This window comes from Haemaphysalis longicornis, unplaced genomic scaffold (assembly GCF_048455015.1).
Source record: "Haemaphysalis longicornis isolate Haplotype H1 unplaced genomic scaffold, Haemaphysalis longicornis Haplotype H1 scaffold_13, whole genome shotgun sequence".
Classification (NCBI taxonomy): Eukaryota; Metazoa; Arthropoda; class Arachnida; order Ixodida; family Ixodidae; genus Haemaphysalis; species Haemaphysalis longicornis.
This window is the reverse complement of record NW_027526233.1, coordinates 76592606-76736784: the sequence shown is the minus strand read 5'-3', so window position 1 is coordinate 76736784 and position 144179 is coordinate 76592606. Positions and strand designations below refer to the sequence as shown.

General features: G+C 47.1%; 1 protein-coding gene and 1 non-coding gene across 2 annotated transcripts; one reads left to right on the top strand and one right to left on the bottom strand.

Annotated features, from left to right (window-relative positions):
* Window positions 1-31383: 31383 nt before the first annotated feature.
* On the bottom strand, window positions 31384-31455 carry Trnai-uau (transfer RNA isoleucine (anticodon UAU)). The gene has a single exon. It is a non-coding gene; the product is annotated as a tRNA-Ile (tRNA).
* Window positions 31456-45989: 14534 nt separating this feature from the next.
* Window positions 45990-80980, top strand: LOC144163897 (uncharacterized). The gene is made up of 4 exons (XM_077694565.1): window positions 45990-47203; window positions 67234-67369; window positions 80069-80167; window positions 80939-80980. Exons 1-4 carry the CDS (start codon window positions 46653-46655, stop codon window positions 80978-80980), a joined length of 828 nt encoding a protein of 275 aa, XP_077550691.1. The 5' UTR covers window positions 45990-46652.
* The last annotated feature ends 63199 nt before the right edge of the window (window positions 80981-144179 follow it).

The window sequence follows — 144179 nt, the reverse complement described above, 5'->3', positions numbered from 1 at the left end:
GCACAACTGCTTTGATGAACACCCGGGCAGTTCACGCAGTTATTGGTTCCATGGAAAGGGCTGAAGGAGTACGCCAGGAGGTACAAACGAGCGGCGCTGTGATTTTGTCGGGCGGCGTCAGAGTTTAGGCGTTTGATTGAAGTGATGGCTCCAGTGTCGACAAGCTCATGAATGGTGACTACGCTCATGATGATGTTGATGACGTTAATTGTTAGATGATAGGCCTTGGCCAGTTCTACGATGAGCAGCCCTTGCTTTAGTAAGTGGAGTTCGCAGATTTCCGCTTCAGGAGTCAATTGGCACAGGCGCATTGGTGACAGCGAACGGCGTCGTGCGTACGATGGACGACGGTTGGTGGCATTACGGTAGTCGGAGGCTCACACGTCACACAAAAAAAACTCATGGCCGCTGGTTCAATCAGCTGTAACAAGCAAACGGTGAGTTACAAGAACAGTGCCGCTCAGCGATGATCCCGCGGAGGCCGTAATGCGCCACATGTCAGGGCCTTCCGCAAGCAAAGCAGATGGGGTGCTTGTTCGCGTGCGCCAAGATTTGGTGGGACGTCAGAGTTCAGGACCTACCTGCGGCTGTCTCTGCAACACGGACACAACCACCAGGAAGCCAGGACACAAAAGTCTTCCTGTGGCCGTAGTGTACTGTGACAGCATGACGGAGAGTATTGGTGGGCTTGGGGCAGCTTCGACAAATGGTCTTGAGATGGCGTCCGTGGATGCTAAAGGCTCGAAATCAGGTAGCGTTTGCACTGAATTTACGTACGTACGCGGGGCAGCTAGTCGTGTTGGTTTCACTATTGCGACACGATTAGAGAAGCGGCACCAAGAGCCTGTTGGGGAGAGTATCGAATAAAATCGGCTACCTGCTGTTGTAAAAGATTTCTCAGCGAAGGGGCAAGGCTGGCCTCAGGCATTGGTGTGTAGAGGACTAACAAAATCTGTCAGGCGACGTGTTCCTGTATGAGCTACTGAATACTCGTAGAAAACGTTGCGTTGTTGCCGCTACTAAAACTCGACATACATAACCCAAAAGGGCGCCGTGTCAGAGCTCGCTGTTTTCTTAACTTCTCAGCTCTGGCACAGGTTAATGACATTGATCACAGTTCTGAATTCTTCGCCTGCAGCACGTAGAAGGCGCCTTCGGAAGGACATTTTAGAATGTTCTTCATTTTATACTCTTCACTCATCGTTATGCTAAACCTCTTAAACAAATTCATGACATACTTAAAAGAACTGGTTAAGTATTCATTTGGCTGCTGTGCCCACTCTCGCAAGCGTTGTTCCGCGCGTACCTTCCTAAAATCTCGATTTGAATACCAACCACGTCTGGTTGTCGTTTTTGTAATAGCGGTACAAAAGCTATGCAACACCGTTCAGGTAAAATTCCACGTTGTTACACTTTATTTTGCCCTCCACGTGGGTGTACGTCCTTTCACGTTCGCAGGTGGCAAGCCCGTATTCCTAGTCTTGCTCACCTGCACTAGAAAACAAAGGTGGATACCCCTCAGAAACCGAACCTTAGCCAACAATGGGCATCGAAGTGCGTTTAGTCTCACGAGGAGGAGCCATTTTGCCAGTAAGCGTCCTGTTGCAGAGTTCCAGCGTAGGCAAGTCAGCAACTCAGCAACCTCCATCAATTTTAAGGAGATGTATTTCTCAGAGCTTGATACCTGACGAGAGGCTTTAATGATCGTTGCCAAAGACTGAGCAGGTGCAGAGGCTGGCACCGGTCGCCATCGCCATGGGTGTATGTGGTTCGCTTACACTGGCGACACCGCTTTCTCGGCCGCTACACCTGGCGCACTGCTGCTTTCCAGCGTCCAGTGGCTGGAGCATTCGTCTCCACTACTCTATATACATGTATATATTGAAACATGTTTGGGTAATACGCGTTGACTGGAAACTGACGACACGCATCAGCGAACAAGTGAAAGGCAAGGAAGAAGAAGACGAGTGGCACTAGAGCTAAAGAAGAGGAGAGGAGGTAGACGACGTTCCAGCTCTGAGTCTACGAGCAGCGCATTATTTCTGGGCACAAGTTCGCCTTGTAAATAAACCATTTACAGTCCTCATTTGTAACCATCGTTACAGAAGTGGTGGAGGAGCCGGGTAAATGATACTTGGTGTTACGGACGCGCCCAGCACCCGTCAAGACATCCCGATCACTCCTGTTCACGAGCGCGCCAGTCGCCGCCTGCAAGGACTACCTGCAGGGTGCGAGCGTTGCTCGGTTGGACACCCAGGATTACTAGACGGGATGCCAGCGCAACACTAACGCCTCCCAATGACGCGATTCTTCAGTACATCTTCCAGCAACCTCGCACACCTAAGCCTTTCTACGAGGAAGCCTTTGAAGATGCGGAGGACTGGCTGGAACAATTTGAGCGTACCGCCAACTTCAACGGCTGGAATAAACAGCGCAAGCTGCACAACGTTTATTACTCCCTGGAGGAAGCAGCCATAACGTGTTTCGAGAACAACGAAGCTGACATGTCTACATGGCACGAGTTCCGTCAGCGGCTACTTAAGACCTACGTTAGCGTCGACCGCAAAGAAAAGGCTGAGGCTGCACTACACGCGAGGATCCAACGTCCCAAAGAGTCCGTCGCCAGGTACGCAGAAGACATGGGGCGCTTGTTTCGACGTTCAGACTCATCCATGGCGGACGACAAGAAGGTGCGGCACCTAATGCGTGGTGTGAAGCAGGAGACTTTTGACGGGCTCGAGAAGAACCGTCCGCGCACGACGTCCGAGTTTATTGCAGAGGCCACCGCAATAGAACGGGCACTTCAGCTAAGGTCACGGCAGTACTACCGAGCTGACGCCACCATCTCCAGCGCAAACTGCATGACAGGGCTGATGAATAACTTCTACGACCTTCGCGAACTGGTGAGAAAAATCGTGCGAGAAGAGCTACAGGCGCTCCGTGCCAATCAAGCTTCACCTCCGACAGTGTCCATCGCCGAGATCAAAGGGAAGAAGTGAAGCAAGCGGTGCGGATTCCTGAGCCGGCGGAGGAACCGCTGCCTGAAGAACCATGGTGTTCGTACGCAGCCGCTGTGCGGCAACCCTATTACGGTGCACCCCCGACCGTCGCCAGCATTGCGCCGAAGCCGCTATTCAACCCCAGGCCTCGTAGCAACCTGCCGTACCCTCGGGAAATGCCCCCACGCAAAAGTGACCTCTGCCAAAGTCCCGACCACAGGCCACTTTGTTTCCACTGCGGAAAAGGAGGACATGTCTTCCGCGCATGTCCCTACCGTCGTGCCGGGTTGCGAGGATTCGCACCGAATGCGCCGCGTCCGAGAAATGGTGAGCGCCCGCCGGAGATTGAAAACTACCTCGTCGAACGCCATGAAGCCTTCACGCCACGACGCTCTGAGTCCCGTTCGCCTTCCCCTATGCAACGCCGATCGCTGAGCGCCCACGCTTTGCCCCGAATTCCACCGACCCTTCATCGCGCAGCCCTGGAACACAGGGAAACTGAGGTCAGCGACCCCGGGAGGTGAGGCCGCTCGCGTCGACATGAATCAAGATCCTGCAAGACGACATTATTCAAGACAACTGTAAGATTCGGTTCGCCAAACGCATACCGGGAGCTGCGCCACTGAACATGTGACATGCGACGTATTTGTAGAAATCGACGGGTGCGAGATTACTGCATTGGCCGACACTGGTGCGGACCATTTCGTTATGAGGCAGACGTTGGCCACAGAGCTGAAGAAGGTGCTCACTCCCTGGGCTGGCTTGCAGATCCGTACTGCCGGAGGCCATTTGATCACCCCTGTGGGTAGGTGCACGGCGCGAATCACGATCCATGGATTCACATACATCGGCACCTTCATCGTGCTCCCCGATTGCTCAAAAACTTTAATTCTTGGTATGGACATCTTACAAGAAAACGGCGCGGTTATTGACTTGGAGAAATTCACGACCAGCTTCTCCTCAAAACAAGGCATCGGAGGTGGCATCGAAGACCGACGCGACATGGCTTTACGCATCGCTGACGATAGTGTGACGCTTCCCACTCGCGCCATCGTGCTCGTCAAGGTAAAGAATGACGCATTCCATGACTGAAGGAAGAGCCGAAGGAAACATGAGGTTACTCCTGGATAAGGGTATCTGCATAGCCAGGGGACTTGTCGAACTAAAAAATGGGTGCACATCGATTTTGCTCACTTATTTCTGCAATGAGCGTCGACATCTCGCGAAGAACACCATTCTGGCGTTCATTGAAGAGGCCGCCGACGTCACGCATCTAGCTACACTGGGAACAGCGCCACCGGATTCAGTGACAGCTGCCGTCATGCTACCGGTCGAAATTAACCCAAACCTCAAAGCCACTCAAAAGAATGCTTTGATGAGTCTGGTGCGCGATTTTTCTGATTGCTTCGCCACGACGTCTAAGGTTCGCCACACTCGCGTGGCGATGACCGCATCATAACGGACGAATCCGCCCGGCCTGTTCATCAGCATCCATACAGGGTGTCCCCAACGGAGCGGGAAGCAATTCAAAAGCAAGTGAAGGAGATGCTGAATGATGACGTTATTCAGCCGTTTAAAAGTGCATGGGCCTCACCCGTCGTGCTCATCCGGAAAAAGGACAACACGCTCCGTTTCTGTGTCGGTTACCGCACATTGAACAGCGTGACAAAACGCGACGTCTATCCACTCCCAAGAATTGATGACACATTAGACCGCCTGCCCGACGCCAAAATTTTTTCTTCCCTGGACCTGAAATCTGGATATTAGCAAATCGAAGTTGATGAACGGGACTGTGAGAAGACGGCATTCGTGACCCCGGACGGCCTCTACCAATTCAAGGTGCTTCCTCTCGGCCTATGCGCAGCGCCGGCTACGTTCCACCGCATGATGGATACCGTTCTCGCTGGGCTAAAATGGCAGACGTCTCTGGTATATCTCGACGACGTCGTTGTCTTCTCTAGCTTGTTTGAAGAACACCTGTCACGGCTGAGACGTGTTCTAGAGGCCATCCGCTCTGCAGATTTAACAATCAAGCCTCAGAAGTGTCACCTGGGCTTCGAGGAGCTTAAATGTCTCGGCCATGTTGTAAGTGCGGCCGGCGTTCTGCCGGACCACGAGAAGACGACTGCCGTCGCTTCTTTGCCTCAACCTACCGATAATAAGGCCGTGCGACGCTTCTTCGGACTTTGTGCCTTTTACAGGCGCTTGTGGAAGGCTTCTCAAGAATTGCGGAACCCCTCACGCGACTTACCAAAAATGAGGTTCTATTCCTCTCGGGGAAAGAGCAGCAGGAGGCATTTGACACGCTGCGTAGCCGCCTTCAAACAGCGCCCGTTTTAGATCACTTCGATGATGCCGCCGATACGGAAATTCGTACAGATGCCAGAAACGTGGGAATCGGTGCTGTCCTTGTCAAGGGCAAACTGGCGCAGAAAACGTTATAGCTTATGCGAGTCACGCCCTTTCCAAAGCGGAAACAAACTATTCGGCGACCGAGAAGGAATGCCTCGCCGACATCTAGGCAATCAGCAAATTTCGGCCATATTTGTACGGCAGGCCATTCAAAGCAGTAAGCGACCACCATGCCCTCTGCTGGCTCGCGAGCTTGAAGGACCCATCGGGGCGACTAGCTCATTGGAGTTTAAGGCTGCAGGTGTACGACGTCACGGTCGTATACAAGTCCGTAAGCAAGCACAGCGATGCTGACTGTTTGTCACGGGCACCAGCTTCCGCGGGTTCGTCCGAAGGGGACGAAGACTTTCCCTTCATCGGGATCATCCACAACGCGGATATGGCTGACTGCCAGCTGGCCGACGCGGAGCTGCAACCGCTTATCGAATACCTGCGAGATGACACCGTTGTGCCGCCCGCACCTTCCGTAGAGGAATAGCTTCGTACTGTCTACGGGACAACGTGCTCTATAAGCGGAGTTACGACGGCTGTAACGAGAAATTCCAGCTCGTCGTACCATCAGCACTACGTAGGAAAATTTTCCAAGCGTACCATGACGAACCTACGGCTGGGCACTTAGGCGTCACCCGCACGTTTGCCCGAATTCGCAAGAAGTACTACTGGCCAAAACTGCTTGAATCGGTGAAACAGTACGTAAGAACATGCCGTGATTGGCAGCGCCGGAAGTCACCTCCGGTAAAACCAGCAGCCCCACTCCATCCGCTAGACCCCCCCTACACGCCATTTTGGCAAATCGGAATGAATATACTTGGCCCCTTCCCGACGTCAGCCTCGGAGAATAAGTGCATCATCGTGGCCACGAAATACTTAACGCACTATGCCGAGATAAAAGGCCCTTCCCCGTGGAACCACTGCAGAGGTCGCTAATTTTTTCCTGAGCAACATCGTCCTCCGTCATGGTGCGCCTGCCATCGTGTTGACCGACAGAGGCACCTCTTTCACAACCGAATTCCTGCAAGAAGTCTTACGCCTAACGCAGACTACTCACCGCAAGACGACCGCCTATCACCCCCAAACAAATGTCCTTACAGAGCGTCTTAACCGAACCTTAGCTGACATGTTGTCTATGTATGTGGACCTGAATCACAAGACATGGGATTAAATTCTCCCGTATGCGACATTCGCTTATAACACAGCTGTGGAGGAAACGACGCGATTTACGCCGTTTGATCTTGTGTTTGGCCGCCCAGTCACGACAACCCTCGACGCAATGCTCCCTGTCGACAACGGCATGATAACCGGCACTGAAATTGACGACATCAAGCAGAGAGCGGAAGAGGGCCGTCAGCTCGGTAGATTCCGCATTCGCAAGCAACAAGAAACGGACGCTCGACAATACAACTGGCGACGACGACTCGTGGAATACCGACCCGGCGATCCCGTTTGGGTATGGATGCCTATTCGCCGCCGCGGGCTTTCAGAGAAGCTACTTCGGCGCTACTTCGAGCCCTATATAGTTATCCGCCGTGTGTCAGACGTCAACTACGAGGTTCTACCAGAGAGCGAAGCACCTAGTTCCCCTAGACGGCGGCCACATGCTGAAGTCGTTCACGTGGTGCGCCTTAAACCGTACCATTCCCAGACATTTGACACTACCAGTTGACCTGCTGTGCCTGCACTTATTTTTTTCCTTGCTCCGGTCCCCGTCTTGTGAACCTGCGTTTCCTCCCCCGTCCGTTTGGTCTGTGAACTTCTTTTCTTCCCTCGTGCCCGGCGTGCTAACGGCATCGGGTCGATGCCTACTGGGAGGGGTGAGTAATGAAACATGTTGGAATATTACGCGTTGACTGAAAACTGACGTCACGCATCAGCGAACAAGTCAAAGGTAAGGAAGAAGACGAGTGGCACTAGAGGTAAAGAATAGGAGCTAGACGATGTTCCAGCTCTGAGTCTACGAGCAGCGCATCATTTCTGGGCACGAGTTCGCCTTGAAAATAAACCTTTTCCAGCACATATTTGTAACCATCGTTACAATATATATACATATATACACATATATAGTTATGAATGGGCCGAGGCCCACGCAGGCAGAGAGAAGAACACTGGTTAACACGTCGCAGACTATATTTAAGAGGACTAAGGACAAGCACAGGACAGTAGAAACTCGGACGTAAAGACAGCATGGGCTTGGGTCACCCGGACGCGCAGCCCGTAGTTAGAAGGTACACAAAATAGTCTCGTAGTTAGAAAGGTCCGAGAGCAATGCGCAATAGTCAGGTTAGCTCACGCTCACTCGCGACGCGTTTCTAACGGCTCCAACAGCAGAAACGGCAGCGCCCAAGAGTCTGACCGGAACGTAAGCAGTCGGCACACCAGCGCCACGATGACGGCGCCCAGACGCGCTCTCGAGACTTGTCGGTTGGCAGCGACGGTTGTGCTCCAGGTGCCCCGAGGACCAAGCGTCACAAGAGGTAGTTCCCACGCAACCGCGCCCTGTTCCGCCGCTTGGCTTCCAGCCGTTCGCGTGCTAGCTTCCGCGACCACCTACGCGCGGCTCCTCTTCTTTGTCATCTTCTCTGTCGTTCTGGCTGGCTCACTTCCGCGGCCAATCACTCACATTGCCATTCATCACATCACCCCTACCTGAAGAAATTTGTTAGAGGAGCAAACAACTATTCCACCAGTCACAGCCACGGATCACGGTCACATCGCACTCAAGCACAGCATGCAGTCAGAAATAGTCAGTTGCACTATGGCTTGTCGCTGCTCTTTCATACGCTAAAGAATATGGAAGCAGATGCAAGGTTCTTACTGAAATTGTGGAAGTCACTTGCTTACTAGGTACAATCTCGTTGAGCGTACATACCGTGGCAACTTTAAAGGCGGTCATTCTCCTGCTGCAGATGGGGCATGAGTGCACAAACCACCTAAAATCATTTTGCACGTCCGGCCAGTAAAATCCCTCTAGGATTCTCTGAGCAGTCTTGCGAATGGATCCATGTCAAGGATTGACGCTTTGATGTGCGGCTTGGAGAATTGACTCCCTAAAAATCTTCGACACTACCACCTGCTTCACCGTCTTCCCATTCGCAAATTGGCACTCTCTGTATAAGAGGGCTTCGCTTTCGAAGAAAGTGTAGCGGTGATATCGCGCGGACCAAGATTTCCTGCCAACTTTTCGGTAACAAGACCTCAAAGTGTGGTCTTTGCGATGCTTTTGGGGTAGTCTACCTCGGTTGAACTGAGTGCGCGAGGACGGTGTCACGTTGAAGCATGTGGTCTGCAGTGGTTCCGTTTTCACGGCTGTCCTCGGAGGCTCGTAGATGGCGCATGCGATCACTTTCTTCCCTGATACGCTTCCACAATTGTCTGGACTGTGAACTGGCCTGTTACACTTAGAGCAGTTTTCCTGCTTTCTAATCACAGTGATACAGTCTCGCTCGCGGTGGCCAGGATGATCGCATACAAAGCACTTCTGTATTGCCTTTCCCGGTGTTGGCTGCACCCACTGTAATGTCTGGTGCGTCAGATGGAGCGTTCCCCAAGTTCGCAAGGCTTCGCGCCTCCAGGAAACGGTCCGTGACGTCGGCCAGGAAACTAAGGGTGGCACACTCGTGTTCTTTAAGGACGACCATGAGCTTCCAGTGGCAGCAACAGTAGAACTGCTCCGAAATCACGAAATTGCGGAGTCCTTCATACCTTTTTGGACTGTTGGCCATTTCCACCCAGTGCTCGAAGTAGCTGGACAGCCTCGCCCCAAACTGCTTCCCGTCTCGCCGTCTTCGGCCCGATGTTTCCGAAACTTCTTCTGCTACCCTTGTGCTGTGAATCTCAACCGCTGAAGTAACGCTTTATTGACCTTGGTCTAGGCAAGCGACTCCTCTGCAGTCATGCGCCCAACACCGTCAGCGCTTCCCCGGACAAGCACATACTGAGACCGAGGGGCCATTTGTCCTGCGGCCACCCCTGTCCAGTCGTCACGCGCTCGAAGCGTTGCAAGTACGCGTGCAGATCGTCGCGCCTCTCATCAAACAGGGGTAGGAGTTTCTACGGATTCACGACGGGCACATTAGGATTGATTTCGTTCCGAGTAGTAACGGTGGTGGTGTTTTGCGACATTTCTTGAAGACGGATCTTCAACTCCAGGATTCGCATTTCCTCTCTGCAGCTTCTCTGGCTATCTCGGCAGCTTCTCGCCGTGCCTCTAATTCCCGTTTTGCAGCTTCCTTAGCTATCTCGGCAGCTTCTCGCCGTCCCTCTCTTTTTCGTTCTGCAGCTTCACGGAGTGCCTCTCTTTCAGCTGCCCTCTCGGCACTCTGCTCTGCCCGCTGGGTGTCGATCTACAGGCGAAGTTCCAGTCCTAAGAGACCCAGCTGCGTCCTCCACATTCATCTCCACATCTCCACATCTCCATCTCCACATTCATGGTAAAGTCTTCAATCACGTGTTTTCACAGCACTCAACTTCTTCCTGCCGATGTCAAGAGTGCGATCCTGGCAGGTTCGCCACTTTTGTTATGAATGGGCCGAGCACCACGCAGGCAGAGAGAAGAACACTGGTTAACACGTCGAAGACTATTTTTAAGAGGACTAAGGACAAGCACAGGACAGTAGATGCTGGTACGTTAAAGACAAGACGGGCTTGGATCACCCTGAAGCGCAGCCCGTATTTAGAAGGTACACAAAATAGTCTCGTAGTTGGGAAGGTCCGAGAGAAATGCCCAATAGGCAAGTTAGCTTACGCACAGTCGTGACGCGTTTCTAACGGCTCCAACAGCAGAAGCGGCAGCGCCCAAGAGCCTGACCGGAACGTCAGCAGTCGGCACACCAGCTCCACGGTGACGGCGCGCAGACGCGCTCTCGAGCCTTGGCGGAGGGCAGCGACGGTTGTACTCCAGGTGGCCCGTGGACCAAGCGTCCCATGGGGTAGTTCCCACGCAACCGCGCCCTGTTCCGCCGCCTGGCTTACAACCATTCGCGTACAGCTTCAGCGATCACTTACGCGCGGCTCCTCTTCCTTGTCATGTTCCCTGTCGTTCTGGCTGGCTCACTTGCGCGGCCAATCACTCCATATCAATATATATATATATATATATATATATATATATATATAAATCTAGAGAAACATAAACTCACAAAGCGCGCAGAAACAGTATAAGTAAAGAGTCGGATACACAGCAAGAACAATAACAAACAATGTTTACTTACGTAGCGGCAACGGGACTTGCCTTCATCCGAGTAAAGTTACATGATTTTGCTGTCGCAAACATTTTGAACACATTTCTTATATAGGTTTGCATAAAACTGTGAGAAAGAGCGGAAAATGTTTCGGAAATGGGGAGTGTGCATACAGTCAGGCTACGCCTATGGTACAACATCAACAAACAAACAAGAAACAATTTCAGTAGATCCTCGATATACATCGTACTATTTTATCCCGCCAATTGTGCCCGCTGACGCAGAGTGCCATCTGCCTGCTTCGTTTTCGCCATGGAAGCCCCATCACGGTTTTGAATTTCCTCGAGTAGTCAGCTCGAGGTGGTTAGTGTGCCCTCGTAGTTTCAAACCAAGTCAAAGCGGTGCCCGACAAGAACACCACGACGTTTTCCAGCTTCGCGGTATTATCCCACCGATTGAACTTGCTCACCCGGCGGTAGTGAAGGAGCTATTCATCGAGGTCGTCTTCATAAAACACACGGGGCACCCCGTGCGATTGCCAGTTGACCGTCGGCATTGTGTGGTTGCTTTCGGTAGACACAGCCGGGGTTGATACCAGCCATGGTGAAAGACCGGCGACTCGGCGGCTGCGCTAAAGCTCCGGGGGATCCGTCTTTCCGTAATGTACCCCGCATCCTCACCACAAACTGCTACGGTGCAGAATGGTATATTTATACGAAAAGACGGGAACGAGTACGTTGAATTAGGCGGCCGCTGGACGTTCTGACAGTACGGTCGAGCATAAACTTCTGTCTCGTTGTCGGCTATCCGGCATACTTGACACATACCCCTTCAAAGGGATCGATTCTCATAAGCATTCCACAAATTCCTGACGTGACGATATATATAAATATATATATATAGTATAAGTAAAGAGTCGGATACACAGCAAGAACAATAACAAACAATGTTTACTTACGTAGCGGCAACGGGACTTGCCTTCATCAGAGTAAAGTTACATAATTTTGCTGTCGCAAACATTTTGAACACATTTCTTATATAGGTTTGCATAAAACTGTGAGAAAGAGCGGAAAATGTTTCGGAAATGGGGAGTGTGCATACAGTCAGGCTACGCCTATGTTACAACATCAACAAACAAACAAGAAAAAAAAAAGGGGAGGAGGGAGCGAGAGAGAGAAAAAAAGGGGTCGTGTTAACAATACAGTGTTCAAGGTTGCACCATGACGGGTCAACGTATGCCGCGCGGGCTGCAAGTTCAGACAATGGGGGAAAGTGGACAACCGCGGTTTGAAAAGAAAGGGAAGAGTATACAGTAAGGTATTCAGGGGCTGAGGAGACTGGTACGGGGGCAAGCGAAGATGGGTGTGCCCCCCGCGGATGAAGAGAATAGATAGGGGGCACTAAAGAGCATTTCAGAGAAGCTAGCAATTGAACAGGAAATAGGTAGGGTCAGAAAAGGTTAAACATGAATAGATCACAAAGAGTTAAACATTCTTAAGTGGTTGTGGGAACGAGGCCTCCTTCCCCAGGACAAATGGCATTGTTGAGCCGCATTAGGCTAATAAAGCTGCTGTATTAGGAGAGTTTCTGCGAATTCTGATGGCAAACTCGAGGGTAGGAGTAATGAACATAGTTATAAACATTATGAAGCCGCAAATTTTAATCGAGGGATAAGAACGTTAGTTTTCCGTAACTTTCATTATATTCTTAGCGTGGCTGACCCAAACTTATAAATGAGATAAGATTCCCGAACCTCGCGGTCGTGGTGCGTTTTGAAGGCGGATTCAAAAATAGTTGCTTTAAGATGTTCAAATGCATGCCCGGGACTGTTCACATGTCTTGACAGGGGCAAATAAGGGTAGCTTTTTGCATGAGAGCGGTGATTATTGAACCGTATTCGGAAGGGCGTTTCAGTTTGGCCGATATATTGTTGCCTACAAACAGTGCACTCTAGAAGTTATACGACATTAGCGGAGTCACAGTTAAAGTTACCTTTTATATTTACGTAGTAGTCTGAAGCCGTGCTGGTGGCGCACTGTGTAGTGGTCATGTGTGGGCATACTTTACATCGGGGTTTATTGCGGGGCATGCAGCCAGTAGTTACCGGTCGGTTGATACGAGAGTTAGTAAGAAAGTCACCTAAATTCTTATTACGCCGGTAGACAACGCGTGGTTGTTCGGGGAATATGCTTTTTAAGCGGTCACTTTGCATAAGGATATTGTGATGTTTTTTTAGCACGGTTGACACTCTTGGAGCGGAAAATGAGTGGGTTAAAACTAAGTTAGTTTGCGGGTTCCCGTTCGGGGCTTTTTTCTTACAGATTTCGTTACGGTCTAATTGGTTGGCTCGCACAATAGCGTTGTCGATAACTTTTTCCGGGTATTTTTTATTCAGGAGGGCGGTCTTGAGTTCTCGACAGTTTGAGTCAAAGTCGGCTTGGTTTGAGCAAATTCTCCCTAATCGGTGGGCTTGGCTGTAAGGTATTGCTGTCTTGCAGAGTTTGACATGGCTGCTTTGGAAGTGCAAAAACTGCCGGGTGTCTGTCGGTTTTCTATACAGTTTAGTCTGAAGCCGACCTTGGAAGGTAGTAATTGTGACGTCCAGAAAGTTTACACTGTGTTCCGAATAGGAATGAGCAACGGAAATCCTAGGATGGGTTAGGTTAAATGCCTCAATGAAGGTGAGGAGCTCCGCCTCACCGTGTTGCCAGATCATGAATATGTCATCAATATACCTTTACAGTACATTGGCTTTAAATTTTGGGTGTCAAGAAAGTTTGATTCGAGGTGAGCCATAAAGATTTTAGCGTAGTTAGCTCCCATTCGAGTTCCCACTGACGTTCCGCTGACTTGCACGTAATGAACTCCGTCGAACTCAAAATTGTTAAGTTCGAGAATAGGCCTAAGAAATGTTTGGAGAGCAGAAGAATCGATAGGTTTGTCGCACGATGACTGCTCATACGCAAGGGATACAGTGGCGATGCCATCTTCATGGGGGATGTTAGTATACAGTGACGCAACATCAAGGGTGACTAGAAGGCAGTTATCAGGAATTTCAATTTTTGAGATGTCTGAGAGAAAGTCATTGGTATCCTTAATGAAGGAGGGAAAGCTGGGCGGAATGTCGCAAATGAGATTATCAACATAGCACGAGAGGTTTTCGGTAACAGTGCCAATGCCCGAAACAATGGGGCGCCCTGGGTTATTCACCTTGTGAATCTTTGGGAGAAGATAGAATTTACCGCCAACTGGGCTTAAGGGGATCAGGGAACGAGCCGTGGTTTCATTTATTGTTTTATATTTTACAAGCTCAGCAAGTTTATCTTTCACAATTTGCTTATAATTTTGAGTGGGCTCATTGGGTAGTGCTTTATTGAACGTCGATACTGATAGTTGCTTATTGGCCTCGTTAACATAGTCGGTTTTGTCAAGGATTACGATTGCGCCTCCCTTGTCGGCAGGTATAATAATTATGTCGGGACAGCTTGCGAGTTCCTCTAGGGCTTTCTTTTCGTTGGTAGTCATGTTGTGGTGGAAAGAAAGTTGTGTTTGGTAAGCTTTTCGCACATCGCGTTGGACAGCTTTGATGTACATGTCGAGGCAACTATCACGCTGTGTGGGAGGGGTCCAGTGCTTATAGCTAGGTAGGGTTCTGCGGTCTTCTTCCGTCGCGGGGTGATCGTAGAAGTATTCTCGTAGTCTCATGTGTCTGGGGAAGTTATCTAAGTCCTTAAAAAGTTGAAATTCATCAAAAACACCAGTAGCCGGGCAAACGTTTAGGCCCTTTGACAAGACGTTCATCTGAGCTGGGGAGAGGGTTATACTTGAAAGGTTCATTACATTCCCGGTAAGGTTTTCTTTTGTGACGGCAGGCGAGGGAAAAATATTAGTACAGGGATTTAACTGAACTGTTTGGGGTGCAGTAGTCGAAGCATTTATTACAGTCGTAGTGACATTATCGGCCGTATTGTCAGAGTTGGGGCAGTTACTAGTGCCAGAGCTTGTTAGGTTCTTACGCTGTGGCCAGTGTTAGAAATCTTATCTCGGTTAAACTTTCGGTCTTTTGTTCGGGATATGGCGGAGGCCGTCATAGATTCGTAGTTGCTTAAAAGGTTCAACTCTCTTTTGCTTAGTTCCTGACTAAGTAGTTCCTCTTTCTTTCGGATAGAATGGGCCGTAGTTTCGTAGTGATAGAAGGATTATTTCAGTTAATTGTAAGGATGCTTTATCGAGTACCTGTTTCCACTTATTCATGTTGGACGGGGAGAGTTCGTTAGTAGCAGGTTTTATTCTAATCCTAAGACCCCTGGGAGTGACCACGGCAGTCAAGTACTGTGCAAGAGCGGAAACGTGCAATTCGGAACGTATGCGCTTTTCGGAGATTTTTCTTAGCTTTAAAAACTGTCTTGAAACGGGGAAGCAGGCCGCGTTACCTGTTTTTTTGTATTGTAGTCAGTTGCTGCTATGCCGATTCTTTCGAAGGTTGTAAGGGCATGTGGCACGGAAGGCTGGATTTTGGACCCCGGAAGGTCCGGCGGAGGCACTGCTGTTGGTTTTCGTGGGCTCGGCGGTCGCTGAAGATGTAGAGGTTGGGCGTGGCATGCTGTTGGTGCGGCGCAGGTCAGGGAGCTTCTTAGTGTCGCCGCGAGCGTTCCCTCGGGGCGTTGTGGCCGCTGCAGGGGTTGGCATGTCGCTGGCGCGACGCTCGTCCGTGGACTTCGGGGTTGGGGCGCTGGCGCTCGCCCGGGGCGCCGTGGTTGTGGTGGATCTGGGGGGCGGTGGCGGTGGGCTTCTGGCACGACACTGCTTCCGGGGTCCTTACACTGGATAGAATTGTAGGCAGTGGCGGAAAGTCGCTGTCATTTGGCAATATAGCCGGGGCTGCAACTGGGTCGGCGGTGCATGCGAAGTCACGCCAGCCCAAAGGATTGCAGCGCTGTTGCATGAAGCAGAGTGCACGAATCTGGCCGGCCAGCAAGGCCACACCCTCGAAGCTCGGGTGTAAGCCGTCCGTAGCGAGTACTCGGCAGGCTGGAAGGTGCTCAAAGCCATGATCGACGAAGCGGACAAAGCGTGAGTGGCGGCAAAATTCGCGGAGAAGTGAGTTGAAATGGCGTGCCTTTTCGTTGCAGCAGCGAGCGAAGCGAGAGATGCGGTAGTCGCGGCGGCGGTTAGCGGAGCGGGGAAGAATGAGACTGGCGTTAATAGTGGAAATGTTCGGTCGAGATTCCAGAATGAGGTCAGTCAGTGAGCGGTAGTCAGAGAAAGCATGTTCAGCGGAAGTAGAGCTGAGATCATTAGTACCAACATGCAGAAAAAGTGTAGTGGCAGAGGCAGGGATAAAGTCGATCAGTGAGCGTGCGTCAGTGAGCGTGCGGCGCATGCATTGCTGACGCACGCTCGTGAACTTGCTCACGCACGCTCACGGTCAGGAACTAAGCAAAAGAGAGTTGAACCTTTTAAGCAACTACGAATCTAAGACGGCCTCCGCCATATCCCGAACAAAAGACCAAAAGTTTAACCGAGATAAGATTTTTAACACTGGCCACTTGCGTAAGAACATAACAAGCTCCGGCACTAGTAACTGCCCCAACTCTGACAATACGGCCGATAATGTCACTACGACTGTAATAAATGCTTCGACTACTGCACCCCAAACAGTTCAGTTAAATCCCTGTACTAATATTTTTCCCTCGCCTGCCGTCACAAAAGAAAACCTTACCGGGAATGTAATGAACCTTTCACGTATAACCCTCCACCCAGCTCAGATGAACGTCTTGTCAAAGGGCCTAAACTTTTGCCCGGCTACTGGTGGTTTTGATGAATTTCAACTTTTTAAGGACTTAGATAACTTCGCAAGAAACATGAGACTACGAGAATACTTCTACGATCACCCCGCGACGGAAGACGCCCGCAGAACCCTACCTAGCTATTAGCACTGGACCCCTCCCACACAGCGTGATAGTTGCCTCGTCATGTACATCAAAGCTGTCCAACGCGATGTGCGAAAAGCTTACCAAACACAAATTTCATTCCACCACAACATGACTACCAACGAAAAGAAAGCCCAAGAGGAACTCGCAAGCTGTCCCGACAAAATTATTAAACATGCCGACAAGGAAGGCACAATCGTAATCCTTGACAAAACCGACTATGTTAACGAGGCCAATAAGCAAGTATCAGTATCGACGTTCTATAAAGCACTACCCAATGATCCCACTCAAGATTATAAGCAAATTGTGAAAGATAAACTTGCTGAGCTTGTTAAATATAAAACAATAAATGAAACCACGGCTCGTTCTCTGATCCCCTTAAGCCCAGTAGCCGCTAAATTCTATCTTCTCCCAAAGATTCACAAGGTGAACAACCCAGGGCGCCCCATTGTTTCTGGCATTGGCACTGTTACGGAAAACCTCTCGCGCTATGTGGATAATCTCATTTGCGACATTCCGCCCAGCATTCCCTCCTTCATTAGGGATACCAATGACTTTCGCTCAGGCGTTGCTCTGCTGAGCACGAGGTCGCGGGTTCGATTCCCGGCCGCGGCGGCCGCTTTTCTGATGGAGGCGAAAAGCAAAAACGCCCGTGTGTACGAGATTTCGGCGCACGTTAAAGAACCCCAGGTGGTCAAAATTAATCCGGAACCCTCCACTACGGCGCGCCTCATCGCCTGCGCTGCGTCGGCGCGTTAAACCCTACAATCAATACAATACATACGACTTTCTCTCAGACATCTCAAAAATTGAAATTCCTGATAACTGCCTTCTAGTCACCCTTGATGTTGCGTCACTGTATACTCAACATCCCCCATGAAGATGGCATCGCCGCTGTATCCCTTGCGTATGAGCAGTCATCGTGCGACAAACCTATCGATTCTTCTGCTCTCCAAACATTTCTTAGGCCTATTCTTGAACTTAACAATTTTGAGTTCGACGGAGTTCATTACGTGCAAGTCAGCGGAACGTCAATGGGAAATCGAATTGGACCTAACTACGCTAATATCTTTATGGCTCACCTCGAATCAAACTTTCTTGACACCCAAAATTTAAAGCCAATGTACTGTAAAAGGTATATTGATGACATATTCATGATCTGGCAACACGGCGAGGCGGAGCTCCTCACCTTCATTGAGGCATTTAACCTAGCCCATCCTAGGATTTCCGTTGCTCATTCCTATTCGGAACACAGTGTAAACTTTCTGGACGTCACAATTACTACCTTGCAAGGGCGGCTTCAAACTAAACTGTATAGAAAACCGACAGACACGCGGCAGTATTTGCACTTCCGAAGCAGCCATGTCAAACTCTTCAAGATAGCAATACCTTACAGCCAAGCCCACCGATTTAGGAGAATTTGCTCAAATCAAGCCGACTTTGACTCAAACTGTCGAGAACTCAAGACCGCCCTCCTGAATAAAAAATACCCGGAAAAAGTTATCGATGACGCTATTGTGCGAGCCAAACAATTAGACCGTAACGAAATCTGTAAGAAAAAAGCCCCGAACGGGAACCCGCAAAATAACTTAGTTTTAACCCACTCATCCTCCGCTCCAAGAGTTTCAACCGTGCTAAAAAAACATCACAATATCCTAATGCAAAGTGACCGCTTAAAAAGCATATTCCCCGAACCACCACGCGTTGTCTACCGGCGTAATAAGAATTTAGGTGACTTTCTTACTAACTCTCGTATCAACCGACCGGTAACTACTGGCTGCATGCCCTGCAATAAACCCCGATGTAAAGTATGCCCACACATGACCACTACACAGTGCGCCACCAGCACGGCTTCAGACTACTACGTAAATATAAAAGGTAACTTTAACTGTGACTCCGCTAATGTCGTATAACTTCTAGAGTGCACTGTTTGTAGGCAACAATATATCGGCCAAACTGAAACGCCCTTCCGAATACGGTTCAATAATCATCGCTCTCATGCAAAAAGCTGCCCTTATTTGCCCCTGTCAAGACATCTGAACAGTCCCGGGCATGCATTTGAACATCTTAAAGCAACTATTTTTGAATCCGCCTTCAAAACGCACCACGACCGCGAGGTTCGGGAATCTTATCTCATTTATAAGTTTGGGTCAGCCACGCTTGGAATATAATGAAAGTTACGGAAAACTAACGTGCTTATCCCTCGATTAAAATTAGCGGCTTCATAATTTTTATTACTATGTTCATTATTCCTACCCTCGAGTTTGCCATCAGAATTCGCAGAAACTCTCCTAATACAGCAGCTTTATTAGCCTAATGCGGCTCAACAATGCCATTTGTCCTGGGGAAGGAGGCCTCGTTCCCACCACCACTTAAGAATGTTTACCTCTTTGTGATCTATTCATGTTTAACCTTTTATGATCCTACTTATTTGCTGTTCAATTGCTAGCTTCTGTGAAATGCTCTTTTGTGCCCCGTATCTATTCTCTTTATCCGCGGGGGGCACACCCATCTTCGCTTCCCCCCGAACCAGTCTGCCCAGCCCCTGAATACCTTACTGTATACTCTTCCATTTCTTTTCAAACCGCGGTTGTCCAGTTTCCCCCATTGTCTGAACTTGCAGCCCGCGCGGCATACGTTGACCCGTCATGGTGCAACCTTGAACACTGCATTGTGAACACGACCCCTTTTTTTCTCTCTCTCGCTCCCCCCCCCCTTTTTATTTTTCATGTTTGTTTGTTGATGTTGTAACATAGGCGTAGCCTGACTGTACGCACACTCCCCATTTCCGAAACATTTTCCGCTCTTTCTCACAGCTTTATGCAAACCTATATAAGAAATGTGTTCAAAAGGTTTGCGACAGCAAAATCATGTAACTTTACTCTGATGAAGGCAAGTCCCGTTGCCGCTACGTAAGTAAACATTGTTTGTTATTGTTCTTGCTTTGTATCCGACTCTTTACTTATACTATATATATATATTTATATATATCGTCACGTCAGAAAGTTGTGGAATGCTTATAAGAATCGATCCCTTTGAAGGGGTATGTGTCAAGTATGCCGGATAGCCGACAACGAGACAGAAGTTTATGCTCGACCGTACTGTCAGAACGTCCAGCGGCCGCCTACTTCAACGTACTCGTTCCCGTCTTTTCGTATAAATATACCATTCTGCACCGTAGCAGTTTGTGGTGAGGGTGCGGGGTACATTACGGAAAGACGGATCCCCCGGAGCTTTGGCGCAGCCGCCGAGTCGCCGGTCTTTCACCATGGCTGGTATCAACCCCGGCTGTGTCTACCAAAAGCAACCACACAATGCCGACGGTCAACTGGCAATCGCACGGGGTGCCCCGTGTGTTTTATGAAGACGACATCGATGAATAGCTCCTTCACTACCACCGGGTGAGCAAGTTCAATCGGTGAGATAATACCGCGAAGCTGGAAAACGTCGTGGTGTTCTTGTCGGGCACCGCTTTGAGTTGGTTTGAAACTACGAGGGCACACTAACCACCTCGAGCCGACTACTCGAGGAAATTCAAAACCGTGATGGGGCTTCCATGGCGAAAACGAAGCAGGCAGATGGCACTCTGCGTCAGCGGGCACAATTGGCGGGATAAAATAGTACGATGTATATCGAGGATCTACTGAAATTGTGCCGCACTGTGAATCCCAGAATGTCTGAGGACCTCATGGTTGGCCATTTATTTAAGGGTATCGCCATAGACGCCTATACGTATCTGATTTGTAAAGAGAGGTCGACCACCATCAAACATATTATTCGACATTACGAAACATTTGCAGCTTTAAAAACACTCCGCATCGTACCGAAGTTTCTCCGCTTGGAAAATGTCACTTTTGTGGCAAGCGTGGTCGACACTCAGGCCATGTACTTCACGTCGACAATACGGCAGCTTCTTCTAGAAAGACCGGCGCCTGCGTGTTGGTGCATCGCAGCGATACAACCAGCGTCTGCGAGCCGCAGCAGGATACCTCCTTTCGAAGATCCTGGGTACCTCCTGAATCTTAGCCCTCCATGAAATCTGCGAGCTTCAACAGCTCCCTACACTCGTTCAGGCTAGCTGAACACATCTTCTGAGTATGGCCCTCATCTCGCAGCGGCTACTCGCGTCCACGCGAGGACAATAATCACAGTCAACACCGACACGCCTAGCCACCCCAAGTGCCTAACAGCCTGCAACAAAACATGATACGTTCACCAACTACGTGCTAAAATTGCGGAATCGTGGGCCACAACGCACAGTTTTGCCGCTCTGATTACACTTCAAGATTGTCGGCATAACTACTCCGGAGCTCCTTCTCGGATCTTCGAACATTTCTGCTCCCAGAACTCCTTTCCCCTCACCAATTTTTGCGAGAGAGAAAGACGTAGCCCCAGCGCAACGCCGCTCTAGCCACATCCGATCGTAGCTTGACCGTCCTCTCGACGCTCGCACCGCTTCCCGTCGCCTTGGCGTCACCAAGGATCCCCTCCGCCGGGAAACTAGTCGGTGCGGCCGATGGAGGTGAGGTCGCCGGAGAGCCTTTGATAGACAACCCGCTGCCCATTTTTCGGAAACAAACAAGGTTCAAGTTTTCATCGATAGAGTCTCTACTGTAGCTTTGGTAGACACTGGTGCAAGTAGTTCGGAAATGAGTAGTGCTTTTAAAGACAGCTTAGACCGTGAAGTCATGTTCAAGTGGGACAAACATTTCGTTTCGTGGAGTAGCTGGCGTGCCACTGTGCCCTTTCGGTTTTTGTACATTCGACGTCTCACTTGGAAGACGAACGTTTAGGGCGGAATTCACTCTACCCCCAAAGTCAACCCATGACGTCATTCTGGGCATTGGTTTCTTGCGTGACGATGGTGCTACCGTCGATTGCACAACGGGAGAGCTTTGTGTAAGCAGCCTCCTCTTTTCGGCACTTGCTGAAGAGCCCCAGAGCAGCAAAAATGCTCTGCGTGTTTCTGATGACACGGTCCTCCCTGCTTGCTCCTTGTCGGTTGTTCCACTAAATACGTCTACTGCTGACGCCCGTCCACGTGATACTGTGGCGGAACCAACTGCATTGAACAGCGTCAAGAAAGACATTTTGGTGCCTCGTTTTGTTCTGTCCGTCGAACGAGCATGCTGCTCTTCCACCAAATAAATTGAACTTGGTCAAGTAAGACCTTTTGGTGCCTTGTTGTGTTGTGTCCGTCGAACGAGGACGCAGCTCTTTGTGCGTGCTCAACTGCTCAGCTCAATTTATCGCGCTACCGCGATGTATGACGCTTGCAAAGTATGAGGAGGAAGAGACAGCTTAAGTTGCTGTGCTGAGCCACAATGAAGCTGACTCTGTGGAAGTTAGTAAACCGGTCTCCAAGTTTCTTAGTATGGTGGAAGTCCCTTTTATCATTTGACCATGACGTATTGCTCAATGTCCTCTCAAAACACGTTGTCATCTTCGACTTTGCACAAGATGAATTCCAGAACTACACTTCTGGTCTCACGAACTCGTCACACCATAGGCACTGGAACAGAACACCCAATTAGAAAGAAACCTTACCGCGTGGCGCCATCACAGTGCCAGGTTATTACTATCCAGGTAAAAAAAAAATTTATACAAGGGTGTAATGCATGAGTCGCAAGCCTGTGGGCAGCGCCAGTGATTCTTGTGCAGAAGAAGGGCCGCTCCTGGAGATAATGTTTGAACTACAGGCGTTTGAATTCCAGCACGAAAAAGGATGTCTACTTGCTACCCAGAATCGATAACGTGGTACGCTGTCTCCATTCGGCATACCATTTCTCCTCCGTGGCCCTAAAATCCGGCTCTTGGCAGATACCTATGGACCACAAGCACAGTGAAAAACCGCGTTTGTTACTCTGGGCTGTCTTTATGAATTCCACGTCATCCCTTTCGGCCTCTATAACGGCCCAGCGACATTCGAACGATTCATGGGCACGATTCTGCGAGGCTCAAAAAGGCAAATTTTTTTTTTGTTATCTGGACGACGGTGCGATATTCGGACGAACATTTGAAGAGCATAACACGCACCTAGCGACCGTTCTCCAAGGCCTGCAAAGTGCCGGCCTAGTGCTTATTTCAAATAAATGTCGCTTTGGCGAACGTCAGACGCTGGTTCGTGGATACTTCTTCGACAAGGATGGCATCAGACCGGACCCTCAAAAGATTCCAGCTGTCAACTGCTTCAAGCAACCTCAATCAGTGCGAGAACTCCGTAGCTTCTTTAACTTTTCTCGTACCTCCGTCGCTTTGTTGCTCACTTGGCTGACCTGGCGTCTGCAATTGCGGCTCCTCCTTTGCGGCACAACGCCTCCTTTATGTGGACACAAGAATGTGAAGCCGCGTTCGGTCATTTGAATTTTTTTTTTTGACATCGGGACCGATCCTTCTCCACTATGATCCCGCGCTCCTACCGAAATACATGCAGACTCCAGCGGCATTGGACGTGGGGCAGTACTAATACAGAGGGACGATAACGCAGAGGATGTGATCGCTTACTCTGGCCGCTCCCTAAATAAGATTCAACGGAATTACATAGTAGCCGAGCAAGAATGCTTGGCTGTGGTGTTTGGAATAACCAAATTTCGTTCCTGCGTATATGGCCGCCCTTTTCGAGTTGTTACCAATCCTTACGCGCTCTCCTGGCTGGTTGGCCTCTCTGACTTTAATGGTCGACTCGCAAAATCGGCTCTAAGGGTTCTAGTGTGCGATTCTATCATTACTCACGAAAGCGGCCGTGGGCATGCGATGCTGATAGCCTTTCCTGAATTCCTTATGCGCAGACTGAGTGCGAAGCAGACAATTTTGACGACTGTTTAGCAGCTGTAGACTCATCGTTTCCAGAACGTACAACCTTCCGAATAGGGCAGCAAAAGGACCCGACCTTCAGCCTCTTCTCGCTGCTGCTTATCACTCTGGGATAGCTCCTGGCCACTACTCCTTTCGCGACGGCCTGCTTTATGAGAAACATTACAAGCATTGGGCCGCACGATAACTTCTGGTTGTTTCACCGTGCCTACGTGCATCAGTTTTACGCAGTATGCATGATGACCCTGCTTCGGGTCATATGGGTGTCATACGCACCCTGCACCGCACCCAAGAGCGCTTTTGCTGGCCAAAAATGCGTCGTGAAGTCCAGCACTACGTGTCCAGCTGCCATCAGTGCCAGCGACGCAAGCGTTCTTCAAGCATTCCACCTGGTCAGCTGCAGCCGATACCACCTTCCAGATTTCCGCTCGAGCAAGTCGGCCTTGACCTTATCGGGCCACTTCCACGCTCCTTCACCGCCTATCGCTATGTCATCGTCTACGTCGACTACTTTACGCGCTACGCAGAAACGGCATCTGTAGCAGCTGCGACGGCAGCGAATTTTTCGTTGTTCCTGCTTCACTGTGTCGTCCTCATGCGTGGTGCTCCCTTCGTGATTATTAGTGATCGCGGTCACCAATTCGTCGCCGACGTTATGGAAGACTTGGTGCGCCTTTGGTCGCCCCATTTTCGTCAATCGACACCGTATCATATTCAAATGAATGCTTGACAGAGCGTGGGAACGGGACTGTGAGAAACATGGTACATGGTCTCAGTGTACGTTGACTCTTGCCACAAGAGCTGGGATGAGATTTTACCCTTCATCACGTACGCGTAAAATACGGCCCAGCACCTCACCACTGGCTTGAGCCCCTTCTTTTTCTTTATGCGCGTACACCTCCTAGCCTCCTGAACACGATCTTGCCTTTCTTGTAAGATCACAACCCCTCTGCTGCCCATACGCTGTGTCTTGCCGAACAGGCGCGTCGTGTTGCTCGCCTAAGGACCCTCGCTTCACAGCGCTGCTCAAAACGGCTCTACGACAGTCCACACCGTGCAGTATCATACGCCGAAGTGACTTCGTTTGGTTGTGAACACCGGCACGGAAACTAGGCCTGTGCAGAAAGTTTCTGTCACACTAATTTGGCCCATACGTCGTTGTCGATCGCTTCAGTGACGTCACTTACGTTACCTCTCGTCTGATCACATCTTGACGGAGGTCTACGAAAACTCAGCTCGCCCACCTTGCCCGTTCGAAGTCATTGTACACAAGCCCTTGACTTCGACTCGCCCGAGGGGCTTCGTCTCCGCTCGGGGAAAATGTCATGCATCGTCTGCAACCGCGGAAATGTCACAGCGCGAAGCAGTGGAATGCTTATGAGAATCAATCCCCTTGAAAGGGTATATGTCAAGTGGTGCACGTCCAGTGGCCGCCTCCTTCAACGTATGCGTTTCTGTTTCTTCCTGTAAGTAAACCATTCAATATATATATATATATATATATATATTTATGTATATATACATATATATATATATATATATATATATATATATATATATATATATATATATATATATATATATATATATATATATATATTGATTGTTTGGGCACCTATGATTGTTTAAACGACAAAGAATTGGGAGCATTGCAATCCCCACGCGCAAGCAGGCATGTCTCACTCCCTTTTTATTTGGTGACATTTTCTGCAAGCGGAAATACACTAATACCTAATAAATACAAATTCGTTCTAACAGAAGTTAACAGATTCATTCGAACCAAATCTGTTAGAATCTGGAATGGAGAGATGTGCACCATAGCGTGCATGGGACTACCTTCTTTCGACCCCTCTCTTCCCCATATTGCCACGGGAATCTCAACCTCGCCATTGCCTTTTTCAGATTATTGTTCTTTTTCTTTTCTCTCATGTTGAAAGCTCGTGATTTGGAGGTTTTTTGTAATTTTTTCTCTCTTCTCTCTACTACTCTGCTCATTTTTCCGCGGCTTCCTACCGAGATTTTATTGTATGAACATGCTCCCTTCCCTTTTACTGCCCTCTCCCTTGCTACATTTGGTATATATAGTACTGAATTAGCTTACCCTGCACCATGAAGAAAGGAAGACCTCTTCCAGAAACGTCAGTACACTTGTATTTTTCAATGTTTTTCTCGTGTGTCTGTCTGTGTAGCTTTTCTCGCTTTCTTTGTAAGTTTTTTCTTTCCAGACTGTGTATATATATATATATATATATATATATATATATATATATATATATATATATATATATATATATATATATAGTCGTGAAGTGGAGTCCTTAGTTGCTGCAGGAATACGCACAAAGTAGAAGTACGCTCTTCGGATACTTTATTTCCAACGCGTGTGCTTTGTAGTTTTTCCCTCCTGGAGACACCGGATGTTTTTGGGCCTTTCGCCACCCGTGAACTCGTCGCATTTTCTGTTATCCCCACAACCCGCGTTCATGCAGTGTGTTCCTTCTTGCCTCTTTCTTGCCTCCTCCTTGCCACCTTGTTCCTCCCTCTTCCTTTCACTTTTTTTTTCGCCTGCCTTTGGCAGAATAAGCTCTGTATGCTGTTTGTGGTCGTTTGTGTGTTTGTTTCCCATGTGGCTTGTGTTTCGGGGCGCCGCTCCCACTCTGAGTCCGTACGATTTTACCCAAAGCTTTCATTCCTGAGGAAGACCTGTCTCAGGTCGAAACGTTGGAAATAAAGTATCCGAAGAGCGTACTTCTACTTTGTATATATATATATATATATATATATATATATATATATATATATATATATATATATATATATATATATGAATTGTGAGGACGTTCTGAGCATCACGTCCTATTTACAGTGACCGGGTCGCACTTGTGGGCACATCCAGTGCTTTATGTTTTTCCCCTCATAATCATCCTCATCACCATTCTACCAATCCTCCTCTTGCGAACATCATCGTAATCGGAGGCTCGTTCCGACTCTGCGACGGTTGCAACGCTTTCTAATAAGTGTCCTCCCGGACCTGTATATCAACACCCTCTTAAGTGGAGATGTGCGGGATAAAGGGGCGGTAAAGAGCGGCGATATGGAGAAAGTGATCGTCGCCTTGAAGAACGGTAACGCTGAGGCGTGTCAACAGGGGCTGGAGGTGGAGAGGAGTGGCGAGGGGGCAAAACAGGTGCGCTGTACCGAGTGCCACAAGAAAAGCTGACGTCGCGTTCAAATGGGGCATACCCTTGTCGCTCATCCTGCTGACGTCATCCACAGAAAAGGGCAATGTGTCCCCGAATCTCGCAGTAGTAAAAGACAGGACGATCGTTCGAGAAAGCCTGGGCTTTTGGTCGCATGTAGCCATAGTAATAACCCGGCACGTAGGCTCTGGAGAGATGGCTGTCAAATGCTCATGAGCCAGCGAAGCTTCTTGGGGCGAGGGTGGCTTTGAGGCCATCGCCAAGTACGACAGAACGGGAGTGGTAGGAAGAGGAGACAAGGTTGGCAACAGACTGGTCATGGATGCCAACCCCCCTTGACAAGGTCGCGCAGCTGAAGTTCACTCTTGCGAAAAGTATCACGTTGAAGTGTAGGCTGTGACGAAGCTGCAGCTCTTGAAGATGATTTCGCGGATTAGAGCCCGTAAGTTCAAGTCCCCATGCGGCTGAGCAGCCCAAGCATCCTGTGGCAAGCGAATCGACTACAGTTCATCTAGGCGCTGAGATGTTTCGTGCACATATCTGACGCTTACAGGATGTTGAATCGCCAGTGCACTGAATGCAAATGCAGAGATGCCTTTGAGAAGGCTGCGTACCTTGTGGCCTTCTGAATTCTTTCGTCATAAAGGCGACACAGTGCAACGACATCCTCGGTGTATGAAGCATACGTCTTTTCAAGGTGTTGAATAGGACCAGACAGCTTACTTCTCGCCACGTGTGAACGATTCCGTTGAGAGCCGAAGGCCTTACGCAGCTTCTGGGCAAATCTAACCCAGTACTCAATGCAGGATTCATTGTTGAAAAGGCATTTTTGTACCGCTTCCCTTAGGAAAAAAGATATGAACTGGAGCTTGGCCGTATCATCCCAGCAGTTGAATGCAGTTACCCGAACGTAGATGTCGAGGTTTCGAATATCTATATCTATATATATATATATATATATATATATATATATATATATATATATATATATTGCGAGCTTTGTTTGAGGCTACAGCTTGTCTGCCACCGTAGGCAGCAATTGCTCACTATCATCACCACCGGCTTGAGGTGATCACTTTGTTATTCCTTGTACATAGTCATCATCATCGACGCTCCCGCTGCTTCGGAGATCATCATCAGCGCTTGGGCTTGATGGCCATCTTGGCTTCTCTTCGACTCGCCTTCGAATAAAGGAGCTACGAAGCCACGGTCTGGTCACCGCCTACCTACGGCCTCACAAGTGGTGAGGTGCTGGGTAGATATATCACAATATATATCACAACAGATATATAAACATAAATATATTTACATATATATATATATATATATATATATATATATATATATATATATATATATATATATATATAGTGAAGAAATGCGAGGCGCGTCGAAGGAAATACACAAAGATAGGTCGGCAGTCTAGAACGCCAAAGAAGGCATAGGGGTGTGGGTACGCTCTTTTTTTCACGACGGTGATGTTAACATTTTTAACTATACATAACAAAGAAAGAAAGGAAGAAAAACACGTGCCCAGAGTGGGGACCAAACCCACGCCTTTCGATCTGATCTCGAATGCCTCAAAAATTCGGTTATCTGGGCGACTGTGTTCTCTTTCACTTTCTGGTGTATTTATATTCACTATAACTGTATCTGACGCTTGAGGGTGGTAGCCAGCGCCACTCTGACTTCACGGGGAAAATGAGAACTTCTTTTCAACCCCCGGGGCGTTACTACGACGTCTACAGCCTGTAATGGGCGGGCTACTGGCGGGAAACCAATTATGCCACCTTGGCATCAAGGCTGCCAGAACGGATACTCTCGCTAGGTTTTCGCAGAATAATATAGTGAGGAAATGAGGGGCACCTTGAGGAAATAGACAAAGATAGGTCGGCAGTCTACAACGCCAAAGAAGGCATCGGGGTGACGGCGTGACGGCGCTTCCGCGCGCTTCCGCTTTAGCGCGCATTCTAAAGCAGCGTCCCCAAATAGGTTGATTAAAAGAAACTGTTTCCCCTGTCACCCTCCCGAACAGACCGCGCATCACCTTGATAATGGCATGCATGGAAGGAGCAGAAACAGCAAGATTCGCGGGGTGCGTGTGCAGATGAGGCACAAACTCGTTCGCGATTTCTTCTTTTTTTCTTTTGTTTATTTCATTCTGGGTAATTCTCAGGCAGCCTAATTGAGGGCTTTGCTTTGGGATGCGCATGGAGGCGCCATCATGTAGTATCTTTCATATTTCGCATGTTTTCTTAATCACTCAGAATAACTGAGCACACAATTTGTCTCTAAAAATACCGTAGTCGACGCCCCTCGTGGGTACCGACAAGTGCCTCATTGACACTTTTGTGACTGGGACAGTACTTCTCGAGTTAGATAATGAATTACAATTAATTAGTTAGGTCTCATTACGAAAAAAAGCTGCCCGCTCCTTCACAGTACAGCAAACATTAGCAACTAGGTTTTCTTTGAGTTACGCCATTACTATTTTTTAAAATCTTGGTGCATAATAACTGGGACACCCTGTATTCATTGAAGATAGTATAAATGTAGACAGATTAGTAGACATTAAGAAGAAGAAATGGGCTTGGGCAGGGCTTTTATTGCAAAGTCGAGATAATCGTTGGTCATGGAGGGTAACAGTGTGCATAACAATAGAAGGCAAGCGTGGAAAAGGAAGCGGAAGGTTAGATGAGCAGATCAGATGAAGACGTTTCCGAGGATAACTTATATGCAGAGCACAGGACCGGAATATCGAAATCTATAGGAGAGGCCTTCCGCCTGCAGTGGGCCTAGATAGGCAGATATATATATATATATATATATATATATATATATATATATATATATATATATATATAATATTTATATATTGTAGAAACTTTATGGACAATCCTCGCTGCACCGATGATGATGGTTTTATCGGTGCCTGTCATCTCGCGGGATCTGCTCAGGCTCGAGCTGCTTCGTCTTCATCTCATCGCCATGTTGTAAAATAGAACACCAACATCGCATCACCGGGACGCTTCGGCCCTTGGTCCTTTTATTCCACATTTTGGTGCCGATGAACCCGGGAAGAAGGCCCGCTGCGATTCGGAGGCATCCGAACTTTGGCCTATTAGAAGGAGGACCCCTCGATACCGATGACGGACCCTGGTGATGGCCAGGTCGAAGGTGCTACCCGAAGCCGAGCAACGGGATGGGTGGACGAGACGACGGTGACTCCTCACCTGCGATGATTTTCCCCGATGACCTCTGGCAGCGATATTGTAAACGGTGAGAAGAACTCCGCTGCTCATCGCGCAGTGGAAGATTTAGCACCTTATATGCACGAACGGAGAATTCCTCTGTCTATGACGCGGCTCCAGGAACTTAATGCAAGAAGAGAACAAAATCGTTTGATCACTCGAAGGCTATGCAGAGACGCGAAAGCAGCACTAGAATTCTCCATAACGACCACTGTTGTGGACGAGGTGGTGTAGAGTTGTCTGCATGAGTTACGCAAAACTGAAGTACCACTGAGAACATTAAACGAGGAAATCGAACCGCTCATCGACAATGACCACCTATACGAAGAATGTGCCACAAATATTGAATATGAAGGCGAAATTAGGCATGTTATGATTAAATTATACTACCGATTCAAAGACAAAATATCTGAAACCAACGACCAGTGCCAGATAATCAATAAGTTGCATTCCTCAACAAGCTTCAGTGAGTTTTTTATACTGACTGAACTGCTCTGCGCCGCATGCTGTTTGACTGACCCCGAGGAACAAACCATCTTGCAAGAAACCTCGGCTCCGTCACATTTATTGTCTCAAACCGAATGTGAAAACAAGACCGTGACGCCTCTTAGGCGACGCCTGAAACCCCATGGAAACATTCGTTACTATCGTCTTCGTTTGAATAATTGCCCAAGATGACCGAAAAAAAGTAAGCTGCTTGTCGGAGGGCGTAACGATGACAGAAGATACCTGTACGTATATCCTGAGCACAAAGACACCGATGCTTCTGTTGAGAAATTGGAACGGCAAGACGGCATTCAAGCGTTTCTAACTTACAACCAAGCGACGCCGCAAACCAAAGAAAGGGATCTTGATTGGTTTCTAAGAGATGCAAAGAAGACTGCTGCTGCACGCACCCGACAACACACTCGAACGAAGGGAGCATTTGGCAGGCACTGTTCGAACAACTAGGATACATCTCGCTGCGCCAGCCGGATTACAAGACTACAGCGTTCGAGAGAGAAGCGGAAGCCGTCAAGCCACTGTTATCAAGCCCCACTGAAAATACCTGAATCCGCACCAGAATTCAAAAGCGCCGAGGACAACAAACGAATTTTAACCTGGCTGCGTGGACTGTGCCGACATTTTATGCGTGAGTTTAAAAGACGGCACCGACGGCAGTTTCCCGTCTGACTGCCTCATTGGATCGAACTGGACCGAACTTGAAGTACCGACAGGACGCGGACTCGCCACCGCTTCTTTGAGGCCTCGGAAGATGTAGAAACTTTATGAACAATCCTCGCTGCACTGATGATGATGGTTTTATCGGTGCCTCTCATCTCGCGGGATCCGCTCAGGCTCGAGCTGCTTCGTCTTCATCTCATCGCCATGTTGTAAAATTAAACTCCAACATCGCATCACCGGGACGTCTCGGCCCTTGGTCCTCTTACTCCACATATATATATATATATATATATATATATATATACAGAAAGAAAATGCCGGCAGTCTATAACGCCAAAGAGGGCATAGGGGAATTTTTAAACTATTTGTTACCTTTATTGACGTTACATTATTTTTTTTATTGATTACGCGAGAACGAAAGACAGAAAAACACTCGCCCGGAGTGGGGACTGAACCCACGCCTTTCGATTATATCTCGAATGCCTTACCAATTCGGCTATCTGGGCGACTGAGTTCTCCTTCACTTTCTGGGGTATTTTATATTTACTACAACTGTATCTGATGCTTGAGGGTGCTAGCCAGCGCCACTCAGACTACACGGTGAGAAGGGGACCTTCTTTTCAACCCGCGGGGCGTGACGCGAACGTCTACAGCCTGTCATAAGCGGGTAACTGGCGGGAAACCCTCTTACGGTACCTTGGCATCAAAGCTGCCAGAACCGCGGCCCTCAGTAAGCTTTCGAACGATAATAGGGTTTGCAAATGAGGGGCCCGTTAGGAAAATACAGGAAGAAAATGCCGGCAGTCTACAACACCAAAGAGGGCATAGGGGAATTGTTAGAATATTTGTTACCTTTACTGACGTTACATTATTTTTTTTATAATTACGCGAGATAGAAAGAAAAAAAAGACGCGCCCAGAGTGGGGACCGAACCCACGCCTTTCGAATACATCTCGAATGCCATACCAATTCGGCTATCTGGGCGACCGTGTTCTCCTTCACTTTCTGGGGTATTTTATATTTACTTCAACTGTATCTGACGCTTGAGGGTGGTAGCCAGCGCCACTCAGACTACACGGCGAGAAGGGGACCTTCTTTTCAACCCGCGGGGCGTGACGCGAACGTCTACAGCCTGTCATAAGCGGGTAACTGGCGGGAAACCCTCTTACGCTACCCTGGCATCAATGCTGCCAGAACCGAGGCCCTCACTAAGCTTTCGCATGATAATAGGGTTTGCAAATGAGGGGCTTGTTAGGAAAATGCAGAAAGAAAATGCCGGCAGTCTAGAACGCCAAAGGGGGCATAGGAAAATTGTTAGACTATTTGTTACCGTTAGTGAGGTTATACTATTTTTTTTATTATTACGCGAGAAAGAAAGAAAAAGACGCGCCCAGAGTGGGGACCGAACCCACGCCTTTCGATTATATCTCGAATGCGATACCAATTCGGCTATCTGGGCGACTGTGTTCTGCTTCACCTTCTGGGGTATTTTAAATTTACTACAACTGTTTCTGACGCTTGAGGGTGGTAGCCAGTGCCACTCAGACTACACGGCGAGAAGGGGACCTTCTTTTCAACCCGCGGGGCATGACGCGAACGTCTACAGCCTGTCATAAGCGGGTAACTGGCGGGAAACCCTCTTACGCTATCCTGGCATCAATGCTGCCAGAACCGGTGCCCTCACTAAGCTTTCGCACGATAATAGGGTTTGCAAATGAGGGGCTCGTTAGGAAAATACAGAAAGAAATTACCGGCACTCTACAACGCCAAAAAGGGCTTAGGGGAAGTCTGAAGTCCCCGTGTAGTCTGAGGGAAGTCCCTGTGTAGTCTGAGTGGCGCTGGCTACCACCCTCAAGCATCAGATACAGTTGTAGTAAATATAAAATACCCCAGAAAGTGAAGGGGAACACAGTTGCCCAGATAGCCGGATTGGTAAGGCATTCGAGATCTAATCGAAAGGTGTGGGTTCGGTCCCCACTCTGGGCGCGTGTTTTTCTTTCTTTCTTTCTCGCGTAATAAAAATAAAAAATAATGTAACGTCACTAACGGTAAAAAATAGTCTAACAATTCCCCTATGCACTCTTTGGCATTGTAGACTGCCAGCATTTTGTTTCTGTACTTTCCTAACGAGCCCCTCTTTGCAAACCCTATTATCGTGCGAAAGCTTAGCGAGGGCCTCGGTTCTGGAAGCCTTGATGCCAAGGTAGCATACCACACCAACTACCACACGGAAAACTAGAAACTTCAGTTTCTGAGGGCGAAAGACTGTTGCAACGGATTTCCAGAAGTCTCCCTGATCGGTCACCAAACACATTATCTATTGTCGTTGAAGGAATTCATGCAGAAGCTCTTTTCGGCACTGGTGCTACTTTTTCTATATTCGTGAAGACGGAAACGTGTTTCAAATTGCGTAAAGTACGAACCCCGTACACTGGTCCCTCTCTACGTGGTGCTAATAACGCCATGATTAAACCTTCCGGACTCCGTACAGCCTGTGTTACTATTGCCGGCAATCGACATCACATTCAGCTCGCAGTACTATTTTTATGGGTTCTTCATATATTATTCGTTATGGGCTTTCTCAAATAGGTGGTTGCTGTGATCTTGGGCAAAGAACCTTTGCTTCGTATGATTAACATAGACCTGGCCAGTGTTTCTGATTCCCCAAAACTACGATTGGTGGCCGCCTCCTGCAATTTTTCTCTGCCTCCTGGACAAAAAGCCATACTCTCTGTTAAGTCTGCCGAAATTCTTGATGACGATGTGTTTATGACTCCTACCGGAAAGTTCTCTCTTCGAGGTCTTCTTTAACTCCCTGCCTAATACGGTTTTCTCGGTGAACTGCTATTCTGGTCGCACAGAAGTCTGCGACCGAGACTATTTTATTACGTCAATGCGCGACCATTGCTTCTGTTATGTGCGACGAAGCAATGAGGGTTGTTTCATTTGAATCTATTTCATCTGCAGAATGCTCGCCGGTTATAAATAACCATCGCTCGTCATCGATGGTTCTATAAGTCCTGATCTCGCACCAGAGCAAAAGAAAACACTACTGGATCTTCTGGCCCAGGACAAAACCCTATTTGACTCCTCCTCCGCTCTGTGCAAACATTAGCAGCCACCCACCCAATATAAACCGATGTTTCTGGCAGAATTCGCCGCCGTCTATATCGTGTCTCACCATAGGAGCGAAAAATCACCCAGAAAAAAGTCGACGACATGATCAAAAACAACACAGTTTATCTTTCAACGAGTTCATGGTCGTAACCTGTTGTTTTAGTCCAGAAGAAGGATGGTTCCGTGTGGTTTTGTGTGGATTACCGGCCGCTAAATAACATTACCCGCAATGATGTATACGCGATGCCTCGTATCGATGATGCTCTGGGTACGTTGGAAGGTGAAGAATACTGTTCAAGTCTACACCTGAGATCGGGATATTGGCAAATACCTATGACCGATTAAGACAAAAAAACAGCACTTGCCACGCATGACTATCTTTACGAGTTTATGGTATTAAGGTTCTGGTTGTGCGATGCCACAGTAGCATTCGAACGAATGATCGACATGGTTCCTAGCGGCTTGAAATGGAAGACGTGGTTATGTTGTCTTGATGATATAGTTATATTTGTACAACTTTCGAAGAACACCATCAGCGCCTCAACTACGTTTTAACTTGCCTGTCCTATGCCCGATTAACCCTCAATACTAAAAAATGCCGCTTCGAAAGTACTTGGATTTACGTATTGGGCCATCTGGTTAGTAAGAAAGGAATCCGGCCTGACCCCAATAAAGTGAATGCGTGATCAATGTTTCGCGCCCAGACCGCCAAAAAGAACTCCGCAGCTTTTTGGTTTGGCATCCTACTTCCGTCGCTTCATCCACAACTTCGCTTCAATTGCTACGCTCCTGCACAAATTCCTGCCATCTGGTACCCCATTTGTGTGGTCCGAGGACTTTGAAACAGCTTTTCAAAAATTGAAGCACGCACTTACTTCGGATCCTGTTCTCGGACACTTCGATGAAGGGGCACCGACCATCCTTTACACCGACGCGAGCGGACAGGGAATTGGGGCTGGGTTATTACAGCGCATATGGTTCTCCGTAGAGCAACTGATTGCCTACGCAAGTCGGTGACACCTGTGGAAAGAAACTACACGGTAACCGAGAAGGAGTGCTTTGCAGTAGTTTCGGCCGTCCAGAAATTCCGGCCATACTTGTGCGAGCGGGATTTCACTGTGGTCAGTGATCATCACGCGGTTTGTTGGGTGGCTTCCCTCAAGAACTTAACTGGGCGGTTTGGACGCTGGGTACTTCGTTTGGCAAGATTACAATTATCATGTTGTGTACAAGTCCGGCAAGAAGCACACAGATGCGGACGCCCTCTCACGTTGCCTGTTATCCTCGACTCAAGATGGTATTCAGGCGCCTCCTAAAACAACGAAATCTTTAAATATTACGCCAGTGAACTCTTGCGTGCAACCACCCAGTAGATTGAGTGCTTTCCGAAAAAACAACAGCGACTGCTGGAACCTCATTGACCAATTGATGGGTGCGAGCCGACATTGCCATATCCTCTCACGACAACCGCTCAACAAATTTAGAATTATTAACGGCACCCTTCACCGCTTCAACAAACACCCAACTAGCGGCAAATGGGTGCGCGTCATCCCCCGCCTTTTTCAACACAAGATTTTGAAGATATTTCATGGCGATGCTGCCGCAGTTCATCTCGCCTTCCACGCGACATTCGACCGCATAAGAAGCGGATTCTTCTGACCAGGCCTATCTACTAGCGTGGCGAAACACGACCGCCTTCCGGCGCCGAAGGGACACTCACGCCACTGCCTTGTCCCTCATCTCCATTTGAAGTCGTAGGGGTTGATTTATATGGCCCTGTCCCCGTTACGTAGGCAAAACATCGGTGGATTGTTACCGCCATAGACGACCTTACCTCTTAAGTGGAAACGGCTTCTCTTGCAACAGGCTGCGCTACCGAGATGGCTGATTTCTTTTTGAAGAATATTTTTTTACTCCATGGACTGCTGCGACTTCTCCTTAGTGACCGAGGTCGTGTATTTCTTTCTGCCGTGCTTGGGGGGTTCTCCGCGCAGCCGAGACTATTCAAAGAACCACGTCCAACTACCATCCTCAAACGAACTGCCTGACCGAACGATTCTACCGCACCCTTTCGGATATGATTTTTTCTTGCACTCAACTGGACCACAAAACCTGGGACATTATTCTTCCGTGTGTCCCGTATGCATATAATCCCGCTATTCAACGTTCCACAGGATTTTCACCATTTGTTTTGTTTATAGTCGCTCGCCAACCAGCTTCTACGTCTTTCTTCACCGCGGCGGTACTTCGCAGAACCAAAACTCAGATGAGTTTTGGTTCATCCAAGCTCGTCCAAGGACAGCAGCTACACAAGAAGCGCGCAAGGCCAGTTATGACACCCCACATCGCGTTGTGTGCTTCAAAGCTGGTGATCAAGTTATACTTTCTATTCGTGTTCGTGGCCCGGGACAGTGTGAGAAGTTCTAGCTCCGCTACATTAAACCTTACACCATTGTAGAGCAGACCTTTCCGGGGAATTACCTTATGACCACCAACTCTACTGTCACCAAGCGTCGTTGCCGTGGACCCCAGATCGCGCGCGCTTCCCGGCTCAAGCCATTTTACTCTTGGTCTACGGACTCTTAGAGCTCGAGTCGGCCGCTCCACCAGGGGGGGATATATTGTAAGCGTTTAGTTAGGTACCAGGGGAATATGCACCCGGACAATCCCCCGCTGGTTGTATACAAACTCTGTCAACTACTAGCAGAAGGGTATGCGCAAGTGGACTCGTAGTTCGCCCGTCTGGTCTTCCACACGCAGTCATGCTTTATAATCGTCATCAGTTGATTATCATCATCAAAGCCCATCTGGATTGCTCTCTGGGGCTCGCTCCCTGTCATGCAGGACTATGCGTGACTGATAAAGACGCCCTCCAAGACTTCTGTTGCATTCTTTATGATATATATATATATATATATATATATATATATATATATATATATATATATATATATAGAACAGAGACGTACGGGACGAGGGATTCCGTAAGGACACATATCAAAGTTGCAGTCCTTATTGCCAGTGCCGTATGGCGTTTTTTAAGTGTTTTATAGTGCCGAATGAGGTATGATTGCTTTTTTTTCAGGAATAAATAATCGAAAATTCAGATCGAGAAAAAATGCGCCGTTTTTTCCGGAAGCGGGAATCGAACCCACAACCTCCGCATAACGCGTGCGGTGCTCTACCATTGAGCTAGTTCAGCGGCGACTCCTCTCTCGACTATACCGCGGGGTTTTGTATTTACTACTGCTCAGAGCCCGGTCAACTAGCGCCGCCCCTCGACCACTGCGGGAAGACCTCTTCCCGCGGTGGTATATATATTTTTGTTTGGCGCTCTTTGCCCTTAGCTGGCCTTGCGCCATTAAAATCCAGATATCATCATCATCATATATATATATATATATATATATATATATATATATATATATATATATATATATATATATATATATATATATATATATATATATATACATATATATGTAAATATATATATCTATAGTTGAGAAAATGGTAGACGCACGATTAAAAACAGAAACATTGGTGTTCTGACGTTTCGACTGAGGAACTTTGACAAACTTGTTGAAGGCTCTACAATAAGAACTCTTCTTCAGTTAATTCTAGAGCTTAACAATTTTGAGTTTGATGGAAAACACTCTGTCCAAGTAAGTGGCACATCGATGGAACAAGCGTAGGGCCGTACTATGCCAATATTTTTATGAGCCTCCTAGAGGGAGAATTTCTAAATAGCCAGAGCTCAAAGTCACTCAATTAAAATTTTTATTGACGATGCATTCCTGATTTGGACCCCTGGGGAAACGAACCTACTAACCTTCTGATACGCGTTTAACTCTGCGCATCCTTCATTTTCTGTTTCTTTCCAATACTGCGACCTGTTAATTTTTTTGACGTAAACGTCACCGTTTCACAGGGCAAACTGATCACTAAACTCGACCGAAAACCGACCAACAAGTAACAGTTCCTACATTTTCAAAGCACTCCCGTCAAACAATGCAAAACCGAATTCTCTCTAGCCAAGCTGATTAATTCGTCGAATTTGCTCAAAAGAAGAGGACTTCCATTATAATTATCAGGAGCTACGCAGTGCACTTTTGAAACAAAAAATCCTGTACAAATAATTGACAACGCTATACACAGAGCACAAAAGCTGAATCGGTCAGACCTTCTCAGACGAAACAGAACCTCCCACGACACCCCCAAAAGAACTTGGTCTTAATACATTCCGCATCTATTCCTATTGTCTCTTCTATACTAAAAAAACACTATAACATTCTTACCCAACGTGAGCGCCTAAAACGTATTTTTCCGGCGCCCCAACGGGCTGTGTACAAAAGAAACAAAAACATTAGGGTTGTCCTGACCTCATCGAAATTAGGGACTCAGACTACCGGCGTATGCAGTCCTTGCAGGAATCCTCGATGTCAAATAGACACGCACATGTCCACAACAAATACCGTTGTCAGCAAAGCCTATGACTTTCGTTTAAAAATCAGAGAACACCTAACTGTGATAGTTCCAATGTGGTATATTTGCTCGAGTGTACGGTGTGCCACCTAAAATACACCGGCAAACACAAAGGCGTTCTGAACTAGGTTTAATATTCAGAAGTCGCATTCAGAAACTCTGCCATCTCTCCCGATGTCAAGACACGTTAACCTTCCTTGGCACTCTTTTGACAACCTCAGAGCCACGATATTAAAATCTGAGTTTCGCTCTCACCACGATCCACAAATCCGCGAATCATTTCTCATTTAGAAGTTGAAATACGCATCCTCAGGCATTATTGAGAGTTTGGGGAAATTATCATCTTTGCTGGGTACCTAAGCAATTACACCTTTCTTCCTTGTTTTTTTTTTTCATTCGCAATACCGAACACTGTCGGCCACCATACGTTCCCCACCCCCCTTTTAGTTTTTTGTGTGTCTCAAACTCGTTTTTTCGCGGAATTGTAGCTGCATTCCCATTACGCAGCCGCTCTCTCCTCCCACTCCAGTGGACAGGTGGGGTGGCGTTTACTGCAGTTGGCAGCACCTTTTTGGGCGTATATTTGTTATCGCGAACGCGCCGCTCGCGCCGTCATCCATCATTCGCCATACCCCCGGTTCCTCCACCCCTCCTCTTCTTGGACAGTTTAGTTAACTCCACAATTTCTCATTCATTCCCCACCTCTCTCCATGTTTTCATTCTACTGCGACATGCTTTGATCATATACATGGAAACTTCTTGACCCTTACTGGTTACCGATTTAATAATAACTTCTACGCAGGACACACCTAGCTACTACAAGTACATATTCTTTTAATTGGTGGCGTTGCTGGGACGTGCACCCTTCTGTGACTTCTGTGAACTTGTTCACTGCCCTGATATTCCCCACGCCACTAGTCATTGGTATTTTCAGAAATGGATGTGTCACCGGCGGCCTAAGTTCTGTATTTGTTGTTCCTATACTTTGCATTTTGTGTGTCGAGATGTTCCCTGCACCATCCGTTTACTCTTGTAATTCGTATGTGAAGCGTCTGTTTTTCACCAGCTTTCCACCCTATCTTTTTTCAATGGAATGAATTCTATATTGCTTTGCTTTTTAGAAAAACGTTTCTCGCCCGCGGTACCGCATTTCCTGTCACTCTGAAACGTTGCTTTTTTGTTCTTTTCTTTCTTTTCGTTACTGAGGAGATATTGTGAGGAGCACAACGACACAAAACTTTGTACTCACAAGTATAGTGCCCTCCTTTTTCCTATTCCGTCGCCCCAACCCGCCAATGTTCTTAACAAGGGTGCACTGTGGCACACCTTCTTCACCTATATAAGCGTGCGTGCTTCTAGCTTTTATGGTACTATTCGAAACGTCAGTAAACCACTGTTGTTGTTCTTAATCGGGAGTCAACCATTTTCTCAATCATTTCTTCTGGCTCCTCCAGAAGTTTTTTGTACTGCTTATACATACATACATATATATATATATATATATATATATATATATATATATATATATATATATATATATATATATATATATATATATATGTGTGTGTGTGTGTGTGTGTGTGTGTGTGTGTGTGTGTGTGTGTGTGTGTGTGTGTGTGTGTGTGTGTGTGTGTGTGTGTGTGCGTGAGAGCATAAGGATTTTATATGTTGATATTTATGAATCTGCGCAACACCACTATACATATATGCACTTTGAACTCCAAGGGGTTACTTCTTCTGTTACTTATATATGTGTGCCCATCGCCGTAATCATCTGCAAATGATCATCATCCTCATCGCACACTGCTGCTGAGGAGCTCCGAACTCGGTGATCGAATAAGTGCGTTTCGAAAATCCCGTCTTTCACGCCAGGGAGAGTGTCTGATCCTTCCGTGTATAGCTTCCGTTCGCACTACTGGAGCTTCCTTAAAGTCGGCACTTACTGCTACCAAATAACCCCATGCAGCGGGAGAGCAGGCGTATTGTCAGAAACGCTGTAGTTCCGGTCTACCCATTATTACTGTCACCAGCCGCCAACAGGATCCTCCTATTTTATCTGACTTCCGGAGCGAAGACATTGATGAATGGCTCGAACAATCCGGGTGAGTAGGCTAGTTTCAGCGATGGGGCGGCTTGATCAAACGGGAGAACTTTTCCTTCTACCTATATTAAGTTGCGAAGACCTAGTTGTTCAAACATGCAGGTTCAATCCCGGATGGCCGAACTTCGTGCAACGGCTCCGTGAGATCTTCGGAGCATCTTGCGCTCGCTCAGACCTATACTTCATACATTCCAGATGTACTGAAGCTGGGCCCCCTGGCCGACCAGGGTTTACCTGAAACTGAGAAGGTACACCACATAGTGGCAACCATAGCAACTTTTGCATTTATTCCTGATTGTATTCAACATTGCTACCCCATTGCCGGAGGGGGAACGACACTACACCCTGGGTGACCATCTGCAATCTATGAGCCTTCAACGGGGTAGCTTCCCTGCCGCGAAGAGCTGCATCAGCGTTACATACCCGGCACTCCGAACAACTATGGTTACACACATCGTCGTTTGATATTCCCAGAGAGCAGCCTCTGCCTATGACAACCCTTCCCAAACAATGCCATTCTGCTTCCGTTAACGTGCAGTCTTGCTCCGACGCCGGTTCATGTTTTGCCTGTGCCCATCAAGCAGATAAAAACACCGGGCGGGCACGGCCATTTGACTGTCCTTTCTACGCCTTTTGTATAATTGTCTTAGCGTTACACATGGCGAGGACCTTGCCGTACAAGCTGCCGGCCTGTCTGCTGCTACTACGGCATCCGAAGGCATATTCCTCGCTTTTGCCATTGGCGACAGCTTTACGGGCGTTATGGCTATGCCCCCTATGAAGGAAATATCCGCGTCAGCTACCCCCATCGTCAACGTTGGCTTTTGCTGCCTCCAAAGCACTAGTCCCAAAACCCTGAGGCCATGGACCTTGGCCGCTATTCACGTTCCGCGGACGTAGATTCCCTTTGCCCTACCGTGGCTCTGTGTTCCCCCTTCGGCCCGTATTTAGGACTCCCAACCAACAATAAAACAACTAGACACAACAGTTTTTCTTAGGAATACTATAATATTATGATCGACTGTTACTGCACTCCAATTTACATCTAACGTGTTTTCTGTGTCTTTAAAAAGAAATATCCCAGCTAGTAGTTCTTTTTTTCGTGTTAATTCTGCTTACGTTTGGGGAACCGAAGGCTCCTATGTTGCTTGTTGTTTACGTGGCGCCAGTGAGCGTGACACCATTGCACCGTCCTTTTGTACTGTGCGTGTTCTGAAAGGAGGACTGCGCCATCCTATCCACGGTGCAGTTCTTTTCCCGTGTGCTCTTAAACTGATTCTGGGATTATACTTTCTTTTGCCTGCTTCATACCTTATTTCCACGCATCAATCCGCAACCTATATTGTCCACGATGAACATCTTAGGTATCAGCACTCACCACAGCACAACCTCAAATTGAATGCCGATCATTCCTTGGCAGCTGATTGCGAAGAAATTCTCTCCGTCTTTTCGAACCAAATACAGTTCCCCACATGGTGGTTGCCGGTCTATGGGTTTCTAGCGTAGGGGATTGCAATCGCAACTTGCGTTGTGCTGTTGGCGAGTGGGCAGGCAGCACTGGCCGCAGTAACACTATTAATAATCCCGTTCTACAGCACCGAGTGACCGCGAGCGCTTGGGGTGGTCGACAGTAACCATGTGTCAGGCGTTTCTGTTGGCACGCACACTTCACCTGCTGATCTATCAGATACTGCTAGCATCGTTCATTCCTACCTTACGCCTGATCAAGCAAAGCTGTTCTGGACTTTCTAGCTAAGAAGTATATCTCGTTTAACGCGCATGCACCCTAACTCACCCAAACAACTGCAGCACACCATAGAATCGAAACAGGAGGCTCTTCCGTAATTCGCCACCGACCATACCGTCTCTCCTCGTTCGAACTGAAAACCTTAGATGACAAAGGTGGGTGATGCGCTGAAGAAGAGAGTTATTAGACCATCGACTAGTTCGTGGTCTTTGCGCATTCCTCTGGTTCTAACCAACAGTACTTCTGTACGGTCTTGTATTGATTACCTTTCTCTGAATTGAATCACTTGCAAACATGTGTACCATTCGCACCATATAGATGGTGCTCTAGATTGCTTGTATGGGGCAGAATACTTTTCGAGCCTGGACTTTGGTTTCGGGCATTCGGAAATCCCTCTGGCCAAAGCAGGCAAAGAGAAAACGGCATAGGGTTCTGCAGGTGGCCATTATTATTTCAATGTATCGCCATTTGGCATTTTCAATGCCCGGTATACTTTCAAATAAACAATAGACAGAGTTATTCGGTGCCTCAAATGGAAAACAAGTGAATACGATCCAGTTGACATTGTGGCTTTTAAATGCTGAGCATTTCTTAGCCTCCCCTGTTCCTGCGTACGACGGTGTCAACAGTTTCGCGTCCGCAGCAGGTGCGCCTCTCCTTCCCTCCTCTCTCTCAACAGCAGCTGGCGCGCGCATGCATCGTAGTCAGCCCGTTCGCTCCGTCGCGGTCTCGGCCTAACAGGTGCGTGATAGCAGCGTGGTGGGTCGTGGAAGGGCGCGCGGCGCTGCTGGCGCATGCGCGCTCTCCCCCCCGTACTGCTCTCCCTCTACTGCGCGCGCTGCAAATATAGCGGCTAGCGGTCGCTCGTGTTTCAGTCACTGCGTTGCTCCTTCCTTCCTTGGTTGACGATCGTGCCCACGTTTACTCGTGTCTGCTACTCCAGCATCACGGAAGAAGCGATGGAAGCAACACTGCCTTCAATCAGTACTCAGGCCCCAATGCTCTGCATTTACTCGCGTTACCCTCGCGGGAAGGCGCGGCAATTTTTTTTTGTACCACATTCTTGCAGCTTCTGGAGCACCTATATCAAAATTCACCTGCATTTCTAATGCAATACTTCAAATAAATACAATGGAGATAACCTCGGTAGTGAGAGCATGAAACAGCTGGGACACGTTGTTAAAAATATGGCGCTCGTGCGGACGCCGACACGACAGCTCCTGTCGTCACTTTTCCTCTACGACTTAGACAGAAAGATCTGAGAAGCTTCGTTTGCTTGTGATTCTGCTGCCCCTTTTTATACGGACGTTTGCTACGATAGCGTCCCCTCCACCCCACCTTTTTGCAGGCAATATGGCCTTCAACCGAACGGATGGCGTTTACCAAGATTTTAAATTTTAAAGCCCCAAAAGAATTCTTTACATTTACAATCATCCTGCATCATTTTTACGAAACAGCACCAACTCTATTCAATAAAGACGAAAATGGGTGTGGTATTGGTTGAGTTCTGCTGAAAATCTGATTATAAGATTAGAGAAAGAGCTATCGAGTACGCTAGTTGTACGCCATTTTAAAGACGATAGTCTTTCTTGGGCTACCTAAACCCAGAAATTTTGGCCTGTCTGTATGTCTATTTGTCTTTTTGTGGGTCTGTTTGTCTGTAACTCGATTCAGCCACACGGCCAAAGTAAAAGAAGGCCTGGGCAATAGTCTTATATAGTCAAAGCTAAATCTACCCGCCTTAGTCCGGCATAATGTTCATACTTGTCTATATTGTTGAAGAACAAGAAATTACCCATATATAAGACAACAAATTAATACATAAGTGATATTTGCAGTGTTCCTTTATAAAACATTACACATGCGCAATTTTTGCGAAATAAATACTTCACCAACAGCAGAAAAAAATTCCCTTGGCCCTCGCCTGCTCTCACCCGCGCCACAATAGCTTATGGTACCATTTTAAGAAATTAACCAGCAACAGTTACGAAACGTTCCACTAGATAGGTTCCACTTTCTGCTTGGAACGCACGTGCAGTAGGGCAATGTGGCTTTTCAACGTTGAAGTTTCACGAGCGTCTCTACCGTACGGCAGCGTTGCCATCGAGACACCTGGCCTGAAGCAAGCCTTTGATTAATGCAAACCTTTGGCCTCGTCACCTTTGGAGGACAGCGACGCAAGAGGGACAACATGACAGTTGAGCGGAAAGTGAAGGGAGGCATTTAGTTGGAAAAGTCGATAAAAATTCGTCTTTTGTCGAGATTTGCCAAGAAGGAACAGATACGCGGCCAATTTTTATTATATCACCGAGCGCAGAACTCTTAGCAGCGGCGCTAGGGGATGATGAATATTTAGAGATAATTATGATCATTGGCAGACGACAATGAATAACAGGTTGAGGAATTCAGCGTCATCCATCAAACGAGCACTGTCTACCATCCGCAAACGAATGGCCCAACTGAGCGCTTTAACCGTACCCTCGGAGACATGTGGTCAAGAACGTTGCGTGTTACCATGTAAACGGGAACCTTGTAGTGCCTTAGGTGAGGTACGGCTACGACACCGTCCTCCACCCCCCACGAGTTTTCACCGTTTTTTCTGGTGTTATAACGTGAGGCATCGTGCATGCTCGCCACCATCCTACCTTACTACTGTGATCCATCGGAGTGTACGCCGGTTTCTGACGCTGCCCTGTCTAGTATGGCACTGGGTACCCACCAGGACTCCTGGCTTGTGCTACATATTTCTGTCAAATAACCGGGTGCCCTACCGCAGTGTTTAGCGCACTTCATCTGCCAATTACACTGTCGAGCTGGTAAAGCCTTCCCATAATCCCCGACACTATGGAAGCGCCACAGAGCATGTTGCCTGTCTGAAGCATTGTTATGACCAGCTCGTGTCGCCCTCATCTTGTGTCATTAGCATGTCTACTATTTTCTACGGGGTGATTATAGCAAAAAAAATTAGCTGTGCTCGAAACACCTCAGAGTCATCATTACTCATAGCGGCCTATGTTTACCCGTGTGAGCAACGTCAGCGTCACCATTAAAGGAGCCGGGAATCCTATCGCCATTTTCTAATGCTACGTGGTCCTCACAGACTGCTTCGGTCTGCTCCTGGCTGCTTCCCTGATCCATGAGTGTTAAAACCTCGCCTGTAGAAGGATCTTCGTCAATAAAACGTATTTCAATATCTATCTATATATATATCTCTCTCTCTCTCTCTCTATATATATATATATATATATATATATATATATATATATATATATATATATATATATATATATATATATATATATATACAGAAAGATCGGTCAGCAGTCTACAACGCCAAAGGAGGCAAAGGGGTGTGGTTAGGCTCTTTTCTTTTTCACTATGGTTAATTAGGTAAACAATTTTTTTTAATTATACAGAAGAAAGAAAGAAAAACACGCGCCCAGAGTGGGGACCGAACCCACGCCTTTCGATTACCTCAAGCGTCAGATACACTTCTAGTAAATATAAATAGCCCAGGAAGTGAAGGAGAACACAGTCGCCCAGATAGCCGAATTGACCGTCGCGTCCGTGGCTTGGCGATTCTGCTTCCGGCCGCGCTAGTGTGCGGACGCGGGATGATTGGCTCCTCAGGAGCGGTGAATGCGGCCATGTCTGGCCGCGGAAACAGGTTTTTTGGCCAGGAATCCGGAGATTACCCCGTCAGTTTGCCAATGCTGCCAACAGGTCGGTGTGTTTTAAACACCATTTTTCTTCATGCGGACGTTCGTGCGAGGCCTTATCGCGTCGAAGATTTCAGGGACACTTTGGCTCGTTTGGAACTGCTCCCCGAGGTGCTTGCCTTGGGGGCGTATCAAATGAACCACGTATGGGCCCTGACATTCAGGGACGAAAGCGGCGTAAAGCGCATGCTCGCGGCCACCGACGTGAAAGTGAAGGAGCGCCGGTGCCTCGTCATCGATCCGGCGAACCAGGATGTGCGGATGAAACTGCACTGGATTCTGTACAACGTGGCGGACGACGAGGTGCGAGCGGCGCTGCTTCCTTACGGCCGTGTCGTCGACATCGGACGCGAGAGGTGGCGTGTCAAGGGCATGAATGAGAAAGGTTCGACGGCGCGGTCGGTGACCCTCAGGCTCAACGCCGGCGTGAGGCTCGACGACCTGCCGCACGAGCTCCGGGTTGCGGGCGGCCAGGCGCTCGTGGTCGTTTCAGGCCGGGCCCCGTAGTGCCTCCGCTGCTCGGGGACGGGCCATATGAGGCGCGATTGCAAGGTGCCGCGCTGCACTGTCTGCCGCCGCTTCGGTCACGAAGCGACGCAGTGCGTGCGGACGTATGCACATGTCACCGGACCTGTCGGAGACGCGGACGCGGCTGAAAACCGTATGGACGAGGAGGAGGCGGGGGCTGCGGCAGCCGGCGGAGGTGGTGCGTCCGCACCCGGGGACCCTTTGGCGGAACCAGACGTGGAGGACGTAAATGCTGCTCCCGTGGAGCAGCAGTCGACCTCCCAGAACAACCCAGCGCCGGTGGCACCTGTGCTGGACGCGAAAAGTGAGGAGTGTGCTGAGGCGGGTTCGACGAACACCGCCTTAACACGTGAAGTGCGTGACGCCGGCAACGACGACGGAGACGACCCGGGAGCCACCGTCAAGCGGCCGCGTAAGGAGGACGATAAGCGTGAGGACTCTGGTGACTCCGGCAACGTCAAGGCAAGTGTGGGCGGGGTTATGCTGAGGCGCCCAAGCTTCAAGCCAAAGCCCAACACCACGTCTTACGACAGAGGACCAGCGGCGGGGAAGCCTCCGTAAGCGAAACGTTTGCTGTTTTTTGGGCGGGAGGTCTTCGAATGAGCGTTACGGCACGGACAACACTTTTTCTTTTTTTGAGGGGTAGAAAAGGGGGCGGGGCTAGTGTTCCTGAAACGTGTGTGTAACAGTGTGTTACTTGCTTTCATCTTCCATTCATGCGGTGTTCATTTCATCATCTGCGTTGTGCCACCCTTAATGTACGCGGCCTTTCCGAGCGTAAACGTCAGAGTCAGTTGTACAGAATCATCAAGGAGAGGGAGTTAGATGTCGTAGCCTTTCAGGAGACGAAAGTAGAGACCGAGCAAAGCACGGAAAAGATGGTGGGTGCGTTTAGTCCTAGTTATGAAGTCTGTGTCAGCCATGCGGTGGGATTGTCGGCAGGTTGTCTGATTTTAATACGTCGGAGCAGCGGCGTAGTAGTGCAAAACGTTACGTCCAGTTTAAATGGGCGCTTTGTTATTTGTGATTTTATTTTAGCGTCAAAAGAATGGCGGATTGTTTGTGTGTACGCGCCTACAAAGGTTGACGAAAGAAAAGTGTTTTTTGAAGAGTTGCGGGCCTGGCTTGACACAGAACGGGCTCTTGTGTTACTGGGAGATTTTAATTGTGTGTGCTCAGCTCGCGATAAATCAAGTGGCACTCCTTATCGCGACGGAAGCACGATTGCATTGAATGGTGTCACGGCAGATTTTGGTTTGGAAGATGTGGGGGTATGTTGGAATGCAAGACGCATATCCAGTTCACCCACTTTCAAGGAACGAGCCACGCAAGATTAGACCGAGCTTATGTGTCGTTAGAACTTGCGCCGGAGTGCTCTGAGTATAGTGTTACACCTGTGTCGTTCAGCGACCATTGCCTAGTGTCGTTCTTGATTGGAAAGCACAAAGATAAAAAGACGTTCAACTGGGATTTATGGAAAATGAACAGCTTATTATTGAAGGATGAAGAATTAGTAAAAGAAGTAACGAAAAAGATCAGGAACCTTGAACAGGATACATGTGACTGTGCCTCTAAGTGGGAGAACTTTAAAGCAGATATTAAGATGACAGCATTGGAAAGGTCAACTGCCTTAAATTATGATAAACGAAAAAAGGAAGTCCTGCTTAGAGGAAACCTGGAGACTCTTTCTGCACTAGAGTGCGAGTCACCTGGACTGTTCAAGGAAGACATTAAAACCTTGAAACATCAGTTAGAAGCTATAGAACAAGAGAAATATCATGGTGCGATAGTGCGAGCCCGTGCAGAAAAGTTCATGTTAGGGGAAGCCCCTACAAAGAGAGCACTTAGCTCTGAAAAGAGATACGCGACCCGCAACTCTATTGCGGAAATAGAGTATAAAGGGCAGGTTCTTGATGAACAACAAGCAATTAGCTATGCCTTTTGTGATTTTTATGATGGTTTGTTTTCGTGCCAACCTGCAAACTTAGAAGGGTTTAAGGACAATTTTTTAAGATTCTTGTCGACGATAGATGAAGAGGTGAAAGAAAATTTAGAAGTACCAATTACAGTGGAAGAGGTTAAGAAGGCTATCGATGAATTAAGTCCGGGAAAGTCTCCAGGCCCTGACGGGTTGTGCACGGCGTTCTACAAAGCTTTCCGCAATAACCTAAGTCCAGTTTTATGTGACCTTTACTCAAAAGCCTACACACTGGAAAGACTGCCCCCTTCGTTCTAACAATAGCACACTGTACTCATACCCAAAACAGATGTAAAAGAAGAACTCAGAAAAGTAACTGCGTATAGGCCGATATCTTTGACGAATGTAGATTATTAAATATTAATGAAAGTCTTGGCAAGAAGGTTACAGAGTGTGATAATAGACATAGTAGGCGAACACCAAACATGTGGAATAAAAGGAAGGTCTATAACTAGTAATATACACATAGAACGGAGCATTCTCGAGTGTTGTGACGGCATGAATGAGGTTGTAGCCATGCTGCAAATAGACCTTGAGAAGGCATTTGATAAGGTCTCTCATGAGCTACTCTATACTATTTTGGAAAAAGTAAACCTAGGGAAAGTAATAACGGAGGGCGTAAGACTGGCGTATAAGGAGTGTTCAACAAGGCTGGTAATAAATAAGTCAGTGAGCCGCCCAATATACGTCACGCGTTCAGTACGGCAAGGATGCCCGCTGTCCCCTTTACTGTTTTGTTTGTACATCGAGTCGTTTTGCGCTAGCATAATAAACAGCAATAGTATTCATGGTTTCCAGTTGCAGGCATGCGAGGTACGTGTATTGGCATACGCGGACGACATCGCTTTATTTTGTCATGACAGAAAAAGCATTAGTACTGCAGTTGCGTTGCTTAAGACGTTTTGTGAATATACTGGGAGCTCGGTAAATTGGAGCAAGTGCTTGGGATTCTGGCATGGCAATTGGGACGTAACCGCTGCTGTCTTTGAAGGTATGAACTGGCAGGTTGTGCCGGTCAAATACTTAGGCGTTCCACTTGAAAACTACAGAGATAGCGACCCGTACTGGCGAAGCCAGACGACTGCGTTGCGTGATAAAGCGGAAAAGTGGGAAGGGAAGGGGCGTGCACTGTCGATGTTTGCGCGCGCAACGGTGTGCAACATATTTTTTTTCGCGAAATTTTGGTACGTTTTGCAAGTGATCCACTGTTCTCGCGCCAATGTTCAGCGGCTGCACCGCGTTTGTGCTGTTTTTGTTTGGGGCTCGTCCTGGGAAAGGACAAGTAGGATGAATCTTTTTCGAAGAGTTCGCGAAGGCGGTTTATCGCTCTCGCATCTTTTTTTGAGACAAGTTGTGAATCGTTTTTATTTCTTGCGCGAGGTAAAGGACCCTTTCCTGCGCACTGTTATTCAAGTCAGGTTAGGCAGACTATTGCCCCAATTTATTGTTTCGTCATGTCAAAGCTACAATGGGGCATTACACGGGTATTTAAAAGAAGTTGTACAAGCAACACAATTTCTTTGTGTACGGTTCTCTATAGAGTACTTGAGTGCCGTGTCGAAGAAAAAGTTGTATAAAGACCTTGCTGAAATCTGTTTTCCTGTTCCTTTATACCGATTCATGTTTCCGGTGGGCCCCGGGCAGAACGTTTTGAAACGTGTAAAAGCTATGGCCATTCCCCCGGGTGTTAAAACATTTTTCTTTAAACTGCACTGTGGGGTGTTACCAGTTAAAACATGGATGTTAGAAAAGGGTCTTTTTGTGCCATGGGGTGTGGACTGTTCTTTGTGCAAAAAGCCCGAGACGGTGGAACATGTTTTTTTGGATTGTTGGGATGGGGTGTTTTTGGGGACGTTCTTCAGCGAACATTGAAAAAGGAGTTTCCGTTGAGCCCTTATGGCATCCGGTTTCTGGCAGTGCAAAACGATAATGGAGTGCCTTACGACCTAGTGATGTTGCTGGTCCTTCACGGAATATGGAGGTCTCGAATGGCGTTTCGGCACTGTGACGTAGACGGAAGGCCAGCAAGGCAGTATTTCTGTGAGAGTGCCCAACGTATTGTAGAAATGTGGAAGAGTCAGAACTGTACACCTGAATGGTTGCATAAATTTGAAAAGGTATTGTCTATGCCCCGTTTTTAGTTATGTAGCGCTCCCTTGAGTGAAGTCAGCGATTTTATAATATGTACCGTTGTTTCTGGAGTTTGATTGAAGCCGGCAATAAAGAAAAAAAAAAGCCCAGATAGCCGAATTGGTAAGGCATTTGATATGTAATCGAAAGGTGTGGGTTCGGTCCCCACTCTGGGCGCGTGCTTTTCTTTCTTTCTTCTGTATAATTAAAAAAAATTGTTTACCTAATCAACCATAGTGAAAAAGAAAAGAGCCTAACCACACCCTCATGCCTCCTTTGGCGTTGTAGACTGCTGACCGATCTTTCTGTATTTCCTCAACGAACCCCTCATTTTCCTTACTATATATATATATATATATATATATATATATATACGCACATATTGCGAATCAGAATGGGAGATGAGGGGCTCGTTGAAAATAAGACAGAAATAAGGGTTGGCAGTCAAGAAAACCTCGGAAAGCAAAGGGGAGGATGTGGTAGGTTATTGAAATCGATAGAGAATTTGGAAAGAAAGAATGAAAGTGGACAAAAAATGCCCACCAGGTGGGATCCGAACCCACGACCTCCAGAATACCGGTCTGGTGCGATAACGACTACGCTACCGCGGGGCGATTTTCCCTCCACTTTCTGGGGTATGTATGTTAAGGTATTTTTGTTTCCTGTGCTTGGGGTGGTAGCCAGCACCACGCGGACTACTCGGGGTGAAGGTGACCTTCCCTTTAACCCCCGGGCGGTGTGTGTGTGTTCGTGTTGGTGGGCGTGTGCTTGTGGTGTGTGTGCGTGCGTGCGTGTGTGTGCGTGTTCAGTTGAATGTGAGTCTGTGACCGCGTGTATGCACGTGTGTGGGCATGGGCGTGTGCGTTTGTGCGTGCGTGCGTGCGTGTGTGTGTGCGTGTGCATGTGCGCTTGAGCGCGTGCCTGTGTTCGTGTGCCTGTGTTTGTGCGTGTGCGTATGTGTGCGTGTGTGCGGATGTAACGTGTGCGCGCGTCCGTGTGCGCGTGTACGTGTGCTTGTGCGTGTGCGTGTGTGTGTGTGTGTGCGTTTGCCTGCGTGCGTGTGCGTGGGTGTGCGTGTGCCTGCGTGCATGCGTGTGTATTAGTGTTTGTGTCTGTGCGGGTGCGTCCGTCCATGCGTGGGTGCCTGTTTGTGTTGCGGTATGTCTCTGTGTGTGTGCATTTGCATGTGCGTGCATGCGTGCGTGCGTGCCGGTGTGTGTGTGTGTAAAAATTCCATCACAATTGGAAATGAGGACCTCGTTGGCATAAAGCTAGAATTAAGGATATGCAGACATGAAAGCAAAGTAAAGCATAGGGAACATGTGGCTGTTTATTTCGTCTTATTGAAACCGATGTAATTTATGAAAGATCGAAAGTGGTGAAAAACATGGCTGCCGGGTGGGATCTAAACCCATGACCAAGAGAATACGCGTCTGGTGCGTGGTGCTATGACCACTGTGCTACTGGGGGCGGGCGGTGGGGCGACAATACTCCCCTCCACTTCACCTGGAATTTATGTAAGGGACACGTTTCCTTAGCTTGGGGGTGGTGGCGTACACAACTCCGACTACTCGGTGTGAAGCGGACCTTATTTTTAACCACCGGAGCGTGACTGGACCGTCTACGACATACAGGTAGCGGTCGACCGCTGTTGAACCCTCTTAAGCTACCTATGGCGCCAAGTCTACCAGGACAGACACCCTCGCTATGCATGCAGCGTATCAAAATCGGAATTGAGGTTCTCTGTGAATGTAGAAAAAATTAACGGTTGCCAGTCAAGAAAGCCTATTAAAGCAAGGGGGAAATGTGGTACGTCATTCATTCTTAAACAGACAGTTTTGTGGGAGATAAAAAATAAAATTTTATAATATATATATATATATATATATATATATATATATATATATATATATATATATATATATATATATATATATATATATATATATATCTTATTATGGGGTTTATTAGCAAACGGCTACAGCGTGGTAACGGGGGCTGGTTGTACCAGAGGCCAAGCTAGCTCGAGAGTCCACGCGCAGGTCTCTCAGCAAGATCGTTATCGATGGGGCTGCTCCGGTGACTGAGCCTCGCACATAGACCCAGTTGGGGGATTGACGCCACCAAACAGTCAGCCTCGGTCTCAGTTCAGCGCATACCCATTTGCCCACACTGGCGCGCCTTGTAACGGCCACTATCTCTGTTACAATCTATATATAGATATATATATATATATATATATATATATATATAGCAGAACAGAGAGATACGGGACGAGGGACTCGGTAAAGATACATATCAAGGTTGCAGTCGTCATTGCCAGTGCTATTCGGCTTTTTTTCGAAATATTTAATAGGGCCGAATGACGTGTGCTTGTCACGTTTCTTTTGATTCATTGATAAATAAGCGAAAATATAGGTCGAGAAAAAATTCGCCGTTTTTCCGGGAGCGGGACTCGAACCCACATCTCCGCATAACCGGTGCGGTGCGTTCGCCATTACGCTATCCCAACAGCGGCTTCTCTCTCGACTTTAAAGCGGGGGTTTATATTTACAAGAGCTCTGAGGCCGGTCAACTAGCGCCGCCCCTCGACTACCGCGGGAGACGTAGAACGTCTTCTTTCCCAGCGGCCGCCACGTAGAACGTGGTCGGAGGTCAGGGTTAGCAATTGGCATATCCGAACTGCTGGAGCCAGTGCCTCGTAATGCATGTAGCAGAACAGAGAGATGCGGGACGAGGGGCTCGGTAAAGATACTCGGTAAAGATACATAGGGGCTCGGTAAAGATACATAAAGATACGCCGAATGACCGCGAGAGTACAGGTATCTTGGAAGAACGCAAACATCATCCCTATCCACAAGAAAGGTGACATAAAGGACTTGCAAAAGTACACGCCAGTAACCTTACAGTCCGTCGTCTACGAGTTCCTTACCAAGGTAATCGCTAACAGAATTTGTGGCACCTTAGATTTTCGCCAACCTAATGAACGCGCAGGGTTTCGTTAAGGTTTCGTTAACCAATATCCACACGATCAGTCAGGTGATAGAAAAAAGCGCGTAGTATTCTTAACACCTAGATATCGCCTTCTTAGAGTATGAGAAAGCATTTTACTCGGTCGAAACCTCAGCAGTCATGCAGGATATGCAGAATCAGCTTGTAGACGAGTCTTAAAAAGCAGTATACTATATGATATATAAAGTGTGTCCGCAGCAGCCTTAGCCTTCCTTAAGGAGACAAGTTATAAACTTATAATGAAGGCGTCCTACAAGGAGGCGCAACCTTTCCAATGTTATTCAAATCATGTGTACAAGAGGTATTCAAAACATTGGATTTGGAACAGGTGAATTAATGTAGAATACCTCACAAACCTCAGATTTGCTGATGAGGTTGCCTTGCTCAGGTGGCCGAATTGCAAAGCATGATTACCGCACTGAACCAGCAGAGTACAGTAGCGGAAAGCAGAGTACAAATTATTGTGTGAAAAATTAAAGTAATGCTTAATAACGTCGGGAAAGAAGAGCTGTTTGAGATAGGAGTTGACGCAGTGGAGGTGAAAAGGGAGTAAATCTACTTAGGACAACTAGTCACCCCGAATCCCCACCATGAGAACAGAGATGAGAAGAATAGAAATGGTTTAAAGTGCATTCCCAAACATTCTCAAATAACGAAAGGCAGCCTAACATTGTATTCTAGCGGAATGTATGTAAGACCTTCATCTTGCCAGTACTCGCCTACGGGGCAGGAATTTTGAAGCTTACTAAAAGGGGTCAACTAAATCTGAGGATGACTTAGTGAACAATTGAACGGATGATGATAGGTGAAACCTTAAAAAACAAGAAGCGCGCGGTCTGGGTCAGAGAACAACCGTGTGTCAAGGACATACAAGATATTAAGGCGTGGGTAGCGCATTTAATACAAAATCAAGAAAACCGTTGGTCAATAACGTTAACAGAGTGAATCCCAGGAGAAGGCAAGTGGGACAGGTGGTGGCAGAAAGTTAGGTGGAATGATGAGGTCAAGAAGTTTCCGGGGATAATTGTGCTGGCAGTTATCACAGGACCGGTATAATTAGTGATCTATGGCAGAGGGCTTTCCCCTGGCGTGTGTTAGACAGACATATGGTATAAATATTTATATATACACACACACACACACATATATATATATATATATATTTGTTTATAACCAAGATGATTGACCCTAGAAAATGGAAACGGTTCCAGTGGCTATGTGTGAACATTGTATAGGAGATGGTCTACAGTGTACATGGATGTCTATGCTCTATGTGGTTGCTCCCTGAGAAAGACAGTATGTGCGCCTCCAGGTCCGACCACAGCCCTCTCCCTCTGACGCTGGCCTATCTAAACGACATAACGCCTAACCAGCGTTTCATCATATAAACCTCCCCAGGTTTTTAGTGGAGGTTTCAGAATCTGGTTCTGCCTAGGGCCTCAAAGCCTGTAAATGTGAAGATCAAAAGTCCCACTCAGCGACGAAATATCGCCCATAATGCAGTAGCCCTTCACTTGCTCCTGTATGCTCCTACAACGAAACGCGCCCTTTCATAGATGGATCTATGAACGCGATGTGTAAGATTGAATTCTGACCTCCGAGCTCGTGAGTACTTAACATAAGTTGGGCAAAAGGAAGAACCTAAATTTCGTCCATTTCTATCTTACTTAAGTTGCCAAATTTGGTTTTCAACTGGCCGGTGTGTAGTTTCTCAAGAACGGATGTACCTTTATGACTTGCTGAACCTTGATATCTCCCATAAATCAAGTTTCCGGACGTTTGGCTGTTTGCAAACTTCGAGCCCAGCGGCGGCTGCGTGCACAAGCCCCGCAGGCGGTAGAAACAGTTGCAAGCTATATAAAGGACGTCGTCAACCTCTTCACGTGTGCATATCCAGCCATGACCGAAAGCCAAAAGATCAGGTATATTGTAAAGGGCAGTGTGGAATATGACTCTGGAATTCTATGAGAAAATACCGGCGGGCTATTAGCAACGTGATCAACTAGTGTCAGAGCTGTGACGGGCTCTTCAAGCAACGCATTTTTACCCGCAAATGCCATTTCCTTGAAGAACCGAACCGTGGATAAGTGGTGGCAATGGCTGCTTCACCTGGTCTATCACTTCGAACTCACATCGATCAGTTCGTGCGAGAAGTACGCGCTGCTTGCCCTGCTTTTCCCTGCAACGCAGCCCTCTTGTGCGCGGCTTCAGGTTGTCCACCGGGTCATCCAAGAGCAGGTCGCCGCGACGACCCCATCTAAATGCCAACCCTCCCCACCTCTCATTCTTTTAATAGAGGAGACGCCTGTAGCCCCACCTGTGTCGGTCTTCTATTGAACCAAACGTCGCTACCCCTCACCGTCGTCTCAAGACCACGGCTACCACCATTCTGATCCTTTGCGCATCCCGTAGAACAGCCAGCAGTACAGTAGCAGCCAATGCCACCTCAGACGCCCAATTCATGGGACACCCCCACAATCGTCCCCTCGGTATCGCTTTCGGAGTTCCAGGACATGTGGCCCATTTGTGTGGCCACCGAACCCCACCTCTCGGAGATGTCTACAAATTCCCAGTCTATAGAATCCTACCGCCCTTGGCTACCGTTGTTTCCAGCTCAACCCCCATGTTATACTCTGGTCAGCACTATACCTCGACATCTCCAAGCAGGCACTCCGCTTCCCGCATCGCCAATCGGTTTCCCGGATGCACCACGTCTCCACCCGGCATCTGAGGGAAACGTGCGGCCGAAGTTAGGAGGCAACAACCGCACCATAGTCAACCTGCTTAAGTCTTCGTCTTGCGCTTAACAATGAGATTCAAGTTACCGTTGAAGATGTTCCCACGTTTGATCTTCGATACTGGTGCTGCTGTGTATGTAATACGCAAAAGCCTTTGTCTTTTCTACAGAAAAGTCGCTACTCCACTTTCTCGCCTCAGCGTCCATGCCGCGCACGTTCTCGGCGTTAAATCATTTATTACGTGCACCGGCCGCCGTATAATCCAATGAGTCGGCTATATCACGCAGTTCACAAATTTGCCTTCTTGATCAAACCATATCATCATCGGTTTGGATTTTGTACCCATCTCACGCCATTATTCGCTGTGCAGGTGCTGAGGTTGAACTTTTCCCGTTTCACAACACCGATGCACGAGAACTTAACTCAAAATTTTAGTGATACTGATGACATAAACATTCTGCGCGGCCATTCTTTGCTAGTTCCCGTGTCGTGTACCTGTATATCGGACGCCACAGTTTCCTTTACTCCGTTGACACAGTCAGTGCCCGCACATGTGTCCCTTTACCTTTCGCGGTCCTTATAATTTACTTGGGTCTCGGTACGATACTTAATTAGAACATGTCGGCCTCCCGCGCCATATTGTTTCGTAGCTAAAGTTTTGTCTACGTCGAGCCCAGTGAAGATCATCTCATCGTCAAAGTATCCGAGAAGTCTCCATCACTGCATCTCGCAGTACTTGGTGCTAATATGAACCCAGACTTCGATGTTTAGTTTCCTTCCATAGAAGACGCTTAGTCACCTACCCAATAAGACAAGCTTTTGAACCTTCTCTGCATGCCGTTTTTGAGAGTCTTTCGATGTTCAGCAAGCTTCAGCTTCTTTGGGCAGGGCATCCAGTCTTTAGCACAATATTTACACTCGTTCCAACACACCCCTGAGACACCCATCATAGTGCGTGTCGCCCACTGAGCAGCAAGTCATTGATGACCACGTTGCTGCCGTGCTCAAACACGACGTTTTCTTCCCTTTGGCAGGCACCTGGTCAGCTTCGTTGGTACTTTTTCTCCTGCATGGACTACTGAATCCTTAACCGATGCCCATAAATATTGCCTTGAGGCCTCATTACGGGGAGCTACTACATTAAACCACTTTTTTGTTACCATGAATACTGGAAACTTTCCGGCAATACGTTGTGGCGTGAGACGCGAGCTACTCGAGGATACCGAGCACTGAAAGTGCGGTAGCCGTTTTCCGTGTGCAAAGATGCTTTACAGTGGTAGCATATTTGACGTACATTTATTTTTACACGACAAGCAAAAGCTTTCGAGGCGCACCCTACACATGATACGGAATAAACGACAACTTCTTACATACGTGCGGAAAGGATTCAGCCCTCCTTCCCGTAAGGACAAATCGCAGATGTGCGCAACTAGGCTAAGACTAAAACGTTTCCTTCACTCATACCCGATCACGGAGGTTGCTTCAGTCGAGTAATGGTCAGATTTGACTATCAGCAACGATGCAATCGACACACTGCAACCTTCTTCAAAGTGGACTCCCATAGAGATAGAGTCAATCGTTTGTCGTCCAAATTTTCATTTATTTTATTTATTGCATCTTTAGAATGGCCCGTAGGCATTTATGAAGTGCGATTGCCCTAATAGCTAAGGCAAACAATATTAGAGAAGAGGCGTTTCTGCCACCAATAAACTGCCAAAAATTGTTAATGGCTCCATCCGTTTCTGCTAAATCTGTTAATAATTTGTTCACCAAGACCACCTTCATTAACAACTGCTTGTTTGAGATGTCATATTGTTTAAAACTGTGGCGTCATCCGACACTCTTGCAGCCACTCAGGGCGTTGTAAACACCTGCGCGCACAAACTTTCGCTTGTTTTAGTGACATCAGGCGCTTCTGCAGTTTTCACATTTGATTCAGTTAGGCGTGTACAGAACTTTCGTAGAATGCGAAGGCGATTGTAAGTAACGCGAGTTACGTAACTCAATTCTACGCACTGGAGTTTACCGGCCGCCATTCCAAAGAATTTCCCGTCTTTGAGACTCAAGCCCAGAGTGACGTGATGCACTGTTGTTGTACCCCACAGATAAGGTGCAAGAGGCTGCCGAAATTTCCGTAACCTAGGCTTAAGTTGAAAGAAGACCGGGGCGCAAATAATAAGTACTTAGAACTAGGGGCCCCGCTTGTTGTCGTTGATCGTAAGGAATTAACGTATAAGGCCACGGTAATAACGCGGCGCCACGCACCCAAACTGGGGTTTTGAAAAGATCACCGCTTCCCCTGGTCGGCATCAGGCCTGGGTCCCTCGGGTTACGAAGCCGATGTTAATTCATTACACTAAACACGCTTAAGTTTATCATATGCAAGCGTTGGGGGCCACCTTCGCGCTACGCCTCTGCCACGATGGCTGCCGTTGCTAGACCCCCAATAGGTACACCATGAAATATGTAAATAAAATGTTTATGAATACGCCTTTTATTACCGAAAAGGGCTGAAAACCCCATTTATCTAGTTTAAAGGAGCTGCGGTGCGCTGCTTTGACCGCTTCTTTGTCAGCGCCCAAGCTAGTGAAGACGGGGCGACAGAGCCCAACTTGTCAAATCACTGCTGGGCACGTATTCTGATGCTCCGAGCCCGAGCTAAGGGCCGGGCGGCTACCTATGAACAACGAGCCACACAAAACAATGAACGTTAACGCCCTTCAGGACGTAGAGCAACGCTTTGTCCCTACCATCTATTTCGAGAGTGAGGACACCCCGCGTTTTATCACCTTTTGCATAAGTCGTATTTTTATTTGCCGAATCTCCTCAAACCATTGCATTGGTCATATTTGCTTCAGCTTGTGAAATAGAACTGCCTAGGGTGGACCTCGCAGATGGGGTGTCCAAACACTTTACCACCCCTCACTATAAAAATGGAGAAAAGCGTCGCAGCTTTCTCATATCAAACCTTCGTCGAGAGTGCGTCAGAACATTCGCTAGAAATGCGTAAAAACTTGGATGACAGAGCGTGCAAGTGATGGCGGAACGTTCAAATTCTAAAATCGGTAACGAAACAATAATCCCACAGGACGATTTTTGGAGAACTAAGTGAACGGATCTACAAATCGTTTAAATATATAGCCATGCCTAATAAAGAGATAAAGGTATTACTTATCATCTATGCGTGTGTTGTCTTACCTAGTACAGTTCTTGTTTCGCGAAATAAAAGTCATCATTTTACACAATGAAAGCGCGGTTCCGCACCTTCTCTGCGGCCAGATATCTCGACCGAGCTCTTTGGTCGGCCAGCCGTTCTATGAAAAAATTGTTTACATTTTTTACATCAAAAGGTCCAACAAGGATTCTTTATATCAAAGCCTTCACCAAGCGGTAGTAGGCCAGCCCTACGTATAGTATTAGAGTGCTTTAGCAAATGTAGCACTCAACTGCGTGATGTGAGCACCAGCCTTTTCAGGATATGGCCATTGGGCAACTCAATCTGTTTCAACTTTATTTCAGAATTACAAAACTTCTTGCTGAGCGAGTTGGTGAACAATTTAAAAAATAATACATGGCGATGAAGGCATGTATTAGAACGAGGCACGATACCATAGATACATCCGCCAGATTCCAACTATTTATTTTAAAGATTGTAACGTTGTCAATATATGACTTTTAAAAAAATGGCTCCAATCCATGCTGTGAGGGCGGTTGGAAAGCAGAGCTGTGAACGTCCCCGTAAACAATTTTACATCCGACGTCACTTGAATTCACACGTAGCTCTAGAAAGACTGAAACCAGACATTCTGCCAGCCGTTACCTGGGATTCCAGAACGCAGCAGCGCCGTCCACGGCCCGGCTCTACTGGCGCACGCCGCCGCTGTTGACCGGCCGTGCGTCGAAAGAAAAAAAAACAGAGAGGAGCGTCTTTCGAGTTTTGAGAGAGTGCAACTTAGCCATCCTGATGAGCTAGCTCGGGGTTACACCACCGCCCGATACAAGCGCAGACACCGAAACAATTCGCCATGTGAGCTCAGTGATCCCTTATTTATACAGATTTAAACTAAATAGTTTTGTAAGTTTAAGAATTGGGACAAAGCTAACGGAAATTTTATATTCCCTAGTTATCAGAACCATTTGCTCCACTCGTCTTCTGTTCTACCTCTTAAAAACAACCGAATTTGTATTAAGCAATTTAGAAAATACAGCCCTATTCGCGAAAAGCAGTGCGCAAAAGGTGGCGTTTCTCTAGTGCCAGATTTCCGTGAGTGGACTCTCCATTTTGTTTTCCCGCCCTGCAAACCAATCCTTAAACGTAACTTCGCCGTACGACCACTTACTTCGATCGAGTCCGGATTACCCAGGAGTTGCTGTCGAACACTTTATTCTAGCGGTGCGAGGTAAGCGCGCAATCGACGCGAAGCGGTGCCAAGACAGGCCCAAAACCGTCGCAAAAGCAGACAAATCCTTTGAGGGGGTCCCCGTAACGCGTCCGCGGTGGTAGTCACGGGGAGCACTGGGTAATAACGCCATATCGCCGCTCCATCTGCAGTGTTCTCCGTGAGTTAAAAGCGCCCTCCGCCTCCCTCAACCGCGTTGGGAGTTTCTTTTCCCGCAGGCCACGCAAGAACCTTTGGCTGGTAGACGTAGACAGCTTTGCTTTAAATAAAAAAAGACAAGGTATACTCAAGTAATTTTGAAGATGAAAATCGCTCGTACTCACTAGTAAATAAACATCACGAATGCTGTAGTCGGTGCGAGCGGTGTTTATTATTGGTATGTTTATTGATATGTTTACCAATTATTCTTGTTTGCATGAGAACTTTTTTTGTTTTCCTTGTTTTGAAGTCTTGTACAAATGGGCGTGGTTTTTTGAATGAACGGGTAGCAGTTCGGGTCTTATCTTTGTCGGGATCTGTTTAACGCCACGGTTTCCTTTTGTCTAATGCAGAAGGCAGGTGCACCTTGCCGTTCAGCTGCCTATGCAGGACAGAGACATGGTGGCAAACACAGCGTACTTATTCGAGGATGGAGTCACTGGTAGAAACGACGATTTATGACATTATATATTAGTTGCCGCGTCAGCAATCCCCTTGTGTAAAAACATAGCCACATTATTCATTCAAACCCACTTTTAGCTACGTTTTATTGGTGTTTATCTTCTCGTCACCACATTTGGGAGTACCCAGTCGGGCACCCACGTAGCGAGGAAAGCCTGGAACTTGCATTAAAGTACTTTATCCATGTAAGCCGATTTAAAGGTATCGCATTTCCAGACGTTGCAGAAATGCGAGGCTGGAGCAAACCTTTGCCGAAAGTGTGGTTTTGTTTAGTCGTCGGAAGGCGGGAAACCTCGAATTTTTATTGGCCAGACTAAAAGATGTACATCAAATGTGTAACTTACCAATCACAGAACATTGGACAACGACACGCTGGAATCTGGGTAGGGTGCCGCACTCTATCATTGGCATTAGGAATCATCGTTCTTGGGTGAAGAAGCAGCCAGGAGGGGTGGTGTCTTGGCGCGGATACACTCTAACCTAGAACATTGGACAACGACACGCTGCAAGCTGGGTAGGGTGCCGCACTCTATCATCGGCATTAGGAATCATCGTTCTTGGGTGAAGAAGCAGCCAGGAGGGGTGGTGTCTTGGCGCGGATACACTCTACCCTATTCTGGACGTGAAAAATTCTGCAGAAAGCATGCACACGTCAATAAAAGCTGGCAGTTTTGTTTACATCTTTTCAATTTCACGGAGCCAATTTTTAAAAATTTTTAAAAGCGGAACAGCGCTTGCAATTTCTTGAGTTTTTTTACATTTGCATATCCTACCAGGCTGTGAACTCATATTTTATCAAGGCATCATTCACAGACGCACTTTGGATTCATTGGAATAAATCCTTCACATGTTTTTACCACGCCTACTTTTGTGATGGTTTATGTAATCATCGAGGCCTCCTCAAAGAATTCCGATCAGCTGCCTTTGTTGTGTGAAGTATTAGTGTTAAGCTTTGCCCCGTCCCAACTTCAGAAGAAATGTGTCGGCTTTTAAACGTGTATAACAAAATAACGTTTGGCTCTGATCTTTTCACAACTTTGGTTTGAGGCTGTGCATCTGCTGAGCGGTCAGGGTCGTAAGTTCGGTTATGGGAAGTCCTCAGCTCAACAACACTTTTGGGTAGCCTGGTCATGCATTCTTGCGGGAATACTGCTTATCGCCACTTTTTCTCTCCTCATCGCCTGAATGACCATACAGAAACAGCAATGTAGGACATATTCAATGTAGCCTGTAGCCCATACGTTGTATCGGGATCGGCGAACCATAGCTTCAAATGTGTTGGTGCTGCACATCGTCGTCGTGCACAACAGAGCGCACAAGAACGACCACTGGGCTCTGCTTGGTTGTAACGCATGTTGTCCTTGAAAATGAGATTGGACGTAAGGTGTTGTATTGTGGGCACGAAGCAGCAAGATTTGGTGCCCATCAACTTTCTTCAGAACGTCTCTCTCTGGCAATAACATGCGGATCACAGATTATTGATTTCAACTGGCAAAGTATGAAGCTTTATGGAAGTGAGGTATTTTTGTTTAGCGAAGAATGGTGTGTTTGGGAAAAAAAATGAAAGTAACATTGTGCACCTTTTAAACGTAGGTTTATAGAGAAAGGCGAGGTTAAATGCCGTGGCCCGTGTACGCCGAGATCTCATCTATAGCGAAAACCCATGAATCATCATATTTAGCAGCAGCCTACTAGAGTAACTGTAGGGCGAATGCCTCTCGAATTGACCTCCACGCTCTTATGTCCTGTGCGGCCCGACTCCATTTTTTTGCCTTGGTGAATTTATTTGGTCCCTGCATCGAGTTATTGGACTTGTCTAGTGCTGCATCTGTTTCTCGCATCCACTCCGTTCCCTGGTGGTCCACGAGTTTTAATTTCGTTTCACTACATGGCATGCCCAAGGGCTTTACTTTTTTCAACTATGATATCATCTACAGTAGAATCTCTATAAACGAAAAATGCTTAAATGGAATTGCCGCTTAAAAGAAATAGCAGCCTGTAAGTTGGTTGGTTTCGTATTGAAATAATGTAAAAAAAAAAACTCTAGGTAATCGGAACTATAATTCCCGCGTCATCGTTTAAACGGAACCAGAAATGAAACTTATTGCGAAACCCATTACCATGACAACCAGCTGTTTACAGTTCTGTCATTTTCGCATTTGTGTTTTTTCTTCGTCCATGTTTTTTATAGCCTCGTTGGCCTCCCAATCCTCGTGTCCTTAATTAAGGGGTCAGCCATGTAAGCTGAACTAATGCAACATCGCAGTTCTCGTTCCAGTCCTTCCGTCTGGAATAAAGACGCCGAGGTTACAGGGCTCAGCTCCTGCCCCCTCGTTCGCGCCCCCTCGTTCCTGCTCCCGCGTTCATTCGCCCTTAATTACCGTGTTGCCGTCTTCTAAATTCGGTGGATCATTAGAACTCGCGAAGTTGAGGCCTCCAGCCTCTGTGAAAATGCAGTTGCAAGGAATCAAACAATAATTATTCATGCATTTTGTAGTGCACACCAACTAATTGTTGCCAAATGAACTTCGTGAATGCTGTCCGTAACCCTCTTGTAGTTTTCTTGCTTTCTGCAATACTATCAGCTACTTTTACCTCCTGGAGTTCCTTCAAATGGCAATAATAGTGTGTACGCACATACATTAGCAGTTCACACATGTATTTCTGTAAACGGAACTCGTGTTAAACGGAACTATATTTCTCGGTTCCTTGAAGTTCCGTTTATCGAGAGTCTACTGTACTCAAATTTGCTGCCATATGCATGAAGCTCCGGTTCTGTCGATAACTTCTTATCCGGTCATTATTTGATCCATGGCTAGTTGAGCCAACCTAAGTTGGCTTTCAACTTGTTTGGTGAGGCGCCAATTCTCCGCGTGATTTATCATCAGCGCCCGGATGGATCTGTTCGATATTCTTCGCTTCAGTTAAGGAGGTAGAATACTTTTAGTTATTTGGGAGCGTTTTCCGAAAAAGCTCCAGGCCATACGTATATGCGCAGAATTTTTCTCGTATGATTTTGGTCAGCTCTGGTGACCTATCAAAGAGAAATACTCTTCTACATGTTCTAGCGCTTGATGAAACTACCTTAGGAGGGCGCTTTCGGCAAATTTATTCATCATAAGTTTGGATTCATTCATAGTTGTCTTTATCCACACGCCCGGGGTGTGATTGTACTTCCTCAAGAATTTTTTTGGTGTTTCGCAGACTCACCGAGCAACACCATGTCGTCTGCACATCAGAAATGGCTAAAGTATTCCCTGTTTATCCGTAATCTTGTTTTCGGTTCAAGCTTCGGGAATCCCCGATCCAAATATGGCGTAAATAGTAATTGCGAGATGGTATCTCCATGTTTAATTCCCTTTCGGATGGGGAATTTTTCGCTTTGCTGGTAAAGAATTATCGTGACCATATATATTTATTGCAGTGTGTTTAAAAGTCTTGCACCGACATCCGCTATTTCCTAGTAGTTTGATTCTCCAAGCACTGCTGTATTGTGTGCAGAATCGGAGGCTTTTTATAGCCTATAAATTCTATTTAATGTGTTTCGTTTACTCTGCAAACTTTCTATTATTTTATTGATGACAATTATGTGATTCCTTGTTGAGTATCCTTTCTGATACCCAGTGTGTTCTCTCGGTTGTTGGGAATCTGGGCTGCCGCTTATGTGGCCAAGTATTACTTCGGTAAATAGCTTATATATAACATATGTACATGCGCAAGAAAAAAGGGTACAGAGAAGTGACAAGGTAAAAGAAACTGCCTTGGTGTAGAGAAGGCGGGGCTAACTTGTATCAACGGGCACTGCTAAGTTGGAAGGGCGCATCATAAAGAGGGGAAATGAGTCTCTCGTAGGTGAGGGGGCGGGCAGGGAGCAAGTGCGTGAAGCACATTTCCAGGACAGAAGCTGGCAGAAGAGGGGGATGTGCTGGAGCAGGTGCCTAAACATGGAAATGAAGAACCCAGACTGCACGTTACTTCACAAGGGATAGGAGATTGGTCGTACGTAAATACACCGGCCGCACGTTAGAGCTTCGCTGGTTAACCAGCCGGATAAAATCCGACCACACAGAAAGTGCATGACGGATTTTCTCATTCACTTTTTTGTGTCGTGTGCAGTGAACCACAAAACAAGAAGAATAAAACCATTTCTGGCAAACATTTGTGTGAAGGTTTTGAAAGTGCCCCGCATTCGTTAAGCTTAATCCGTAAATCCCTTATATACTTGGTCACGTAGGCGTACTGATAATGTTTGGGATGTTCGGAAGCTTACGTATATGCTTAATCTGATAACCTGAACGGCACTCCAAGACGAGCTTGTATTGCAGCTTCACCACAATGACAAGAACAAATGCATACGGCCACAATAAAATATTGCAAATGAGAAGGTCCAGAATACCTCATGACCACAATGTTAGGTAGGGATGTTATATTACGCCATGCATGAGGGATGTTCTCGCTTGCTCAGTACCAGCGCGCTGTTTCTCTAATTGCCGGTTTTTCTAATTTTTCGGTTTTAAATGACCTATAGGTTGAAGTGGTAATCAAGTGAATTGTGTTGGAGTTTAGACAATGTTTAATCGGGGAGTGCGAAAAAACGTTAAAGTCGGGTGGACTACTCTAGAAGTTATTTTGCTGTGCTTCTATTGAGATTACCACAGACTGGAAAGCAATTTTTCGTCGTAATAAAAACTCTTTTTGGGGATGTTTATCCATTTCAGTGAGTGTTGTTTCAGGAAGACATGCGGAAAAAAAATTTCACATTCGTTTATTCCCAAAATTCGTGGAAAATTGCTAATTTTATTATACCAAATTTTCAGGTGAACTTCGTAAAGCCATTTTCCCGTTCTCCTTTTTATGGGACACATTTGGAAAGACAAAAAAAGTCTCTGGTTACCGGAATAGGGTTAGTCGTGCTTGTATTTTTCGGAGTGATAATTTTTGTTGCAGATCTTCGTGCATCTGACTTATCGACGTTAAAACACTTCGTTATGTGTGACTTTGTATATGGGAATTTTCGAATTGAAGTAGATATACACTACTAAAGTATTTTATGTGGTGTTTTTTTGTGTCACGGCTCGTAACATGGTATTGTTTTGAAAGGACCTAAGAATTGCATTCACTTAATTGCAGTAAACATATTTACGAGGTTGATTTTGCTTCAGACTTGCAGTCATCGCAGGCTACAAAATTCCAAATATAATATTTAGGTTGTACGTGTTTTTACACTCCCAATTCGGTTTTCGAACACTTCGGGTTCACTCAAATTAGGTGTGTACAGAATGGAGGAAACAAGTACTGGGTATTGACATATCTCAAACAAAAAAATACGAGCGTGTATACGGCGTTTTTATAATATTTTGGATTCTATTTTAATTTAACTACCGCATGTGTATCGGCCCCATAAACGGAAATAGTAGCTCCACTTACTTGGCTAGTGAATACCCTCATCAAGAAGCTTTCAGGCTGCTTGCCGCTCGCATTATACCATCGGATTGTAAATTTAACAATTCTTAGGAACAATAAAAATTTCAAGTAAGTTCTGTTAGCTAACTAAAAATGCCAAAGTTCTTGCCAAGGCTAGAAGCACTGCACAAATCTGTGCTGCTGTTTCAAAATGTGTCGAATGAATCGGTGCCCCTTTCAAAATAGTAGATCTGTTCAATTTACAGGAAAAGAGATGCCTCTTGTTGGAACATTACTGCTCCCAAGTGGTACAGGAAGACAGCGCTCTATGCTGGGATGCTATTCACGCTCGACGGGTACTGCCAAAAAATACTACGCTCAGACGTTGCCTACGCTGTTGAGGTGAGGACATGTTAATTCTCGAGTGTGTTTGCAATACGTTAAGCATTACAAAAATGACTTTTTATAGTGTAGCGGGAATCTGCAGTACATGCAAAATTTTGTCGTGTCTCCAAATTGCGTCAGTTGCAAGGTTAGTGAAACTATCTGGTTACAAACGTTAAAACGCGGACAGCTTACTCAATAAATGGCGCAAAATGTTTTACCACATCGACTGCTTCTAGTGCTGTATACAGATATTCATGAAAATAATGCTGTACCGTCTGTTGGAAGCCCCTTGAAAAGTGTCATGGCACGGAAAGTTCCAGAAAAATTGAGGTCTATTTGGCGGTTTGTCCATGCGCATTAAAAACAAATACGGTGATTCCATTTCTATCTTTTTTTGCAATGTAGATATGACGTGTTTAAAAAAAACGGTTGAGTCCTTTTTCTTCTTGAGGCCAGGCAGTTCCTGAACTTGTTTGTATTAGGCTGCTATCCACCCGCAGGTCTAAGCGGCGGGTCATTGCACATTGATAGCTCAGGGATAGGCGAAGTGTGAAGAATAAGGTGCTTAGAGTACAAAAAGACGACGTCGGCAGTGTTGGGCGGCACTTGATAAACGGTGCCCTTATATGTGAAGCTGAAGGGGGAGATGTGCAAGCGAAGTATGGCTTTATAGTTTCTGCCTGTCTGAGGTTGGCGCTACATTCGGTATTCTTTGACAGAGAGTATTTGTGGGGCGAGGTGTTCGTTCGGTAATTCTGATGCAGGTGCGATTTATGTCGGTAAATTAGTAGAAAGACGATGAAAATTCCGCGGGTGTATGCTGAGACGAGACTAGAATATTGTATTGCGGTGACGCGCTAGGAGATAACCCAGACAACAAAGAGACCGCCGAATATATAGCGAACATTAAGAAGGAGAGGATAAATTTATGGCGAGAGGCACGAGACACGGTCCCTCGCGACAACTCGCTACGAGGAACTCCGAACTAAATCGCGTCTCTTGGTGCGTTATTACTTCGTTATACGCAGCTGCTATAAGCCGCCACCGAGAAGACTGGAGTTCAACCTCGGCACAAATTTTGCAATAGCGAGTATCGTAACCGTCAACCGAATGTTTTAAGGAGAGCTTTATGAACTGATTGGAGAATATGGCCTCAAGTAGAAAAAAACAGATACACCTGCGCTGTAACTACTTGACGATACATCGTAGCATGAAATTGGGTAAATAGTATGAGGACAGCTGCCTTTGTTTATGTGCATTAGGGTTTGTTTCCGCATGGTATACACTAATGCAATGGCGCTTGCTTATTTAAGTGGGCGCCAAAAAGTTCATACGAATGACAATTATACGAATGACAATTATAACGAAGAGATCTGCTTCCGGCGGCATATTTTAAATTTTTGAATTCTTTTCAAAATATTGTTTTTAGCTGTTTTAATATATTCAGTGTTTTCAAATCCTTTTCGTGTCGTAACCTCTGTTTGTGCTATTGTTGGGATTGATGATTTTACCGCGACGATTATGCAATTGTGTGAAAACGCAGAGACTTACACGGTTGGTCTGTTCTCGCTACGTGTGCAACAGCGCAGGTTATAAACCTTTCTCTTGTCTGTGCGGATAGCAAAAAGGAAATTTCGCTCGGCGAATTGGAGAGGGGAAAAATGCAAGGCCAACTTCAGTGAGCGAAAGTGGCAAAGAGGAGAGGGGCCCACGAGCAGATGTGAGTGCGCGCCTCAAGTGTATTTTGTGGTTACAGAGGCCCCGCCAATAGAACCGGGGACCTTTACCATTGAAACCGGCCACCACGCCACAGCGCCAAAGCAAAAGCCGAAAGGGTACTGTGTTGCCAGCTTGGGGGAACGCCGTGTGCTGCGAATTGAAAAGAAAAACAAAACTCTTTTCGCAGTGGGAATCGAACCTCCGTCCTTAACACATGAAGACGACGTCTGAAGGATTGTGTTACCTTCACTTTGTTTTTTCTTTATTGGACAGCTATTTTTTGCAAATTGAGACATCAAAATTAACACTCAATACAAAAACTAACAGACAGCAAAGAGTAAGCACATCAGGGTAAAAAGGTCGGAACCATTTCAAACCTTGGACCAGCAGACGCACGCACTCAAAAGGGGGAGCCTCTCGGGGGGATAACTTCTCGCCACATGAAACCTACGGAATAACGCAAATGCACTTGGCTGACCCTGGGTGTACACCATCCGATAAATTAGGCGGCTCTTCCAGAAGCTAACACTCATAGCAGAACAAAAACATCGTACGGCACCCGATAACATGTTCAAATGGCAAGAAGCATATCGTGAAATGGGTCCTTTCGACGTCCTTCCTTAGTTTCCGCTGCAAAAGGTCCCAGAAAAAGAAAGCGTCACGGCACAGCACCAAACAATGGTCCGTAGTGTCGGCCTCATTGCACTAGCTGCACTTGTATAGACAAAGAGGTCGTTAGCCCTTTTTCTCCCACCCATATATTAAGTTGAAGTGGTTGCACGTGAAGCTTGCAGAAAAAAGTGTTGGCAATTGGCGGCACGCTCATACGCTCAACAAATTCTAAAACTCGGTTGGAATAGTCCCGCAAGTAGGACTGGCAGTTAAAAGCACTGGGAACAGATTCCAAAGTAGCGTCCGTCATGGCCTTCCTGCGGGATATTTCTCTTTTTGAATGCACTATTATAACGCGCTAATTTTTGTGTTTTAATTTTTGTTCACTAAAACGTCGTTGGACGAGTATTGAATATTTACGCTTTTAAACCAGGGATTATGCATTTTTATACAAACGCAGGGCTTTCTTTACACAGCCGGTTCGTTCTAATGACTTTTTATTCGCCTTTTAATATATATTTTTTATTTGGCCGTCGTTCTTTTCAGTGCGCCTAATTTATGCCTTTGCTGTGTAGGAAGTCTCATAAAGTGCACTCTTTGAATATTACACTTTTGTAATTATTTAATGTTAAAGAAATGACTTCGTTTACGCCATTGCAACGATAGGTCGGATTGGCAGAGGCAATTGTATATTTCTGAAAAAACGCAGCGAGTCGCATTATTTGTAACCTTGAGGTACTCTGCAAAGGATGATACTTATTAAAAGACCAGAATTCTGAGTTGTACACGGCAGCAAGAGAAGAGGGCGGAAAGCTTAAACTGCTGGAAATGTGTGGTATTACCATTTTGTGAATGAGCTTGCGTCAAGGAGAGAAAAACGGCAGCACTGACATGCCGCGAAACCCCACATACAGATCTGCTGAACGACTTTAACGACGCATTCGATCGGTAGGTTCTCACTGCCGCCTAGTAGAGCCTCGGGATATCAGCGAGCTTACAAGATTGTGGTGCACTGCGTGGCCACGGTGTCGGACGGAAGAAAAGGGGCGTGGCGTGATCTAGGAGGCCTTGGTGTAGTGTAATAATGTAGCGAGTAATAGCTTCCAGAATTACTTCAGTTCAAGGTGTGGCACTCTGCCATTTTGTCAGCTGGGGTTGTACACAAGATGCACATGACTTGGAATTGGAATTAGAGACTGGTCGATATTCTTCCAGATGTGGTGAGTGAAACGGGACTGCGCCTTTTTGGGGTAGGGCATGAGGCAGCGTTATGCCCCGAGCGCAGTTCGTCCTTTTGGGTTGAGTGAGAGGCGTCCCAAGTATATTATGGGCTTTTCGCCGAGAAAACTTAGAGTGGTTGTTGTGTAGCCCAATTTGAAGCTATGTTTGTGTTGGGATGAGAGCTGTGATCCTAGTGCCGTCCTGTACTACCAATAATTCATTGAATTCACCCACTTTCTCCATACTGAAGGTTTGTTTGAGTCGGACCTAAGAGGTGCCGTATGAGAGGTGGCGAAGGAGACTGGCGCAAATAGGGCTGTAGGTGTCGTGTTCCCTCACGTCGTGTTTGTGCTGGATGAAGTAGACAAGTTGCGATACTGCACCGTTCAATAAAGGAAGTATGCTCCCGAAGAACAATTTAATGGGACAAAGTACGCCCACTATTCGGAGCGTTTTGACTTGAGGCATCAGTGCATTCTTGATGGGGATGCTTCCTTTTGAAGGTTCTGCTGTCTAACCAAACACTAACCATCGATGAGATTTATGGGAAATCCTCAAGGTGGAGTTAGTTTCTGCGAAGGAAAGTTCGAAATCCACCTCAAGGCTGCCGTACTGATACAAAGCAAAGCTATACAGCTTTGTCAGAAACTCTGCAGTTGGAAAAAAATTCGCCCTGTCCAGGATTTGAATCCGGGACCACCGCTTAACCGGAGCAGCCGCTCTACAAACTGAACTAGCCGGTAGGCTATTCGTTTCTAGAGCAAGAGCGAATTGATCAGCAACTCGACGTAATGGACAGGTATTAATCGACCAGATTTAGGGGAAATCCTCAAGGTGGAGTTAGTTTCGGCGAAGGAAGGTTTGGCATCCACCTCAATAGCAGCCGTAGGGCTACAAAGCAAAGCTATACAGCTGTCTCAGAAGCTTCGAGTTTAAGCCGTACGGCTGCAATGAGGTGAATGTCAAACTTCCTTTTGTAGAAAAACTAAAAATTTGGGAGTTCGCAATTAGGCAACCGGCAAACTGAACTGTTTAGGTAAACTTACCTAATGCAATGTGCCGGCTTCTTGACACTGGGAAGGTTGCACCTAACACATGCATCGCGGATGACTTCAGGATCTGGTAGGGTACTGGCGGTTGACCGTGGTTATGTTTACTGTCGAGTGAAGACAATGTCTAATGACGGGGTATTTTGTTTGTAGCCTGGAATGCCTTTGTTTATCCCGATTGTTGTATTCTGAGCGAAAAAATTATGGCGGAGATATGGTTCCTTCGAAAGTGATTTACGTAATTCCAGCCGAGAGATTCAATGGCAACATATAAATAACGAATCCTTAGGGAGCATGTTAGCTTCGGGTCTGGGAAACCCAGTATTTCCATTCCTGGAGGCGAGTTGTTGTTCTTCGTTAGGCGAGAAAAGCGCGCAAGCAGCGTAATCTTTCATGACATCCTTTTGGGCTGGGGATATTCGTAAAATGACAGCATATTATAAAAGCTTCGCTTGTGTTACAAGCTATACTAACCACTTGGCTACAAAAACTAATCTCAGGAATGGTAGAGATAAGTGGCTTGCGACCTTCGGGAATTCGGGTACGATCTCCCCGGTGCCATTGAATTGGGGGGTGTATGTATACCAGTGGACGTTCAATACATAGAAAACAATTATTTGTGTCTTTGTTTTGGTCCCGAAAAGTTTGTTAGTGATGCCGATTCTACGGTGACTGATATTATAAATGAGGCATTACAGGGCTTGTTGACATTAGCGTGGGTGAGCAGGGCATCTAGAGGTTTTGGCGGACCCCTGCAGCACTTGGAAGGAGGTGAGCAGGTGACTGGGTAGGTGAAGTGGTACTCGCGATAGAAAAGGGGAGTGCTTGTGAAAGCAGGACACTTTCATGTATGAGTGCATACTCTTCGGTGGTTGGCGGCCGTGCGAAAAGGTTTGCCGTCGATTAATTTCCAGGGGCCAGGTGCGCTTGGTAGAGAGAGTGCTCATTTCTGTTCACTATAAGATTGGCAGATTTGAGTATGTAAATATTTGTCCTCAGTGGGTTTATGCGGAGTAATTTCGAAATACGTTTCCTGCGTGTTCGGTGAGGCTTCCGTCGTTCCCACATTCACTATCCCTCACTGGGATGTCCGAAAATAAAACGAATTGCAGCCAGAGGAATGGTTCGTGTTGACGAAGGTAGTCGTTTCGGCGTATTTCGCGATGACATTTTGTGGGGCCCATCCCCATTATTCCCAGTTTTAGGTGAAGAGAATCTAAAAATGACATCTATCGATACGCATTGCAGTTAGTGAACGATAGTAGGCGCCGTTTTGGCGGTGACTACCGTAGCCCCAGTCCTTGTGGGCTTGAGCCTGCCGGTCTAGGTAGCGCAGCTTCTCCTCCCAGTGTTCACGCGTGGTTATGTTTGAAAAAATGATGTCTCGGGCATCCCCACGCAATGTTTTAAAGGGCGCTGATAGACTGGGAGGCAGTGCACTTAGTTTATAAGCAAACGGGAGGGTGAATAAGCTGTAGTTTGGCAGATTCATTAGGCGCATGTATCTGCAAAAGACACCTTGTGCATTTCTTCTGGATGGTAACTTGTGTAAGATCTTTGCAGGCAAACGAGAATGGTGGCGATCGGTGCAAATTGTATTGTAGGCGGTTGACCGGTCTCTAGTGTATCTTGAGTCATTGTAAAAGAAGGACTCGCTCAGTCTCGCCCTTCTGAGGGCAACCACTCAAGTGAATGTGCGGTAGAGCTCAGATGAGTTCGACCGGGTACAATGGGGGTACTTGTTCGAAAGTTTAGAGTACCTGAGCCTAGAGGGTACTGGGGTTTAGCGGAATACATGTTTATTGGTGGTGTTTGTGGTGCTATTTATTCGGGCTGGACGGCATAGGGACATTCAATTTTAAGAATGTTGTGGTCACATCCAAGGGTGTCTGGTTAAACCCAGTTCGAGATATGTCCCGTGACTTAGTGTTCCCCAGCATGTTTGCAATGAGTAGGGTGCTTTAAAAAATGAGAGCGAGAACGTGCGCATGCCCGAGACCTTCCCTTTTACAGAGAAGCTGTATCGGACTAACCTCCCGCCCCCGCTTTCATTTTGGTGAAGCCCTTATTCCTAGGAACAGCTTCGATGCTCCGCCTTGTCACAGACGACATCTATATACCACGCTCTACAGGTGGCTCTTTCATAAGTTGCCCAATCAGCTAGTAATGGCGCTAGCGCTGTTTTGAGCAGCCTAACTTGTTACTTCGTACGGGATGGAAGCGTGTAGTTCGCTCGGAGGAATACCAGCGGGAAAATAAAAGAGCGGCAAGGCCTACGGAAGCGTCCTAGGGCCTTAGAAAATTTCGTCGAGACATGCGCCGAAACGACTCCCTTCGCCAACAAGAACGTCTCCCTGCACATTCTACACGTGCAGCCGTCGCCACCTCAAATTCTACCTTGTGAATTAGCTGGGACTTCCTCTCGAATAAAGCGGCACTTGCCCGCTTTGAATACTCCCGTGTGCGAACAATTGTTGATCAGCAGGAGGGCTCTCAGAGGACACTTTAGAAAGTGTCTTTTATGTTAAGCACGCACGCGTCCCTGGCCGCCGGTTAGGCGTGCACGTGTAAGGGGCCAGGGAGGGAGACAGGGGGAAGGAGCGAACACGCGGAGACCGGCGTTCTTTAATCGTGAATAACATGATGGTTGTAAGGGTAGGAGATACAAAAAAGGAGGGAACGCTACTCAATGTGCTTTGTCTCCGATCTCCTGTAGTCGATTCCTTTGGGTTGATCTATCCCTCACAGAGCAGGCTGCCCCTGCTTGGCTTGGACGTATGTACAACGTACAATTACAAACCGTAGCGTTTTCTTGCGTCCACTCCTTGGACTGCAGCTAGCTTCGCTGGTCAACATACTTCACAGTGGGGGAGGTGCAGATGTTTGTAACGTAAAGTCCAAGAGTAGTGAAAGGCCTTGAGTTTACCGAGTAAGAAATGAGATTTCAAATTGTAGTACTCTCGGTAGATGCAGAAGGGTGTCGATTCCTTGAGCAATGGCGAGAAGTGGACTCATACCTAAAGAATAGGAAAGCAGGGTTGATATGGTCGAGTTGACGGAATTTGGAAAGGCTATTCAATGTGAGGGAGGTGGGCCCGTGTTTCTTACTAGAGTGGTGCCGCGCCCCTTGATTTGCACTTTTTGCTGGTGGCGTTAGATGAACACCACGCTTACGCGAATTTCATGATCAACCGTCGGTTCTTTTGAGGTCGATAATGAAGGGAGGGTTAGGGGTAATCCAAACACCCAATTTCGCTTTTTTGTTATATAAGTGTCAGCAACGTCTATCTTCAAGAAGAAAGAGATAGACACCGGCGCTTGGTAGGGCAGAGAAAAGCGCGATTAGATGGAGAATACCGGGTACTTGTCGTGCTTTCTTTTTTATCGGGGGAAGCTGAACTGCCGCCGAGAGAAAGACAGAGAATGCAAACGTTTATTCTTTCACGTAAGGGGTTGAGCGTACAAGGGGTACGAGTCCCTACCTATTCCCTTCAGCCTTCAATCTGGACTCCTTGGTCCCTGGCGGCAGCTTCGACCAATTGTTTTCCTAATATTTGTGACGCTGGCCGTAAACTCCTCGTCAGCATTGAAAGGGATTACAGGAACGCTAAAATATTTATTAGAAGACTGATAGATTTTATCATGCGTTGGTCCACGAGGGGAACGAGTTGCAAGGATGGCAGTGACATGATCCACTTTGAATGATGGCGATGGGGGATTAGGGGTTGGGTTAGATCGAACTCGGGGAGGTATGTAATAGCTCTAAAAGTCGCTGACCAATCGAGGGATTAGCAGAGAGCAGATTTTTTTATTTGATTTGGGGGGGGGGGCATTTCTTACATGTTTGGGGAGAGTGAATTTTTTAGATGTTTTTAAAGGGCGGTTGGTTTGGGGTGCAGGAGCAGAAGCAGTGAGCAGAAGCAGGATGTGATGGTTTGTTAGTAGAATGGTGAGCTTGGGTGCGAGGGGAAAATTTTGAGACGTCAGATCTTCTGCAGCAATGTTAGACCGGTTCATCTAGTTGATGGACACCAGGGTGATCGTAGTGGTCTTGTTTGGTTGGTAATATTGTCCGGCAGCTTTTGTTGTTAAGGCTTTCATGGTGAAATCACCTGTTTTGGGCTGAGTCTGGCAAGGAGCCATTTTAGGCATTTATGATGGCTTTGGGACTTGGTTGCCTGCAAAATGTGCTGGTAGGTTGTGAGTCCATCCTTCGAGAGGGGTTGGCGGTGTCGCAACGGGGCACTGCGCTTCGCTTTACGAAGAGCGGAAGATATATTGACATATATCATGTCTCCACAGAACTGATAAACCTGTGTGATGCGGCGATAGGGCGGATGGCAATGAAAGACACAGCCCACATGGTAATATAAGTGTAGGCGACACGGGGATCACTGAAAATCAGAATGGCAGATGTAGGGCGACCCAAAGCCGGGAATGCAGAAAAAGAGGGTGATGAGCTTCCAAATTTTTTTGTACGGCGTCCTTATTGATGTCTTTGTCAAGACCATGGATCACGCCTTTATATGTACCGGGGGAGGGGGTTATTGTATAAAACAAACTCAAAGTTGGAACTTCCGAGGTGAATTCCCGCTATTTTCTTTAGCACGATTGTTACCGGCGTATTCGTTGTGCTTGCCACCAAAAACGTTGTGACCTTGTAGAGCTCTTACATTCACTTTGTTGAGAAATTTCGTACACAAAATGGCATTCGCTACGGCAAGACGACACCCCTCAAAAGTTTGTCGGCGCACAAGCAGCTAAATTAGGAGCAGACCATACCTAATAGTTAGTAAATACTAATTAAAGGATAGGTAGTTACGTTGCGAAAGAAAGGGCGGTGAGTTGCGGCGTCGCTGTCGTTGGTTTTGTGCCTGTCGGCAAATGGCGATCTAGCTGCTTTGTTTCAGGCAATAATTTGTGATAGACGGCAGGCGCTGGGTATTATGAAAAAATGAGAAGAATGGTGAGGCCGCGTAGCTTGCGAAAGTATTTTTCAGGAGATGAGAAGCATTACTTGCAATGTTTGTCCACTGAAGGGTGTAAAAAAAGACTCAGGTCAAGCAAGCACTAAAAACATATTTACTGGAGTGCTAAGTCACCAGTAGAAATAAAGGCAGCTTGAGGGCACCTAGAATCTGCAAGGCATGTTGCTGAGCAGTAAATGGGTCGGCGATGTTGGCACCCTGCAATCGTTCCAAAAATAATACGAAGTGCATAAAGAGAGAGAGAAAAACAACGTTTTTTATTGTCCGGCAAAAAGACGCGGCCTGAACGTCACGCTGGACGGCCACCCGGCGCTCGCTACCTACTCGCACCTAGCCTCCGAGGAGAACGTGCTGTCGGCCGCTGGCGCTCGAGAGCCTCCAGCGCTTGCTGGACGGCCTCGCGCTGGGCGTCGTAGTCCACACTCGCCACCGCACTCGCTAGGCGCGGCGGCAACGCGTCTGTGACACCGTCCTCTACTTTGCATTTCCACAGCATGTGCGCCATGGTGGCTCGGTCCTCGCCACACACCGCACACACGTCACTGGCGTACACCTCTGGGCACACATGTTTCGCCACCACCGGTGTCCACACCGCTCGCGTCTGTAGCTGCCGCAGCGTCACCGCCTCCTGTCTCGTGAGCTTACGGTGGGGCGGCGGGTACGTCCGCCTGCCCTCCCGGTACCAGTCCAACACGTCCTTGTACGAGGCGATCGGCACCACTTCGTCGTCGTCCTCCGCAGGTCGGTGGCTCGGACTCGCGCCGCGGCTGGTGAGCGCGCGCGCCGCCCGGTCCGCCGCCTCGTTGCGGTTCTCGCCCGTGCTCACCGGGCCCATGTGTGCCGAAAACCATTTCACCGTCACCGGCACCGCTCTGTGTCCTAGGGCCCCGCACACCCTCGCCGCGCACGGGGACGCGTTGTCCGTCGCAAAGTTCACGATCGCACTCCGCGAGTCGCTTATCACCGTCGTACACCTCGGGTTCGTCAGCACCAGCGCAATGGCCAGCTCCTCCGCATGCTCCGGGCTCCGCGCCCGCACGCTGCACACCGTGCACAGCTCCCCGGAGGTCGCTGCGACCACGGCAGCCGCGTACGTGCCCGGGTGGTCCGAGTACCTCGCCACGTCGACGTAGAAGGCTCCGTTGTCCGACGCGTGCGTGGCCGTGAGAGCTTTCGCCCTCGCCAGTCGACGCTCTCGGTCTACCTCGGGATGCATGTGTCTCGAGATCGGCGGCACCTGCAACGAGCGGAGCAGCCCGCACGGCAACGGCGACCGGCCCACACTCCCGTGCAGCCCCCCGCGGTATCCCACTCTTTCCAGTATCGAACGCCTCGTCCTAGTTCGCGCTAACCTAGCCAGCTGCGCCGTTCGCTGCGCCTCGGCTATTTCATCCAGCGTCTTATGCACCCCCAGCTCCAGGAGTCGCTCTGTGCTCGCGTGCGTGTACAGCCCCAGTGCCACCTTGTATGCTTTGCGTATAATCGCGTCCACCTTTTGGCGCTCCGTCGCCTTCCAGTCGTGAAAAGCCGCGACGTGGGCCACGTGGCTGACCGCAAACGACTGCACCAGATTCAAGAGACTGGCTTCTTTCATCCCCGCGTGCCGCGTCGACACCTTCCTGATGAGCCGAATGGCCGTAGACACCTTCGCGTCCAGCTTCGCAATGGTCAGGCCGTTGTGCCTCAGCGCATCGATGTGCAGCCCCAGCACCCGTAGCAGCCGGTTCGCTCCGGTGCATAAACAAATTATGGAAAAGCAGCTGTGCACTCGCGACGGTCATGCATGTTTTTTATATATCGTGGTTGTTACTTTGCAGTGGGCGATAAAATTGGCGTTATTGTTCTTGAGATAAAGTACGCTTTTAAACAAAATATTTATCTTGTATTGGGGAACTTTTTAAAGCTGCGGTTGTGTTCATCTTAAACAACTGTCGAATGTCCTAAAAACTACTCTTTCAGTGGCATGATAAAAGATGTTTATTCAAGTAAAATTCAATTATTGTAATATAATTTATTATGACAAAAATATTAAAAACATAAGAAACGTCTGTATCAGTCTCGTTGTTACGGAACAATAAAACAGGGATAACTACTCCTTCCCGGCTAGGAAACGTTGTATTCCGAAATATACTAACGGTTATTGGCAATGCAGATCCCGAAGGGTTTCTCCCAATTGAATTTTTAAAAATAATAGTAAAAGATCCTGCAGCAAGAAAAGCTGGCACAATATTTTGAACAGCAGTATAATTCATTGTTCTATTCCAATATTCACAAAATCCATTAAAGCTACAGTTTACACTTGCATAATGCTACCAGGTAGCTTCATCCGCACTCTGTCGACCTATATCGCGTTGGAAAGGCTTCCAAAGCCATTGGTTTTTTGTTAGCCTAACACGAAAATTACGTGGCCACAGTGCGCTCATTTAGGAGGTGCCAAAACTTTCAGTGCGTGATTAAACGTAAACAACAAACAACAAACATTTGTGTAACTCTTATTAAGCACATCTCGCCTGTATTGTAGAGGTTTCTTGCAGAAAAATTTTGGTATTCTCGTCTCGGGGGAAACTACGAATAATAAATCGGGTGTCCTAACAAAAATATTCATCACCTAAACTTTATGGCCTAAGCGCGTAGCGTGCAGCCTCTCGGCTCCCTTTATTTTGGTGTAGTTGGCAGACCAATTCTTATGTGCTCAATGGACCGCTTAAAACGGGGAGGCCTCATGCCATGGTCACAAAAGCGCATCATTTCTGCCAGCTCGCCGCTCTATTGTTGGATTCCACATATAAGTAAAATGTAATGTGAGCATATCTATACATTTACCGGCGAAGGCGGATGACATGGTAGAAGTGATATCATCAGACCGAAGATTTTTGTATCAGAACAAGCGTAAGAAGCTTGCAGGAGACTCGAAATAAGCGAAAAGAATTTATGACGGTCAGTTGACAAAAAGAATGTCTAGCGTTCTCGCCTTCAGTCGCTTAAATAAATGATAAGATACTCGTCGCAAAAGGTGTGAAGACGCATAAAAATACCATTATGCAACCATCTTCGTATTTCTCTGCAAACTCTGTCGATAACTGAAAGCAATATTTATTTTGTGTCTCGTCTTTTTCGTTTGCAAGACTGCACGGTTGAACAAAGTATGCCAAGTGAAATGTTGCGGTGCCGGCCCCTGCACTGTGTTTTCCCACCTTGATTATATGACGTGCGGAGCAGAAAAGGTACGTATAATGTTCATAAGTTCTGAAGCATCCACCTTGGGTTTGACTATTGAGACCTATGTATAGAGTAGCATCGCTTGCCAAAACTCAATTTCTCAAATGACTGAATGCAACAACTCAAATACCGTAATAAAAAAACTCACTTCCTCGGGCCCAGTGGACCTATAGGCACTGATACAGCACACTTATCCAAATATCAGAGGTCCGTGATTATTAGAAATCTGGAGTGGAGCCGGCGAGGCATGAGATGCGTTAGTAAAAAGGGTGCTTTGCAGGAACAGCAGGCAGTTTCCAGCGAACTAGCGCGTTCGGAAAGAGGAGGAAAACGGTCACTCCTCAAACAGCTGCTGGTAGTGCTATGCTGTTATTACAAAAAAAATAGAAACGAACGAATTTCGGAGAGAAAGGTCTTGAAGCAGATGTGAAGGTGAGGTGACAAGCTACTATTTTATGAAGGGGAGAGGGCAGTCCATTTTTTGTCTACGGCATGTGTAACAGAGGGCGTCGGAGGCAGCCTCAAGTGTTTTTACCGGGACATCGACATGCGCAAACATGTGTCTTTTTATGCTCATCATAAGAAAAGCGTACCAAGGAGATAAAAAACGCGGTCTTCACATGTAGACGAACTGGGTAAGCATACAAGTTATGGTTCGAAGCGGTCTTTGAAGCTCACTAGCGCAAGAAAACAACAGGAGTGTGTGGCAAGATCGGGGACGCGGGCACACGGACAGTACAAGCGGTGGCAAGGCCGACCGACATTGGGCGTTGCAGGCAGTGGACATCGCAAACTATGTTGCCGTGTTCCTCATTTAGGAGTTCCCATGATTTCATGCCCAAGAAAAAACAGGAATAGCGAACACGGATAGTGAACGCAGACTAGAGATCCGAGGACTGGCCTACGTGGTCTACTTGTGTTCTTCGTATTTTTGTTGAACATAACAACATAAGCTCTCAGAAAATATCCCACCACGTAGACCCAAAAGAAGAGCTTACGGCAAAACCCAGCCAGATGTGACCAGAGTGCAATAATAATCCATAGTAGAGTGAAGGAAAGGCAATTTACCCAATTATTACTCTAATCGCGAGCACTGAATACACAATTTGGGGTACAGTAAAGTGCTCATGAGTAAGGTAGAATACAACTAATCTACAGCATATAAACAAGCCCGGTGAAGAAGAAGAGCTCATGCCAGACGTCCGGTTGAAACCACGCACGTAGCCGCAATTTTCTCAGGGGGAAAACCAACCCAACGAATCTTTTAAACGTAAATGAGGGGAAGGAACTTTTCTAGTACTGCGAGCGAGAATGGCGGTGTGTGCGTACTATAAAGGCGTGTTTAACTGCAGAACGGGATGAAATGCAGTTTACCGAACAAATACGAGCGTGGGAGGCACCTACTCTTGGTGGGCAAATAAATAACCGTTCCACATGAACCTTCCCAAAAAATAAATTCGGCGAAGTAAATAAGAAAAGATTTAAAATGAGCAATTTTATTGTGTTTTCGTTAATTTATGCCGGAAAGGAAACACAAAATGTATGCTTGCCAATTTATCATCACCCTTTTTTTATTGCCCGTTTCCAAGCGGACCCAAATGAGAGCACATTCAGAGTTGGAGATACTTTAATAGGAGACCTGTGGTGAACACAGCAGATACCAAATCCGTGTCTTTTTTTGTGACTCTTTTGTGAGTACGTTAGAGGAAAAGTTGCGGACGGGGGAGGAGCTGTTGTACCTAATAGGGTAGGTGTGGCAGGGTAACCTGGGTATGCCACTCTCTCGAACCTGTGCATTCCCTGTGATATGCTTCTGAAAGAGGAACCAAAAAGAAAGTTTCTCTAGTAGCGCTACTAGGTCTTCAACTTGAGTCTGTTCGTCGTGTAACTAATGTGCGACAAAAATTTCGGGTATCCTGTGAGACAAAGGGAAGCCAAACGTGAGCGCTAACTAGCAAAATCAGTAACACAAGCTAAATTACATGAAGTCGCGAAAACAAGCAACATTTTTACGTGTTTGTATAGATGCTGAAACCAATCACGGTTACTTGGGATGTCTCTGTAGAGGCCTCTTGTAGCCTTGACCACAATGTACCATACGGATGTCGTCACCGTCGTGTTGCGGCCAAGAACTGGGCCAAGCGCAATGGGGCTGCCGCAAGAACCGGGAAAGGGAATGAGCCGCCGGCGATGTGGGCGAAGTATTGACAACACTTATTCCATGCCGGCAAAATACACATATATCCAACCCGCACGTTACCAGTGAGATCACGCACAAACTGCACTCCACAATCCAGGCCGACTGCACCAGATCACTCAAGGACACGGCGTGCGGCATAGGCACTATCTGCTCCTCTCCCCTTCTTTGAGAATACGCTGATGGTTGCAATGAAACTTTGCAGCACCGCCACCGAAAGAGGAACACTTTTAAATGAAAGAAACAATTCACAAATCGAAAAACAGTAGGTTACTGAACCAGTTGCGGTCTGACTTTCAAACAAGAAGACCCGGTGTCGTTCTGTATTCAAGGGGACCAGTTCGCGGCAACGAGGGGCTAGATGAATCGTCAGCTACCTGACTTTCTGTAGCACGCTTAGATCCCTGTTCTATCTCTACACGCCTATCTGCCTGAGGAATGCCATAGCTACCTCCCTCGGCCTCACTGTCATTCGACTGTGAAAGAAAGCGAACCAGGAATTTCCGGTTTCTTTACAGCACTACGCCGGGAAGGTTCAGCCACACACGCAAGACTCAAGACTCGCCTTTCCGCTTTGAGACGGTCTCCCAAACCTTCTGCTCCCGGTGCGAGCACTGGCAATGAGGTAGCCCTGCGACGAGGGTACAACTACGTACCCTACCGCTGTCGGGTTGTTTTATTGTGGATAATTACCGGCTCAGTCACACTCCGAGAGTCTGAAGGCATTTTGCATGCACAGGTATCATTTTACACAGCCACCTGCCCATTGGAAGTTCTGCACGGCGTCTTACCATTGGCTACGGAGTGTCCTTGTACGCTAGAAGAGAACGTTATTGGTCCTTCGCTTTTTGTAATCACACATTTACCGGTTTCGATCATCCTCTCTATTTTCTCATTTCCTTAGGTGTGTCTCGGGCTCGACTTCACAGAGCGAAACCCGTAGTTTTGAGCTAACAGCATGTATTCCTGTGACACAAAATCCGCTCTGTTATCAGACCTAACTACATCCAGTATGCCATGCCTGTGAAAAATTTTTTATGTTGTATGACGACAGTGGCACTTTTTGTGGAAGATATCAAGGCTATCTATGGGTATCTAGGAAACTAATTTATGACCACCAAATACCATTTTTCCTTAATATGGCAGAGATCAGAGCCTAGCTTTTGTCAAAGATGCTATGGAGTTGTTGTCGTTATCATTACTTCTCTTCTTTGCTGTCTGTGCTAAGCGCATACAAAGCAATCGGTCATCCAAACTCTCAGCTGAAAACTCAACCCCGGCCATCATCCCGACTGTCTGACTCGAGCTCTGCATTTCTCGATTCCCTGGTGACAAACGCAAGCGTTTCATTATCTCTGTGCACAAAGTCTTCAGATCACAAGCCACACACGTTTTGGTAGCACACCTGCGCCGACTCTCAGCGTGGCTCTTTTTTGTAAGTATGGGTGCAAAACCGTCGAAACACGAGAACTAACCCACCTTTCCCGGCATTATGCAATAAGTGCTTGAAAGTCTTCATCAAAAAGATTGGCTTCGATGGCGTTTGACAAACTGTTGGAAACGTGCTTTCTGGCTTTACCAACAGACAGTGCATTATGAAGTTGTTTTCTCAGAATCGGAGCTCTGGATAACACATCTGCAGTATCCAGGCTTTCATGCACAACCTCATAGCTGAACCGCATGAACGTCTGGCGAAAACGCAGAATGCGAGGCGGCAAAATATTCAAAGGAGATTTTCCCAACAGGATTACAAGTAGTTTTGAGGACGGTATCACGCGCAAAATTTCCAGACCTCTGACGCACCCTTGGAATCGTTCTGTTGCCCACGTCATTGCCAATGCGTTCTTTTCAATCTGAGAATACCTCGTTTTATCAGGCATCTACCAACGCGAGGCAACGGCATCTGGTCGTTTCTTTTCGTTTGACTTAATTTGCATCAGTAGTTCCCCTAAAGCGAATGATCACGCGTCAAGCGAAAGAACTGTAGGCTACACTGCGTCATTGCTAGCCATTCTGCGCCCCTAACCGGTAACGACTTTGACATATGACAGCGATTGCTCTTGGGCTTGTCCCCCCCCCCCCCCCCCGTCTATTCACAACCCTTGAGAAGCAAGTGACGTAACGGCGCCGTTTTTGAAGCCAAATTGGGCATGAAACTTGGAAGATGATTAGTCATGCCAAGCAGCCGTTTAACGTTAAACACGTTCTTTGGTGTCGCCAGTATTGTATGGCCCGAGACTTTTCAGGGTGCGGCGTCATTCGGTCTTGACTAAGCCCACGTCCAAGATACTTTAGCTCGGTTACTCAAACTAACTTTTATTTGTTTAGCGTAACACCAGCACACATGAGACGGTATAAGGAAACGCATACACTCGTGATGTTCAGCCTTGTCGCAGCCATAATTGAGCATATCATCAATCAAGTTTACCACATCTGGGGTTTACCCCAGAATCTGCAACATTTTTTTACGGAAAAACTTCGGCGCTGGTGCTATCTCAACCGGTAATCTCGGAAAACAGTGTCGCGCATATGATGTTATGAGCAACTGGGGTTTGGAGCGACAACCTAATTTCATAAAAGTTAGAGTTAGTGTCGTGCTTTGAAAACATAGATGCCCCACTTAACATACCAAGGCTATCCTCAACCAGCGGCAAGACGTAGTGCTCGCAAAGTACATTTTTATTATTTGCGAGAAGTAAACGCAAATAAGAACATCACCAGGAGGTTTCAAACTGGTACAATACCCCCGCACCATTCTGTTGGTCCGTCTATTTCACCTCGCTCTATATGCTCTAGCAGCTGCTTAACTCGGGGTCGCAAGGGTAAGGCAATGGGACGCCCAGCCTCAGTTGCGAAAGGAATCGTGATTTGCTTCGACCTAATATTTTATTCTGCTTTATTGGCTACCAGGGCATCGAATAGTGGTGGGTAGGAAGCTTCTATGGCTGAAGCGTAACTGACATAGGTTGTGAACCTAATAAGCCCATGGACTTATGGAGCCTAATGTCGAGAACTACGTCCACGGTTTGTCGGACAGTGCGTTGTTTCCACTGTATTTTGGAAAGAAACTTTCCCAGAACATGCAGTTGCTCAAACACGGGGCCTGTTCAGGATATGTCGCATTCTCCAATCTGGTAGGTAACCCAGGAAACGTTCACGCTACAACGGAAACTTCGGCACCCCAGCCTGTGTTCAAGGCGATGCTCAGCGATATTAGTATTCTACTATTAAAAGGAAATCATCAAAAATGAAAAGAAAACGTCTTATTCGCGCTGCTAAAAACTTGGCGTCAATGCCCAAATGGAACAGATATTTCTCATGCCTTCTTGAATCCACTCACCTGTTGAGGCGCTCCAAAAATACATTTTTTTTTAATTATGACCCTCCTAACATTGCGCATACTAATCCAAAAATATTTTGAAACTTCTCGACCCAAAAAATACCTCGCATAACTTATCATTAACCAACCACAATGGTTCTCACGTTCCTTTCCCGCAGCGGGCGGACGTTATGAATATTTACTTGACTTTAGTTTTCACTTCTGAACCACTTTATAGTATTCCAGTCATGCCGAGATATAATTTTTCACAAATGCCGCCCATTGACATTACCTCCAATCACATCAGCAAGCTGATAAAGAAATTGAAAGTATCCAACTACCCGGGCCTGAAAACATCCCTGCAAAGTTTTAAAGGCTACTAATAGCACATCTAGCACATTTTTGTACATATTTTCATACAGTCTATTTCCAAAGTTTCAATCCCAGATTATTAGAAATTTGGGAAGGTTGTACCGGTTTTTAGGTCCGGTAAGCCATCTGACCCGTCTAACTATCGCCCCATTTCACTAACCTGCATGGCTTGCAGAGTTCTGGGACATAATATTTTCACATGTTGCTCGCCACCTTAAATGATCACTCGTTCTTTTTTCATAAGCAGCATGGTTTTCATTCAGGTCTTTCATGTGAAACACAACTTTTTGAACTAACGACTAATGTTCATCTAAACCTTGATTCATAATTTTAGACTGATGTTATATTCATTGAATTTTCAAAGGCCTTCGACCTCGTCCCTCACCAACGACTTATCAACAAACTTTCTTGCCTTTTCCTCGATCGCCTTACCTTATGATAGATTAAGTGCTTCCTAAGTCGCCGGTCTCAATTCACCGTTATCGGTGGTGGCCACTCCGATACTACCTCGGTAATCTCTGGCGTTCCTCAGGGCTCAGTTCTTGGTCCGGTCCTCTTTTTAAGCTACGTAAATGACCTTCCTTCCGGCATTTCATCAACGCTTCATCTTTTTGGTGAAGATTGCGTCATCTACCGTTTTATATCAACTCCCGAATATCATCTAATACTACAGCAAGACTTACATACAATTGAAAACTGGGGCGCTCAGTGGATGATGAGGGCGAATATTTCCAAATTCATGTTCACGCCTATCTCATAAAAACACACTAGCTCCATTTATCCTAACTCATTAAACTCTGCATTTTTATCGCAAGTGAATTCATGCCGATACCTGTGGGTTATAATTACAAGAAGACTAACTTGGACCGAGCATATTACCTAACCAGCTTGCGATGCCTCAAAAACTCTTGGCTGTTTCAGGAGGTCCATGTCATTATCACCTGCAAACCTTCGGAAATTTGTCTTTGAAACAATTGTTCGTGCTAAAATGGAATACGCATCTGCCATTTGGAGCCCGCATCAGACATACATATATAACATTCTTGAATCCGTCCAAAATCGTGCTGCCGGATTAATCTCCTCAAATTACGATAAACGTGCTAGAATCAGTCAAATAAATTCTCCCCTCGGTTTCCCTGTTCTGAAACCTTGAAGCAAAATTGCAGGACTCTGTCTTTTTCCCAAACTATACTACAACATTCCTCACCTACATGCGTCACTTTTAATTCCGCCCCTCCGAACATCTCGTCGCTCATTTAATTCCATGAGTATTCAACGTCTGTTTGGCCCTAATACTGCTTTTAACAAATCATTTCTGCCTAAGGCTATTAAAGAGTGTAACGGATTGACGGATGCAATTGTCAACGAGCAAGTTGCTTTTTAACCGTTTGAGGGTCGAATTTTTTCGCCAAGTGCGACCCCCCCAGGGTCGATTTTTTTATGGCTGATTTAAATTCTTTGGATGAATCTATTTCGAGAAAAAATTATCGTAATTTTTTAGGGTGACCATAAAGTGACAAAAAAGTCGCTTGTGTTGTACATACATGTGGTTTATTCATGCGTAACACAAGAAAAATTCGGAATGAAAACGAGAGAGTAACAAGCCGGCACCTTTTAGTGAATCAAAATCGCGGGCGCGAATCATTAGTTTCATTAGTTTCGCGGGCGCAAAATGCGGGAAGCGCCCGGAGGACGCTACCGAAACCAGCCGCGGCGCGCGTGCGGGCGCGCACGGCTTGGTGCGGGAGTGATAGACGGCGCACCCCCCCATAAAATACAAAAAGGAGAAAATAGCCTCATCAGTTTCGCAGGCGACCTTGGTCTGTGGCAGGCGGAAGACGCGAGAGGCGCCTGGGCGCCCGGTGGGCAATACCCAGCGTGCCCCCTCGTTAGCGGATGCGCAAGCGATTCCCGGCGCGCCCCTGAAGTAAATTATAAAAAAATAAAAAGAAGAGCTGTCAGCACATGAAAAAATGTGACGTATTTGCGATGTGTGGCAGCACATGCCAAACAGGAGACGTTGGAGAAAAAGGTGCGCTTTCTAAAGACAGAAGCAATGCCATACATGTACGTCATTGACCATTTTGAAAGAGTTTGCCGACGCCGCTCATGTACGGCCGTTACCCTCAAAGGGTTAATTTAGAGATTTATTGCTAACCACCGTTTACTTTTAATTGGTGTTTTTCTTTTTTCGTGGTATGTACTGCTACCGCCTGTATTTTTTTAATTGCGAATTGAGTGTTAAAGATTTCGTGTTACAACCTCTCTGTTCTTTTTGTGTTTTGTTGCTACGTGTATGTTTCGGTACTTCAAAAACTGTAGCTATGAACTGCATTTTTATTGCCGTTTGTTCTTTGATTCTCCCCCCTGCTTATGTAATGCCCCAAAAGAGGCCCTTAAGGGTAAATAAATGATGATGAGGAGGATGATGAACTCCGCTGTGCCGTTAATGATGACCTGAGCATATCGAGATTGGGGTGCCCCCTGTGCATACGCCAACATAATGCGCCCCCTTGTCAATATGGAGACAGGAAAGTTGTGCCTCCTCTCGGTCGCCTGTAGCGTTTTTCCAAGAACACACCTTTTCAAAAATGTCCGGAACAACCGCAGTAGTTGCATTTAGTGCCTGTTCCACGGTAAGAGGTCCTGTGGAGCGCTTCTTGCTGGTAGTTTGGCAATGAACCGGCTTTGCTTGCTCGGTAGGACTGTTCTCTGGCGCGCTGACGTTGTATGTCAGGGGCACTATTCCTTGACGAGCCACCGGGAGGCTATCCTGAAAAATTCTTCTGGGGCTGCCTTTGGCTGCTGACCTCATCCAGGTTGCTGGATGCCGCTGCTAAGGATCGTCGCTGGTTTATCGCTGCTGTTGATGCTGACCTTGGACGGTCCCTTTCAAGCGAGCACTTGCCAAAGCACTGGCGAGTGTCAAATTTGTCTCGGAGAGCTTCGCATCACTGACGCCGAAAACAAACTTGTCTTGGGTCGTGCTTTCCTTTTCTAGGTAGTCGCACAGATCTGCCGGCGTGTGCAACGCATTAATGAATTGGTAGACTGATCCTCCAGGCTGTTCGATGCCTCGGGGAAAAGGTGCGCCCGAAAAACTCGGTTCCGTTGTGGCACGAAGTGCTTCTTGAATGTTTTATGACGACTCCGTATGCTTCCGTTGCTCTTCAGGTAGGGCGAAAGTTGAGAAGATTTCGTTGGCTTTCCTGTCCTTCGTATAAAGCATTGGCCGGATTTGCGCTTCCTCACTTTGCTCATTTAAGAAAGAGGCAAAGCGGTAGTCATCGAAGAGCAGGATCCAAGCAGGCCACTCGGATGCCCGGTCGAAGAAAAACGGTGGCAGAGCTGGAACAGCGAACATAGCGTGAAATGGCTTGACTCCGCTGTCTTCTGGGGCGGTGCCCCTTTATGAAGACTGGTGCAACGCCCCTTGAATATCACAACACCACCACTTGTGACACCATGTCTGTCGCATGCTACAAGTAGGCCGATAGCAGCGGGGCTGCCGCAAGAATAGGGCAATGAATTGAGCCTCCGACGAAAGGGGCGAGACAATGACAACGCTTATTCCATGCCGCCAGCACACATATAAATAAAACACGCATATGACCAGTGCTGTCATGTACAAGCTGAACTTGACAGTTTAGGCCGAAAGGACCAAATAGCTCAACCACTCCGCTCGCGGAATAGGCGCTATCACCAAAGTGAGCTCTACTGACAGGTACCCACCAAGATGCACAGATCGACCCTTGCCATTTTTCTCTGCTCCCAAGAAGTATAAGAGGCGCAGTATAGTTCAGGCTGTTTTTTGGGTGCAGCAGTTAGGACGTCTCTGTGGGTACTCAGCCAAGCTTGGACAAAATGATTAGGTGAGCGTTGTCAGTCAGTCGATTGTCAGCCAGACGTGGAAAGTGGGTACTCAAGATAGCAAACAAATGATCCCAATAAATCCGCAAAAATTCCAGCGTGTAGTTACTTGCACACAAAACCTTTTACGGCAAATTAGGAAGGCGTCAGTTTGAGCTCTCGCGAATGCAATCTTTTTACCGCTATCATGTCTTCAAGCTTGTGCAAGACGGCCGATTCGCCTGTAACTTGTAGCGCTCAGTGAAACCAAGTTGCGCGGAAGTCTTTCTGCGTTTGCGGTTCGTCTGATAAAAGTGTCCTTTACATGTGTGGGGCTGGAGGTAGGTGGAAGCAGTAAATGTCACTGAACGTCTAGGCGAACACAGCCTTAACCTTCTAGTTGGGCCGAAAAATAATCCTGGAATTTTTGGGCGCCGGCAGTCCTCAGAGACAAAATTCGGTAACTACGTCACAATAATGGTGTACGTCGCAAATGAAATACGGCGCTGTTTGCGCGAGCAAACGATCTCTTCCTTCCTATGTTAAAATATTTGTTGTCTAGGCATGTGACAGCATGAAAAGAAGATTCACTACGGCCTCGAATAGGGACTCAGCTGCTTCATCAGTGCGCGTAATGGGTCATGCGAAATCTGCGTTGATTTTTTCAAGCAGCGCCGGTGAACTTTTTTGTTTCTTGATGTAATAACGTCCCAATTGTTAACGCCGGCCTTTGTATGCCGTTTCTGAGTCACCGTCTTCGCCCTGCTTTTGTGATAGTGTGAAGGGTCGACTTACACAGCACTCTTATGCAAAAAGGACTAAAAGTTCGTCCTTTCTGGGACTAACGGCTTCTGCCACAACCATTAGCCCATTTGGGGACTAACTGCGAAGGGACGAACGGTTAGTCCCCCACCCGGATGGTTCGTTCCGATACTCCCCAATGACTAACTGCGTAAAGTACAGAAAAAAGAAAAAAACTCCGGCACCGGCACGGATCGAACCCCTGACGCCTAGAAATATACACAAGGAAACCGACGCGCTATCCGCTGGACCACGCCGCCGGGTGGTAACTGCCGTAGATAATATTCGAGTGTACAGCGTGTAGTTCTGTGCATAACGCAACAGATCCAGTGCAACTGGTGACCGAATTTCTATCTGTGCAAGTGAACGTGACCGCGTTTTGCGCCTTGCGCTTAGCGCTTTGGTAGGTTTAGGGACTGTTGCTCAGTTCGATTCGATGTAGAGCCTCACAACCATAGTTTTTCTCGTAAATAACAATCAACTCGTCGTCGCCTAGTTGAGATAGGTAGCTGGGCGATCGGACGACTAATTTGTTTCCGCACACATTAGCGCAAGCTAAGTGCTTTCTTAGTGTTCGATACATATGTTAAGTGCTCTATGTAACGTATGTGAAATGTGTCGTCTGTGTGAGTGTCAGAATAAGGAAACATGCCATATTTTCCTGCATCGGCGAAAGCGAATTCGGTGTTGCTCAGCCTGAATTCTTCAAATTCGCGTCACTAGACGATTGCGACTGGGACATGCAAGCTGGTTTTACAGCAGTTGCAACATTGGAAGGCAATTATGTACCGAGTGTACACACAAAACACAAGTTAGCCTGAATGGGAGTTTCTTGGTTGGAATACGTCTTTTAAACTCCTCACGACAAGCGGCCTGCTCCCACGTGTGGTAGTATGATGGTGGAAAAACTGCCAGTTTACACCGGGGGCCACAAGCCGTCGTAAATAAGCGCATTTACCACGGTTTTACCTCTTCACAAAACGCAGTATCTGGCTGTGATTACTGCGTTTGTCCTAATGGGAGTATTAAAAACTCCCACGCTACTTCCATTTCCTTCTCCTCCTCCTTCACCCCTTCCTCCTCTACGCGTCCTTGCAAAATGGCTGCCAGTTGGTGTCGTGTGTCGTGCGAGCTCCAGCGTCCCCGAAAATTTATTGCCAGTGTGAACTTGCGGCCGGACAAACGGATGTGAAGTGCTTCCCAACAACCGAAGCTCGTTGCGAACATTGTGGAACCAGCCTGGACTGACGTGCGACGGACTGCAACGTCGCCTCCGTGTCACCGACCTTCGAGCCGACGGAATACGCCAGCGAGCCGACGCGAGGCCTAAATGCAGTGATCGCTGAGAGTGGCTCGTTAAAAACAACGCGGTTGTGCCTCTGCGAGGTGGTTGAAGGTAAGATTTTCACGTTTTTTATTGTACGCAACATTTTGGGAGACTTGTGCCCCTTCTAGCGTCAAATAAACTCAACGTGTTTCCCGCGCCACTGCACAGGCGATTCTCTCTCCGCCACTGGAGGTGAGCGTTGTGCGTGAAAGACGGCACCATGCCCGGAACGTCATTGGGGAGGCCGAACGGTGTGAAAGCAATGCGTATTTGCGCGGGTCTCGAGCAGAACACTCACTCATTCACACTCGCAAGCAGAATGAAAACTGTCCGAACTCTGGACGGCTGTTAGGTGTTTTTGTTAGGCTGTGTCTGTGGCTTACTGGCAAGCGAGGGTGAAGTTGGCCGGTCAAACGTCGCAGGACGGCCGCTTTTCTTGAGAAGTAGGTGTTGTGCCAGCCGCGCCTGCTACGAGGAGGGTGACTGCCGCGTGCCGCCGGCGATTAATTGCTTTCACTGGAAAGGGAGAAGGTCGGGGCCCCGTGGGAGCTCTCCGTACGCTAGGCGCGTGTAACTATAACCAGCAAACGCCATTCGAGGGAGCATTCTGTAGAGTCGACAGACGACTGCTTATTTATTTTTTTTTTTTGAAGGGGGGCACGCGCAGGCATCACACCCTCCGAAATTTTTCCTTAACTTTCGGTGAGGGGAGAGAGGGGCAGTGCGGGAGGTAAAACCTGGAGCTCGTTCCCAGAACACTACACGCAAGGAAAAGAAGGAAAGGAAGCGTTTTCAGAAGTTGGTCGCCACAAGGGTCGCGCACCTTTTTGAACAGCAGAACACTTCGTTTTGACGAACTAGTGAGCGCAGGTGTCTCGGACAGAAGTGCAATTTTGCGTAGCTTTAAACAAACATTCAGACATTACGGAAAGTTGGACACAAAAGTGACAAGTTCAGCGTCTTTACAGTGCCGTTTCTTTTCTTTTTTTTTTCAGGTCAGATGCCCAATATGCTTATGTATTTGTTACCGCAGATTTAAAGCGTTTTGCTATCCCTCTAATGAATGTGCTGCTGTGGCTTCCAGAAGAACGTGCCAGGGGGTGCGGCAACGTCAGCGTTTGGGAGGCAGGTGGAAGCAAACAGCGCACCGACGACATGCTGACCTCATTGTTGGCAAATGGCTTAAATTTTTTTCGTTGAGGAGTGTTGTAATAGATAAAGTTCTTACCAAGATACCTTGTGTTCTCGATGTAGGTGTTTTGTTGATTCAGTGTTTTTATTGTCTTATTAACGTGTTCACACGTATATCGTATTCATGTAATTTTTATGCAATAAATTGACTGTGCAGAAAACAAACTTTTCGCGTTTCGCCATTCAACGTTTGAAGCAGAAAAAGACTAGAAATTACGTGATCCCCAACGAAATATAAAAATGCGGCCTGTGCCCTTAATAAGAACTCCCAAATGAAGTAATAAATTCCACTGCAGCGCATATATATGAAGCGCACAAAAACACACAGAAAAAAAAACCTCGAATGCAGGTCAACACTGCTCCCAATGCTCCCCCTGAAAACTCCCAGTTGGAGGAAACAATACACTCCCAATGGTACCCCTAGAAACTCCCATTGTAGTGGCAGTAAAATGAAACTCCCATATGCTACTGAAAAAAACTGCCGAAATAATGGGAGTAATGCGAAACTCCCAGTGGAAGGAGTTTTAAAAACTCCGAATTGGTACTGAGTTATGACACAAGCCATTTACTCCCATTCCGGCTTATTTGTGTTCTGTGTGTAAAAGATAACTTCGATATGCTTACCTGTAGCGAGCATTTTTGTTTTGCAGTTGTCATCAGCAACATGCGTTTTTTCTCGTCTGTTAAACATATACATATTCATTACGCTCAGGAATCCACTTTTGCTATTGTCACTAATTTTTGCGTTACTGTTAAGGCGCTTGAAACTTTCATTGGCAGTTATTACCTCGCACAAATCGTATGCAACACCGCGTACCAACATAACCTCGCCGAGAAGCGTATGGCAATCGCGCTTCACCGCTCCTTGCCATTACCCGTCGCTCTACTAACCCTAGGCGATTTTATTATAACTAACATCAATATTTTCTCCCGTGGCACCATCTAAAGCACCCAGTGACTGCAATGGCTTGCGGTTTGGAAATATAAAACTGTTCGCAGACATATACGCGAAAGGGCAACGACGACGCCATTAGGGGATTAACGACGCAGCAAAGAGACTAACTGCATGCGTTTCGTCTTCCCGTTACTCCTTATAGATCGGCGGGGACGAACAGTTAGTCCGCATTTATGCACACGGCACGCAGTCTGCCGCAGATACTCCCCTTGAAGATGAACGGTCGCCCGCGAAGCCTAACGGCTGTATTTTAGTTCCTATTTTAGTCCTTTTTTGCCTAAGAGTGTACCTGTCAGAGCAAATCGTTCCCCTTGAGTATACACATGCCTGTGATATGATTCGCGGCTTACAAAAGGCATTAGGTACGAATGTGACATTTCTTACATTCTGCGATAAATATAGTGATTTGGTCTCCTGTACGATAGTGATTTCTTGCGATTTTACTATTTTTCCGACATTTAAAAAACACACTCTCGCCGAACACCCGACGAATTGCCGTTAGTGTTTGCTTAACTGGTTTACGCACAGGAGCTGTTGAGAAGGCAGTGAGTAGTGTCTTACCAAACACCTTACATAGAAGCAGCCTTGAAGCGGTTTGTGCGAGCTAGCACGCTCAAAGGACGTCCGGAAAGATACGCTCAGATGCTGCTACAGCCAATGATAGGGGTTCTGGGGATAGCACCCGCTTTGTGCGAGTGTGTTGCGTAGCTGCCCTAGGTTGTATGTTGTAAGTTTAACCTTCACTTGCTGCAAATGGCAGGCCGTTTGAAGTTTTCGGACAGCGATTGAATCACCCTGCACAATTGCTCGGCCTGAGGATCCAGGGGCCAGAAGGTGAGAGTTTTCATTCGCTCAGCCAATCCAGAAAACGTAGTTCCGAAATAAAATTTATAATTGGTCAGGTCAAGAGATCTCAGCCGGGCAGAATGTGAAACGTATGAGGGTGGTCAGTGGCTCACGTCATTTTACTGAAACTTGGCTTTCGTGCCGCGAAGTTAGCTTCGCGTAACCACATTGTGGAAACCTCGCGCCACGGTGAAAAGTCAGATGCCCCAGTCAAATGATAGTTCAATTGGTATAGCCTGGAAACTAGAACACCAGTGCAGTATACAGGGTTTCATAGGACCAAGCAGAATTGACCGGAGTTTCAATGCATAAGCCATAGTGGTCCCAAAACCACTCAAGCTTGAACAAAGAGGTGCTTTTGTTGTTTGGTAAGATTTTAGGAAAACTGCCCTCTTAACAGTTTGCTCGGAAAGCCATCTAGTACAGGAGACAAAAGCCAGGTTATGGTACATGTAAAAGAGCCCGATGCATCATGACTTGAAAAGCGGGCATTTTCTGCATTTAGGATTACCAGACGTACACTGGAGGCAATAAAGTAACAGAAAAATGAGGGGCGCTTTAGGAAGCGGCTCGTGCTGAGCGCAAGATGTGGGTGCAGCGTGACAACGTTGGGCGTCAAGTCATCACAACACCGCTAGCACACATCCATTGCATAGCCAGTCGCGACGTCAGGACGTTGCATGCGACTTACTCGCTGAGGCTGTGACCCGTGGGGATTCCTGAGTGGGCTCTAAGCTTCCCCGGAACACCTTTGATTTCCACAGACCATTCGACCTGAATATGTGCGTTGTTATGGCTATTGGGCATTACTTCAGTTGTTGTTTACGGTGAGCTCAAAGACATGCCAAAAAAATACATCTTTGTTCAAAGACCTGGGAACTTTGTACATTGACCTGAGCGTGTCATACGGAGCACTTTGAACCTAAAGGCCAGTAGGCCTAACGCCGGGCTTTAATATAACGGTGAGGTTGCCCGGGCTCAAGGTCCATCCATTGTCAGCCTCATGGGCGTCGTTGATGCGGCCGTGACATTCTCACGGCTTCTCTCATCGTTATTGCAAATTCACCATTGTGTGTTTCCACGTTTCTGCACGAATGGCGATTTCGACGATAGGCTTTAGTTACGCTTCTCTGGGTGTGCACCTCTATCGCCCAGACCGGTATTGTCTCAAAGAATACCTTTCATTAGGAAATAATACTTAAGGGAGAATTTCAAATAGGGTGATTAAAGTCTTTATAGGCTGTGAAATCGGCTTTTTTGTGGCTATTTTCGGCATCGGTATCATTTGTTAAGGTAAACTACTCCCCCATTTTTGACAGGCTGCCGGAGCGCCTGAAGTCCTGACACTTACTGTTTAACGTTTAAAAGTTATTTAGTGTGTAACCTAGGTGATGTTTATTGATACCTGCGCGTCAACACCTCTTTCAGGGTGCTTTATGCACACTCATATTTCCAGTTCCGTTTGAGATTACCTTACCTTTACCTAAAATTTGGTCGCAGTGCTTAGTTCTGCACCCACTTGGTAAAGTCACAAAAACGTGCATAAAATGTATTTGCGTTTTCTTTTCAGATTTTGGGATTTGAATTTTTTTCTCAAGGACATTTAGCAAATGACTACTTAGAATATGACATTTCCATGTTTGTTCGCTTCAACTATCAGTAGGCTGGCTTCTATTCTGATGCCCTGTATTATTGTTTAGACAAATTTATTGATGCTTCATCATAGCGCATCGTGTGGCCAGTTATTTTAAAATGTTAGCCAAATTTAATCTGTAGTTATTCTGGCCAATCCTGAGATGAAGAAGTCACCTCTTTCAGGTGGTAGATACAGGAGCAAGATAACATTTCAAACTGAGTTTTATAGAACTAGCAAGGCAATTTTTGTGTTACCAGTCGTGTCTTGACTGGTTTCCTTCCTCTGCATGTTGTTGTGCCTTATTCCAAATCTACTAAACCGCATTTGAGCTCCTGTTTTGACTTTCCTTCACTTGGATGCTTTCACTAAAATATAATAATAACAGCGCCAGAACAATTCAAATATTACCCACGCGTAAAGGTCAAGCTAATATTTCAATGCCCGCTGTGAACCTCAACACAAACGTTTTCAACGCAATCCCAACACCAAAAGCACACCCAACACACAGCCAAAGTGTAAACATTTTTTCTATTATACATACAACCCAAAATTATCACCAATGAGCAAAAAGGCTTTTGTGCAAGAGCTTAGATTTCATTTAAACAACAAGGAATGCCAATTCTTTCTCATTGCATCCTTCATAAATAATTGAACGGCGTTCACTACCCCAAACCAAGATACGCCATACCGTAAGCGCAGGGTAACATGCGAAAATATTATCGAAGGATATATGACAAGAAAAATATATACTATGGCAAAGAAGCTTTGTTGCCGAATGTAGAATGCGCTTTTTCGTTCGCCTTTCACGGAAATTGGTGTGTGCGACACAGGTTGAAAAGCCTGTTTTAAAACAGTTCTTACATGGTTCGTTTCAGGTGTGCATGCTTGGATAATGCAAGAAACGGTCGGATTTTACTGACCTTGTCTGGAGTGGTTTTGGGGCTGTGGAAATTTGACCGCAGATATACATTCTATCCGTCCTGTTGTCTTGAAGAGACCCATCAAGTCGGTTGTAAGCAGAGCTGACGGCATTGCCCAACAAAGATACATAAATCCGAATCCCGTTATCTATTAGTAATTACATGCGCGTCACATTCTCTTGTTACTCACACAGGTTACCGATTGGGTTTCCAAAGAAAGTTAAGCGCCTTTATTCGCCGAAACCCTTTTTATTTCCAAATAAAACTACGTAAGGGCAAAGCGTGAGCGACACAAATAAATGTCATTCTCACCAACACAAACTGAAATGCAAAAGAGATGCATGAAAAAATGAATAAAATTTATTCTGCCGGGACATTTTCGTGTGAGGTCATTTGTCGACGTGATGTAGTCGTAAAAGACGCACTTAGTACCAAGCATTATCTCCCGTCCTTCTAGAAGCCGTTATTTTGGTCTTTGCCTCTCTGGAGAAGCACACAAATTTCTGGAAGTAGCGACTTCGTGCGCTGCTGACGCAACCTAAGCTGACGCATCCTGCTTTTTTCTGTATATTAGATACTTGATACGGGGAAAAGGCCCGAGAGGTTTTGGAAGCCTTCACGGAGTTGAAAGGAACAATACAGCCTTCACTATAGCGGTAGCTAGCAATAAGCAGAGCAACAGGCATACGACAAGTTTCTTCCATCAACAGCGAACAATATTATCGTAGGTAAACCAAAGGCTTCTGGCCACAATGCCACTCAACACCGTCGTGAGATTTACTTCCCTATTTACTTGCCTCGGTTCTCCTCACCTCTTTCTCGTACCAACAGCAGTGAATGCAAGGACACATTTCTGAAGTTGATCTCATTTATGGTGTTCTCACTCCCTCCGTGCCATCTGTCGGGCCTATTTTGGTGACAGTTTTCCACGAACACGTCAAAGAGACGTTCTTTAAAGCTAAACGTTATTTAAAGCGGTCGTATAAGTGGAAGAGCCTTCCCTCGGTTTTACAGAGGTCGAAGCAGTTCTGCTGTTGAGGGTCCTAGCCGTGTGTGCTAGGGTATGGGGCCCGAAATCACTCATGCCTTCTGTATTACCGCTGCCCTTTTTTCATCTGGCTTTGCAACGTAAATGCACCGCTGAGTGTAAGACACGCCATATATCACGGAACACCGCGCACCGCTTTTGCTGAGTCTGGAAAGCAAGTCGGGGTGGTGCGGCATCGACGTTGCTCCTGATAAGGCTGGCCTTCATGTAATTCCTGCCGCAGTTGCGGCCAAGAGATTGCGACGTTGAAAGAATATCTTTATTTCTCTTATCTCTGTATGTACTAGGTACTGTAGACCGTCTTGAAAAAGTCAGTAGTTACAGCAATCACAATAACACTACAAAAAATGCACATGCAAGCATGTTTGAACCCAGCATCACAGTCACCCAAGTGGGATGAAAGCTTCGCTTCGGCTGTGATGAAAACTTTGCTTTATGCCGATCTATAGGCCCTGCCTGACCAGTATTTTTTTCAGCGTTAACTTTTATTTCCCCACTCCGCAACGATGATTTATAGCGTTTTTGTTTAAAATTGTGAAAGCAGCACCACTTAATATTTTCGGTGAAATAAAAACAGGTCAGTTGGAAATCCAAAAGCTATCTACACAACACGATTCGAATTTCTTAGAGGCGTTTCAGCCATGAAGTTATTCATGCAAGCTCTCTTGAGGTAGTCTTGTAGCTGTGTTAATGCGACATTTAGAGCCGTGTGTTTGATTGCTTGCAGGACTCCTCGAAAACTTCTTGTAGGACCTATCAGCAATCGTCTTCACGTCCAAATAATTTCTTTAGAACCAGTTTCAGGAGATGTTGAGGAGGTTCCAAGAACTTCTTGCAAAAACCTCTAATTACCGTTTACTCACGGCTTCCTGACAGGCACAGCTGCATTCTCTCTACGTAAACACATGCTTGCCTCAAATATTGGTATGAAGTGTCCTCACAATTGACACACCGTATACCTGCTTCTCGAATACACACTTTGACTGCCCCCTGTTCTCCGAATAAATACTTTTGCTTAAACTGGCGCGCCCTTTAAAAGATACGTCATCGGAGAAGACAGACTGGTCGTTCTCGGGTGTTCTGGAACCAAATGGTCGGCATGTCAGTTATTTACAGCCGGCAGCTATAGCCAAGGCTGGGCGCTGTGTAAAGAGAAGGCACAAAGCGGGCAGCGCAACGATGATAGTAGCACAAAATATATAGGATAAATTTAAATAAACTCACTAGAATTCATGCGTTTGATGCCAGCTTTCATTTGACCTATATGGATACCGATTTTATGTCCTTTCAATAGAAAAATGATACAATTTCAAAAAGAAAAACCAACTGTGGTGCTTTGAAAACCTAGCTTAATGTTTAGTAACACATTAGGTATACACGTCAATGCAGTAACAACTAAAAAAGTCACCTCATAGAGAGAAAAACGTAACCATTCGCAAGCTATTCAACAAGAATTGGTTTATTTATGAAAGTCTTTCAAAGATATCTGAAGCTTCCAAAAAATAGGCCAAGCACAAACACTTCAACTGCAATTTACCCAAGTTTCTTACGTCCGATCGCCAAAAATTCTGCCGGGGTCGTAAATCCCCGAGAAAGGCGTGCTGATTCACCACTAGCGACCGACCAATGTAACATCTCATCAATTGACAAAAGCGCTGAGCACTTCAATATACATTTTGCATCTGTATTTGCCGACTAACGTCCTCTAAATTTCCCGAGGCCGGCCTCACCTGGCACTCTCCACCATTTCTTTTCAGTTACCGTAACCGAAAATGGGGTTGCGGGTGCTATAGGGCGACTTCCTTGCGAAACAAGCCCGGGACATGATGGCATTACCGCCAAGCTTCTTGAATTAACCTGCCACAAATCAGCACATCTATTGACACACAACGTTCAGCAATCGCTTGATATGGGCTGTATAATGAAAGATTGAAAATATGCTCTGGTCAAATATCTATTAAAATCTGGCGAAAAGGCCTCTCCTAGCAATTAAGGGCCTATCTTATTAACGCGAAGTTCTCTCAAGCTACTTGGGCACATTCTTAATTCGCACATCATAGTGGGTGAACACTTAAATAGTTGGCTCCTTGAGAACCGCTGCGCGTTTCGCCACAAGCGCTCCTGCAATGCCCACCAATTTCAACTGTTAACTGATCTGCCGCATCACTGTGTTCCCACTGATGCAACTTCCATAGATCTTTTTAGGGCATTCGATCGCGTACAACAAAAAAGTTTATCAGGTGAAGTTTTAGGGCATTCGATCGCGTACAACAAAAAAGTTTATCAGGTGAAGTTAGCAACCCTCAAGTTGATCACAAAACGACTCAATGAATGTCGAGTTTCTATACAACCGGCAGCAATCAGTGACACTTACCGATACAATTTCCGGAAAAAGCATGATCAATTCATGTGTTCCTCAGGGATCTGTGCTGGGCCCTTTACTATTTTTGGTTTACAGTATTGGGCTCGGATTTTAAATTGCTCTTCAATACGTCCACTCGAGGACGCCTGTGTCATGTATAGGAAAATAACGTAACCGACCGATATTCCTACCTCACAGTCGGACTAAATGAAACTCACGGAGTAGGGCCGATTGTGGCAAACGGAAATTAACATTGGACAATCCAAAAACAATTTTTGCTTCCAGTAGAACCCACCCTAATTCCAAATACGAGTCAATGACAGTGTACTTGAGACAGCCTCAGCAACATAATACCTTGGTCTTTTTCTATACTGGGATTTAACCTGGAGCAGTCACCTTTAATACATTACTAATAGCTCCTGAAACGTCATCTTAAATGCGCAAATGGGGACACTAAACTTAGGGATATTAAATTGTGGTCAGGACTTCCTTGACGTACGCGTCCACAATCTGGCACCCCCATACAGCAACATTTACTGGTATGCTAGAATGAGTTCAAAATAAAGCAGCCTGTTTTATCTGCTCTGGTTGCGTTCGCTATCAAAGTGCCTCATTACTAAAGCATAATTACATGAAGCCTAATAACTTAACCTAATAATTACATGAAGCCTAATATCAAACCAACAGTTGATAGGCTTTCAATTGATACCAAGACTTACATTTGTGACTCGATCACTAACGCCGTCGTTCTGTTAAAAAGACAGATCATAGCTAACCACTGCACGCGGAGCGCGCGTCCCGCGTCGGAGCTACCTGTCACCCCCCCAGTCCATGTTATCATTATCTTTCACTAACATACGAAGCATAATGCCAAAACGTAACCTTGTTGGATCTTTGATAGATGACACTCTGATATTCTCGCCTCTACTGAAACGTGGTTGCACCCGCACATCAACGATAATGAAATTCTTCCTGATAACAATTCTTACAATATTTATCGTAAAGGTCTCGTTGACAAAAGAGGTGGTGGCGTCTTTCTTTGTATCAAACAAAACGTTGACTTCATACTTTAGCAATTTTAATTCCACTTTGAAAATTCCATGGGGTCTGGTAGTAATTAATTCTGTCAAGATACTAACAGGCGTTTGCGACAGGCCACCTGATTCATGCAGCACCTCCGTTTTTGAACTTCAGGACAGCATCACCGGAGCAATTCAGCTTAGCCTTACCAACACAATTTACCTGCTCGGTGACTTTACCTTCCTGGAAATTGACTGGGATCATTTATCATCCCCTTGTCGCATCTCGGAACCATTCATTAGTTTGACTCTTGATTTAAACTTATATCGGGTCATTAACCAGCCAACTCGAGGTCAGAACGCATTAGATCTAATCCTAACAACTGCACCCCAATCTATTCACACTGTATCACACCTTCAAGGATTTACATACCATCAATTACTGCAAGCATTATTTACCCTCCTGTGCAGTGCTCCGGTGTCGAAAATAAACAAATTCATGACTACAACAAAGAAGACTTTACTAAAATATGACGAGCTAGACACGTTCTTTATTCAAATATTTCTCCCATGCTTTTACAGTAGAACGGTTTAAAGCATTTGGCTGAAATTTAAAAAATAATATCTGTCCTTATAAACCCGTACGTTTCCCAGATTACAATAAGCAATGACGAAACTAATGCCTGGTTTACAAGAGGCATAAACATTATGGGAAACAAAAAGAAACCCCTCTATAAACGTGCAAAGCACACCCGTACACCCTCCGCTTGGCAAAGTTACAAAGATTACCTTGGCGCTTACTGGCGCAAATTAGACTTAGCGAAACATATGTATTTTTTCCCACGACCTGCCATCGCTTCCAAAATCAAATCGAAAACGTTTTGGCGGGTGATATCACCTGATCATAATAACACCATATCTTTGCATCACTATGAGCCCAACCGACTACCGGAAAGCGAATGCCCATTTGCTTTTAATACATTCTTCTGATAGGTATTTATTCAGGAGGATTATTCTAACTTTCCTCTCTTTCCGTAATATGCCTGGCCGTACATGAAGCCTATTGAAATTACTGAGGAAGGTGTCGCCTGTCTGATTAATAGTGTAAAATTATCGACATCTTCTGGCGTGGATAACATTATTTCCAAAATTCTAAAAAGCACCATCTCCGTTTCCAGTAAAGTTCTATATCACATTTTTACACAATCATTATCATCTCGATTGCTTGCAGACGACTGGAAATTGGCTAAGGGCATACCCATATTCAAAACAGGAGATTAGCATTGCCCAGAAAACTACCGCCCGATATCACTCACGTCCATTTGTTGTTAAATGCTTGAGCACATTATCCCTTCACACATTTACAATCACCTCGATTCAAACCATTTCTTTCTATAGAATCAACATGAATTGAAGAAAGGCCTATCGTGCGAGACACAGTTATTAATCAGCGCGCATCGAGCTCTCGCACGGGAGGAAAACCGCTGAACGCGCGGACGATCAACCTGGAGCACCGGACAGCTTTCTGCGACAGCGAACCGAAATTTGCAAGAGCATCGTCAGGACAACGTGCCCACCACTGACGCCAGCGACGCCAAGGGGCTCCGGCATCGCTATAAAAAAGCGACGCATTCACTGCTGGACCATTTTGGCAGCAGCAGCGGCAGCGGAAGCGTGCCGGCCTCAGTTTATCTGCGCGCATCGTGCTCTCGCAGGTTGGTCTGTAATTTCTGTTATGTTTTTGACCAATTAGGCAAAGTATGGTTCTGCTGTCGCTGCTGCTTTGTTTTTGATGATTACTGACTGTCCAGTATCAACGAATACCTTATCTTGCCATACTTTACCATGTCTAGTGATGAATGTGAAGAGTGCGCTTGTTGTGAGGCCCAGTGTGAAGATTGTGAAGGTTTGCGGTGTGCGGGATTCAACCGTAACTATCACTTCGGGAAATGCTTCAACGTTGCAGAAAGTACGGACAAATCTAAAGGCGAGGCATGGCGAAAGTCATGGCAGTGCCAAACATGCAAGGGAAAGAAGTCGGAAGGCAGTCAGGGTTAAAAAACCGAAGAACCAAGAAGTAAATGTAGCGAGCCTAATTCTAGCTGTCAACGAAAAGCTTGAAGGCCTCATGATGCTTAAAACCACTGTAGAAAAGATTGAGAAGTCCGTGGACATGATGCTCAGCAAGTATGACGAAATTATTGCTCACATCCGTAGACAGGACAAACAGGTCTAACCTTTCAAGCACTTGGTTGAGGTCATTGAAGAACGGGAGAAAACGTACAGAACGGATGAAATTGCTCTGGAACTTCAGGATCTCGAGCTGCACAGTATAAATCTTAACCTTGAGTTTCATGGCCTTCCTGTAACCGAAAATCAGCACCTCTTGAGTAAGATCAATGGCATAGCGGAGAAATTACACCTGCCCCAGCTTTCAGACAGTGATGTAGCAGTGCAAGAATTACCGTCTGCTAAAGATAAAGCGCCAGGCATAATCGTACGATTCGTGAAGCAAACCACAAGGAACACTTTCTTGGGAAAAATGAGCGAACTGAGGATATCTGATGACTCATGCCACATCATGGAAAACTTGACAAAGAAAAACAGGCTTCTATTAGCAACAACAGAAGTTTGGGCTAAAAAGCATGGGTGCAACAACGCCTGGCACGCGAATAGGAAAGCGTATCTGAGGCAGAAAGATGGAAAGAAGGCGTTCAGGGTGTGGAACGAAAGCGAATTAGATAACGTTGGGTAAAGTCGGCTTCGCTCTTACACCTTCCACGATAGTACCTCTTTATCAAGACAATGCCTTCCGAGTTTATCGAGGTCTCCGGTAGCGACTGCGCACAATATTTAAACCTGAGGCCCTATTCTCAACTGCACAAAGTGCCGGCAATTCAAGCAATTTTCCGGAAGTCTTTTCTGATTGGCTTTCAATTTTGGTCAGGTGCTTCCGGTTGACAAAGCGGTTGTGTTTGCTGTCGTCATTTTGACGTTTCATGTCGTTTACGGACACCAGTTCTAAAGTTTGCCTTATTTCTCGCTACTAAAGGCGCATAATTCTTGGCCGGCAATGAAAAACGAGACTAAACGCAGCGGACATGACAACGTAAGCCTGTCTTTGCTATTCAACAACAATACTGTTTGTAATACACACCCCCTCTGTGATTGGCTGAGAAGGTGTGACGTAATTTAAACAGTTGGCGGGGAACGAATACGTCACGCATTGGCAAGTTGAGCCTGCGTAAAAGTGACGTAATTCTACGTAACAGCTTAAAAATGGCGGCTGTTTTTGTCGCAAAATACAAGCAAAATAGGGCAAAAAATTGCCCCGGTTTACGGCGCCGCGAAATGTGCGGAAATTTGCAGCAGGCGCAGTTTCGCATGCACGCTGGTTAAAGCATGTTTCCTACCGAAAAAAATTATAGTTTCAACTGTTTCCAAGTCAGCGATCATGGAACATACAAATAACATGCAGTATTTTGATTTTATGTGTGGCAATAAAATAAAAAATATTTGTTTGGTGTAACCGCAACTTAAGAGGGCAGTACAAGCCTCTCCATGACAAAGAGAACCCAATGCATAGCATTTGTCCACACTTGTCCTAGTAAGCTGTTGGGTCACATGATCGAACTCAAGAGAAAAATAACAATGAAAAGTGACTATTTGGTTCATTACAGCGCTGATTGCGGTCGAGCTTGACGAATGAGTGAATCGGCGACATCGGTGCGCTCCGCGGTTATCAGGCGTAGCGCTTCGCTGCTCTGATGTGTCATAGAAGCGATGGTCGCGGCCGTCTTTTAAGTGCGAATGCACTTCTTAAGCGACCCAGAATCACGCGTCCACCGTCCGTCCGCATCCTAGCAATGGATCTAGCTAGCTTGCCTAGCAACGGCGCCGGATTTCCGACGCGTGAGGGCGCTCGCGTAGCGCCTCTCCTCCCCCCTCGCCTACTCTCCAGCTCGCAACACCCTCTCTCGGTGCGCCAGCCAGGCCACTACACTATATAAAAAAATAACAGCACCCGGCGCCCGGTTTCGATCCGAGAACGTTGCGGCCGCAGCCCGACGCTCTACCGACTAAGCCACGGAAGCCACGCTGATTTCAGAGTTAGGAACGCTCCTTATATCTTTAACGCATTCAAACTACGTCGTCAGCGGCGTTGCGTTGGCGACTCAGCGGCGTTATAGCGGCTTGATAACTGCGTGGTGTACACGTGATACTACAAACCCGATGGAAGAGATGGAAGAGAAGGCGGCGAGGCGGTGGGCTGCGGGTGCCGAGCGCTAGCGCCGCAAGCGGGCCGACAACCGTGCATTCGCACTTTCACAATCTCCCCCTCGGGGAAATGCGGGGGACTTTTTAAGTGCGAATGCACTTTATAAGCGACCCCAAACCTTCCACCGCCGCCGGCGGCGGCGGCGGCGTCCGCAGTCCTCCTCTCCCTAGCAACGGCGTGGAGCGGAGAGGAGCGTCGGTAGCAACGGCGCGGTGACGTCACTTCACCACGTGACCGCGCTCGCTCCGCCTCCTCGCCGTGGCTGCGCGGGTGCGCGCCGCTCCCCGCACCGCTCCTCGCGCCGTGACGTCATGGTATGACGTCACAGCGCGCCTCCTCTCCCCAGCAGCTGCCGCGCGCCTCTCTCTCCACCGTAACGTCACACTCTCTCCTCTCCCCCTCGCTCGGCTGCAGCTGCCGTGCGCCGCTGTCCCTCTCCCCTTGCACTCGCCTCCGCTCTCAGCCACCTGGCTCGGCGCGCTCGGCGCGGCGTACCCCCCTATATATGCAGCGATAAACTGCCAGACCTCCGTGGGTCGGCTCGCGCGCGCTCACGGGCGAATGCCAACGGATTTTAACTTTACTCCCCCTCATACCATCACCCCGTGCATTCGCACTTAACCATGTTCACCCTCGGGGAAATGCTTGGGAGTTTTTTTCTGTGATCACGCAAATAAACTTGTAACATAGCAGCAGACGATGGCGTGGCGGCGGTGGCGGCAGGGAAGGTGATAACGCAACAAAGCTTGCATTGAAGCAGAGAGCCCAGCCATGTTACTAAAAGCGATTGAAAGAAATAAATAGATACGGTAAAAAAATTGTGCCATGTTCTTTAGCTCGACATCCGCCTTTCGCTCGCTATTGGATTGATTGATTGATTTGATTGATTGTAGGGTTTAACGTGCCGACGCAACGCAGGCGATGAGGCGCGCCGTAGTGGAGGGCTCCGGATTAATTTTGACCACCTGGGGATCTTTAACGTGCGCCGAAATCTCGTACACACGGGCGTTTTTCCTTTTCGCCTCCATCAGAAAAGCGGCCGCCGCGGCCGCGAATCGAACCCGCGACCTTGTGCTCAGCAGCGCAACGCCTTAGTCGCTATTGGATCAACGTTACTCGATTGCCTTGTGGTGTTGGCGCCAAATTTGACCTCCAGAAATGTGTTTTTCTTGTCAGCCTCAGCTATCGTCTTAATTTTTATAGTACATGCCAAGTGTTTTTATATCTTTCTTGCACAATATTTGATACCTTGGTAGCGATCTGTATGAGTGACTCGTCAAATTACACTGCATGTCGTAATAGCTTTTAAAGCAGCACGTCACTGATTGCTTACGTCGTGCTTACGCAAAAAAACATGGGCGAAATGCCGGCAATTTTATGCAGTCGAGAATAGGGCCCCTGCTTTACTTACACACGCAATCTGCCGGAAATAAGATACCGCAACTTGAAGTACTTTTTGTCCAGTTCAACGATGTGTTCGACGCGAATATGTTAGCAGAAACTTGGTACGTCGGAGATGCTAATGTTCTGCGTCTTTCCAATTACAATAATTTTCTTCTGAATCGAACTACTGGTCGCGGAGGGGGTGTATGCCTCATGGTTAAAAACAGGTGTCATGTGTGACGTTATATCAGACTTCTCTTGCGTTAACGTTGACTTCAAAATTTTGTCTTTGTACACAAAAGAATGCATATTAGCGTTTGTACACCGTCCACCAAATGGGATTATTAGAATTTTTTTGCTTTTCTTGCGACTCCTCGAACCATTGCAGGTGAAAATAAATACAAGATTAGTTTACGCAAAAACTTTAACATTAACATGTTAATGGACACCAGTATGAAGATCGAATTTGAACAGTTAATCCTCTCATATGGTTGCACATGTCCAACCAGGATCACCCTTTCATCGAATACTCTGTTAAACTTGTTTATCACGAACGTGCAGACTTTTCTTCTAAAGGCAGGTGTTGTAAGTACGGATATTAGTGATCACATGGCAATTTTTTTATGCATACAGAAACAAAAATTCAATTACACGAAAGCACCGGCGAGATTTGTGAGATACAAGATGCACAGGCGAGATTTGGGGTTGCGTCACTCTGAGCAAACGGTTTCTCTTCGCTGGGCTCAGAGTTGACTAATAAAAAACTAAACGGCATTACTTCGAAACCAAGCCATCGCTCCGTGAAAAAGCAAACTATGCACCGCTTCGACCAATGCCTAACCCGTGAGCGAAAAATCGCCACACATCCACTCTCCTGCAGCTCTCTCCTTCCCTTTCCCGCTCTGTAGCATTCCTGCATACTTTCAGGTCCGCCAGCCAGCGCCGATTCTCGGAAGCTATGCAAAATAGTTGAGAGTTTCTCTAGCGTTCCCCAGGCGGCGCTCCTACGCCCTCTTGTTTATCACTATGCCTGGCTGTCTTGGTCTCACGCTGATAAAACCGCCTGCGCCATGGCGGAAACAAAACCACTTGTGGTGCCGCAGGCTGAGGCCGGCTTTGCGCGCTTACGTGCTGGGATCACGGGCCCCGAAATTTTCCGAGTGGGGCATCCCACCTCTGTGCCTTCCGCACTTCGGACTTGTTTTGTCCAAGCTGTTCGCACTCCGCATCGGCACGGCTAAGCTGTGAGCGAAACGGCTCTTAAAACCCAACAAGGAAGCTAATAACCCCACGTCGTAGAAGTGGGGGCACCGTTCGCGACTCGCGAGCAGGGACGTAAGGCGGACCCCGTCCGCCGGCGCGCGCCACATAGCGGATGAGTGCATGAACTAAGCGTCCCTTCTGCTCCCATTGGAAAGCGGGCGACGCGCCAGGCTATGTTTATACAGGCGGCGTTGCTTCGACCAACGCCATCGCTCCAGCCTTGTTATTCCCCGCAAGCTGATAAGCGTCGAGCACGGCTTGCAAGAGATTACGTGCAATGCATAGTTGCAATCAAAGCGGTGTTGCCCACTCGCAAGAGTGACGGCAATCTTTTCTTCTCTCTCCCGCGCGCATGCCGCATGGGCCCAAAAGTCCGGCCATCCGCCCGGTAACATAGCAAGACCACAGCGTGTACGCGGGCAATGGTGTTGCCTAATGTTTCCTCCTGATTACGAAAGACGGAGCCACCAAGAGCGGGAAATTTGATTGCGGGCGTTCTCCAAATGCGGAACTTTCAGAAAGCGCAGCGCTAAAACTATTGCCCTCAGAAGAATTCTACCGGCTTGTATGCAATCAGATGAGCCAAAGGTAGGGAATGTTGCGAGCAGAATTTTGATATCGGGCGTTTTTCTTTCAATGCGGCGTGCAGAAACACAGACACCCAGAAAACCGATGTTAGATGCGACTGCATCTCATTCACTCGCCTTGTCCATGCAGCGTCGTCGGCGTTGTTGTCGTCCGCCCCTCCCCCATTTTCCTCGCTGAGCTCTCCGCCGCTCACCCCCTCTCCTCTCCGATGCCCCTCTCTCGCGAGGGGCATTGGATTGGATTCGAATGAATTGCCTTGGCTTCGCTTGGATTGGATTTGGATTGGATTGGATTAAAGTGGATTTTGTTGGATTGTGTTGCGTCATAGCCGCGGCAGACACACTGGCGCCGGCGCATGTGCTGTACTCTGTCTTCCGCGGTCTCCTCTCCTTCGGGCGCTCTGCGCATATAACCGGTGTGCCGCTCTCGAGCGGCCTTTCGGTCGACGGTTGCTCTCCGTTGCGCTTGAACCCCCTTCAGCGTCGCATCACACCAGGGTTCCCGCGAGGGGAGGTGGGCGTAATTTTTTTTATTATATTTCGTACTCGTTTGAAAAAAAAAACAAGATCTCAGATGAAAATTTTGTCCGCAACATTCCTCCTGTTTTTGACAGCGGACAAAGTTGATAACCGCATGAGGTTAGGCCAAGTATTAGGCGCGCTATGGCTTCTTAAAGTGTCCATGTATTGTCTACGGGACGCTGGCACTGCTGAAACCTCTTAAGTGAGAGGCACAGAAACCTGGCTCTTCAGATACCATGTTCGCGAAGCCGATTGTCACCGGTTCTAGAGCCTGCTAACGAGGTCCATTTTGGGAGAGATGGGAAAGCCGGTGTGCTGCCCGCTTCGGGCTTGCCAGTTATAGCGAACTTTCCGCGGGGAATTCGGAAATTTATGTTAAGTTCGCCAGCCAAATCCTCGACGAAGGGACGGGCGGGGTGACGGATAAAGAGCATCACTCCCGAAGGAGAGGAAGTGCGGCGCGAACACCAATACTCTGCTATTTCACTTAAGCTGGCACGATATAGGTCCAATCCCAAATATCACTCCGGTGAAGCGGCGGTGAAACGTCAGCGAGTTGCGGAAGATCCGGAGTTACGAGCTGGTGTGCATTGTATAAAATTTAATTACCGAGTGTCCATTGCTATTTCGGGGCCTAATGATGGCAGCACGCGGCAAATTTGACCCAGTCTCAATGGATAACAACTGAAAAGCTCGGCTGAGTCTGACCGCCCATAACCTTAGCCGAACCAAGAATAAGCTAGGTGGGGCTGCCAGATTCCCTCTTTGCAAAGTCTTCGCGCCACTAGTGTGAAGTCTCTTCGACTTTTTGTTACAGAAACTCTGTTAAATTGTTTCGTATGTAATAAAAACTCCGAACATAAGTACGTTTCCAGCGCGCCTGAGCTGACAAATTAGCATATTTTTAAACAAGCAGGTACTTCAGGGTGGGTATCAGCTTTTAAAAAAGGAGACCCAGCACGATTTTATTTGAAACTTAAATTGCAGAAAGCGATGTGTTTCCTTGCTTTCATTTATGATACGACAAAACAGTTAGGTAAAACGTTTTGGCTGGGGCTGCAAAAAAAATTGTGTAGAGAGCCACTGATGCATTTTTTCCGCGACAAAGAGTGCCAAGTGTTTGTTTGTGCAATGCTGTACAATGGCATTTGCTTGTGTCTCAGCGGCTACGATCGATAGTTTATAGTTTGCTTCTTATTTACAAACCTGAGTAGTCGAAAAATAAAAGAGCCACACCGTTGAACATCCTTCCATCAGCACAGTATTGTCACGAAGCCACAGACGACGCAGTTGGCTTCGAGGAAAACACGTTTATTGGAGCGAACTTGTGCTCCCCTAACAACTCAAATAATACAGAGGCGGCGAAGCAGCAGTCAACAAAGTGACGTACGCATGCGAGCTACGGCAAGTCGAATACCCCGCCGTCTGCTCTGCAGGCTTTTAAGTGCGAATGCACTTTATAAGCGACCCCAAACCATCCACCGCCGGCGTCGGCGGCGGCGGCGGCGTCGGCGTCCGCAGTGCTCCTCTATAAAGAAAGCATCCGACGCCAGGTTTCGATCCGCGGACTTTGCGGCCGCAGCGCGACGCTCTACCGACCAAGCCACTGAGGCCACGTGATATCAGTGTTAGTGACGCGCCTTATATCTTTAACGCATTCAAACTACGTCGTCAGCGGCGTCCGTTGGCGACTCAGCGGCGTTATAGCGGCTTGATAACTGCGTGGTGTAAACGTGATACTACAAACCCGATGGAAGAGATGGAAGAGAAGGCGGCGAGGCGGTGGGCTGCGGGGGCCGAGCGCAAGCGCCGCAAGCGGGCCGACAACCGTGCATTCGCACTTTCACATTCTCCCCCTCGTGGAAATGCGGGGGAATTTTTTATATTTCGGCGCGCGTGGTTCTCGAACTGTTGATTCACATCTAGAACATTGTAGATCCAAGAAGATTATTCTGACTGTTCACGTTAGATCAGAATGCTCTCCCTATCAGAACAGACAACACATGCGGCAAGGAAAGAAAGAATGGAACATGCGCTTGCCTTGGCACAGAGATAACACAGACCGGCGCAGCCGGGCGGTAAATGCAAAATCAACACAATGCATGGTTCGCGGCATTACACCCCTCTAAAAATGCATCGACCCCATGCTAACATAAGCGACAGTCCGAACAAATAAAAACAAAAGTTCGTCATCGTCCTTAGAAAGGTTTTAAAACGACTTCGGGCCGCGTGCGTTGTCGTGATGTGCCGGAGTCACCATCGGGAATCACTTCGTAGGTAAGTTGGCCAACGCGTCGTAGAATCTTGTAGCTTCCCAAATACCGCCGCAGAAGTTTCTCACTGAGTCCGCGCCGTCCGATGGGAGTCCAAACCCACAGACGATCCTCTGGGTGGTACTCGGCGGCTCGGCGTCGGAGGTTGTAGCGGCCGGCATCCACCAGCTGCTGGTCCGTTATACGAACTCGGGCGAGCTGCCGGGCCTTCTCCGCAAGCTGAAGGCATCCTTGGACATCGGCGTTCAAGTCGTCGTCTTCTACGTACGTCAGCATGGCGTCTAGCATAGTAGTAAGCCGTCTCCCGTAGACGAGCTCGAATGGTGTCATCTGCGTGGTTTCTTGGGTATCCGGGTTGTACGCACATGGGACATACGAGAGCACTTCGTCCCAGGTCTTATGTCCAACGTCTACGTACATGCATAGCATATCCGCAATCGTCTTGTTCAAACGTTCGGTTAGTCCGTTCGTTTGGGGGTGGTACGCCGTCGTTCTTCGGGGATCCGTGTTGCTGTAGCGCAAGATTCCTTGTATGAGCTCCGCACTAGAGGCCGTTCCGCGCTCCATGATGAGGACTTCAGCGGCTCCATGTCGCAGCACAACTTGTCGTATGAAAAACTTGGCGACTTCTTGTGCAGTGTTCCTCCGAAGAGCGGCGGTCTCCGCGTAGCGCGTCATGTAGTCTGTTGCTACGACAATTCACTTCTTCTCGAATCGTGACGTAGGGAACGGGCCCAGAAGGTCCATTCCAATCTGTTGGAAGGGCCTTGATGAGACGGCGATCGGCTGCAGAAGTCCGGCGGGTCTCGTCGGTGACGTCTTTCGTCGCTGGCAGTCACGGCAACTCTGGACGTAGTGGGTGACGTCAGAGGTAAGGCGGGGCCAGTAGTACCTCGCATTGATTTTTCCAATAGTGCGGGCTGTGCGGAGATGTCCGGAAGACGGGTGGTCGTGGCACGCTTCCAAAATTTCGTCACGAAGGTCCGCGGGGATGACCGGAAAGTAATTCGTTCTCGTTCCCGGACTGAAAGTTTTCTTCACGAGGACAGAGTTTCTCAGGCTGAATTCTGGTAAGTTGCATTTGAAGGTCCAGGAACGGCGACGTTGCATCCCTCGAGGTAGTCGATTATGACGCGTAACTCGGGGTCGGCACGCTGCTGGGCGGCTAGTTCGCTCTCTGTCACGATTCCGAAGAACGCGCTGTCTTCATCAGAGTCTTGTGGTGGCGGGTCGAAGGGGGCGCGGGCCAGGCACTCGGCGTCGGAGTGTTTCCTCCCGGATTTATAGACTACTGTAACGTCAAATTCTTGCAGACGCAAGCTCCACCGACCAAGACGCGCAGAGGGGTTCTTCAAATTGGCGAGCCAACACAGCGCATGGTGGTCTGTCACAACCTTAAAGGGTCTTCTATACACGTACGAGTGGAATTTCGAAATGGCCCATATAATCGCGAAGCATTCTTTCTCAAAGACGGAGTAGTTTTTTTCTTCCTTGGGCAGGCCACGGCTGCCATAGGCGATTACGTTTTCGCACCGGCTTTGGTTTTGTACGAGGACGGCACCAAAGCCTATTTCACTGGCATCCGTGTGAGTTTCCGTTTCACCGTTTTCGTCGAAATGAGCGAGCACGGGCGGGATTTGAAGGCGTTGTTGCAGTTCGAAGAACGCTTCCTCTTGAGCACTTTCCCAGATGAAAGGCGTGCTATGTTTCGTCAAGCGTGTGAGTGGCTGTGCAATGCGTGCGAAGTGTGCGACGGAGCACCGTTAGTATGCGCACAGTCCGAGAAATCTACGCACGCCCTTCTTATTTTTCGGCCTTTGGAAGTGCGCTATGGCTGAAGTTTTGGCCGGGTCAGGCAGGACTTCCTTAGCGTTGACGACACGGCCCAAAAACTTGCGTTCCTCGTACGCGAAGCGGCACTTTTCAGGCTTCAACGTTAACCCCAACGTACGGATGGCTTTGAGTACAGAATGAAAACTTGCAAGATCTTCGTCGAAAGTCCGGGAGTATACCACAACGTCGTCGAGGTATACGAGGCAGGTGTGCCACTTCAGGCCAGCTAGCACAGTGTCCATGACTCTTTGGAAGGTTGGTGGTGCCGTGCATAGCCCAAACGGCATCACCTTAAACTGGTATAGGCCGTCGGGGAATATGAATGCAGTCTTCTCTCGATCTCTCTGGTCCACTTCAATTTGCCAGTAGCCTGTCTTCAGATCCATCGATGAGAAGTACTTCGCATGGCAGAGGTGGTCGAGGGCATCGTCGATTCATGGCAGGGGGTACACGTCCTTTTTGGTGATTTTGTTCAGTCGCCGGTAGTCAACGCTGAACCTTAAAGTGCCGTCTTTTTTCTTCACTAGTACGACCGGAGCAGCCCACGGACTTTGCGATGGCTGTATAATGTCGTCGCTGAGCATGTCGTCGACTCGAGTCTGGATGGCTTCGCGCTCGTGTGAAGAGACGCGTTACGGTGACTGTCGGGTAGGTCGGGCTTCATCCTCGGTTATTATCCGGTGCTTCGTCAGAGGTGTCTGACGTAACTTTGAGTTCGACGAAAAACACTCGCTTTAGCGACGCAGCAAAGCCATTAACATGTTCCTTTCTTCTTGCGGTAGCGCCGGATTCACGTCGAAGGGATGCGGAAGCTTGAAGGTATCGTCAGGTGCGCGTTCAAAGTCGGCGACTGCGATGACGTCGCTTGCTTGTTGCGTTTCTTCGAGGAACGCAATTGAAGCGCGCTTGTTTAAATGCTGATACTCCTCGGTGAAATTGGTGACCAAAACGTGGGATTCACGCTGCTTAAATCGCGCAATGCCTCTTGCGACAGACACACCGCGGTCTAGAAGCAACCTTTGGTCAGTCTCCATGATAGCGTCGACGTCGGGAGCAGCACCTTCATAGTAGACGGTGACCATCAAGCTTGCGCTGGGTGGCAGGGTGACGTGATCATTGGCGAACCTTATAGCTGCACGATATGCGGGGTTCGATTCCGGCGTCATGGAGTGATCGGGGGTAAAAGTTATCGACTTCGTCTGCTGGTCGATGATTGCGCCGTTGTACGTCAAAAAGTCCATTCCGAGAATGACGTCGCGGGAGCAGTTAGGCAAAATGACGAACGCCGCTGTGTACGTCGTGCCGGCTATGGTGACGCGCGATGGGCACGTTCCACTTGGCGTCACGAGGTGGCCTCCTGCTGTGCGTATATGCGGACCGTCCCATCTTGTCGTAACTTTCCTCAGCTCAGACGCGAATGACCCGCTCATTACCGAGTAGTCGGCGCCCGTGTCGATGAGGGCGACTACGTCAAAGCCGTCGATGGACAACTGGACGTCGGACGCTGCCTTCCTCGAGTTCCGGGTGCGTCGGAGCGTCGCATCTCGGCTTGTGCGTGTTGACGGTCGGGCATTGTGCATCGTTGTTGTCGTCTTCTCAGCGGCAGTCTCGGTCATGTCGGGTACGCGTCGCAGCGTGTAGCTGTCGTCGTGTTCGGGAGTCTGGTCAGGGTTAGTTCGAGTCCTCGGGATGAGCGCATATTATTAATCGCTGTCTTCGGCGCGTCTTTGCGTGCTTCGAACATTCATCGAATTTAAGAATGCTTCGAACATTACTCTAGCACGATCCACCAAGACAGAGGACTCAATCGAACCTGAACATCCATAGGGGAAGATCCACTGTTGTACCTTTGGTGACGTTGGAACTCTCCCCTCGCGGGATTTTTCCTCTAAATATATCATAGTTGCAGTCTGAAGCTGTGTAATACGATATATGTAAATAAACGCAGTTTATATTGGCATTATGTTTAGAACGGTTTATTTGAAATAATGTGAAATAGGGTCGTGAAAATTGCATAGAATATTTTAAACATTGTCCTGTGTCAAACCTTGCCAAATGCTGTCAAAATAATCTCAAATATTCCTAATAATATAACTTCATCAGTTTATTAAGAGAAAATTGTCAATGAATTCCTTTAATATATTATAAGTAGCAAACAAATCACGAAAGCTTGCGCTCACCCGCAAGCCTTGAACGGAAGCTCTTGTGGGTGATCATCGATAGACACAAAATTGAGTTTTGGTATTAATATGGTGTGGTGGACGTCGGGAGCATGAAATTTCGATGACCTCATTTTGGGGAAGTCGAGAGTGAGCTAGTCGTCTTGGTCGACATTTTCCTACGCCCCTCTGCAAGCGCGACTTTTTGTGTCAAGCGGATTCTGTGCACGCCGAGCCTCTCGAAGCAGAGCGACTTCTTATCTCGGCCCTGCGAAGTATCCGCGGCCGGCCCAATATGAGTCATGATCACCTAAAGCAGCTTAGTCATTCATGTCGCTACTATTCTAAAGAGTAGAGCGCATGCGAATGATGACATGAGGTCGAACGAAGGAAGAACGTACGCGATGACGTGTTTTTCTCGTTCCTAGCGAGTGTTGCAACGATAAGGCGAACGCTGGAGTTTTGTATGTGTGTGTGTGGGTGTGGCCAATGGTGGCCAGTATCCCTAGGTGGCTCTGCTTGGATTGAAGACCGTGCACTCGAGGCACCCAGCGAAAGAGTAATTGGTCCAATATTGGTCCATCTCTCAAAGTAGGGTTTTGCAATGTAGCGTCCACGTGGTTCGAATCCCACCGCTGTCACCTGTTGTTAACAGCATTTTGTAGCGTCCGCAGTCAGATGAAGTGGGGGCGGTCGCCGTCGATCCATCTGAGCCAGGACTAGGGGAGTTGCAAGAGCGAAACTTAGGCGTGTTTTTTTTCATTTTCACAGTAATGAATATGAACCAGAGTTTTTGGCAAAATGCCTATTTTTATTTGAGTCTGTATCAAGCGTATTTACATACAAGGATAAAATAAGGGAAGGGGAGCATTTTAAGCAACAGTTGATTGTGCCTATACGTGCCTGTTTGCAGGTTCATGCCTATAGCAGCTTTTCAGCGCCTATAAATGCCTTTTTCGTGCTGTTGAGGACAGATTTTGCCTAAATAAGTCGCATATCTCGAAGAAAAAATGTGAGATCTATTGTTGGACCGATGGGAATGCAGGAGCATCTTGTCCCATTCCATTGCTAACTTGAGGCTTGCTTATATTGCTAACAATGCCAATTCAGCGCAGACCTATGCGAAGCATTAGTCGCGGCTAACATCCCTTTGGCGAAGGTCGAAAACAACACTTTCAAGAATTGTTGCAAAAGTACTGCAAACAAAATGTATCATCAGAGTGGACTATTCGCAAGGATTACCTGCGATCACTGTACTAGAAGAGGTTACAAGAAATTAGAAAAGAAATCGGTGAATTCCAAATATGGATTTCTGTGGACGAGACGACAAAGGCGACCGGACGAGTACTCGGTCACTTTGTTGTCGGAAAGCTTGGCGCAGAAGAGAAAACACCACCTTTCCTGGTCTGCTCAAAAGAGCTGGAAAAACTAGCGGCGAGACCATCGCCCGCTTCGTGAACTACTCCTTGAAACTTCTGTACCCCTCCGGAGCCCACGACGACCGAGTAATGTAGCTCTACACAGATGCAGCAGCCTATATGGGCGAGGCTGGTGCACTTCTCAAGGTTTTTTATCCAGAATTCTTGCATGTCACTTGTCTTGCTCACGGGGTTCAACGGGTTTGTGAAGAGCTGCGAAAGTCGTTCCGTTCGGTCAACGAACTCATAGCTGCAAGGAAGGCGTTTTCCTCAAGGATCCGAGCGCGTTCGTGCTTTCAGGGAGCAGTGGCCGGGTCTACCTCTTCCAGCGGAGCCTGTTGTTACCCGCTAGGGAACTTTGCTTAAGGCAGTCGAACACTACGACGAACACTTAAACGGCGTTAAGGCTGTTGTTAGTAGCTTTGCAGAAGACGAGAGTGTCGCCGGGAGAAGGGCCCGGAAGGTTCTGCATGATGGTACACTTCCATGTGACTTGGACTGTTTGTGTACCCAGTTATCGTTCTTGGAAACAACAATAAAGAAACTTGAATCTTCGGGCACCACGCTGACTCAAAATATTCAGCTGATTTTGGACACCCAGGAAAGGTTTGGCAGCGCTCCCAGGGTACTTTTTGCTGACAGAGCTATAGAGAAGCCTAAAGGGACCCAGAAAAGCCTTTTCTAAAAATTACAAAAGGCCTTTATTGTCGCGTAGTACCAATAAAGCGATGCAACGCCGTTGGGATTATTGATCTAAATTCAGTATTAGCTGCGCTAGTAGCAATTAAGTGCACCTCTTCTCCCTTGCCGATCGATTCCTCCTCCCCCTCTGCTCCTTTCAAAGCAGCTGGAAACACTGGGAATAGCCATGTGACATCGCGACGCTCGACGTACGTTCTCCGCTAGCTATATATACATTCCTGCGCCTAGGCGCGCGTCAATCGCTGCATACCCGCCTTTGCCTCGGGATCGCGCAGGAAGGACGAACAGCAACCGCACGCCAATGGCAGTGACGTTGCCCGCGACCAACGATCGGCCGAATCAGGGGGGCGCCTCACCGTTGCGTCAGCCGCGATCGCCGTTGGGTCAGCCACGGTCGGCTCGCTGCGGCGGCGCGCTCATCGGCTGAGAAAGGCGATCTTCAAAAATCGTTTACAAATTATCTGTACAACGTATGGGGCTCACACTTGGCTCAAACATCCCCCGTTATGTGTTCTACCACCTGAATGCATTTCATTGCCACATTCACAAAGCTTTTCTGGGTCCCTTTCAGTCTGTCTTGGACAGAAATCCTGGATTTTTTACGCTGAAGGAACTGTCTGAGGTTTTAAGCGCCCGACATACCGCGATTCCAGATGGAAATAAAAAACATCCAACATTCCGAAGTACAAGTACGCTCCGCTAACTTCAGTAAATGTGGAGCGTTCTTTTTGTGCGTACAAGCAGATATTGACTTAGAAAATGCACAACTTCAAGCCCGAAAACCCGGAGATAGGGCTTGTCTGCCACTCGGTCCACAGCGTTTCGCACAGTGTAGCGTCACCTCAGATATTTTGAAACCGCGACCCTTGAGTGTTTTATGAAGAAAATAAATATGCATTTTCGAAACTCATGTTTGTATGCTGTGTCTACTCAAAGCCGAAAAACAGCACTGAAATACGCCGTCTGAGTAAATATTATTCGAGCCTATATATGCCTATAAGGTAGTACTTAGCGCCTATATATGCCTCAATTACGATTTGTAGCGCCTACAATAGGCGCCCAAAACCCGTTTTTTAGTGCCTAAACTTCCGGTCTCTACTAATGAAGACAGGGAAAGATCCGGGGAGCTTCAGCGTGCTGTTTTTATAGATACTTACTCCCTAGATCCCTAGGTTTGGGATCATTATCCAAAGCAATAGTGTCCAATGGTGATGCGCAGCTTCTTGTCAGGCCAGGCAGCACCCCTTCCAGGAAGGGACACGCCCTTGCAGTTAGCGCGCACGCACGCATGCACGCACACCACACACTCTTGCCACTTGCCGGAGACTAGAGTAGAGGCGTGGGGGGCGAAGTTCCCCCGTGCAAATAACACAGGTCACTAAAGCACGTTAGACCAGCAGTTCCTTGCACTTTACTGGGAGCTAATCACTCGTCTTTATACAAGAAGTGGTCCTGCCTCCGCCGCCAACGTTTATAGAACTATCTCAGCTTCTCAGCTCCGCACACAGGCAGCCATGGTGGCCGTCACGCGAACTAGTGGCGCTGCACTCGTCTTTTGCACATGCTCCTGCTCGGGCGCGGGGACAGGCGCGGGGCGCGCCGTCATTCGAAGGGACTTCGCTCCTCACACCGGCGAGCGTATGATCCGGTTTCTGAATGTTCGCTTTTGTTGGAAGGACCTGCATGGTGTATACCTCGTCAAGGCCACGGAGTGCCTTCGTGATACAGAGTACGCAATTGATGACAATATCATCGTTTGGGCAATGCCCTTGTGCTTTCGCCGGGACGTACGAGTTGCTGCAGAAATGATGCCGCAAATGAACTTTTTCTCAACCCACAATGGAAGTCCACGGGGTTCAAACGATGAGAACAAATGTTGCGGCGCAAAGACGGGCGCCTTACGCAAAAATTCAAGGTTTGTGAGCAATTCGAAGAACAGGGCGTAGTGAAATATTTCAAGCACGTTGTAAAGGGTGTCGAGGTTCTTATTCCCCGTGGCAACTGGCAGTTAGTCCCATGACAACGCCGCCTGTTTTAACATTGCCTGACGCGTCGCGCGCTTTTCAATGGGAAGGGTAGGGAGGCTTAGTTCAGACAATGATCCGCTATGTGGCGCGTGCCGGCGGACATCTCGCCTTACGTCAATGCTCGCGAGTCACGAACGCTGCACCCACTTCTACGACGCATGTCTGTCACCTTGCCTGTTGTGCTTCAAGGGCCGTTTCGCTTACATCTCAGCCGCGACGGGGCGCTAGTTCTGTGACGCACTGGGGATCTCGTTCAACGTGTCGCTCGCTTCATACTTGCTGCATTTTTCGAAAGATAAAGACGGAGGCGGACTGAGATAGTGTAAGAACATACTGATTGTCGGGTAGACATATAGCTAACAGAAAAACGATATTTTCAGCTGGGGCAGCCATTATTTTACTAATATTTTTCTTTCTGGAGTATTTAGAGAAGAAAAACTTGCGTGCACGTTTTTTGTTTAGGCGCTCACTTCTACGATTGCTTTCCAATAATATCACGTGCCTGTAAACTGCAGAAAATTATAGGAAACAAAACAATAAGCCGCTGGGATCAGGCCACGCTGTACGGGCGCTTCTACAGTACAGTCCTCATTTTTAGAAGTGCGTACCGATGCGGAGTGCGAACAGCGGGGTCAACACAATAGCTAAATGGGGAGGGGATTTTAGGGCCTGTGATCAGACTAGATAAGCGCGCAAAGCCGGCATCAGCTTGCGGCAGCGCAAGGGATTTTCCTTCGTGACAAAGGAAGTTTTATCAGTGAGAGACCAAGACAGACAGGAATGGTGAAAAACAAGAAGGCGTAGGAGCGCCGCCTCGGGAACGCTAAACCAACTTTCCACTATTTTGCATAGTTTCCGAGAAGCGGCGCTGGCTGGCGGACCCGAAAGCACGCTGGAAGTCTACGGAGCGGGGAAGGGTAGGAGAGAGCAACAGGAGAGTGGCTGTTTGGCCATTTTTCGCTCACGCGTTAGGCAATGTTCATACAGGCGCCGTTGGCCATGAGCGCTGCGGCGTCTCTTCCGTGGCTTTCCAGGGCTCATATCTTAGCCAACACAGATGACACGCACGCGAAAATCACCAGAAAACACAAATGAAATCGGCTTAGAATCATCAGCGGAAAGTGCGTCTTTTTCGAGTGGCTCGTGAGTAGATGCCACTTCTTTTCTTTGGTCGATGCGCTCGGCGCAGAGGACATCACGCCCCTACCTAGCACCTCAGCAACATACCCATCTGGTGTTTGTCCAAACAAACTGGTGACGTTCTCGTAATCTTTTAAGGACTAGGCTTGAACTGATTGTCGATGAATGTTCTGGCAAACTTGCGGTGTTTTAAAGCAAAGCTTTACTACTTTCGTACAGCCATTTCGCCGCGTATGCCCAAGTTTACCTTTTGACCACAGACACACACCCCGTGACATGCTACATGGAGCGCACAACGTGATTAGCCGGGCCCACTTTCGGCGCAGCGCACACGGCGCCGTTTTCAGTTGTTCTGCGCAGCTAGCGGCGGTGGCCGCCGCGGTTGTGGACGCTCAGCTGATCGGCAGCCGCCGACCCCGCCGCCCCCCATGCATGCGCCGCTGGGTCGTCTCGGGCTGGGTGACTCGAATTGCGCCCGGCGAAGAGGAACACCGCATTCGCCGCGAATGAAAGTGGGGCGGGCCTCCTTCTCTGAGTGTTGCAAGGGACCGAACGGCCTTAGCCGTGGTCGACAACCCAGCTACATCACATGTTAACCAAGAGAAACCAAGAAACAACCAGATTAAACCAAGCTTTTGCTTTGCATAAACTGTAAAAAATTTCTCTGGTTTACGGAACAACCCGGAGGTAATGTATTGCTGATCACTTTCCGTCATTTTGATAACGGGCTGTCTGTAACACGGACTCCTTGACCTATTACGGAACTTCCGTGCGAGCTAAAATGTAAAGTGTCCGTTTTCTGTTAACAGAAATCCTGTAACCTGAAATTTTACGGAAAGCACTCGTTCTGCCCAAACAACGATTCCGTTACTCAAATTTAAGTTGTCCGTTTTCGGGTAAGCATACCGTAGCTGGTATGTATAAATCGTGGTTGCGCAGTGGCTTGAGTGACCAGGCGTCGACAACAGACAGGCGTTCCTTGCGAGCCCAGTAAATTTGATCATGCACGTTCACCGTGTGTATGCACGTAGGCAAAGCCTGCAGCTCTCTCTGCAAAAGTTTCTGACACTTGCTGGGTTGAACACAAATACATATAATTTATTTTTTACAAACTGAACCCTCTGCCTTGTTCCTTGGCATCACCTAAAAAGTAAAATGAAAGAAACCCAGAGCAATTAGGCAATCTACAGAAATTTAAATTTCAAGCTAAATTTATTTGTTACAACTTTCTCTTTTCTATAAATAGACAAAAAGGGAGTGACGCAAAATATCTGCAGTGTAGTGGACAGCTTGACAAGGCCGCAGCCCCCTTTCTACTCAACAGCAGCGTAATGCGAAAGAGAACACAGTTATTACAACGACAATCAGAAAAAACAATAAAGAGCTTCCTGTAATACAATTTTTTGCATTGCATGTAATTCCCGTTATCTTCAACGGCTGCAAAAAAACTACGCAAGCAAGAAAGCAAGAGAAAGACAGAAAAATGTCTAACCACGCCTTTTGCTGCACATGGCAGGTAGTTGATGCTTCGGCAATGTGTACACATCAAAATCAGCCCCCTAAAACGTATTTAAATGAGTTAAAGAAGCCAGAGTGTTCAGTGACCCCTCTTCCCCAGAATTCAAACGATCCGCAAAAGCCATACAAGGTTCTTTATTCCTTAAAAGGTAGTTTCTTTTTGTCAAAACGGAGCCAAATTACGCATATGGTTGATATGGGTGTTTCTACTTTAAATGGGGCATGAATATTGAATGCAAGTCCTGGTTCATTTGAATGCCTCGTTAGAATAACACTAGCTTTAACACAAACTTCATTCACATAAGATATATAAGTAAGAAAAAGGTGAATGTTTATGCGACCCACTAGCTCATTTCCGGCACTAGAACCTATAACGTATTATGGACAGCTGTGCCATTGGCTGAGGCCGCTAAAAGAAAGCACAAGTAAGGCCAGGCTTATAAACTTGCAGAATGAGCTTATAAAGAAGAAGAAGATCGATTTGGAAGGCTGGTTGCTGTAGCCGGTCTCCAAATTCTTCGTTTCTTTTGCCTGTGTTTACCTTCTGGGTCACCTTCCTTCGCACTGTCTCCTCCTAGCATTGCCGCGATCCCCAGGAAGAGGACCCACCGCATCAAGCGGCTCGCTGGGACCAGTGAGCGGGCCCTCCGGCACAGCGGGGTGCAGCCATCACCTGCGCTGCATGCCGCCATCATGGAGAACCACGACATGAGCCTTTCGCACCAGTCTCCCTCTGCTGTACCATGTAACACAACTATAGACCCACAGAGCCCATCAGCCCCTAAAAAGCGCGCAGTAGATAAACCTCCGGCGGACACTGCAGACCCTGACGCAGACGTCGTTGAAATGGACCAGGTACCGTTCACGCCTGTCACTTACAAGAAGAAACGAACCGCCGGAATCCCGGTCGTGTTCCAACCGACAGTAGCTGGATGTACCCTGTGGAAAGTCAACCCAAATGTCTTGGCTGCGGACGTCGTTGCGACGGCACAGGAGAAAGTCTTAACACATCGACTGAACAAGGACGGCAGTCTCACTGTAACCGTATCGTCTCTGACCGCCGTGAACCGCGTTCTCCAGGTCTCTACTATCGCTAGCATGGCTGTGGATGTTCGGGTACCGCATTCTTACATGGCTACCTACGGGAAAATTGAAGGTGTTCCTCTCGTGTACACGGACGAGGATCTCGGAAACTACCTACGCGACCAAGGCGTGATATTCGCCCGAAGGCAAGTTTCTTACCGGCCTAATGACGACGGCGTCGTTACTGAATCTGGTCGAAAATCTGTGATTCTGAAGTTTAAATCAGGTTCACCCCTTCTGGAACGTATGTTCCTCGGCTTCTGCAGTTTTTCAGTGACAGAATATATGGGGTCAGCGAGGCAATGCTTCAAATGCCAGCGACATGGTCATATCGCCAAAAACTGCAGAGGACCAGTACGTTGTAAAATATGCTCCGGTGCTCACTCGCACAAGGACTGCACCTCCCGGACCCAACCGCAGTGTGCGAATTGTGGAGGCCCACATCCCGCGTCGTATGGAGCTTGCCCGCAGAAAAAGGCCGCTACTCTCGCTCGCAGTGTCGAGCAAATCCAGGGCAAAACTACCAATCGACGTGAACCTCCGCCGAACCCACAGGTCGTTAAGAACAGACACCGCCCAAATCTGCTCAACTGTCAGGTGCTACTAAGGACACAGCCTCGTCTTCACAGCGACGTCATCGGAAAAACCTCGACGAGACGGCACATCAATCCACACAGCCAGATGTTGTAAGCCTTCTCGTTCCCATGCTTTTTACGGCTCTCAAGGCTCTGCTGCACGTTAACCCGTCCGCTCAATCTCTCCCTAAAGTCGAATCTATCTTGGCCTTGGAGCCCCTTGTGACGTCCTCCTTCAAGGTGCTGCAGCGGGGTTTCGGAGTTCAGCAATGACGACCAAGTTTCAAATCACGTCTCCAAAGGTGTCTCTAAACACTAACCTCAAGGACTGCACAATCTTCCAATGGAATGCCCGCGGTCTGCGCTCAAAACGTGCAGATTTCCGTCAACTTGTACAGACTTACCAGTTCCCATTCCTCGTAATCTCGGAATCCCGCGTTGAAGATCACTTTCGGCTAAGAAATTATTATTTCCTTCACTCGCACTGCCTGACGGGAGTAAGTCGGTTGTTTATTGGTTTTCGGAAAGATGTACAAGCAGCAGGAGTACCCGTCCAACCTCACGACACTGAGGAATATGTGTGTGCCACCACTATGATCGGGACTCAGCGATTTACATTTATCGCTTCCTACTTGGAACCAGGAGCTGCATTTGATGCCCGCAGGCTCGATATTATAATTGCAGGGACACGCCCACCTCACATCATATACGGTGATTTCAACGCCCACAATAAAATATGGGGAAGTGCGCATACCAATTCTCGTGGAGCAAGGCTTGCTGATCTACTTATCAATCACGGTATCGAACCTCTCAATGACGGCAGCATCATCTATATAAAAAATACAACCATCAGCAGCTGTATTGACCTTTCCTTCGTGTCAAACAGCTTCATCCAAAAATTTACTTGGCGTACAGATTTGGAAACGAGATGCGGTGATCACTTTCTGATTTTAATATCTTATCAATATGCAGCTGTGGGTCGACGTCAAAGCTATGTCAAGCGCACAGATTGGAAAGCCTTCAAAAACCGCACTGACGTGGGAATAACCGCAGCCACTAACGACAATGACATAATACGAACTATGGTTAATTGTCTGACAGAGTCATCGATCGCAGTGAGGAAGCGCCTAGATATTAAGACCGATCCAGAATATGAAAGGCTGCGTGCCATCCGCAGATTCGCTGAGCGTAAGGCGCGACGCACCAAAAACTTAGAGGACTTGAGGCAGGCTCGCAAAGCACAAAGGCACGTGAGACGTTATTTAGAAAAGTTAAACCGGCAACGGTGGCGTGATTTTTGCACAAACGTAGATGTCCACAAACCATTATCGGGGATATGGCGCATTATAAAAGGTATGCGCACAGATAACCAGCAACTGTATCCTTTCAAAGCGCTGTCGTTACACGAAGGCATATCACAAAAAGAAGCCGCTGAGGAGTATTGTCGGCTCATATCTACAGTATCCATGCCTCCGCTATTCCTTCAATGTGTCCCCGACGTAACGCCACCAAACGCTGTACCCGCAATGGACCTTCCGTTTTCTATTCGAGAGCTCGACACGGCCATTTCGAATGTCAAGAAACGTTCTTCTCCAGGTCATGATGACATACCTTACGAAGCGATTTCCCATCTGTCTCACCATTCCCGCCTACGCTTTCTGGAATACTACAACTCAACCTGGCTCTGCTGTAGTGTTCCTACAGAATGGAAAATCGCTAAAATTACTGCAATCCTCAAACCTGGGAAGCAACCGACAAGATTCGGCTCATTCCGGCCTATCGCCTTACTAAGCTGCATTGGCAAAATCATGGAAAAAATGATATTTAGGAGAATTACGTGGTACTTTGAAAGCAGAAACTTTTACCCACCTGAAATGAATGGCTTCCGGGAAAACAGATCCGCTATCCACAACATAATCGCTCTCGTCGCTTCACTAGAAGAACTACAAAGCGGACACATACCGACAGTAGTATTTCTTGACATAAAGTCAGCATTTGATTCAGTCTCGCACACTGGTATTCTAGAGTCCTTAGCTGTCCTTGGTCTCTGTGGAAGACTGTACGCCTGGATTGCGAGCTACCTAAAAGGACGTGAAATTTTCATGTGCACGCCAGAAGGCCCTACTTCCAATCACAGTATACAGAAAGGAGTGCCTCAAGGAGCCGTTTTAAGTCCTCTGTTATTCAACCTTACGCTTATCCACCTAAAGCGTGCGCTCCCTCCCGGCGTCAAGGTCACACTTTATGCGGATGACATCTGCATTTGGTGTGCGGCAAATTCACGTCGTACAACGTAACAGCAGCTGCAGAAAGCTTTGAGCAATGTGTCTTCGTACCTTGCGTCCAAGGGTCTCCGCCTTTCTTCAGAGAAAAGCGTTGCCATGGCGTTCACCCGCAAGCGGATGAGACAATACCCTCTAATCCTTGGCGGTCGTTGTCTGCAATATGCACGAACCCAAAAATACCTTGGGATCATCGTAAATAGAAATCTATCATGGGCGTCGGAAGTCAAGCGATTACGTACTCGTCTCTCTGCGGTGGCACAAGTTATTGGATACCTTGCTGGATGTCGATGTGGCAGCGACTGCAGATCCATGGTGCTTCTCTGCAAAGCATATGTAGACGGCTTGCTGCGCTACAGCCTGCCTGTTCTGCAGCGGCTGTCGCCCACATGCAAAAAGCAACTCAATGCGGCTAGAAATAACTGCCTGCGTACCTGCCTCGGCCTTCCTAAGGGCTCATCGTGTGCTGGCACTGTCGCAGAGGCTGGTTGCTTGCCTTTAGATATTATTATAATGCAGGAAACATTTCGAATATACTTGAGGCATACGCTGCACGCAAAATCCAAGTTCTTGGCAGGTATTGTACGGTGCAACAAAATTTCGAGCTTCGCAGAAACTCTAAATACTATAAACATCTCTGTACCTACCCAACGGCGGCAACTCATGCCATCTGATTTCCCGCCTTGGACTCTATCAAACCTATGCATAAAATTAAACATACCTGGACTCACATAAAAAAAACGTTATGCCTCAGATATGCCTCGTTCAACTAACACTTGCCCATATAAGTGACCAATACTCTCGTATGACCCACATTTTTACTGATGGATCATCTACGCCTGACTGCAGTCCTTCTGGGCTCTTCATTACCTCCACCGGCCAAGCACTCTCGTACCGTCTTGAGCGCCCAACATCATCTACATCTGCTGAGCTTCATGCCATCAAACAAGCACTTCGCTACATTTTCCGCCAGCAGCCAGCACAGTGGGTAATCTTTACGGATTCGAAGGCAGCACTGCAAACTCTTCGACGGGCCAGCTGCTTCAGCATTCACGAACATATATCCCGCGATGTCTCTTACCTAAATCATCTAGTTTGTGTCGCCGGACACCGCGTGATACTGCAGTGGATCCCTGCCCACTGCGGTATCATAGGCAATGAAAAAGCAGATGAGGCTGCCAAGAGAGGATTGCAACTGCGGAACGTGAGGAACAATTTCTTCACGAAGCACGATGCCTCTAGGCTAGCAAAGGAGCTTCTTTTCAGCGAAAGAAGCACCTTCTGGTCTCTCCCGGAAAACCAGCACCCATTCCTGCATCATGTCGACCCAACTTTGGCACTGAGGTTACCGGAGCGACTTCCACGTCGGCTAGAGACTTTGCTCCATCGCTTACGTCTCAACGTGGCGCTAACACATACCTACCGCTATCACCTTGGCCTAACCTCAAACCCCTATTGTGACAACTGCGGTTCACCAAAAACCGTCCAGCATATTTTACTGGAGTGTCCTACATACTATCAAGCAAGAAACAACCTCGCACAGAAGATCTAGTGCCTCAACCACAGTTCCTTGATTTTAAAAGCACTTCTGCGACCATGGCCGTCTCCATCCTTTCAGCGTAAAGTGCTAACCGCATTATTTGAATATCTCAATGACATCGGCGTCGCTGAGCTGATATAGGGACAGACCACTCTTGCACTGTACAACCGCCCATAGACTTTTCACGTGTCGCACTGATGGACCCCAACGCACACGCTTCCTCCTTTTTTTTCACTTCTTTTATTTTCTCCTTTCTTCTCTCCCTTCCACCTTTCTTCCTATTGCAACTTTTTCCCTCCTCCCGTACCCCGCAGAGTAGCGTGTCGGCGTTAACATGCCGGCAGACCTCTCTGCTTTCCTCTAATAAAGAGCTTTCTCTCTCTCTCTCTCTCTCTCTCTCTCTCTCTCTCTCTCTCTCTCTCTCTTATTACACTTAAATTAAATGCATATTTTGATAGCAGTAAGAATGGTAGGGTTCAATAACGGAAGCTACAAAACTATGCTGTCCACACGCTCTGTTTTCTTAGTGGATTTGTAGCTGGTTTATTTTTGTTGCCGTTGACAGAATCGTTTCGTAAAACATCGGCTATGGTCGACAAAAAGGGTCACGTAAGACAATGTCGCTTATGCCAATTGGTCAGTGTCATGTGAGACAACCCCAAAGCGCCGGACTGCGCTCTGCAGCTGTAACAAGCACAATGCACGTAGTACGCAGTGCTGGTTCTAGTACACCTACACATAAACTCACCAGTCTGTACTGCTGGTACTATGCTGGTTATAGCTGCACAACAAAGTGACACTGTCTTACGTGACCATGTTTCCGCACCTACCCAATGTTTCACGAACCGATTACTGTTAGCTGTAACAAAAAGAAACCAGGTGCAAATCTGGTCAAAAATCGAGCGAGTGTGGGCAGTGGTCCTGAGTGGTACTGTGGTGCAACCAACGAGGACTAGCAGTAAACAAGGCTTTCCACCGTACACTGCAGCTTTAGTCGGCCTACTAATGTTCACTGAAAGACTTTGCCGTGATACATACCCTGAGATGCCACGAAACACACGATTCAGCAGAATCGAAATTTGGTGTTAAAGGAGCCGTGAAGAGAAAATGAATTGGTCTTTGCGGAATTTGTCTGCGGGAACGACCCATTAAAAACAAATTCCCAGTATTTTCGCAATTCGTGGCTTCTGGAATTTAGGAGACATCTTTGAAATTCCCGTTTTGAGGCGTATCGCAAGCGACCATGCGCGCATCGTCGGACGGCAGCGCAGCCAGCACTGACGTAACAGTAAGAAGTTAAACAATCTTTGTATATATTGTTCAGTACAAGTGCAAACCCAATATTTTAGAAATATTGCATCTTTTTTTCGTTGCCATGAACAGTTTTCTTTCGACATGACCGGTGTCGCGACCGCTTCAGTTGTCTGGCAACCATTGAAGCATAACTCAGATCAACTGGCTGTTTGAACAATATGTAGCAACTCCCCTGCTTTAGTTCATGTTTTGCCGAATTCTCTTTGGAAGCATACCTTTTGTGTGTCACATGGCACAAAACCGTTCAAGCAAAAAAAAGTGGTCCATGTGTGAGTTGAACTTGCGACCGCCGTGCCAGCCCAACGTTACGGCCAGGCTACATTGAAGTCAGACACTTTACTTATTACTACACTACCAAAGCGAAAAGCGTGCACGGCAGAAAATTGCAGCATGAGAGCTCATTCGCGTTTGTTACCGAGCACTCTGGTGTGTTTTCACGAATTCTTATAAACCCAGAGCATTAACCGCCAAGTTATTGTTGAACGTCTCTGCAGTAAGCCAAAGGGGAGCATATCCAATCAACAAAAGAAGGCTAACAGTATTTTTATTGGAGGAAACCGGAAAGCAATCGAACTTCGTGATGGTGGAAGTCGGCTAGACTCAGCAATCGACGACTCGGATTGTCACTAGTTATTTTTGCGACTGACTTGTAAATGACGGGTTAGTTTAAGTTCAGCCTACTCAAACTTCTTTCTAGAACTGTGTTTATGTAGTAAATGCCCATTTTAGCTTTTGGTCAATTATCTTGTCAGGTCAGAGGTTTTACGTTCCCGCAACTCACATTACAGGCTACGTGAGACGGACATCGGTAGTTTGGACTAGTGTGAAATAGCGTAAACAGTTTAAAATACCCAAGTTACTTTACCCGTGGATAATTTTTGCCCTGCCACGAGCTCGGGTTTTTGACTAAAAGTTTGACCATGTTGATCAGTCGTATCAGAGATCATACATCTCCCGTTCAGTTGCAGGGTGAGTTTCATCATGGTGCCAATGTTGTCGCTTTATCTGACCCTTTGCGAGCCCACTCTATGCCGCCATTGTGCATACGAGGGGGAACTGTGATTGGCTTCTTTCCAACACGTCACATCACGAGTTGAGGGGGAAGCCTCTGTAGAACTGTAACTGCATTTCTTCCCATATTTGGTGATATTGGGCAATGAAACGCGTATGCATTGTTTGTTTATCATTGTTCCACAAGTATAAGTACCAACACAACACACTTTTCTTAAATCTCTTCCTGACCCCTTTAAATTGTTTAAATTCGCAGTGAATAAAACATTGCTCACTGCCAGAACAGCGTTTGGGGAACTACAAAAACCAATCCTCAGAATAAAACATATTTTCTCTTTATGGTTCTGTAAAATCAAAAATTTTAAGTAAATAAACTTAATGTAGAGAGGATTACTTTGAAGTACCCCAAATTAGTTGAGAATAATTTCAGCTGAAATACGAAACAGAATTAAAGAGTACAAAAATTTTAAGTAAATAAACTTAATGTAGAGAGGATTACTTTGAAGTACCCCAAATTAGTTGAGAATAATTTCAGCTGAAATACGAAACAGAATTATAGAGTAGCATATTTAAAAAGCTGCAAGCCTTGGATTGCTTTATAGTTGATTCAGTTTAAGAAGCAAACACCAGAAAATGCTGCAGCCAAAGGTTGCATAATGAAGTGCTGCTTGGTAAACAACCATTCATGTGTTTACCTTGGGATGAGCGCGAGGGTACAGGGACAGCATGAGAGGTGAGCGGGAAGCTTTTTCAAATTTCCTTGGCAAATATCTACAAAGACTATCGTCTTTTGACGACATTTGCAACAAAAGGAGCAGATACGCGGCCAATGTTTAGTCTGTGCATGTTTCCTTGTCTTCTGCTTGTTTTTCATCTACGTTGATCTTTTTAGGGGGCTGTTTTCTACAAACTGGTAGTTAAAATTTCCGCAGTGTCCGCGTGAGTCCTTTCATCCTTCGTCCTACTGTTGCGCTATGTACCCCCTCTAATATGTTCGACCAATTAGCCCAACGTTAAACTGTATTTGATAGTTAGACCGGACGCCCGATCGGCCAAACATCACGTGATCATGGCATCACAGTGCCAGCGAGACTGGACAACTATACGGCCAAAGCCGCTAAAAACGCGGCGACTGGCATCGGTAGAACAGTTGGAACCACCACTCAAATCACGAATTCTCGAGTCGCGGGAATCCTGTGGGACAACGATTCATAACACCTACTTTGTCACGCAAAGAGACGAGTGTCTGGCTCTCGAAGCGGTCCTTGACTAAATCGTTTTTCGACAATTACGAAAACCCAACATGACATCATTCGAAACGGTTTGAATGTTCATAAGTGAGCGGTAAATTTTAAAATAACCGGTTGGAGCATATTCCCTCGCCTAACCGCATGCAGAGCAAAAGACAGTGAATTTTGAAAACTTAGCATCACGTTGCCCTAGATAGGCCTTGAACTTGTAAGAAAACTTGAAACGTATGTCGGAAATAATTTGAACTCAATAAAAATTTATAAACGCAGCGGCGATGGTGCATTCCGATTTTTGGCGCAGCTTTTCGAAAATCCTGTGTGCGTTACCGTCAGTAAAACTGTCAGTCGGTTCAAACAGTCAGTTCAACAGCAAAATTTAGTGTTCCAGATTTGTACCCTTCATAGCAAAACATACAATGAAGTAGATAGTGGACGCCGCTAAGGCCAAAATGGCGTGAAAAAATCATTTCAGTGGCTGGAAATCGCGTATTCGTCCTTACTGAGCTATAAAGGTTGACTTGGTAGCACGGCGTCGGAGTTCGGTACAAGCCATGTTGACCGGCACGCGCAGCCGGCGGCGGCATTTTTCGTAGCCGGGATTCTGCGTCGGAAGGTGCGGGGGGATAGAAAGCGTTCGGGAGGTGGTGCGCGTTCAAGTGGAGCCTGTACTTGCGATTTTCGAAAGCGTGCGGTTTGGCCTGCGGCACGTGCTTCGGTGTAGGAGCGCTGGAAACCCATTCTGCGGCCGCTCGCTTCAGTAGTTATGCGATGTTTTAGATTCAAAAACCGAAAGCAAGTTAAATGCCCATTATTGATAGGCAAGTGGTAGAATGTCTCGCCGGCAACGCACACGCAGAACGACCAACGAGAGGCGACAAATAGTGCAGAGGCCCAAAAACATTTGTTCATCGATTTGGGTATCACCAATGCCGTATAGAAGACCTAAATTATACCAAATCAGAATAGAAAATGAGAGGCTTATTAATTGACTGAAGACAGAAATAAGGGTAGGTAGTCATGAACGTCAAGGAAGGCGAAGGGGAAAATGTGGTATATTCATTCTTCTCGAAACAAGTAGTGAACACGAAAGCATTAGTGTCTAACAGCCAGATGCGTCCTCTCATCATCATATTGCCACGAACCATGGTATGGGTTTGTTTGCTAATGTTTTGTTTCTCAATGTGCGGGTAGATACGAGCCTAAAGAGAGCCATCCATGTTATTGGAAAAAAAAAACAAACACCATGTCGGCCTTCTTATTGCGGGCTACATATTTCTTGGATACCAACCCACGGGCTGTACGAGTGGCTTTCCAGGAAAATTGTGTAATGTAACTACAGACCTTGTGCCCAATTCGAACGAAATGTCGCCAATTTGTTTTTCTCTTTTTTGTTATTGTTCTGATTACCAATGTCTTACGAAAGGTAATGTGTATTTTCAAATTTTCGATATTATATCAGTGACTGCTAGTTTTTCTCTACTTAAATTGCTGATTTACGTCCACATCTACAGCTTACAATTGTAGGTAATTGTTGATGCAAGAAGGTTTGGGTTTTCTTTGATTTAGGAAGTAACGTAAGCCTTGCAGTGCGTTTTTTTGTGCTACATAATTTGTCGACGCAACTACAATGTCGCGAATCTGCTTTTCGCAGCAACTTAGGTATATTTAAATATCCTACATGTTTCACTGATTTGTGCATCCAATTGGATTTTGCTGATAAATGTCCCTCGTACGTATGCGCAGAACCGTATTTAGGGGTTTAGCCCTGCGAAAAGAGTTGAGTTGTGCAAAAAACAGCAGTGAAGTGCAGAGAAGGCTGAATATTTAATGTATACGCAGAAGCAACCGGCTAGTTTTCCAACGGCAACTTTGAGAACATTCTTATCATGTCGGAGCAGTACAATATTGCTGAATGTTCAAAGTTTAGACCGCTGAGATATTGTGAAATGCTAAAAAAAATTTTCCGGATTTTTTTATCACCCACCTGGTGAGATATGGAACAAATATTTTTATATAAATGTAACAAATACGAATGTGTAGAAGTTGTTTTACGAGACCTTTTCATAACAGCCATGTAATAGGGAGAATCACAATTTCTGCAGAATTATTTCTTTTCAAGAGTTTCTCAATGAATATTCAGCCCGGTAATATCTACAATTCATTTCTGATTACTGATGCTGCGCCTAAAGTTGTTTAAACACCAATTGGAGGGTTTTCTGCCATCAATCGTATAAACATGCGAGCTGGATGTTTTGTAATAACAGTGACCTCGATGCATAGCCGTCACCATCTGCTGGGAATTTTTGGAACAACAAGCCTCCTGTACGAGCCCTAGTTATTAAGGAATTGGGTGTGACGTTTAACGCGCAAACGCAATGCAGGCGATGAGGCCCGCCGTTGTGGAGGGCTCCGGATTAATTTTGACCACGTGCAGCGAAAACCGTTAGCGGGCGCCGAAATCTCGCAGACACGGCCGTTCTTTCTTTTCGCCTTCATCAGAAAAGTAGCCGCCGCGCCTCCGGAGTTTAATTATTCATTATAAAACTGTGACTGAGGCGTATTCGTCACACCTACCATGTAATACCTTCCATGAGTGAGTGGATCTTTGAGCACATCATCTTGATACAATTTATTTTGGGATAGTTCGAATAAAGCACGAGAATGAGCAGTTTCCTACAACCACACGCCTCCTGGGGCAGCCCATGTGTTGAAACCAAGCAGGAACTCCTAATCGTGTGCAAATCAATTGGCAACAATCTGTTGAGACAAGTAAAACATAGGTTAACACGTTTTGCACTCGTTCGTGCAATCAGTACAGTTGCCCACCCGGTAATCACTGATTACTACGCATAGTCAGACTATAAAACATCTGGCTCATCTAATGCAGGGAATTTCCTTGTTGAATTTATATCGATTGGTCTTCGGAGAAATACGTAGCATTGAAAATAATTTAGTTGGCAAAACAAGGCAAACTCAATAGTTTCAGTCCAACATTTTGCACAATACAAAACAGCCCTTTATATTTCTGTTCCGGATTGTTTTAGCCATTTTGAAGTTTTTGTTTGCAGTGATAAAACCATCCAAATAAACAGGTGTTGTTGGTGGTTGTGGCTATTGCCTCAAGACAACGGTGCCAATGACATTAAAAAGCCCAGTTGTTCGCAGTACTACTTTCTATTTGAAATAACCACTATATTCAGGCACGATATAATACTAAAAAAGGCCTACATATCGGTTAGCATTTCTATTCATTAATGCACCCCAGGTTCGGCGACAGTGAGATGATGGCAAGAAGGAATTCGAAACTGGGTGTGTCAGGGTATAAAAGGAAAGGGGTGTAGGAAAAGTACTGTTATTCAAAAGAAAAAACAGACCAACAATAACGTATAAAAAAACTCCTTCCGCAACAGCATATGTGTATATTGTGCACTTCAAACTCAATACGTTACAACACAAGTTGTCTGAAGTACTTGAATCCTAATTTTATGTTGTATATACAATTGTATATTTGTAATTTATATTTACACTGTTGAATTCTATATGCGTATAGAATGTGTATACTAACAATGCATAGTTAAACAGTTTTATACCAATTGTGTTTATTTTGAAATCCAGAAAACCATTTCTTGTGAAAATAAACAAGCGTCTTTTTTGCGCTTCGGGATTGTATTTCCTGCTTCATAAAAGATTTCCAATTTTGGAAGGTGGGAGTCCACTTACTTTTATAACCGATTGAATGGCACGCTTTCAAAACTACAGACGTTGTGTTGATTTTTCAAAGCTGTGCAGAAATTTATATCGCTCTATCGCAATCTCCATAAGAGAATATTTTTTGGCGGTTTTGTTTGCTCTGGGGACTTCGGTGGCTTTTTTGGATGCACTGAAAAAAGAAGGTTGTAAAGGTGTGCATTATTTATAATTAATTCCTTTAGCATAATGACGAACATCGCTAAATCACTACAGTTACACATCGCATTTTTGCATTATATGGTACAAGAAGGCACTGCCCCCAAGAAAACAGTATGCGTTGTTTGACGAACGCCTGTTTTTCCTAGTTCATTTCATAATTCATTTTTAATAATAAAAGGCAATACACACAGTTACGCAAATTTCAATTTGGGATTTATGTAATCAGGATTGAGCGCCTAAAAATTCAACGAGACAAAAGGTCCAAAAGTTTATATTTCTTTTCGGTAGATCTTTCATCTCATTGGATATTCAGGCTCGATGGAATCTTTTATTTCCGTTATCTTTCGCCCTGTGTGGATATTCAGAAAAGACTGGATGTTCCGTCTCGGTGTATCTTTCATCGCGCTGAATACCTAGGCTCTTCATACTATATGAACGTCCGGAGCACTCTACATTCGCCTTCACTGTGTATTTCCGGAAAGTAACAGTGAGAGCGTATGCGCTTTATGTGGGAGTATATCACTTCGCCTATATAAACCGCAATTTCAATTGAAATGTGCGCCCGGCATTAGCCTTTCCACGTTGTCAGGGACGCTATTTCGGAACAGCATGTTCACGACGATGAGATGAATAGCTAATGATACAAAGATCATTAATCTCGTATCGACTGGAGAACGCCCCCAAGAAACATTTTTTAGGATGTGCCGAGGTTTCTTCATGCGTGCGTGTGCGTCTGTGCTCGCGAGCGAGTTTTTTAAATTTCTCACGTAACAAGAACGCGTCAGCCCCCTATCGCAAAGTATTATGTGCTTACTGACGAACTCAAGTTCTTTCCCGCCGTACGAACACGTGAAGCATTTCAGGCAAGCGTAACCAAATTCTTTCAACATTTACTTGCGAAATTATGTACTTTGCTTTTCTCATTTTTAATTTAGGTGGATTTGCGGTAGTCCACAAACGGCCTTTATACAATTGAGGTGATTTCACACTTCCTATATGGCAGGCTAACAATTTATAAAGATCAGCAATGGTTCAGGTTTACTGTGCCGCTCTAGATCCTGCGCAAGACTTGATTGATACCGGTCTCACCTCACTGAATGGGTAAAGCATGAAAGTTTGAGTTTGGTTCTAGGAGGATTGTAGAACTGTTTTAAGAAATTGAGTATATTAGGTGAGGGCGGGATATTGACATCAAAGTGAACAGTTGGGTCAAATTATGTCACTCGTCTCAAAGATGTTCTTTCGGGCCTCAATTTACCAGCCAAAGACCATCACGAACTTGGAATGGCAGCACTGTGAAAGCCTATCCATTTCTTTATCCAGCTCCAAGGCGAAGCTCCGCGATAAATTTTCACCCCTGCTGGTAAACGCGGAGAGCGCGTATTTGTGGTATGATTCAAGAGGATACCTTTGAAGTCGTCCGTGGAACGCCTTGTGACGTATTTGATTGCGAGATGTGGATACCTGCGTCAAAACTTTTGGCCGTGGTGTCGGTCGAAGGTTGCTAAATACCCGCCAAACTTTTCAAGCCCCCCCCCCCCCCCATGTGACACGGTATAGATAATTTTTGAGCGCTGGAATAAGCGCCATTATTAACAGGGATGACCATTAACACACACGGACTACCTGAGATCTTGTGCGATGCTCATCACCTACTAAACAGGGACAGTGATATTATTTGTAAATGTTGTAAGAGTATTTGCGCAAATTAATGTCTGAGTTCCTAGGTCGTGTTCTTACCACTCTGGATGCGTTTACGTAAACGTATCTAGTAAAAAAAATACAAAATTCTGTTTTTCTCTTTGCATCGTATTGGCAGATTTTTCATGAAGTTTCGTCTGACGCTTACTCTTGCAGGCTCAGCTTGACTGCGCCTACTGCGCGGCTCGCCGACTCTCCGGCGGTCAGAAGGCCGGGCTCCTGGTGCATCGTCTCATGGTCCTTCAATACTGTACTGGTCATGGAGGAAAAATACTTAGGAGAGGCCCCTAGCACCCCAACGCAATGCGAAAAGTGTGAGGATGTGACGCCATTGTTATTGAGTTAATAAACAGCATTTCCTAGTTTTTTACGGCTGCGGCTGTAAATTAGGTGGAATGCAACGGACAATTTTTATGGTGCTTGGACTGGCTGCCTCGCTACGATGGCAACACAGCGCAGTCACTACGGCGTCGTCGTCGTCTGCAATCTGCGCACTACCACTGATTTCGCAGCGCTTCTTCTATGCCGTGTCCTTTGCGGTTTAATGTTCCTTCTAAGGCAACATCCGATGGCTGGGGTGTTGCCCCCGTCGGTGCCACCAGGGGACATAGTCGCCGTTTTCTTCCGGCGATAGCTCGTCGATTACACGCAGTGATTTTCCATCCTTACCGGTCTTCCGTTTAGAAGGTACGCGTTGGCTGCTTCGGCAAGTTTCGCCGGGTTCGACCTACAACCCGGCGCGCACCAGTAAGGCAACTTGAACACCACTGCAGCCACTTTTCCCGGTGAAGTGAAATTCATCGCAGCTGAGACGTAGCGCACAAAGACCGCCATGCTGTACAGCCCCAAACACGGCTCCCGTCTTCTGCTTTCCCTCTCGCGCGGGAAATTCTGCGTCACTTCATGGGGAAGCTTGATAGGCTCTAAAGAATGGCCGCTCCGAGGCACAGTGTGCTGAAAGGGGCCAGTTGCTGCCGTCGAGCCCGCTGAAGAAGTGGCAGCCGCGGCAGGCCTAAGGTACTGTGGGGCGGGTGGGGGGGGACCTACGCATTCCGTTCTCGGCAACAAAAAAGTTCCTATCGTCAGTGTCACGCGAACGTCGTATGCCAGTGTACCGTATACAAAGTCAACGACGTGAAACTATGAACCAACATCGTCTAAGACGACCTGTATGACGGACTACCGCTTCGCATACGAAGGCACAAATCAAGAGGTGTCGCCCTACTGTTTGGCGACTAGCTTTGACCTTTAACTGAAGATGGAAAAGGGTATACCGTGATTTGAAGCTTATTGTTTTAGCATTTACTATACAAATGTGTATATTTGCGAACAGCATTTCGATGCTACCGGCGTTATTAGAACAGATACGCAAATCATGGACGAGGACATCCTTTCGCTACAGAGAGAGAGAGAGCCGCGCTCCAGGCCCATGTTGCTCTGAGGAGTGTTGAAGGCCTTCCGGCGTACCTGACAAAGTTAAAACTGGGCCTCTGGATAGAGATCGAAAGGCAACGAGTAAAGAGGCGACGTCAATCGGCACCTCATTGCGCGGTAGTATCTTCAGGTATAAGTTGACAGCCGCAATAGATCATGTAGTGTTGTAGTCCGCCGAAGTGACAGGCCCTAATATAAAGACGCGTGCGCTTTATGAAAGGAGATTGCGCCTAATGCGTCACATAATCCTTTTCACACCCATTCTTTTGCAGTCGCTTTACGAATTTAAAAGTAGATCAAGTGCGAGAAATCAGAGAAACGACACGCGTCATATTCAAAATACTAGCAGTAGGGCACATTTTGGGCCACGCGGAGTAATTGACGGCGGCGGTGAGGAGGCACAGGAGCAACTTCCGTCGTCGTTAAAGGGGTACTGACACAAAATTGTGAAGGCGAGATAACTTCAGAGATATATTGGTGTGAACACACATGCATATTCTGCAAAATATCAGTGGTGAATACAGCCTAGAACATATTTAAAATCAATTTTAAATTGTCCGGAACGCAACCGAGCAACCAGCAGAGGACCGCGCGTAATCGCCATCCTTTGGATATTTTGTAAATAAACAACTTCCAAACACGTCACGAGTTTGTGTTTGCCGCTTTCGCACTGCCGGCGTTTTTCGCCGGCTCGCGTGGCTCTCCGCTCCAATCGGAGGGCGGAGATTCTGCTCTCGAGAATGAACGACCCCATCATTGGCTGCGGATGCGGTGTGATTTTGTCGGCTCATCGGGCAGCTGGCCGCAATTTAAAGTTCTACAGCGATTACAGGCACTCTTGTTATTACTTTTTATTTACACAGGACGCGAAAACGCGCCGGGGACACGAAAAGCCCACTGAGCGATCCGCACGGTCGCTGTGCAGGCGGCGGCCACGGCCGCGAAGGGGCGCCGGCCGGCGCAGGTAGCTCAAGTGAGAGCTTGTTGCCGCTGCACGAAATTGTACCCAAGTCCCAAACATGGCAGCCTATATGAGAAAGGAGTTAATGATGCGATGGCGGGTTGCATTAAAAATTGTCATCTGCACCGCTTACGAGAGCGGCAATCGAATATCCACCGCATTGCTAAGCAGAACACATCTGTAGGCGGACCTGTAGGCAGACTGGCCGGCTTGCTCCCAGCGCGCGTCCTACCACCCACTGTCTCGAGCGTCGCGCGTCGTTCTTTAGCCGCGGTAGCATTTGCACTCGCAGTGCCTGCGTCACGTCCACGGTCGCTTTTTAATTAAGCGGCTCACGAGATCAGTGCGCGGGGGCATTCGCAGAATCCTCCGGCGATGCGGATTCGACAGTACTACGGCAGCTGCGACGGTCACAAGGTCAGATTTGTTCACACAAAATTGATCGTTTCGCAGCACCCGCTGAAACCAAAACTTCGACTTCCGCATTGGAAAGGCCTCTAACTAAACAACCGTCGCACGCTGAAGCAAATGAGGTTTGTACAGGTGATAAGTAGGTTACTAGCTAATTATCGCAACAAAAAAAAGCTGCAAAAGTTTTGTGCCAATGCCCCTTTAAGTTGTCCTCCAGTATAGAAAGCCAGAATATGAACACCCGCTCGGCTAGAGAAGCGGAGCGGTGACCAGCTCTTGCGCCGATTTGATCCCGTCATCACTTTGTTTGTGCAGTCGTACGAGCGTGTGTTACAGCAAATGGCGGCATTGAGGTGCCTCCGAATTGAGTTAGAGGATTTTTTTACCGATGCAGCAGCCAGTGATAGCGGACATGCAGATAATATTACCAAACAGCAGAGGCAGTAGGTTTGTTTTCGGCCGCGTAGGCCATGAGGGTGCAGCTTTGCAGCACAAGGCAACGACTTGAGCAGTGTCAAAAGCCGACTTCTAAGATGAGAGTAGCGGCACACAAAGCAAGATTCAGGGAAAGCCCGGCTGAGCCATTTACTCACGCCACCATTCTTATTGAAGTTGTATATCTTGGGCTGCTCCTCTTGTTAAAAGCATTTTTTGCTTTTTTATTATGTGTTAGTATACCACCTTTTCAACATTTATGACCACAGGCACCTGGTATGAATCTCCCATTCATAGATCCACCTCTGTAATCAACAGTATAATACTAGCATTGAAAATGTCAGACCCATGGCATCCTTAAAACCTTGACGCCCGCTGACCACGCCACCTACCCCCCGAAAAAAAGTCCTGTTTGATTGATTATGAGGTTTAACACAACTACACAGGCGATGAGGCGCGCCATAGTGGAGGGCCCGGGATACATTTTGACCACCTGGGATCATTAGCGTTCACTGAAATCTCGAACACACAAGCGTTTTCGCTTTTCATCTTGTACAGAGAAACGGCCGCCGCTGCCGGGAATAGAAGCCGCGTCCCAGGGAGCACCTAGGCGGATTCCGCAAAAAAATGTGGTGCGGTACATCAGCAGATAGCAAAGGTAAGTGAGCCATTAGCACTAGCCTCATAAAACGCTTCCAGATTGGGTGGTTCTACTTTGCTTCCTAACACTAAATTTAGGCTGGGGCCAGCGGGCGCAGCTCATATTTGTTCATGGGTTATCACCCTGTAAATATTCATGCATTAGCAAACGGTAAGCGAGACGGGTACACCGCGTACTTCGCGAGAACAGAAGCGGTGTATTAATTGTTAGGCCGGTGAAACTCGCGTTCTTTAGAAAAGCGTGCTTAATTCCGACGTGGTGTGGTAGAAAATATTTATACGGCGTCTTATGAAACTAGGCGGGATGTATGCAGGAAGCACTCCTTAGGTGCGCGTGCGGGGAGGCTCTCGGCTGCGTAACCTCACAGATTTCGCATCAAGACGCCTCACGTAAAGGAAGAGGCGGGCAAGCAATAATGTGCGTCGCTACAAGCGAATATTTGGTCAAAAACTCAATCGAAAGGTTTGCAATAAAGCTTCCTGTTTCAGCATTCAGTGGAATTAAATACTTTATTGCAGCGCGTAAGATACGACTTAAATAAAAATCAATGCGACTGTTCTTGTCCTGTGTACTTCTGTTGCATCCCATTAGCACCCCTACGCCTATTTTAGCACAACAAGGATGCATATTTTACCTATCACATAACCGTACCCGCTTATGGCCATGCGCAATTGTAAACACGTTATCGACCAGGTCCCGCAGTAGCTGCTCGTATTGGTGAAAAAGGAATTATGGAGCATAATGAGCATCATCAATCTACATATGGGAGAAAAAATTTCAAGGTATCGTAACTATGCACGTAATTGTTCCGTTAGAATAACAGAATTGGATAGTACGAGGTGTGGGAAAATTTTAAAGGCGTGCCGTAATAAGATATGCCAGCAATCATATGCAATATGCCGCAAACACTGTTTGCGCAGCTAACTGAACAGCCCTCATGGTGTCATTTTTTCGCCTACGCTGCATACCGTTTCGACAGGTCTCATCGCGTTGTATTGATGCGTTCAATGAACATAAAAACAGGTGAGAGGACCACCAGAAAGCACCTAATTGCTTCGAACCTTCAGCACCAACGGCTTCAGGCCCCCTCAGGAATGGTGGCCCTCCTGGCGGAGGCTTCCGTCCCATTATCAATCTTTGGCCGGCGTTCCGTGACCCGAAATGCTATAAAGAACCGTGGTAAAAATAAGGCACCACAAGACTTATGCCCGGAACTTGTGACTTGATTTTGCAAGTTTGTGAAGTATCATGTTTTGCAACGTTAATGCAGTAAACGTAGGTCTACTTTACGGCACATGCGATACGCAAATTCGTCTACCACTGTTCGCTGACTTCTCTTGCCTTCAGCTCTAAGCTGCATATGCCCATGCGATTGGTTCGCTCAGGTCTATTAGAAGCGGGAGAAGAATCAGTGAAGTCAATATAGGTAATGCGGAAATAAATACGACCAATACTCGTATTGTAAAGAGTAAACCGAGGTAAGGGGAGCACGTCTTGTGCACTGAGAGCTAGTACATCCGCCAGCAGCACGACCGCACATTTACTATTTCTTTTTCTGCCTAAACAACGCAGTCGGTAGTGAAAAAATATTTATAGGGATTTTGGGGACCGCAAAAAGTTTTTCTTGATGTTGCATGCTTCAACATAAAATCTTACTGAAAACTTGGTTGTCAAGAAAGTCCGGGGCCTTCTCCACTAACGTGAAACCTGGGGTTCGGAGAAGGATATAGTGCATAACGGTATTCTAGGCGCTTTGGCATTTTTGCCCACGGAGATTCCGCTGAGGGGAGAGGTGTATAGCTTTGTTGTAAGTCTCGTGTCTTTAAAGTACGATGCGTTCTAGTGAGAGGCGTTGAGAAACCAGTGTCCCAGTGTGTTCTTTTATTCTGCTTTACGTTCAAGCGCCATGCGTTGGAAAAGCACTGTCGCGGTGTGTTCTTTTATAACGCATTACGTTCTAACGCGAGGCGTTGGAAAACGAAGGTCCTGATGTTATAGTACCGTGGCTACATGAGACAAATACAATGACGACAGCAGACGCTAAAAGCCCGAGCACCTAAGAGTCTTGGCCCTTAAAGGGATTGTCTATCTTTTGGTCGGAGAGTTACCTCTTATGTCATCAACCTGAAACCAATGATCATTGCTTCGTTTTGGGCCGGCATGCAGTGTTTTCCTGGGATGTTTTCCAAAGAACTGTTAAGCAAATCAACATTGCGTTTTATTCATTCCGGGTAGGCCTTTTCAACATACTACTGGGTCGTCCTATGATATGTTTGTTTTGATGGGATTGTATAGCTTATTGAAGGACCGCATGGCTGGCCGTATTGAAGAGCCCCCTCGCCCACCGAAGTCCACGTTTAGGCAGGAGGCTTCGTTGGCGAGATCCCTTATGCTGCACAAACTGAAAAAAATTCCCCGCATTTCCCCGAGGGGAAGAATGTGAAAGTGCGAATGCACGAGTTGAATTTGCGCGGTTCGGTAATGTTCGCGAAAGAGAGGTCACA

Coding starts and splice junctions, on each gene's coding strand:
- LOC144163897 (XM_077694565.1), top strand. CDS start 46,653: ATGAGGCGCGATTGCAAGGTGCCGCGCTGCACTGTCTGCCGCCGCTTC. Junction 67,370..80,068: donor ACGTTGCCTACGCTGTTGAG/GTGAGGACATGT, acceptor TTCGTTTGCAAG/ACTGCACGGTTGAACAAAGT. Junction 80,168..80,938: donor TGACGTGCGGAGCAGAAAAG/GTACGTATAATG, acceptor TGGGCGTTGCAG/GCAGTGGACATCGCAAACTA.